We start from the raw sequence: 141857 nt of genomic DNA, 5'->3' as shown, positions 1-141857 counted from the left end.
AGAGAGGGAGAGAGAGAGAGAGAAAGACAGAAAGAAAGGAAGAGAGAAAGAAAGAAAGAAAGAAAGAAAGAAAGAAAGAAAGAAAGAAAGAAAGAAAGAAAGAAAGAAAGAAAGAAAGAAAGAAAGAAAGATCATCGTTAATGTCTGAGGGGCCTTTTTCCAAAAGATACTTGAAATATCTCACCAAAAATTATCTGAAGAAGAATAAGCTACGTGATTGGTGCATGTAGTTGCTAACAGCAGAGTTAGGAATTGCGTTCCTTCCAGACAAACTAGGATGAAGAAGAGGAGGAAGAGGAGGATTGTAACTCGTTCATCTGGTGTCTTTCGTATGAGTTCTTAAATGGAACTTGGGAACCAAGAAGACCCAGTGCAGGCGTGTACGCATGGGTGTGCATAGGCCCCCCTTCTATACGAGTGACAGCAGACTGTTCACATGGGTCTATTTTAAATAGTTCAAAAAGTTGTTTTTATTAAATATTGAGTAGATTCAAAAACAGTCACTGTATAATATATATATTTTATATAATATTTTTAAAAATCACAACACAATAAGCCACCCGTCCTCGAGGAGGAACAGAGCTTTTAGAATCCTCTCCGTGGCCCTCCCCCACCCCCGCCTCAACCTCACTGCCCACCACTTCTTCCCCTGAACACCATCCTGAACATCATGCTTTTTCTTTTTGTGTGTGTATTTTTCTGAAGTGAGAAGCAGGGAGGCAGAGAGACTCCCGCATGTGCCCGACAGGGATCCACCCAGCATGCCCACCAGGGGGCGATGCTCTGCCCATCTGGGGCGTTGCTCTGTTGCAACTAGAGCCATTCTAGCGCCTGAGGCAGAGGCCATGGAGCCATCCTCAGTGCCCGGGCCAACTTTGCTCCAGTGGAGCCTTGGCTGCAGGAGGGGAAGAGAGAGACAGAGCAAAAGGAGAGGGGGAAGGATGGAGAAGCAGATGGGCGCTTCTCCTGTGTGCCCTGGCCAGGAGTCGAACCTGGGACATCCACACGCCGGGCCGACGCTCTACCACTGAGCCAACCAGCCAGGGTCCTGAATGTTATACTTTATCATACATGCTCTTTTTTTTCTTTATAGTTCTGCCACATATTTATATGACCACCTGATAAATACTGTGTGCTGTCTTGCCTTTTTGGATTTTGAAGAGAAAGGAGTGTGGATTGCATGAAGTCTACAATCATGGTCCCGAGATTCAGTCATGCTGGTACACCTGGCTGAGGTTGGTTCATTTTTACTCTGGTATGGGATTCCTTGGCGTTAAAATAACACAATTCATTTTTTGTTGTACTATTTCAGGACATTTGGGTTGCTTCCAATTTTTTTTGCTTCTAGAAAGAGTGCTGGTGTGAATGTTCTTTTTTTTTTTTTTCCAATTACAGTTGATATTCAATCTTATATTAGTTTCAGGTGTACAGGATACCAGTTAGACATTTATACAACTTACAAAGTAATCACCCCAATTAGTCTAGTACTCACCTGGCACCATACCTAGCTATTACAATATTACTACTGACTCTATTCCCTATGCTGTACTTTACATCCCTGTGACTACTTTGTAACTGCCAATTTGTATTTCTTAATCCCTTCACCAGCCGTTGTCACCCAGCCCCCCGAGCTCCCTCCCATCTGGAAACCACCAGTCTGCTCTCGGTGTTTCTGACTCTGTTTCTATTTTGATTGTTCATTTATTTTTGTTTTGTTTTTTTGAAACCACATATAAGTGAAATCATATGGTACTTATCTTTCTTTTTCTGACATTTCACTTGGCATAATACCCTCTAGGTCCATCTGGTAAGATTTCATTCTTCTTTATGCCAAATTATATTCCGTTGTGTGTATGTACCATCTTCTTTTTTCTTTTTTCTTTTTTTTTTTTTTCATTTTTCTGAAGCTGGAAACAGGGAGAGACAGTCAGACAGACTCCCGCATGCGCCCGACCGGGATCCACCCGGCACGCCCACCATGGGGCGACGCTCTGCCCACCAGGGGGCGATGCTCTGCCCATCCTGGGTGTCGCCATGTTGCGACCAGAGCCACTCTAGCGCCTGAGGCAGAGGCTACAGAGCCATCCCCAGCGCCCGGGCCATCTTTGCTCCAATGGAGCCTTGGCTGCGGGAGGGGAAGAGAGAGACAGAGAGGAAAGCGCGGCGGAGGGGTGGAGAAGCAGATGGGCGCTTCTCCTGTGTGCCCTGGCCGGGAATCGAACCCGGGTCCTCCGCACGCTAGGCCGACGCTCTACCGCTGAGCCAACCGGCCAGGGCCCATCTTCTTTTTTCAATCGCCTATTGATGGACACTTAGATTGCTCCTATATCTTGACTATTGTATATGAAATGTCCTTCTTTGTCTCTTCTTACAGCTTCTTTGTTTTAAAGTCTATTTTGTCTGACATAAATATTACTACCCCAGCTTTTGTTTTGTTTCTATTTTCATGAGATATCATTTTTCCATTCCTTTACTTTCAGTCTGTGTGTATCTTTTGGTCTGAAATGAGTCTCTTGTAGACAGCATATATGTGTGTGTGTGTGTGTGTGTGTGTGTGTGTGTGTGTGTGTGTGTCTTGCTTTCTTATCCATTCAGATACCCTATGTCTTTTTTGTGTGTGTGTGACAGAGACAGAGAGAGAAAGAAACAGAGAGAGGGACAGATAGGGACAGACAGGCAGGAAGGGATGAGAAGCATCAATTCTTCATTGCGGCTCCTTCGTTGTTCATTGATTGCTTTCTCATATGTGCCTTGATCAGGGGGCTACAGCAGAGCGAATGACCCCCTGCTCAAGCCAGTGACCTTGGGCTCAAGCCAGTGACCTTGGGCTTCAAGCCAGCAACCATGGGGTCATGTCTGTGATCCCATGCTCAAGCCAGCAAGCCCGTGCTCAAGCTGGCGAGCCTGCGATCAAGCCGGCTGAGCCCCCACTCAAACCAGCGACCTCGGGGTTTCAAACCTGGGTCCTTTGCATCCCAGTCTGACGTCCTATCCACTGCACCACCACCTGGTCAGGCACCCTATGTGTTTTGATTACAGCATTTAATTTATTTACGTTGAAAGTGATTATTGATAGTGATTGCCATTTTATTATTCATATATTTTTTTTATCTTTGTTCCCCCCTCTTTTTCTTAAAGAAGTCCCTTTAACATTTCATGTAATACTGGTCCAGTGGTGATGAACTCCTTTAGCTTTTCTGTTGTCCGGGAAGCTCCTGTGGAGCCCGGTGGTGCCAGCTCCCTGTGACCTCTGCCAGGCACTCCAGGGAGGTCCCTCGTGTGGGTTGTGCATACCCTCCTGTTGCAGTTGAGCCTTGGGTGCTGTTAGCATGTCCGTGGGGGAACTGCCCTTCTGGCCAACTGGCTGTGGGAATGGGCCGTGACTATCGTGAGCAAGCTGCTGTGACGGGGACCGAGTCCATGGGGTGGGGTTCACTGTAGTGAGGCTCTGGTGCCCGCCACGCCCGTCCTTTGGGGATGTGTCCCTTGTGGAGGTGGCTGGGTGGCGCTCTGGTTTGGTCTGAAGTCGTCGTGGGTGTGTTGGTTCTGGGGCCTCCTAGGAGGGGCACTAGTGAAGACCCAGGTCAACCACTGCAGTGCCCAGCCTGGGGCCAGCCGGTAGGAGCTACAGCGTGAACGGCAGTTGGCACCAGCTGTGCTGGACTTGGGGGTGCCCGGAGAGAAGCTATGCTGTCCCCCGAGGCCGGCGGCTGCTAGGGCCGGGGGCGCTCAGCAAGACGTGCAGGGCACCCTGAGCCCAGCTGCTGCTGGTTGGGGTTCACGGACCTTGGAGAGATTGTAGGGCAGTCCACGGCATGGGTCAAAGTGGGCTGCTGGCGAGGAGGAACAGTCGCTGGAAACGGTTCAGGCTGGTGTGCTGGTTCGGTGGGGAAGGGGTCCTCAGGAAACCCCCAGGGAGAGGGCATAAGAGCGTGGGAGGGCTTAAGGAACAATGGCTTCTGTCTGTCCCTTCCAGCTTTTGCTCTGAAGCCAAACCATTCCGTTCCTCCCCATCTGTCCCTGGTGCTTTTTGAACTACTGTCCTTTGGCTGGAGCTCAGGCAAGTGTTTGTGAGCCAGGGAGTCTCTGCCCAGGCCCTTCAAGAGGACACCTTCAAGGGTCTATGACAGCCCTCCGTCTCAGCCGGACAGAGTCCTTGCTGACTTTCACAGCCAGATATTGTGAGTTCTCCTCTTCCCGGCACCGGTGCTTGAGGCTGGGGGTCCTGGTGTGGGGCTGGGACCCCTCGCTCCTCGGTGGGGACCCTGCATTCTCCCTCCTGATTCTTCGTCACCTCACGTGGTTCCAGGACCCGCCCATTTCCCGTCTCTACCCCTCCCGCAGGTCCCAGCGTGGCTTCTTCTTATCCTCAGTGATGGGAGCTCTGGTCAGCTGATCTTCATCAGGTGATTCTCAAGGTTGTTCTAGAATTAACTCAGTTGTGATTTCGAGGCACTGGTGGTAGGAGGTAAGCACAGGATTTACCTATTCTGCCATCTTGACCGGAAGTCATGAATGCACTTCATTGTTTCTGTTGGTGCGACTGTGTGGGTGGGTGGGCGGAGGGGCAGGGGGGAGGGGCTGGGGCGGGGATAAGGACTTCCCTAGTGGGTCTCCAGGGTCCTAGGGAATGCCCATTGCTAACCTCAGTAGGCCATGCCAAACTGTTTTCCAGAGAAGTAAAAGTCACAGTGACAGAAGCGAGCCGAGGTGGGGTTGCTGCTGGCTCACTGGAAAGTCAGAGAAGAAGGGGGCCTTGCAGACAGGTTCGCCGGGACAAGCTGCTGCTGCTGCCGGTTGCTCCCCTGGTTGAGAGTCTCGTGAGAACTCTTAGAGATGAGGGGAGGGGAAAGCAGAGACACCCGTCTAACAGGAGGAAGGCATGGACGAGCTCTAGAGAGAGGGCTCTGCTAGGTCGTCTTGAGGCTTTTTAAATTTTAACTTGAAGTTTATTGATTGCATTTAAAGAGAGAAAAGAAAAGAGAGGGAAATATCGATTTGTTGTTCCCCTTATTTATGCACTCACTGATTGATTTTTGTGTGTGCCCTGAGCAGGGATCCCACCCCGCACTGCAGGGTGTCGGGAGGGGACTCCAGCCAACCGAGCTCCTTGGCCGTTCTCTCTCCAGCCAGCGGGAATGCTAGGAGGTCTCAGGGAGGGGTCTTAACAGAATAGTCACTAGTTTTCCAGGTGTGTCCTTCCATCTGTGGACTCATCAACAGGTGGATAGAGACGGGTCAGGGTTAGTTTCATTTTAAAGAACATCATCGGAGAGGGACTGGGACCGAGGCCAGTCCAACCAGGACGGTCCGGAATGTGCAAACCACTTGCTTCAAAGAGTGAGTCCTTGCTTAGGGAAGAGAAAGCCGTGTGATTCATTAGCTGGCTGTAACTGTTTGGCCTTGTTTAATGATTTTGTCTCAGTTTCCCTTATTCCGCTTGTCAGAGAATTATTTCTCTAGCTTCCTACTGTCCTTGCCATCCTGTGAGAATCTGGCTGATGTAACCGGTTCCTTATTCACAGACGTTGCGTTGGTTCCAGTCATTTACCGTTGATTCTGCAGTGAATAGCTTTGTATCTAGATGGTGACGTGTGTCTGTCCCTGCGGGAGTCTGTCTGTAGGCAGGTCGCTCACACGGGAACCTCCTGGGATGCTGAGGTGAAAACAGGAGACAGTTTTGCTCCCCTCTGGGCCTGAAACTGTCTATTTCCGGCATATTTGCTTAATTCCCTGAGTTCCCCAAGCCGGGACGCCGGGGCCGGGCCGCATCTGCCTTACCGGTTTCACCACACCATCTTTTCTCTCAGACCGACAAGGATGTTCACCACCCCCTCCCCTCTGCTCCAACCCAGAACCACCCTGATGGCCCTTGCGCTGCACCCCACCCCCACAACGGGCAGCAGCAGCAGCTTGTCCCGGCGAACCTGTCCCCAAGGCCCCCTTCTTCTCTGACTTTCCAGTGAGCCAGCAGCAACCCCACCTCGGCTCGCTTCTGTCACTGTCACTTTTACTTCTCTGGAAAACAGTTTGGCATGGCCTACTGAGGTTAGCCATGGGCATTCCCTAGGACCCTGGAGACCCGCTAGGTAAGTCCTTATCCCCGCCCCAGCCCTTGCCCCTCGGGGATGCTCCCTACGCTGGCACCTCCTTCTGTGACCATCCCCATCTCAATGTTAGTGTTTCTGAGGATCTGGGCTTGCCTGGCCCTGAAGGAGGGAAAAGGAACTGACTGCCACCCTCAGGGAGAGGATGGTCTCCCTGAAGGGGGTGGGGCACGAGACACAGACACGAAACCAACCAGAACCACCAGCACAGGTCCCAGCCCGGCACCTGTAACTGTACCACCAGGGAGAACCCCAAGTCTTTATAAATCGGGGCGGTAAGACCCCTCAGGTGTCTACAAAGCACCTCACATTCCCGCACTTGCAAGGCATCGCATTCCTCGTGAGGAAGGACCCTTTTAATTTAAGGACGCCACGGTGACGCTGTGACAGATGAGATTGGGGTCTGAGCTCACTCGGAGGAAGAGGAAGGAAGCTCGAACTGGAGGGTGTTCCGGGGGGGGGGGGGCAGCTCTCCGAGGTGCATCTGTCTAGACAGGCATCATTCAAACACGTGGGCAACTCTCCCTCGTGAAGGAGAGGTCTCGGAACTCAGGACAGAAAGACTGGGGTGTGCCCGAGGACTGGCGAGCCGCTGGGGAGGGGGCGGGGCGCGGAGGGTAAAGGGCACGGGACTGAGCCGTGGACACGTGACTGGAGCTCCACCCCGGAGGCCTGCGTGGGCAGAGCGAGGCCCTGGAATCTGATGTGCACCAGTAACCCAGATGCACACTCATGTTCGAAAATTGCTGTTTTCAACAGGGGGAGGGGGCAGTCCAGGTGACAAGATGGGGTCTGTAGGGCTGGGTCTGGTTCCCCGGAGGGCGCAGCAGCTGGTCTGCAGGGGGTTTCCTCCTGGAAGATGCACAAGGGGAGAATTTTATTGCATTTGACTCAGGACACCACCTCCTGCCCCTTACTCTTCGTTGGCATGATATTGAAGGGCTGGGACTCCCACGGCCGGGTGCCTGGGGCACTGCACGTGGAAGGAAAAGGTGGATTTGCACGTCTCAAATAAAAAGCTTCAAGCAGATACGCAGTGGTAGTCCTGGGCTCTCGATTCTGTTCCATTGGTCTGTTTTTCTGCCAGTACCGTGCTGTTTAGATCGTCGTGGCTCTGCAGTATAATTTGAAATCAGGGAGTGTGGTATCTCCGGCTTCATTCTTTTTCCTCAGGATTGCTTTGGCTACTCCGGCTTCTTCAGGGTTCCATACAACCTGGTGACTTTTTGTTCTATTTCTTTAAAAAATGACACTGGGATTTTAGTGGGGATGGCATTAAATTTGTGAATTGCTTTGGGCAATATGGCCGTTTTAACTCTGTTGATTCTTCTGCTCCATGAAGGTGGAATATGTTTTCATTTCATTGCGTCTTTTTCAATTTCTTTCAATCATGCTTTGTAGTTTTCAGAATGTAGGTCCTTTGCAACCTTTGTTAAGTTTATTCCTGGGTATTTTTGTTGTGGTTGCAATTATAAAAGGAATTGTTTTTCTCAGTTTGTGTTCTGAAGTTTTATTGTTGGTGCACAGGACAGCTGTAGACTTTTGTATACTGATTGTGTGGCCTGCTCCAGTCAGCTTTTCCATGTCAGCTCACAAAGAGCTTTCTTTTCCTTTTTCTGCTCCTTGGCGCATCTATCTGGCCACCCCTCCTCTCTTTGGCGGCTGTCGAGGCTTTAAACCTAGGCAGCTAACACACCATTTTGACAGCCCTGACCTCAGGTCAGGCTGCATGAGCAGAAACATCTTTTGGATAACTGCTCACCACACTCGGTACCGTTCCTTCCATTTTCCCAAAACTTGCTCACAGGCATGACTGTAAATATGCTTCTTCCTTCTGTGACCCAAGCCCCGCCCACCTTCTGCACTTCCTCCCATAGACTCTGGTTACCTGGTAAATGTCCCCTGTCCTCTGGGTACCTCCGGAGGAGGGGGCAGGCTGAATTTCAAACCCCGGTAGGCAGACACTCAAACTGGTGAGGTCACACAGTTTTCCAGGGAGTTATCATTTACCTTTCATGGAACATTCCCTCATTTGGTCCTCAAAACCACCTTGTGTGGCCCTGGCCGGCTGGCTCAGCGGTAGAGCGTCAGCCAGGAGTGTGGAAGTCCCGGGTTTGATTCCTGGTCAGGGCACACAGGAGAAGTGCCCATCTGCTTCTCCACCCCTCCCCCTCTCCTTCCTCTCTCTCTCTCTTTTCCCCTCCCGCAGCCAAGGCTCCACTGGAGCAAAGTTGGCCCGGACGCTGAGGATGGCTCCATGGCCTCCACCTCAGGCGCTAGAGTGGCTCCGGTTGCAGCGAAGCAACGCCCCAGATGGGCAGAGCATCGCCCCCTGGTGGGCATGCCGGGTGGATCTTGGTCAGGTGCATGTGGGAGTCTGCCTCTCTGCCTCCCGCTTCTCACTTCAGAAAAACAAAACAAAACAAACAAAAAAAATACCTTGTGTGAGCTTGGTGGAACCGCCCCCACTTTACAGGGGGGCAAGCTGAGGCTCAGAGACATGCTGCCCTACCTTTAGCCACACTTGGCTTTGGCCTCCTAGGCTGAGGAGGAATGGAAACCCAGGGCTGCCGACTCCCAGCACAGCCCCACCCCCTGGGCCACACTGCCTCCCGGCAGCTGTAGAAATGCAGTTAGCAGGGAAGCTCCCGTGTCTCTACTTTCCTCTCCGCTGGGTTTCCAAACACACGCTCAGGGCACGGGGGCTTCGAAGCCTGCTTTTGCCAACAGAGATTACAGAGGTTAGAATATTTAGCCAACATTTTTTGAGTCCTTACACAGTCCAGTTTCTACACGAATTAGCACATTTACTTCTTAGAAATAGGAGGGGTAGGTGCTGTTACTATTCTTGCTGCACAGATGAAGTTAAAGAAGTAATAAAAAGCAGAGCTGGGGTTTAAACCCAGTTCCTTTTTTTTTTTTTTAGAGAGAGAGAGACAGACAGACAGATAGGAAGGGAGAGAGATGAGAAGCATCAGTTCTTCGTTGTGGCTCCTTAGTTGTTCATGAATTGCTTTCTCATATGTGCCTTGACCGGGGGCAAGGGGGCCTCCAGTAGAGCCAGTGACCCCTTGCTCAAGGCAGTGACCTTGGGCTTTAAGGCAGTGATCATGAGGTCATGTCTATGATCCCACACTCAAGCTGGTGAACCCATGCTTAAGCTGAATGAGCCCGCGCTCAAGCTGGTGACCTCAGGGTTTCGAACCTGGATCCTCTTGCGTCCCAGGCCACTGCTCTATCCACTGCGCTACCGCCTGGTCAGGCTAAACCCACGGTCTTAACTCCTCTCCACATTATCTCTCAATCAAATGGCCTTCAATAGATGATATTAATAAATGATCACTTTAAAATGATAATATTATTTCAAGCCTCTTGAAGTCATGGCTATCTCCTTGGTGTTTCAGGGGTGACAGGAAGTTCCTTCGCCCTTGAGAAGCTCAGCACCTTCCCCACAGCTCAGGGCTGCTTACGACTGCACAGTCAGAGCCGTGTGCCCTTGGCCGGCTGCCTGGATGTTGACGAAACAACATACTCCCGGGTATTTCTCAACCTGGGCGCTCAGGCCTGCTTCACCCGACACAGCCGCTCTCTCCCTTCCTGTCGTTCTTCTTACAAAGACAAAACATATTTCATGTTTACGGATCGAAAGAATGAACACAGTTGAAATGGCCATATTACCCAAAGCAATATACAAATTGAATGCAACCTTCATTAAAATCCGAATGTCAAGGCACGTTCGAGAAGCAATCAATGAACAACTAAGGTGCCGCAACTATGAGTTGATGCTCCTCATTTCTCTCCCTGTCTGTCTGTCCCTGTCTGTCCCCTACCCCTCTCTCTCTTGCTAAAAAAAAAGAAAAGGAAAAGAAAAGAAGAGAAGAGAAGAGAAAATAAGAGAAAAAAGAAAAGGAGAGAAAAGAAAAGAAAGAAGTTATAATAACTGATCGTGGAGTTGAGACTGGGCAGGGCGGAGAGGTGGGGCTGAGACCCTCTGGGGACCGGTGAAGCAGGGACAGCCAGGAGCGCAGAGTTGGTGGAATGCAGTTCAGAGTGCAGAGAAGGACCTCAGAGCATATTTACAGTAGCTTCTGGGCGGAAAGGTGGAAGACAGACGTCACCTGGCATCCGAGGCGGACCAGGGGAGGGGGCAAGGTGGGAGGCAGAGGATGGGACCAGGGACTTGTCAAGTCTGCCCAAAGAGAGGATGCTATTCCCTCCTAACTGGCTCTTCTTGGTCTGGGAGGGGGTCTCGGAAGAGTTCTTCATCCAGTAACCCAAAATGACAGGATTCCGAACCTTTACTAAGCTGTTGCCAGGCTTGGTGACTTGGGCTTTCAAGAAGACATTGGAGTGGCTGTGATTGATTACCAAGGATGTCCAAGGTCAGGAATGACCTGAGGGGGCACCTGTTCTACCCCACGCACCCCTGATTTTACAAGCAGGAAACTGAAGCCAGAGAAAGAAGGCTACATGGGTCCTGGCGGCAGAGCCAAGACTCGAACCTAGGTCTCCTGCCCTGCAGTCCTGGGTTCTCTGCTACCGCCTGCTGTGCCACCTCACCCTCCTGTCACAGTCCTTTGCCCAATTGTCCTTACCTTAAAAGAAGCAAAGGAAATGTGTCGTCAAACGCACGCGAAAACCCCGATGACATGCAGTGGGAGAGCTTGAAGGACCTGTACGATGTCCTGGCCACGTGACCCACTGACCTCAGCTCTGCACACGTCCCTGCACCTGACCCCGCAGTGGGCGCTGTCATTAACGCCATTGCATTGCGAGGGAAACTGAGATGCAAGAAGGTTACACAACGGCACACAGTCAGGAAGTGACCAAATTCAAACCCCTGTGTGATTCAAGAGCCTATGCTTGCAACCTTTCCTCTCTAGGGTTTAAAATGCCACACCAAAATGACTTCTCTTTTCTTTTAAAAGTGAGAGTCAGGAAGGCAGAGAGACAGACTCCTGCATGTGCCCCTACTGGGACCCACCTGGCAAGCCCACTATGGGGGTGATGCTCTCTGCTCATCTGGGGCCTGAGGCGGAGGCCACAGGAGCCATCCTGAGTGCCCGGGGCCAACTTGCTCAACCAAACAAGCCATGGCTGTGGGAGGAGAAGAGAGAAAGGAAGAGAGAAGGGGGGGAGAGGTTGAGAAGCAAATGGTTGCTTCTTCTGTGTGCCCTGACTGGGAATGGAACCCGAAATTTCTACATGCGGGGTCCAGGTTCTACCACTGAGCCAGCCAGCCAGGGCCCAAAATGACTTTTCAATTACCCTTTTTCCCTGAAAGATTTGAGTTCTGTTGACAAGGGACCCCAGGGCTTGTGATATAGGACGTGGTGTGGGCCAGGTAGGTGCTGCTTGTGCAACTGGAGTGCTGGCTGCATTTCAGCCCCGAGTCGGGGGGGAAGGAGCAGGGGGCCGGGAAAGGGAGCTGGCACTCGGAGCCCATTGGCTGCAGGGACTTTCTGTATGTCAGCGCCACTCCACACCCACCACGGGCTGGTCTGTGAACCCCGCGGGCAGTCCGTGGGAGAGTGCGATTAGAACCACACTCGGTCCACGCGCTCCACAGGCTTCCCAAGGCCGCGTCGCACGTTCGACACCACACAGGAGGCATTTCTGGGTCCGGAGCCTGGAGCTGGAGGCAATCCAGGGACGTCCCGGCCGAGGCGCTCTGACCACTACCTTCTTTCCTTCATCTTGTTACTGAAGAACTGACGAGTATTGTGCAGACGAGTTCTCTGACCACTACCTTCTGTCCTTCCTCTTGTTACTGAAGAACTGACGAGTATTGTGCAGACGAGTTCTCTGACCACTACCTTCTGTCCTTCCTCTTGTTACTGAAGAACTGACGAGTATTGTGCAGACGAGTTCTCTGACCACTACCTTCTGTCCTTCCTCTTGTTACTGAAGAACTGACAAGCATTGTGCAGACGAGTTCCCACTGGGATGGGCAGAAGAGTTTGAACCAACTCATCATTGAGTTTTGACTCCAGAAAAGGCAACGAGGTGGTCTCATTTGCCAAACCCTCAGTTAAATCCATCTTCTTAAACTGAAGGGTCCACAGGACTCCGAGTTGGGCCACGTGTCATTGTAAAGGTCAGCGAACTCGTGGGAGGTTCTAAATAGAGGCAGGCCAGGGTGACAGGAAGGACCATGGCCCGGGAGTCCGGACCCTGGGCGCGGCTCTGACGTGGGCTTGCCGTGTGACTTTGAGCAAGTCCCTCCTGACCCCCCCCCCCACCTCCGGGCCTCTGTACTGTGAAATTGCAGGGCTCGGGTCTGGTGAGCCCTCTGTTCCCCTCGAGGCCTAAAGTTGTAGGATAGGAACACGATCTCTGGGACCAGACGCTGGAGTTCAAGCCCCTGTTTCCTCATTGACTAGCTGGTCGGTGAACAAGTTGGACAAGTTGCTTCACTGCTCTGAGATTCAGTTTCCTCACATGCAGAACAGAAACTGATAAACACCTGTGTCCCTGGCGTTGCGAAGAGTGATGAGAAACTTCATTACTTGGCTTGGCACGGAGCCCGGCCCAGACAGAAGATGCACTCAATATTGGTTAGTCACAACAATGATGAGGGCTTTTTATATGTTATTCAGAATCAATCAAACCACTATGCTGTCCACACCTGCAACAAATATAAAATAATAATGAAGATGAACTGTAATAAAAAAATTTGGCCCTGGCCGGTTGGCTCAGCGGTAGAGCATCGGCCTAGCGTGCGGAGGACCCGGGTTCGATTCCCGGCCAGGGCACACAGGAGAAGCGCCCATTTGCTTCTCCACCCCTCCACCGCGCTTTCCTCTCTGTCTCTCTCTTCCCCTCCCGCAGCCAAGGCTCCATTGGAGCAAAGATGGCCCGGGCGCTGGGGATGGCTCCTTGGCCTCTGCCCCAGGCGCTAGAGTGGCTCTGGTCGCAACATGGCGACGCCCAGGATGGGCAGAGCATCGCCCCCTGGTGGGCAGAGCATCGCCCCCTGGTGGGCATGCCGGGTGGATCCCGGTCGGGCGCATGCGGGAGTCTGTCTGACTGTCTCTCCCCGTTTCCAGCTTCAGAAATGAAAAAAAAAAAAAAAAAAAATTTTTTTTAATCAATAAAGAACCAGATCATAAAAATATGGATGTTCTATCAGCAAATGTTTATTAAGCACAGAGTCTTCATTTTGGTGAACCTTTCCGTTGGCTACCCAGACCGCTCTGACCCCCTACTTTGCCATTTCCAACCACAGAGGCTGGAAATCCAGACATCATCTTTCCCCGGCCTTGCTTGAAGCAGGTGGGTGGCCATGGGAGCCATGTTTCAGCCGTGAGACATAAGCTACTGGTGGCATCTGGGGACAATCGCCAGAGGAGAGCCCCCTTGCCACTGTCCTTCCTGTTTCTTCCTGCCTTGAATGTGAATACGGAACAGTGGCAGCTGGCTCGTGACTATGAGGCGCAGTCGCATGGAGAAAAAGCCGACCAGAGCCAAGTTCAGAGTGCAAGGCTGGCAGGCGCCCAGGTGCTGGGGGAACAGGACGAGGAAGCGGCCGGAGCAGCTGCTGGCCGTGAGACTTCTCGCTGTGTGAAAACCCAAACTGTTTACCTCAGCCCCGGCCGGCCGCCAGGCTCCGGCTCCTTGTCGCTGAGTCCATCCACAGACATTTATTAAGTGTCTGCTCGAGCTAGGCACCATGCTTGGTACTGGGTTTACAGCCTATTCCAGCAGACAGCCAGGGTCTTTTCCTAACTCCCTTCTTCCTTCCTTCCTTCCTTCCTTCCTTCCTTCCTTCCTTCCTTCCTTCCTTCCTTCCTTCCTTCCTTCCTTCCTTCCTTCCTTCCTTCCTTCCTTCCTTCCTTCCTTCCTTCCTTCCTTCCTTCCTTCCTTCCTTCCCTCCTTCCTTCCTCCTCCCTCCCTCCCTTCCCCCTTCCTTCCTTCCTTCCTTCCTTCCTTCCTTCCTTCCTTCCTCCCTCCCTCCCTCCCTCCCTCCCTCCCTCCTTCTTTCTTTCCTTCCTTCCTTCCTTCCTTCCTTCCTTCCTTCCTTCCTTCCTCCCTCCCTTCCCCCTTCCTTCCTCCCTCCCTCCCTCCCTCCCTTCCCCCTTCTTTCCTTCCTTCCTTCCTTCCTCCCTCCCTCCCTCCCTCCTTCTTTCCTTCCTTCCTTCCTTCCTTCCTTCCTCCCTCCCTTCCCCCTTCCTTCCTTCCTTCCTTCCTTCCTTCCTTCCTTCCTTTCTTCCTCCCTCCTTTCCCCCTTCCTTCCTTCCTTCCTTCCTTCCTTCCTTCCTCCCTCCCTCCCTCCCTCCCTCCCTCCCTCCCTCCTTCTTTCCTTCCTTCCTTCCTTCCTTCCTTCCTTCCTTCCTTCCTCCCTCCCTTCCCCCTTCCTTCCTCCCTCCCTCCCTCCATCCCTTCCCCTTTCCTTCCTTCCTTCCTTCCTTCCTCCCTCCCTCCCTCCTTCTTTCCTTCCTTCCTTCCTTCCTTCCTTCCTCCCTCCCTTCCCCCTTCCTTCCTTCCTTCCTTCCTTCCTTCCTTCCTTCCTTCCTTCCTTCCTTTCTTCCTCCCTCCCTTCCCCCTTCCTTCCTTCCTTCCTTCCTTCCTTCCTTCCTTCCTTTCTTCCTCCCTCCCTTCCCCCTTCCTTCCTTCCTTCCTTCCTTCCTTCCTTCCTTCCTTCCTTCCTCCCTCCCTCCCTCCCTCCCTCCCTTCCCCCTTCCTTCCTTCCTTCCTTCCTTCCTTCCTTCCTCCCTCCCTCCCTCCCTCCCTCCCTCCCTCCTTCTTTCCTTCCTTCCTTCCTTCCTTCCTTCCTTCCTTCCTTCCTTCCTCCCTCCCTCCCTTCCCCCTTCCTTCCTTCCTTCCCTCCCTCCCTCCCTCACTCCCTCCCTCCTTCCTTCCTTCCTTCCCGCCCTCTCTCCCTCCCTTCCTCCCTTCTTCCCTTCCTTATTTTTAATGCAATAAAAATATAACAGGGGGTGCAATTGAAGCCTTTATATGGTATGGTAGCACCAGGGCATAAAGGAAAGGGCGGATTATTCCTTCTAGACTGTAAACAGGCTCTGAGATACTTTGTTTTTCTTACCCATACATTTCCAGCCCTCCGTCTAGCATACACTCCACGCTCAGTCAATAGTTGCTGAACGTGGTAACTTGTGTGTCCTTTTGAAGTCAGGCGTGGCTATGAGACTGGCTTTAGCCAATGAAATACGAGAACTGGTACCTGTTCATTTCAGGCAGAAGCAGGTAAGTGCTGGAACAGAGATCTCTGGGCTCTCTCTTCTCCCTGCCGCCGCGGCCCGTAAAAATCAACCAACTGCTATTCCAAGCTGCTGGTTGTCGCTCGAACACAAGCTAGCCGAACCTGATGGACTAACTAATCCAATGAATAAAGCATCAATTAAATGGATTTATAGATAGATAATGGCAGTGCAGGGAATGGATAACGGAGAGAGGAGACAGAACCAAGCAGGGAATCATAGGGCAGGTCCTATTGGTTCCTTACCCTGTGGAAGTGTCCCCTCACCCTTCTGTCTTCCCTGCTGATAAAGCCTGCGTCCCACTATGGAGACCGCAGACGCCCTGTGATGGATTTCCCAGCCTCCCCTGCGGCTGAGGCACGGGTGTGTGACCTGGCACGGGCCAGTGGACCTGAGGGCGAGTCTCCCGGAGGACTTTATGGGAAGAGTTTCTCGTCCCAAATAGAAAGAATAGACTTTCACAGGTTGTTTAGGCTACTCTGGGGTGAGTTTTCTGTTACTGTACTTGCAGCCGAAAGCACCATAACTGATACAATGTTGATAGCTATCATGTGGCGGGAATCCCAGGAGAGGTGGGCACAGCCCTTCGTGGAAGGGATGAGGAGGAAGCCACAGAGCGGAGGAAAGCGAGGAAGTAAAATCAATGAGACGTGGGGATGGACCGGGTGCAGGGGTTGAGCTGTGTGCTGTACAGAGTAAACGAGGTCTAAAACACTTGGTCACTGAGGTCAAGGATCCCAGTGGGAGGAACACACAATGGAAACAACTGTACGAGGCAGCCCATGCCAGGGGGCTCAATGGAGAGAGATCAGAGGCATCGACTCATAGTTGTGGCACTTTAGTTGTTCAGTGATTGCTTCTCACATGTGCCTTGACTGGTGGGGAGGCTCCAGCCGAGCCAGTGACCCTTTGCTCAAGCCAGCGGCCTTGGGCTTCAAGCCAGCAACCAAGGGGTCATGTCTATGATCCCACCTCAAGCTGGCGACCCCCTGTTCAAGCTAGTGAGCCTGCGCTCAAGCCGGCAACCTCGGAGTTTTGAACCTGGGACCTCAGCATCCCAGGTCAGCGGTCCATCCACTACACCACCACTGGTCAGGCTGAGACACAATTTTATAGTATTTTACAGATAATCCTTGCCTTGCAGCTTTTATTTTTTAACTTTGTTTCTACCATTTTCATGTAGTAGATGGAAAGGCAATAGAGGACAATCTAGTTCAATACTAAATATATCATACTTTAAATGTAAACATCATTTAAAATATAACCACTTAACATATTAAGTGAATATACTATAGGTCATTTCCTTATTCTCAGATGCTGTGGGCTTCCAATACTTGAATAAGATAGTGTTGTGGTGGCACTGCCCAGGTAGCTCAGCTGGTTAGAGCATCATCCCAATATGCCAAGGTTGTGGGTTTGATCCCCGGTCAGGGCACATACGAGAGTCAGCCAATGAATGCATAAATAAGTGGAACAACAAATTGATGTTTCTCTGTCTGTCTCTCTCCCTTCCTCTCTAAAATCAGTCAATAAAACATTTTTTAGAAGTGCTGTGGTGAGCTCTGTTGGATAGAGCTTTTCCTATGCCTTAACCTATGACTCGCGAGCCAGATGTGGCTCTTTTGATGGCTGCATCTGGCTCACAAATCTTTAATAAAAAAAATAATAACTTTAAAAATATAAAACATTCTCTTGTATTACAATCCATTCATTTCCTACCGCTCATGTTCATGGTTGCGGGTGGCTGGAGCCAATCACAGCTGTCCTCTGGGACAACACCAAATTTTTATTGGATAATGTGTAACATACACGGGTCGTTGTATGGCTCTCACGGAATTACATTTTAAAGTATGTGGCGTTCATGGCTCTCTCAGCCATAAAGGTTCCTGACCCCTGCCTTAGATTATTTCCTTAGAATACATTTCTGGAAGTAGAATCACTAATTCAAAAACAAATCGGAAGTGGTCAGCCTCATCCAAGAGGTAATTGCTACAATTCTTCATAAGTAAACAAACTGTTAAATAAGACAAGGGTCTGCCAGTGGGTCTGGGCAGTTGAAGTGTTATCTTCTAAATGTTAAAATGTAGCACAGTATTTTGCAGGTGCAGGAGTAAATAGGATGAGTTAACAGGAACTCAATCAGATAAAAGTAGCCAATTGCAAAGAACAAATCAGCATATAATTGACTAACTAGTACATATAAGCAATGGCTAAGCCTCCCTTCCAAGAAACAGCTTTGGGTGTGAATCTTCTGTCTCCTTTACTTGCTGTGAGTAAATAAAACTGCCTTGTGTTAACCATGTCTTGTTTTCTGAATAGAGTACCCCAAGTGGCAAGCCCCTTGGGTTTGGTAACACTGCTGCTTTCCAAAATGGTTCTATCATTGCATGTGAGAATTTTGTTTATTAAAAATGCAAGACAGGATCTCCTGACCCAGGAAGAACTTAGTACATGCTATGGCTGTCTTCACCTTGCGAGATTGCTTACAGTTAAGGAGGGCTGCTTCTGCATCTGAGCTTATACGATCTGAATTGTGTTGTAGGTTTTCTTAACTGATTTAGAAAGCATTATGTTTCCTTGTCTTTTCTAAAAAACTAAGTCACAACACCTTACCAAACAGCTAAACAAAATAACCATTAAATAGTAAAACAAGTAAATAATCCAACATCATGATTTTTTTTAAAAAACCAGACTATTAGATTTAAATAACACTTCGGTTTCTTGAGAAGTGTCTGCTTCTGTTGTTTTCTTACTAATCCCTAATTATTGTCAATCACAGTCTATTGTTAGCCTGGTCTCGTTCCTCTGATTAGCACGGGCCCTTCTGGCTGGAGTGGAATCTGAAAGTCCTTGCAGGGTTGATGTAAGGATCCTCTGGCTTCCCGCTCCGGGAATCCATTATTCTGGCTAGTGAGTTTGTTTAACCCTCAGCCTTGGGCTCGGCTCCCCGCAGGGGCTGAGACCTCCCTGGGCCTCGGAGTAAGCACATCAGAGAGGGGCTGGTTGTATGAACTGGACTGCCACCTCTTTCTTCCTGAGGGACAGGACATCCCTGGACATTAAAAGAGAGGAGCACAATCCTTGCAGAGACTAGTGGAGATGTTCCAAGGAAGGGCTGGGACTTACCTCCTAGTTGGGCTAGACATCAAATGCTTGCGTCATCAGAAGCTATGGGTATACGGACAATGAACTGGCAACCCCCTCCCCACCCCTGCCCCAACCAGAGGACCAGCAAAACTCAACATAATAAGGGTTTTTGGAATCTGATGTCGAGGACCTTTCGATTGCATTCTGAACATTGCAAATGATATGTTGTAGACACCGTGGATTCTTTTTGTTCTTCTGAAGAGTATTGCTTTTTAACTTTGTTTGTTTTGTTTTGTATTTATTTGTTCGTTTGTTGGAGCAGTCAGTTGACTTGGCTGAACTCTCAGACTGCACACGTTGTCTCCTCTGCGGTAGACGGGAGCTGAAATCTCAGAGTCTGTCCTGCACGTGTGGGTTCAGAGATGGGAGCAGAGGCTGCTACACAAGGCGTAGGACTCTGCCTTACTGGGTCCCTGCCCTTTGCAGGGTCTCTCTCCTGTTCCAGGGGTGCTCACAGCTCCGTCCTCTGGCTTTTCACACTGGTACGACTGTGCGTTTCTTCTCTGACAGGGCCTCTCCTCAGGCAAAAAAAAAAAAAGCTACAAAAAATAAAAAACGTATCCAGGGCCATTCCCTCCTTTCAAGTGGTGACTCCTCCCCATGATCTGAGTGCTTTGATCCCTCTCCAGTGTCTTCAGAGTTGCTTTTCATAATCCCCGCCACGCCACGTGGGCGTGGGAGGGCAGTTTGTGGTTTAACAGCAGCTCCCGCCGTGACTGAGCCAGGATTCTTGTTAGTCTCTTTCTCTTTCTTTTTCTTTTTTAAGAACAAAGAAGGCTTACTCAGAATTCCCCAGGGGATTATTCTCTGCCTTATTAGCCAGAATTGTGTTTGTCCTCTTGTTCTGGGACTTGCTTGCCCTGAAGGGGGTAAACAGAAGTGGGGTTTGATGGGCCTGGGAAATGTGGGAATGGAATGGCTGTTAGCTGGAAACCAATGGAACTTGCCCCACAGGACTTTTCAGTGCCTTTAATATGGAGGCCTGCATGGTGGCTCCCCAACTTCCCCCAGTTGTACCCGCTTGTTTCTTAAACTTATTCATTTGATTAAGGAATCCTTTATCTACAGAGCGTGTGTCAGAAAGACTCCGGTGGGGTACACGCAGAACACTGGTCTGAACGGAGGGCAGAGGGGGTGGGGGGTGGGGGGCAGCAGGGTAGCCAGCCACATTTTAGTCCCAACGCCCAGTGTGCTTCCCACGGTGGCAGCCTAGCTTGCAGCATTGGGCTTTACCCGTGTTTCCAACGCAATGGCCATGCTGTGACCCACAGCAATGGTTTGGATCAAAATGAGGTTCTGAACTGGCTGTTGGGATAGACGCTTGTGGTGGCCAAGGAAGTGTCGTCTCAGTGTTTGACAGACTGTCCCTGGAAGGTGAGTACCTCAGAAAGAATCCAAGAAAGATGAGTCTTGTAAAGACGAGGGCTTTGCTTTGATGATCACTTAAGCTAAACTAAGCTTAGGAAGTAGTCATTTGCATGGATTTACAGTGTAGCAGGTTATCTATACTCTGGTGCTGGGCTGTGCCTTCCTCTAAAACGATTATCTCTTAAAACCAGTTAAGGCCCTGGCCAGTTGACTCAGGAGTAGAGCGTTGGCCTGGCTTGTGGAAATCCTGGGTTCAATTCCCGGCCAGGGCACACAGGAGGAGTGCCCATCTGCTTCTCCACCCTTCCCTCTCTCCTTTCTCTCTCTCTCTTCCCCTCCCACAGTCAAGGCTCCACTGGAGCAAAGTTGGCCTGGGCACTGAGGATGGCTCCATGGCCTCCGCCTCAGGCGCTAGAATGGCTCGGGTCGCAACAGAGCAGCACCCCAGATGGGCAGAGCATCACCCTCTGGTGGGCATGCTGGGTGGATCCCGGTCGGGCACATGCGGGAGTCTGTCTCTCTGCCTCCCCGCTTCTCACTTCAGAAAAATATAAAAACAAACAAACAAAACCAGTTAAAAATATGTACATGAGCATATCACAAAGGACCGTTTTGAAAAAGAAAGACCCTTACTCTCTCACCACACCATGGTTTTCATTGTTACAGACCTTTTCACATGCCACATTTTTTTAAAGATTGTATTTATTCATTTTAGAGAGGAGAGGTGAGAGAGAGAGAGAGAAGGGGGGAGGAGTAGGAAGCATCAACTCCCATATGTGCCTTGACCAGGCAAGGCCGAGGTTTCGAACCTTTGACCTCAGCGTTCCAGGTCAGGCCACATGCCACATTTCCTTGGTTCAGTTCTAAAATGCTATCAATTTTAAGATTCAGTATCAATTTATTTTTATTTTTATTTTTTTTTACAGAGAGAGAGTCAGAAAGAGGGATAGATAGGGACAGACAGACAGGAACAGAGAGAGATGAGAAGCATCAATCATCAGTTTTTCGTTGTGACACCTTAGTTGTTCATTGATTGCTTTCTCATATGTGCCTTGACCATGGGCCTTCAGCAGACCGAGTAACCCCTTGCTCAAGCTAGCGACTTTGAGTCCAACCTGGTGAGCTTTTACTTAAACCAGATGAGCCTGCGCTCAAGCTGGCGACCTAGGGGTCTTGAACCTGGGTCCTCCGCATCCCAGTCTGACGCTCTATCCACTGCGCCACCGCCTGGTCAGGCTATTTATTTTTTTATTTTAGCAAAGTGAGAGGCAGGGAGGCAAAGAGACAGACTCCTGTGACCAGGATCCACCTGGCAAGCCCCCTACTGAGTGATGCTCTGCCCATCTGGGGCCCCCAGCTTGGCTGCTTAGCAACCAAGGCATCTCTGCACCTGAGGCAAGGCCATGGGGCCATCCTCAGCATCCGGAACCAACTTGCTCAATCATTTGAGCAATGGCTGCAGGGCGGGGGAGAGAGAAGGAACAGGGGGAAGGGTGGAGAAGTAGATGGTTGCTTCTGCTGTGTGCCCTGATTGGGAACTGAACCCAGGACTTCCACATGCCGGGCCGGTGCTCTAATGGTGAGCCAACCCGCCAGGGCTCAACATCAGTTTAGAAAAAGCTTTTTTAGGGAAAAAACGGAAACACACAAAAACCTAGTAAGAACCTCCATTGATTGAGAGGTATATCATGATATCAGAAACTAAAATGGTGTGTGTGTCGGGGAGGATGGAACAGATACCTTAGAATGGAGGACTATAATAGAGAGAAAACATATATTGATCTGTTTTACTTCACTACGTACCAGGAATGTTTTAAATTATTTGATTTTGAGTCAGAAACATGCTCACGTTTTAACATTCAGAAGGGGCAAAGGTGTTGTCAGTGACCTGTCTCCTGACTGTTCGCCACTCGGTCCCCTCCAGAGAGGCCCCCTGTTTTCTGTCTGTGTGTCTTCAGAGGTATTTTATGCTTAGGACTGCAAGTAGGGTCATATTCTTTGCTTCCTTTTTTACACAAATGACAGCATATTATATTCCCTTTTCTGAGCTTTGCTTTTGCCCTTTAAATATCAGGATGGGGCCTGGAACAGGCAGCTCGGTTAGTTAGAACGATGCCCCTATACATCAAGGTTGCCAATGTGATCCCTAGTCAGGGCACATACAAGAATCAACCAATAAGTGCGTGAATAAGTGGAGCAGCAAATCGATGTTTCTCTCTTTTCTCTCTCTCTCTCCCTTCCTCTCTATAAATCAATCAAATAAATAAATAAATAAATAAATAAAAACAGGGGTCAGGAATCTTTTTGGCTGAGAGAGCCATGAACGCCACATATTTTAAAATGAAATTCCATGAGAGCCATACAATGACCTGTGTATGTTAAGCATTATCCAATAAAAATTTGGTGTTGTCCCGGAGATCAGCTGTGATTGGCCACCTGCAACCATGAACATGAGCGGTAGGAAATGAATGGATTGTAATACACAAGAATGTTTTATATTTTTAACGTTATTATTTTATTAAAATTTGTCTGTGAGCCAGATGCAGCCATCAAAGAGCCACATCTGGCTCTCGAGCTATAGGTTCCTGACCCCTGAAATAAAATATCAGGATGGATCCCATCATGTCTAGACCATTTTGATTTTATTTGTTGTTCTAAAGGTACATCCTGAGCCCTTCTCTACTCTTCTACAGAATCATTTTTTTTTTCTTAGTGAGAGGAAGGGAGGCAGAGACAGACTCCTGTATGCACCCCGTTCAGAATCCACCTTGCAAGCTCACTAATAGGTGATGCGCTGCCCATCTGGAGTCACTGCTCCGTTGCTTGGCTGAGCTCTTCTTAGTGCCTGAGGCGGAGGCCTTGAAGCCATCCTCAGTGCCTGGGGCTAACTTGCTTCAATTGAGCCATGGCTGCAGGAGGAGAGAAGAGAGAGAGAGAGAGAGAGAGAAGTGAGGGGGGAAGGGGTAGAGTAGCAGATGGGCGCTTCTCCTGTGTATCCTGACCGGAAATTAAACCTGGGACATTCACCCACTGGGCCGATGCTCTACCACTGAGCCAACTGGCCAGGCCCTCTATAGAATCATTATAATTACTTTTCAGTGACTATTCAGTTTTGTGGGGTGACGGGGCCACAATTTAATAACAACTTCCTCTTGTTGAGCATTTAGGTAATTTCCAGCCTTACCTATCCTTTACTCATTCGACAGGTGCTTATTAGACAACAGGGACCTGTGATCTTCCAAGGTACCACAGTGTCCTCTCTGAGGGGCCTACCGTCCAGCCTGAAAGAGGACACAGAAGCCTCCCCCTTCCCCCAAGAAGTGCCCCTGCAGCCTGGGCTCCCGCCTTGGGGGAAGAGAGGAGGAAAGGTGTTGGTGGGTCCACCTACAGCGTAAGTGAACCAGCTGGGTTTGTTGGTCAAGCTCGGGAGCATGGTTAATGCACATCACCTCACACACACACACTCGCTGCCCAGAGCCCCAGCGGGGGTGAATTTACAAAGGTGGTAACTAGATAAAGGATTACAAGGGTTATGTTTTATAAGCACTTACCATATGCCAGCACAGCCCCCTATGGGGTAAGTATGATCATTTTCTCCTTTTACAGATAAGACACCAAAGGCACAGAGATATTAAGTAACTCATCACAGGCAGAAACGACCTTGCTGTGATTTGAACCCAGACAGCTGGGCGCCCCCTACCAGCTACTCCACAGGGCCCAGGGGAAGGGGCGGGACTTAACTCGGGGCCACGTTGTGTCTTTGTTCTGTGGACGTGGACCCCACCCCTTTCCTTTCTTCTTCAGTCTCAGTAAGGGGGAGCTGGGGTACCTTCCATTCTCATTGACTGAGTGAGTGTTTTCCCTTCCTCTCCGGAGAATTGCGGGCCAGAGGCTTTGAGGTGGGAGCTCCCCTCCTCCACTCTCCGGGGGAGGGGGTGCAGAGCTTCTTCCTACCCTGCGGCCTCACAGCACCTACAGTGTACAGGGGGTTGGTTGGGGGGTAGGGGGGGTATCCTCTTGATTCACACCAGCCCTTCTTCCTCCCTTTTCCTCTGCCCTCCCCCACTCCCATCTCACAAAACTCTCCCATCCCCCTACTTCTTCCAAGCCCTCCCTTTGGTTCCCAGACACCTCCCCTCCCTGCCCCCAGACAAGAGCGAGACTGAGTCTCATCAACCCCACGCTGCTGTGAGCGCAGCTCCTCCCGCCTGCAGCCCCGCGACGGAGCTAGCCTAATGACACCGCAGCGGGAGTCCAGCCTCCTGCCCCATCGCTGAAAATTCAATTTCTTCCCAGCCATTGGAACGAGAGGCCCTCCTCACCTCAGACTATTTCAAACGCCAAAACAAATAGCACCTTACGGCAGATGGGGCCGTCCACAGCAATTCTGCTTTGTTTGCTGTGGCGGAGGCAACAATGAAATCAGCACAAGTGATTGACAATGAAGAATGGATTTCCCTCCCACCCTCAACCCTGGTCACCTGCCCCCCCCACCACACACACACACACACACACACACACACACACACACACACGTAATCATTCTTCACAATTTTATTTCTGAAATTCACACGGAGACAAATAGAGAATCCTTTTTTTTCTTTCTCTTTTTAATCTCCCCCCACCCCCCACCCTGCTTACTAATATATCTTGGAGGACGTTGCATATGAGCACATCTGGATTTTCCTTATTCTTTTCTGTGACTACGGAGAATTACATTGTATTGCTACAGCATCATTCATTTAACTACCTTTTCAGCTTACTTCTAGATCAGGGGTAGTCAGCCTTTTTATACCTACCACCCACTTTTGTATCTCTGTTAGTAGTAAAATTTTCTAACCATGCACAGGTTCCACAGTAATGGTGATTTATAAAGTAGGGAAGTCACTTTATAAAATTTATAAAGCAGAGTTACAGCAAATTAAAGCATATAGTAATAATTACTTACCAAGTACTTTATGTCGGATTTTCGCTAAGTTTGACTGAATAAATCTTAATAAAATAACTTACTATAGTTAAATCTATCTTTTTATTTATACTTTGGTTGCTCCGCTGCCGCCCACCATGAAAGCTGGAGTGCCCACTAGTGGGTGGTAGGGACCAGGTTGACTATCACTGGTCTAGATTTTTGCTATTACAATCAGTGCTGTCCTTTAAAAGCCTTGTGCGTATATTGTTGGAAATTCCTGTGAGTATTTCTGCAGGATACATTTCTGCAGGTATTTATTTTAAAATCAGTGGCGCCAGATTGCCCACCAGACTGCAGCTTTTTTCGAGGGAGACCGAACGAATACCTTGGGCTCGACAGTTAAATCATTTAAAATAACCAAGATTCTATTTTCCGTGAGAGAGCGTCTTTATGACTTTCAGACACAAAAAAAGACATAAATCATAAGGAAGAGAATGCTACGTGTTAAACTAGAGACAATATAAAAAGATTAAAAGACAAGCCTCAAAACTGAGAGAGGATATTTGTAATGCATTCAACGGCTAATATTCATGTTATTTATATTAACTAGTCTTAGTACCGCCAATCTGCACATCGTTAACCAGACAGACATGGCCCCGACCCCAGTGGGAAATGGCTGAGACCAAGCACTTTGGAAAAGAGAAAACTGAAATGACGAACGAGGGAATGAAATGATACCCAACTTCATGAATAGTCAGAATGATCTCAAACCACGATGAGAGAGCATGTCACAGCCCTCAGAGTGTCTGTACCAAGAGAAGCAAAGCAATTCTACCTCTTACACACTCTCAGCGGGGGTGTAAATTGACCCCAACCACTCTAGAGAGCAACACCCAGTCAGATTGAAGCCGTGTCCAATGCATTACCGTATTTTTCGCTCCATAAGACGCACCCCCCCCCCCCTAAGTGGAGGGGAAAATACCCATGTATCTTATGGAGCGAAAAATACGGTATCTTATTAAATATTTTCACACACCATTTGGTTCAGAATATTTTTTTTTTCTTATTTTCCTCCTTAAAACCCTAGGTGTGTCTTATGGTCAGGTGCATCTTATGGAGCGAAAAATACAGTAACTATGTTTTCTTATTTTATCTCCTCTGGAGGCTCTGGCATTTGTGAAACCACCACCCCCTCACACACACACACCCGACTGGGAAGAAAGAGAAGAGAGCGCCCCTTCCAGGATGAGCTGGTTCCTCATGACAACATAGGGCTGGGCAGCGCCACCGTTCATAGGCGTAGGAACCCATCAGACATCCGTTCATAGGCGTAGGTACCCATCCATCCAGACATCCGTTCATAGGCGTAGGAACCCATCCAGACATCCGTTCATAGGCGTAGGAACCCATCCAGACATCCGTTCATAGGCGTAGGAACCCATCCAGACATCCGTTCATAGGCGTAGGTACCCATCCATCCAGACATCCGTTCATAGGCGTAGGAACCCATCAGACATCCGTTCATAGGCGTAGGTACCCATCTATCCAGACATCCGTTCATAGGCGTAGGAACCTATCCATCCAGACATCCGTTCATAGGCGTAGGAACCCATCAGACATCCGTTCATAGGCGTAGGTACCCATCCATCCAGACATCCGTTCATAGGCGTAGGTACCCATCCATCCAGACATCTGTTCATAGGCGTAGGAACCCATCAGACATCCGTTCATAGGCGTAGGTACCCATCCATCCAGACATCCGTTCATAGGCGTAGGAACCCATCCAGACATCCATTCATAGGCGTAGGAACCCATCCATCCAGACATCCGTTCATAGGCGTAGGAACCCATCCATCCAGACATCCGTTCATAGGCGTAGGAACCCATCCATCCAGACATCCGTTCATAGACGTAGGAACCCATCCATCCAGACATCCGTTCATAGGCGTAGGAACCCATCCATCCAGACATCCGTTCATAGGCGTAGGAACCCATCCATCCAGACATCCGTTCATAGGCGTAGGAACCCATCCAGACATCCGTTCATAGGCGTAGGAACCCATCCAGACATCCGTTCATAGGCGTAGGAACCCATCCAGACATCCGTTCATAGGCGTAGGTACCCATCCATCCAGACATCCGTTCATAGGAGGAGGAACCCATCCAGACATCCGTTCATAGGCGTAGGAACCCATCCAGACATCCGTTCATAGGCGTAGGAACCCATCCAGACATCCGTTCATAGGCGTAGGAACCCATCAGACATCCGTTCATAGGCGTAGGAACCCATCCAGGCATCCGTTCATAGGCGTAGGAACCCATCCAGACATCCGTTCATAGGCGTAGGAACCCATCCAGACATCCGTTCATAGGCGTAGGAACCCATCCATCCAGACATCCGTTCATAGGCGTAGGAACCTATCCATCCAGACATCCGTTCATAGGCGTAGGAACCCATCCAGACATCCGTTCATAGGCGTAGGAACCCATCCATCCAGACATCCGTTCATAGGCGTAGGTACCCATCCATCCAGACATCCGTTCATAGGCGTAGGAACCCATCCATCCAGACATCCGTTCATAGGCGTAGGAACCCATCCAGGCATCCGTTCATAGGCGTAGGACCCCATCCAGACATCCGTTCATAGGACTAGGAACCCATCCAGACATCCGTTCATAGGAGTAGGAACCCATCCAGACATCCGTTCATAGGCGTAGGAACCCATCCAGGCATCCGTTCATAGGCGTAGGAACCCATCCAGACATCCGTTCATAGGCGTAGGAACCCATCCAGGCATCCGTTCATAGGCGTAGGAACCCATCTATCCAGACATCCGTTCATAGGAGGAGGAACCCATCCATCCAGACATCCGTTCATAGGCGTAGATACCCATCCATCCAGACATCCGTTCATAGGCGTAGGACCCCATCCAGACATCCGTTCATAGGACTAGGAACCCATCCAGACATCCGTTCATAGGCGTAGGAACCCATCCAGACATCCGTTCATAGGCGTAGGAACCCATCCAGACATCCGTTCATAGGCGTAGGAACCCATCCATCCAGACATCCGTTCATAGGCGTAGGAACCCATCCAGACATCCGTTCATAGGCGTAGGAACCCATCCAGACATCCGTTCATAGGCGTAGGAACCCATCCAGACATCCGTTCATAGGCGTAGGAACCCATCCAGACATCCGTTCATAGGCGTAGGAACCCATCCAGACATCCGTTCATAGGAGTAGGAACCCATCCAGACATCCGTTCATAGGCGTAGGAACCCATCCAGACATCCGTTCATAGGCGTAGGAACCCACCAGACATCCGTTCATAGGCGTAGGAACCCAGACATCCGTTCATAGGCGTAGGAACCCATCCATCCAGACATCCGTTCATAGGCGTAGGAACCCATCCAGACATCCGTTCATAGGCGTAGGAACCCAGACATCCGTTCATAGGCGTAGGAACCCATCCAGACATCCGTTCATAGGAGTAGGAACCCTCCTCTTTCTGACTCCTGCTCCCCAGGAGGCAGTATTGCCCTGCCCTAATGACCCAGGGCCGGGTACCAGACAGCCAGAGAGCCCGCAGGCATTATTCCAGCCAGCTGATCCCTCTGCTCTGCCTTGTCTTTCTCCCAGGAAACTAAATAAAGGCTCAGGGCCTTGCCTTCCCTTCCTCACTGCAGCCTCCGGCCCAAACCTGCTGCTTCCCCATGTGGCCCTGAGTGGCATGCCAGAAACAGACACGTTAAGTAATAAAAATCTTATTTCAGTGACATTAGCCTCCCCATGTCGTCACTCAGCCACCTCCATAAGTTTAAATTCCACAGGTACAGTCGGTACACCCCTGTGGCGGTGGCCCGGAAAGTTCCTACACGATGCAAAGGGACATGTACACAGGTTGGCTGGTTCTAGTGAAGCCTTGGAAACAACTGGAATGTCCATCAGTAAGAGAATGATAAATACGTTGTCCCGTGGTCTCCTGCGAGGCTACCAAAAGCAGTAAAATGGAAAGGACTCGAGCTATGTATCACAACACTGAAGGAATACGGCAAATGACAGAGCAAATCAATGTGTTCGCTTACACGAATCTAAGGATACCTCTAAAACAATACTATGCATTGTTTACAGAACATATTCACGTAATAAAATGTACAAACATGGAAGGGAAGGATCCTCTCCAACCTGGGACATGGTTCCCCGCGGGAGCAAGAGTGTGGAAGAGCCAGAAAGAACTCAACAGAGGTGTCACTGGCCGCTGTGATGTGCTGTCTCTTTGAAACCGAACAAACATTTGACTGCGCTGAAGTGAAACATCCAGATTTGTTCAGTAGGCCCGGTCGGTTACATGGGTGTTCCCTGTGCTGGTGTTGACGTTTCGCTGTGTGTGTGAGCTGTTTTGTAATGAGAAGATAGGCTGTCCGGGTGAACTCAAGGTTGTGGGCAACATGGAAGCATGCCAGTCAGCTATGTCCCCGGGTCTGCGGTGTCCAGTTCTCTCCTCTCTCCCTACCTCTTAGAGATTTAAAACTGCTGACTTTTCAGAAAAGGCGTAAACACTTGCACCCCACAGAGGATCTACCCACGTGTCAATCAAGAATTCAGAAACGACATCACACGCCTCAAACTGCGGGTTCAATGAATGAGCAGAACCCCACTTTATTGTCCAGGAGGAATAAGAAAGAGAAAAACATTCGTTTTCTTCTAACAAAAGTAATAGTTGTTGGCCCCACCAGCCGCTCAGAAAAGCCGTCTTTGTGTTGCTCTGGGTCCTCCTCTTTGCTCACTCCAGGGACGGCAGCTTTCTTGTCTGAGGTCTTGAACTCTTGCTTGCTTTTTTTTTTTTTTTTAATCCGCTGCATCAGATTGCCAGTGTGCCCGAAGGCTGTGCACACCAGCTCGGGGATCACCGCCAGGGGCCTGAAGGAGAAAAAGGAAGTTGTGGAGGAAGCAGAGGATGGAAGAGATGCACCTGCTAATGGGAACGCTAGTGAGGAAAGTGGAGAGCAGGAGGCTGACAATGAGGCAGATGGAGAAGAGGAGGAAGGAGGGGAGATGGAGGAGGGGGGGGGAGTGGAAGGGAGACGATGGTGAGGAAGAGGATGGAGATGAAGATGAGGAGGCTGAGGCAGCTAGGGGCAGCTGAAGATGATGAGGGTGACAGTGTGGACCAAGAAGCAGAAGACTGATGAAGATGACTAGACAGCAAAAAAGAAAAAAGACGTGGAAACAACTAAAGCATCCCTGGACAGAGGACTGGATAAAGAGGATGTGGTGCATCTATACAATGCAATACCACTCAGCTGTAAGAAATGATGACCTACTGCCAACAGTAGGTTTACAACAACATGGATGGACTTCGAGAACCTTATGCTAAGTGAAATAAAAAAATCAGAAAAAGCTAAGAACTAGATGATTTCACTCATAGATGGAATATAAAACTGAGACTCATGGACATAGAAAAAGTGAGGTGGTTACCAGAGGGGGGGTAGGGGATGGTAAAGGGGGCCAAGTATACAGTAATGGAAGGTGGTTTGACTTTGGCTGATGGGCTCCCAACACAGTGCATAGATCCTGTGCCGTCGATATGCACACGTGAAACCTGTGGGATCCTGTGGACCAGTGTTACCCCACTGCCTTTAATTTCTTAACAACAACAAAAAAAAGGCCACTGTGACCTATTCACCCTCCACTTCCTGTCTCAGGCACTAAACCTGGTCACCCTGGAGAAGAGAGTCCCACTCAACCGCCCACCCACTGTGGGAAGTGCCACCCACAGATGACAGACAGACACTTGCCACCCAACCAAAACCACAGTGTGAATTTGCAGCAGGGGAAGAAAAAGGACCAAAACTCTCAGGGCCCTGCTTTTTTTCTTAAAAGTATTTTAAAAAGAAAATTTTGTTTGTATTTTTAATTTATATTTTATATGTTTGTGCATATTGTTACGGGTCAGCCACTTGTTGTATGACCATGTTTATTATAATCTCAAAGGAGAAAAAAACCTTGTATAAAAAAAGCAAAAACATTTCACCTATAATAACAAACTATCTATACTTGAAGTTTATCTTTTGTTTTTACTAAAAGCCAAGGGCAGATTCTATTTGTTGTTTTCAGGGTACTATTTCTACATCTTACTAGACATGTTTAACAGTCCTTGCGTTAGTCATGAGGTTGTCAGCAGAGGATAGCCAATGAACAGTGGCTTCAACAACAAACATGCAATGAACTAATCCACCAGGAAGGGGACAAGTGGTTTGGGGCTTGGTGTCGTCACTCAACAATCTCAAGGACCCGGGCTCTTCTTTCTCTTCTGCTTTCCTCACAAGTGTGTGGCCAACATCCTCCAAACTGGCCCTGAATGACCTCCACCTTCTGCTACTCACACGCCTCCCACTTATCACCAGGGTGGGTCTGTGTGGCCTTGACCCTGGTAAAACGTGGGAGGGGCGTGAGTACGGCAGAAGGGATGGCATCACTCCTGAGGTTAAGTTGTAAAAAAACTGTGGCTTCCATCTTGAGTTCATTCTCTCTCTCTCTCTCTCTCTCTCTCTCTCTCTCTCTCTCTCCCCCCCACTCTCTTTCTCTCCCTTGCATCTCTTACTCTGGGAAAAGCAATCTGTCCTCTTGTGGGCAGCCCAAGCGAGAAGCTTCCTGTCAACAGCCAGCTGAGAACGGACGCCTCCCGACAACCATTGACTGCACTTGGAAGTGGATTCTTCCACCCCAGCGGCCCCTGAGATGACTGCTATCAGCTTGACTGAGAGACCCGGAGCCCAGACTGCCCGGCTAAGCCCTATCTGGGTTCCCAATCCGCAGAAATAGTGTAAGATAACAAATGCTTGTTATTTTGAGGCATTCTTTCTTAGGTAGTTTGTGGCACCGCAATAGATAATGGATGCGCTCAGTGACTGCCATGTGCCCCAAAAGATGACCGTCATAGCCCCCAGCACCCTGTTCTCACACGACAGCATCTCAGGCAGGCAGAGAGGGTGATGAGGTGAAAGGGGCTGGCCTCGTGTTCCTTTGTTGTTTTATCAAGAAGGAAAACCTCCCTTAGGAGCCACCCAGCAGATTTCCCCTTACATCTCATTGGCCAGAACTGGGTCTCTAACAGCCTTTAGCTGCAAGGGAGGCAGGGAAATCAATAACAGTGTGATAACTGTGTGCGGTGCCAGGTGTGTGTGTGTGGGAATATTTTGTAAAGTATACAGTTGTCTAACTGAAACTAATACAGAATAACACTGAATGTAAACTATAATAAAAAAAAAATTGGGCTTTCTGGGTGCTTTGCGGGGGAGTAGGCATGGAACAAGCAGGCTGCTCTGTGGCGACAACAGCATCCCCCAGTCCTTCCTGCAGGTGCGGCGGGTCTGGGTGTTCCCACTGGGGGTCAGCTTACTGGTTCCTTTGTATGGTGTGTTCACTGTAAACTGGAAGTTAGGCCTCCATGAGATTCAAGGTTAAACCATTATCGCTAGGATTACTCACTGGCGATGCTGTGACCTTCATACTCTTCCCACATCAAGAGGCAACCGGGATCTTCACTAAATAAACATTTTATAAGACTCAATCGTCCATGAAAGGCTAAGCAGGGCCCCCCAAGGAGCTGTGTCCATCTCCAAATGTAGAGCTGTGTCAGCAAAAGGCTCCCTTTATCTTACACTTGGGGAAACCGTGTTCTTCCATGAATTCAGCTCGGGTTGTGTGTTGTCCGAATTGCATGTGAGAAGCAGTCTCACGGGCCGATGAGTCACAGGAAAGGCGTGAACTTCATTTAAAACACCCGAGAGGTTATGGGATGACTTTAAAAATCTAGCGCAGAAACGTTGGAATGGGATCCTTTCGTGATGTCGTCCACTTGAAGTGCGTAGGGCTCTCGGTGTCCTGTCAGGAGCGAGGGGAAATGAGATGAACCTTCTCGGTCGTTCAACACCGAGGGACGGGACAGGTAGACACAGGACAGGCGAGCCCTGTGGCCCTGCAGTCAGATGTGCAGAGCACTCTGCCAAGGTCTGTGCTTGGTGAACATGTTAACAGCTCCTACAGGACCTTCTCAGGTGCAGTCGTGAGTTTCTAGTTTGCTTGTTTGCACCTGCTGTGGTCTCCACTGTCCCCATCTCCATGAAACTGAAGAATATCTTCTGCCAGCCCTGGCTGGTGGCTCAGTGGATAGAGTGTTGGTCTGGCGTATGGACGTCCGGGTTTGATTCCTGGTCAGGGCACACGGCAGAAGCGACCATCTGCTTGTCTCTCTCTCCTCTCCCTCTTCTCTCCCTTTTCCCATCTTGAAGCCAGTGGCTCAGTTGATTTGAGCGTGGCCCCAGGCACTGAGGATAGCTCGGTTGGTCTGAGCACATCAGCCTCAGGTGCTAAAAAGAGCTTGTTACTTGAGTATCGGCCCCAGACAGGGGTGGCTGGGTGGATCTGTCAGGGGGCATGTGGGCGTCTGCCTCACTATCTCCCCTCCTCTCAGCTAAAAAATAAAATAAAAACAAAACAGAAAAAGGGAAAGGAAAAAAATAAAAAAGAATATGTCCTCCCAATGAAGCCTGGGGCCTAATCTGACAGCCAGGCCTGAGAAGTGGGGACGTCAGGACAAGTACTTGTCCTTGAAAGGATGGCGAGCCCCCAGCCTTCTCAAGCCCCTGCAGCCCGTGTAGAGCGAGGTGGGCTCGCTTCCTATTTCGCCGGGAATAGTGAGATGACATGGAAGGGGATACTTCTCCAAGGTTGTCTTTCTTCAACGTGACCCTGTGCCACTCCCTGCTGCTTACCCTTCTCTGTGGCTCCAAAAGGCAGGGGCATCTGTCCCCATCTCCGGAGTCCCCCCCGAACCCCCAGCTCTAATGTCTTGCTGTCATCTCAGATTCGTCTTACAGTGAACTCAGCCTCCGCCCAGTTTCCCGGAGTCAGCAAAAGGCAGCCCCGCCCCTCCCCGCCCCCAGGGCGTCAGCCTTGGCTCCTGCGGCCCATCCAGCCGGTCCCCAAGTCTCGCTGGCTCCACTCCCTGTCTTCCCTCAGCCACCGCCCTGGCCTGGCTGCCCGCACCCCTGGGAGGACGCAGCACAGGCCCTCATCCCTCGTCCTCCAGCCTGGGCTCCCTGCCCGGCGGGACTCCCGCCCAAGAACTCGCCCACCTCCTCCCGAGTGTCCGCAATGGCACCCGCCTGTTCCCGAGGCCTTGGCCCGACTACCCTTCGATGATAACAGACATGCCTCATGCCAGGCATTTTACAGCCATACCTTTAACCTTTAAACGACTGCGCGGCATGGGTACATATTATTGTCCCTTTTACAGATGAGGAAAACTGAAGCCTGGCGAGGTCACACGGGTCACGCTGCCCATAAACAGCAGAGCTGGGATTCGACCTGTGTCTGTCTGACCCAAAGCACTTCATCTGTGTTACTGCCCGCCACACCGCCCACCCCTCCTCTGTGTGGAGCTGGTGCTGTTCCGTGCCGTATAACCCCACCCTACCCTACCCGCACCTTCTTCAGATCCCGCAGCCCACACACATGCTCCCCTGGCGGTTCCAGCCCACGCTGCTCACCCTGGTCACCCCACGGCCCTGGCGCAACTCTCGGCCCGCACAATTTGGTGCTTAATTAGAGACCGCCTTGTCTGGCTGTCTGGTTCCCTCACATTTGCTTGTCTTGTTCCTAAGAAGCCTGGAAATGTCTGAATTCAGTCAGGGAGGATACTTCCACTTGCTCCTGTCCCCCGGGGCCCCCGACAGGGCTGGGTGCGCAGACACCCAGGGGGGCTGACCTGGTTTCCCAGGAAGGAGGCAGGGTCACCATGCTCGGACAGCTCAGTGGGCTCCACCCTGGCTGGCACGTCCCTACCCTCTGCCCCAGCAAGGAGCCTCAAATCTCTGTGTGCCCCCCACACACTTGCTGTTTGTTTACACACACATTTCATCGAAAAGTCTCTTTCCCAGAGGGAGGCAATTCTATACCTGGAACTACGAACCCAAGAGAGAGAACCCCGCACCTGAATCCTGGGCGTGGCCCTGACGGTGGAAACCCAAAAGGGCCAGTGAAGGCCTGATCCCACCTCCCAGCAGAGCATGGGGCTGGGCTGGCCGCTGGGTAGGGTACTTGGCGTCTCATTTCTCATTCTGGTCCTGCCTCTGCATGGTCTGGAGGTCGGGATGGTGCGTGTGTGTGTGTGGGGGTAGCTGTGAAGTTTTCAGGTTGTGAGGAAGATTCCCCCCCTCCCTAGAGCGGCGCTGCACAGCTCCAGAGGGGGCGTGCACGGGGGGGGGGGGCCTGGCACACCCCTGGTCCCCATGCGCCACCTCCCTACCCTCTAGGCTGCAAAACATCTCTGCCCTGATCCTGACACCCATCTCTGTCCTCCCCGGCTGTTTACACTCGGGGCCACATGGCGCCGTCTCACACTTCCCAGTCCGAAGTGGGAAGAAGGGTGAACTCTATGAAGCTCCCAACGCTTAGAATGATGGAGACGTCAGACGGACACTTAGGAGACAGCACTGAGGTCTGAGGTCTGGGAGGGGGTGTGCTGACAAAGGGTCAGGGGGTCCGTGAAGGGCCGGCCTGAGAGAAAAGGCGGTGAGGATGGAGAGGCGGTGGTGGGCGGGGCCCCGAAGCCCAACCTGTCTTCTTTAACAACGTCCTCGGTCCCTCCGTCCGTCCCAGGCCAGTCCTAACATGTGAACCAACCAGTGACTAAGCGACCGGCGGCTTGTGTAAGAAGGACGAGTCAGTGCAGCCGCGCAGCACTCACACAGGCCACGGCGCCCGGAGGGGGACCGCAGGGAGGGCCCCCAAAGGGGGCAGGGGCGAGGGAAGTGCGCTCCCTCCAGAAGCCGAGCCGACCTGCCGGCCCTGCCCCCGTGGGGAGGAGCCGGTTCTCCCGGAGGGGGACCGCAGGGAGGGCCCCCAAAGGGGGCAGGGGCGAGGGAAGTGCGCTCCCTCCAGAAGCCGAGCCGACCTGCCGGCCCTGCCCCCGTGGGGAGGAGCCGGTTCTCCCGGAGGGGGACCGCAGGGAGGACCCCCAAAGGGGGCAGGGGCGAGGGAAGCGCGCTCCGTCCAGAAGCCGGAGCCGACCTGCCGGCCCTGCCCCCGTGGGGAGGAGCCGGTTCTCCCGGAGGGGACCAGCCTCCACCCCTCCCCTGCCGCAGCGCCCCAGGCGGGAGGCACCCTGATAACCATCCGTGGGAGTTTTGCAACTCGATGTGTGGAGCCTTCTGGGCTGAGGGCTGAGCGGCGCCCGCCTCTTTGGGCCTGGCCTAGGCGGCAGCTCGCGTGCCCCCGGGTGGTACCGGCGCGGGCAGACGGGCACACGGCCGAGGACTCTGCCGGAGATGAATCTAGCCGCGCGATGAAGCCGGGACCGGACCTGCCCCAGGCCCAGACGCTGCTCACACACCCAGGAGCCGTCGTCACCTTGTCCTGCTGGAGCTCAACAGGCCCAGGCGGCTGTCTGCGCCACCCGTGGGTGCCCCAGCCGGCCGCATTCCAGGCTCCGGGCTGGCAGGGCGGCTTGGCAGCCTCTTCCGACTTCCGACGGGCAGGCGGCCCCAGCTCAGGCAGGCCCGCGCTGAGGGGTGACTCTTCCCCGCCACAGGGGACCCCAGGCGGAGGAGATGGAAGAACAGGTGTTCAAGGGGGACCCGGACACCCCTCACTCCATCTCCTTCTCGGGCAGCGGCTTCCTCTCCTTCTACCAGGCCGGGGCCGTGGACGCCCTGCGGGACCTGGCCCCCCGGATGCTGGAAACGACCCATCGCTTCGCGGGGACATCCGCGGGTGCGGTGATCGCGGCCCTGGTCATCTGCGGCATCGAGATGGGTAAGGCCTCCGTGCCGGGTTTCCTGGGAGTCTCTGGAGGGAGCCCCCAAAGCGGAGCCTCAGGGACGCTTTGGGGAGCAAAGCCAGGACTTCTGGGAGACAGGAGAGGATGAGGTGGGTCTAGTGGGGTGGGGTGGGGGGCAGCTGAGACATGGAAGCTGAGGTCTGCCTGGTACTGGCCTCTGACCCACCGGGTGAGCTTGGACCCATCTCTCTCTCTCTCTCTCTCCTTCAGCGCTCTTACCTGTCATGTCCTGCCTCCCTGGGTTTGAGGCAATATCTCCCCCAAACCTCCTGGTCTTGGAAGTTGCACCATGGCGCAGTCAGATGTGGGGGTGAAGTGTCCTGCCTGGCCTCATGTGAAATGCAGGCGTCCTTGGGAAGGGCGACACTCCCTGTCTGTGTCACCTTGGTGGGGATGGATTTGTTAGGCCTGCTCCCAGGTGGCTGGAGAGGGGAAAGCTGGAGGGATGTGTACAGGGCAGGAGGGATGGGTACAGGGGCAGGAGGGTGAGGACCTGGGAAGGAATGTGGAAGCCCTCACTCCACTGTCTGCCGGCTCCTCCAGGGGCCCCTGGGAGAAGGACGGGGCCAGACCACTGACCCGGAGGGCAGACACCATCTGTGCAGGCGAGTGGGCATGTTCCCAGCAGCCCCAGACAGCAGGCCTAGACCTGGCACTGAGGAGGCCCAGTGTCCATCCACATGGGCCACCCCGGGTGCATTTATTCATGTACTGCACTGCTGTTAGGTGCCGCCCAGCTCTGTTCCAGGAACAAGGGATAGAGTCCCTGTCCTCATGAGGCAGGAAGTCTAGGGAGAGGGACACGTCATGAACAATCAAACAAGTAACCTTATGAGGGTCAGGATCTATGAATAAAAATATAGCAGGAAAGGTCAGAGAATAAAGTGGGAACTCTTCTAGAAAGGGTGGTCAGGGAAGCCCTCTTGGAGGAGGTGACATAGAAGCAGATACCTGAGCGTAGTAAGAGAAGATGCCATTTGAAGATCAGGAAGGAAAGAATGTTGGAGGTGGAGGAGCAGCCAGGGAGCTGGCGGGTGAGGAGGAGAGGGGGTGGGGATCAGGCCAGGGAGGCCAGCAGGGGCCAGGTCACGTGGGGCCTTGCAGCCAGAGGAGCAAACTCGAGTTCCTCTCCAAGAGGTGATGTGGGGGTGGCTGAGGGCACATACGACAGACACACGGTTGGGTCCCAGCCCTGTCATTTCACAATGTGGACCTGGGGCAGAGGACTGAACACTCTGTACCTCAGTTTCTGCATCTGTAAGGTGGGGATGCTACTCATACCTCATTCCCAGGGTAGAGACAAGAAAGCCATTGTAGGTCTAGGCCGGGGGTGAGCCGGGCAGGTGGAGGGCGGGGAGGGCGGGGAGAGCCGGTGGGATGACTGGATCCAGGATGTGCTTGGAAGGCAGAGCCGGTGAGACGGGCTGGGGGACCAGCTGCGGTGTGGGAGGACGAGCTGCCCACAGGCCCCTGCCGGCCTCGGGACCTCTGTGCTGGGCGGGAGCACTTCGACTTTGTCTTAGAGAATAGCGGTGCCTGTTCACGAGTGCCTCTTGTGTGCAAGATCCTTTTTCTTTTAAATATCATGTATGTAATAAATAAATTCTCACGGACAACATTCAAGCAATGCCAAATTCTATAGAGCAAAAGTATATGAAGTACAAAAAAAAAAAATCTTCGGCCCTGGCCGGTTGACTCAATGGTAGAGCGTCAGCCCCGGCGTGTGGAAGTTCCAGGTTCAATTCCCGGCCAGGGCACACAGGAGAAGCACCCATCTGCTTCTCCACCCTTCCCCCATCTCCTTCCACTCTGTCTCTCTCCTCCCCCCCCCCCCCCCCGCCCTCAGCCAAGGCTCCACTGGAGCAAAGTTGGCCCGGGCGCTGAGGATGGCTCTGTGGCCTCTGCCTCAGGTGCTAGAATGGCTCTGGTTGCAACAGAGCAACACCCCAGATGGGCAGAGCATCATCCCCTGGTGGGCATGCCAGGTGGATCCGGGAGTCTGTCTGACTGCCTCTCAGCTTCTCACTTCAGAAAAATCCAAAAAAATCTTCACTGACCCTCCCCCTACCCCCCAACCCCACTCTTCCGCCCATCCATAGTCAGTGCATGTAATAAATAAATTCTCATGGACAACATTCAAGCAATGCCAAATTCTATAGAGCAAAAGTATATGAAGTACAAAAAAAAAAAATCTTCGGCCCTGGCCGGTTGACTCAATGGTAGAGCATCAGCCCCGGCGTGTGGAAGTTCCAGGTTCAAGTTCCAGCTAAGGGCTCTGCTTGGGTCCTTCTAGATCGTTTTTTTACGCACAGAATCCTCTGTGAATGTGGTGGTTAATGCTTCAGTCACCCAGTGGATGGACCCTAGGACAGGCCTTCAGGCAGGACAGCCCCCACTCCCTGTCCTGGACTCACAGAGATCCCACCCTTGGCGACACCCTGCCTCTGGGATATGTCTCACTTTTAAAAATATTTTATTGATTGATTTTATGGAGAGAGAAGAGGGGAGTCGAGAAGTTTCTATTCATAGCTGCTTCACTTTGGTTGTTCATTGATCGCTTGTCGTATGTGCCCTGACCGGGCAAGCCCAGGGTTTCGAACCGGCGACCTCAGCATTCCAGGTCAACGCTCTCCCCACTGCACTGCCACCGGTCAGGCCGATTCTCTTACTCTTCAGGCGTCTGTGTCGCTCACCTGCTCCATTGCCCACAACATCCTCATGTCGCCTTCTTGACTTCTTACAATAGCCATCTGGGAAAGACAATGGTGTCTTCCTCCCTCCGGCATTCGAGGACTTTTCAGAATTAGTTCAGTTCAATCAATTCCATAAATACTGCCCAGAATCTACTTGGCCAGAATGTGAAGGGCCTGGACAGCAGGAGAGAGCAACTAAAACCCCTGGGAGGGACATCTGACTGCAGGTGTGACCAAGGCCTGGACCGCGGGCCGCAGGGGATTAGGAGGGAGGTTCAGGGAAGGGTGAGCTGCCGGTGGGACTTGCTCTTTGCGCGGCAGCTTGTTTACACGATGCACCAGCGCCATTCCGGTCTACCCCGTTCACTTCAACTGCCATGTGATTTGCTATTAACTAGTGCTCCCTCTGTCTCAGGCTCAGTTCTGAGTCTTTGGGATATTAACTCATTCGGTCCTCACAACAACCGTCTGAGGTGAAAACTATTATTATCTCCATTTTACAACAGAGGAGGCAACTGAGTCGCAGAATGCTTCAATAACTCACCTACGGTCAGACAAAAGCTGGGATTTGAACCCTGGCCAGCAGAGTCTGCACACTCACCTTTGAAACCACTCTGCTTCTTGGCAAAGGGGTGTCTGGGGCGCAGAGGCTGGTTGTGTAAATAGTGGAGTCGGGGGAGTCTGAGCAGGTGGAAGTCGCACTCGGATCTGGGGAGATAGTCTCTACGCTGAGGGACAAGTGACTTGTCATCAGTCAGAAGCACAATAAGGACCAGGACTCGGTCTCCTGGCTGTCTTCCAGGCTCCTTGCCTCTTCCAGTATATACCCCAGGCGGCCTATCTCACGGTTCGTGGAGCCATTCTCCTGGTGGCCACGGCCCGCTTTCGTTGCTATGAACAACCCCGCAGAGAGCCTCCATGTCTGTGTTCACCGTGCCCACATGGATCGCGTCCCTTGGGTACGCATCACGTGAACTATACCAGACCTGGCTGAATTCCTCTCCGAAGGGGTTCTAGCAATTTAACCACCGATTTCCCCACAATGTCATCAACCCTGGGTACTGTCAGACTGCAAAGTTTTAATTCAACCGAATGAATGTGAAATGATGTCTCACTTTGTTTAATCTGCCTATCCTGATGACTAGTGATGTTAAGCATGTCTGTGTATTTATTGATCACGTGTGCTTCCTCTTCTGTAACTTGCCTGCTTCTAACCTTATCCTGTTTTTTTCTTTTAAGATTTTATTTATTCATTATAGAGAGGAGAGAGAGAGAGAGAGAGAGAGAAGGGGGGAGGAGCAGGAAGCATCAACTCCCATATGTGCCTTGACCAGGCAAGCTCAGGGTTTTGAACCGGCAACTTCAGCGTTTCCAGGTTGACGCTTTATCCACTGCACCACCACAGGTCAGGCTATCCTGTTTTTTTCTACGGCGTTAGCTTTTTCTCTCTTAATTTGTAGATGTTCTTTTTATAGTCTGTACCCTAATCATTTGTGAGTTACAGACACCGCCGCTACCTGATTCTGCCCCATGGTTTGTTGTTATTTTGTGTATTATGTCTCCTGTCATTCAGAAAATTATTATTTTAATGAGTCAAATGTATCAATCTTTTCCTCTTACAAATTTTTAAAAAATTATCTTTCCTTTGTTACCATGATACCTTCTATGTGTTCTTTCAAACCCTGTTTTAAGGTTTTGCTCTTTCCTATTTAGGTTAATCCAGCTGGGATTTATTTTGTAGTTGGTTTGAGGTAGAGACCTATGTTTTTAATGATTTTTGCCGTGTGCTAACCTAACCCATTACCCCACCATTTACAGACGGCCCTTTCCACACGTGTTTGATGTGCTGCCTCTGGCTTGTTCAGGTTCCTGGGATCTCAACAGTCTGTCCCTATAGTTTCTCTTCCTGCCACTGGCTGACTGGTCTGCTTCTGCGCCACATCACACTGCTCTAATCACTAGAGCCTTATGGTAAGGGTCCATCGTACATGGCCCATTCCTCCTCCTCTTCCCATTTCATCTTCAAATGCTGCCTCTGTTATTCTAGACCCTTTCTCCCTCAGATGAAAAGCTCTGTTGGGATTTTGACTGAAATGACATCTTCTGGCCTTTTCTCCTCCTTTAATAAAGATTTTTTTTCCTTCTTTTTCAAGTGAGAGGAGGGGAGATAGAGAAACAGACTCCCACATGTGCCCCAACTGGGATCCACCCAGCAACCCCTGTGTTGGGCCAGTGTTCTGCCCATCTGGGACCATGCTCCCAATTGAGCTATTTTTAGCACCTGAGGCAGAGGCTCCATGGAGCCATCCTCACTGCCCAGGGCCGATGCACTCAAACCAGTCCAGTCATGGCTGTGGGAAGGGAAGAAACAGTGAGAGAGAGAAGAGAGAGGGAATAGGGGAGGGAGGAGAAGCAGGTGGTCACTCCAGTGTGCCCTGACTGGGAATTGAACCTGAGACATTCACATGCTGGGTCGGCACTCTACCACTGAGCCAGCCAGCAGGGCTCAATAAAGATTTTGTATGTCTTTTATTAGATATGTTAGTTTTTGTTGCTTTGAGAAATGGTATCTTTTCCTAATCTAATCTAATTGGTTATTGCTGATATAAAGCATGTTGGGTCTTTTGCATATTAATTTTGTTTTGAGTAACCTTGTTGAACTTCTTAATAGTTCTAAAAGTTTGTTGGTAGATCATCTCATATTTTATGTGTAAGCAATCACACGATCTGCATATAACCAAAGATTTTCTCTTTTTAAAATATTTCTTCAGCACACGGGTCCCAGGGCCCCTCTCCTCTTGCTCCCAGCCGGGCTCTTCGGTCCCGTGCCAGCTGGGGCAGCAGTGGGTTCATCCGGAGACGTGCGTCTCGCTCTGTGATAGGGCCGACAGGTTCATCCGGAGACGTGCGTCTCGCTCTGTGATAGGGCCGACAGGTTCATCCGGAGACGTGCGTCTCGCTCTGTGATAGGGCCGACTTGCGGGCATGTGAGAATGTTTGTCAAAACCCCTAACACGGTGCCTGTTTGGTTTTGTGTTGGAGAAGCAGTCAACGTTTGTTCATTCATTCATTCATTCATCCATCCAAGGAGAGATGCTCTCCGTGACAACCAGCAGGGATTCAAAATTTCCAATGTGATCAGGAGCAGGGAGGAAAGCTTGTGTCATTTTGAAAAACAAAATATTTTTCTTATCAAAGAATATGGATCTGGTGGACTTAAAACCCCACCCCCGGCCCTGGCTGGTTGGCTCAGCGGTAGAGTGTCAGCCCAGAGTGTGGAAGTCCCGGGTTCGATTTCTGGCCAGGGCACACAGGAGAAGCGCCCATCTGCTTCTCCACCTTTCCCCCTCTCCTTTCTCTCTGTCTCTCTCTTCCCTTCCTGCAGCCAAGGCTCCACTGGAGCAAAGTTGGCCCGGGCGCTGAGGATGGCTCTGTGGCCTCTGCCTCAGGCGCTAGAGTGGCTCTGGTTGCAGCAGAGCAACGCCCCAGATGGGCAGAGCATCACCCCCTAGTGGGCATGCCGGGTGGATCCCGGTCGGGCACATGCGGGAGTCTGTCTGACTGCCTCCCCGTTTCCAACATCAGAAAAAAAAAATGTTTGTCAAAACCCCTAACACGGTGCCTGTTTGGTTTTGTGTTGGAGAAGCAGTAAACATTTGTTTATTCATTCATTCATTCATTCATTTATCCAAGGAGAGATGCTCTCCATGACAACCAGTGGGGATTCAGAATTTCCAATGTGATCAGAAGCGGGGAGGAAAGCTGCGTCATTTTGAAAAATAAATATTTTTCTTATCAAAGAATATGGATTTGGTGGACTTAAAACCCCATCCCTGGCCCTGGCCAGTTGGCTCAGTGGTAGAGCGTCAGCCCAGAGTGTGGAAGTCCCGGGTTCGATTTCTGGCCAGGGCACACAGGAGAAGCACCCATCTGCTTCTCCACCCCTCCCTCTCTCCTTCCTCTCTGTCGCTCTCTTCCCTTCCCGCAGCCAAGGCTCCACTGGAGCAAAGTTGGCCCCGGGCGCTGAGGATGGCTCCGTGGCCTCTGCCTCAGGCGCTAGAATGGCTCTGGTTGCAGCAGAGCAACGCCCCAGATGGGCAGAGCATCGCCCCCTAGTGGGCTTGCCAGGTGGATCCCAGTCGGGTGCATGTAGAAGTCAGACTGCCTCCCAGCTTCTAACTTCAGAAAAATACAAAAAAAAACCCAAAAAAACAAAAACAAAAGACCCATCCCCACTTAAGCTAGCTACTCCTTGGCATCTTCCCTCTATAAAAACTGCACAAGAAGCCAATCATCGTTTATCTATCCATTCAACGCGTGTTTGCTGAACACGTACTAGGTCCTGCAGAGGATACAGAGACAGGATACACAACGCAACTCTGTCCTTGCGCCCAAGGAGCTTGCGGTCTCCTCAAACCCGAAGGCACCAGGCGCCAGGTATTCATAATGCCAGAAAGTTCCAGCTGAATGTTAGAAAATGGGAAGGCACAGGAATGCCGAGGGAGGGAGCAAATGCCTCCAATCATGGAAGGCTTCATGCAAGTGGTGTTTGAGCTGCTGCTTGACAGGTGTGTAGGTATCTGTCAGGTAGGGACAGGCTGGGCGGGAGCCTAGACTCCTAGTGAGGTCGGGACATGGCGACAAACATGGTCATGCAGCGGGGAGTGTGGTGCCTCCAGTGGGTGGTGAAGCATGCAGGACCACTGGTGTCAATGTGAAAAATTTCATGATAGAATACTTACTATACTCTATGCCATAATTTTGATATTCTCTTTTAGTAGTTAAAAAAAACTACTGCACATTCAAATCACCTGAGGAGCTTTGAAATATTTCTTGCCCAGGATTCTCCAAAACCAAATTAAATCAGGATCCCTGAGGACAGAACCCAGGCACCCAGGGAGTTTCAGTTTGCACCCATGGTTGAGAGCCAGCGCCCTTCGGAAAGCTACGACGTGTCACCTCCCCTGAGATGCTGTGAGTGGGTATCCAGGCAGTGGAAACGGGTCAGACACTTCATACAGAAACTTGTAAGATGCCCATTGAGGACCTGGGCTAATGAAAATTCTGTACCCGAGGTTTCATGGGCAATGGCTTTTTCCAGAGTAGAGGGAAACAGTTTAACTACAGTGGCTTTACGCCGGAGTAACTTTCCGTGAGGGCCTCTGGCTGGGCCATAGGTGAGGGAGACTTGATCTCGCCTAAAAGGGCTGGTCCATCTCGTCCCCCTATGATCCCCACACCCAACCTCTTTTCTGATAAGTGGGAAGATCTGGACCCACAGTCTCTCCTGATTTTCTTCCCTAGCTTTTTTTTTTTTTTATAACTTTTCAAAACAACTTTTCAAGATATAATTCACATATTATACAATTTACATTTTATTTTATTTTATTTTATTTTTTTAAGTGAGAGGAGGGAAGATAGTGAAACAGACTTCCATGTGTGCCCCAACTGGGATCCACTCAGCAAACCCCATTCAGCGCCGATGCTCAAATAAACTGAGCTATTTTCAGTGCCTGAGGCTGACACACTGGGACCAACCTGAGCTATCCTTAGTGCCCTGGCCAATGCTCGAAGCAATTGAGCCACTGGCTGCAGAACAGGAAGAGAGACAGAAGGAAGGGGGGCGGGGAGAAGCAGCTGGTCGCTTCTCATGTGAGCCCTGACCAGGATGTCCATATGTCCAGTAGACATTCTATCCACTGAGCCACCGGCCAGGGCCACAATTCACCATTTAAAGCATACAATTCAGTGGCTTTTAATGTATTCGCGGAGTTGTCCATCCAACATCGCAATCAATTACACTGGGGAACAAAATTTTTGTTGCATCCACAAAAACACTTGTTCTTACCTAATTTGAGCATGCTGATCTCAAATCTGACAATAGATTTTCTCTGTAAGCTACTGTTTTTGTGCGATTTAAGATTTTAGATTTTCATCTTGTAAAATTTTCAACATTTAGTTTAACACAATGAAGTAGAATGTCTTCTTGGGCATCATCTTTGTGAAAATATAATAATTTATATAATGCAGTAAATATACTAAAAGATATGACTGCATCAGAATTTGTCTACAATTTCAAAATAGAACATATTAAAACATTTATTTTAATCATAAAATTTGCGCAAAACTTATTTAAATTCTATTCAAGCAAAAATTTGCGTTTGTGGCTCTTGGCGTTTGTGTACTTGCTGAGGACAATCTCGTTTGATGCCCCAGCAGTAGTCTGCTCATCACTAACAGCCCCAAGATTTTCGGGAAACTTATCAAGGTGACTGTTCAGGAAGTGAATCTTAACACTCATGTTACATCCAATGTCGCAGAAAGCCAACAGCATCCTTTGAACCAGAAGTTCATAGTTTTCTGCTTTTTTGTTGCCATGGAAGTTCTTTGTAACTGTCACAAAAGACTGCCATGCTGCTTTCTCCTCCATATTCATCTTCCTGGCAAATTCTTCGTCACGTATGAGGGTTCAAATTTGGGGTCCATTGAATATACCTGCTTTTATCTTCTCGAAAGACAAGGCAGGAAAAGCAGAAATCATATGTTGAAAGCATTCACTTTCTCTATTCAAAGCCTGAACAAACTGCTTCATTAAGCCAAGTTTGATGTGAAGTGGGGGAAAAATGATCCTGTCTTGATTAACTACAGGTTCATTCACAATATTTTGCATCCTTACTTCCAGAGCTTCACGTTTCGGCCACTCCTTCTGTGTCCAGTGTTTCTCCTGAGCTCGGCTGTCCCACAAACACAGAAAGCAAGGATACTTTGTGAAACCTCTCTATTGTCCTAGCAGGAAATATACCATTTTAAGATCCACACAAATGATCCAGTTATGCTCCTCATACTTCAGTAAGTTGAGGACAGTTTTTATGTCATTATAATCTTCTCACAGATGAGTTGAATAACCAATTAGAACCACTGCATAAACATTACCGTTGTGTAGAACAGGGGTCCCCAAACTACCGCTCACGGGCCGCATGCGGCCCCCTGAGGCCATTTATCCGGCCCCCGCCGCACTTCCAGAAGGGGCACCTCTTTCATTGGTGGTCAGTGAGAGGAGCATAGTTCCCATTGAAATACTGGTCAGTTTGTTTATTTAAATTTACTTGTTATTTATTTTAAATATTGTATTTGTTCCCGTTTTGTTTTTTTTACTTTAAAATAAGATATGTGCAGTGTGCATAGGGATTTGTTCATAGTTTTTTTATAGTCCGGCCCTCCAGCCATCTGAGGGACAGTGAACTGGCCCCCTGTGTAAAAAGTTTGGGGACCCCTGGTGTAGAAGAGCACATTTCAGACTCTGTTTAGAGCTGTCAAGAAATAGCTACCATTCTGTTGGATGTAAGTGGTAACACCTAGCTGGCTGAGAAGACTACTGATATCATGACAGTAAACAAAGTGTTTGTCTTCAGAAAAAAAGTCCACAAAAATTTGTTCACGCTTCCTGAAATGGGATACTTTAGTCAACTGGTGAAGTACATTCTTTTCTTAAAGCCTGGAGGCTAATAACTCAGCTGCTTTCTTTGATAGGTCCAAATCTCTTACTGACATTCAATTTGGGTTGGCTAAACTGCTGAGGGGTTAATGACTGCTTGGCATCAGAAGAAGACCCTTCAGATTCTACAACCATTTTCTCATGCATCTTATCAAAATATACTTGATCACCATGTCCACTTTCTTTGTCCTTAGAAGAAATAAAACCATTAAAAACTGGAACTGGGAATGTCTCAGAGTGTGGGGTAGGGCATATTGCTGAAGGAATATTAGGATATGCGATCATATGCTGGTTTTTCTTGCCGATGCCCTTTGTATGGATCAGACAGAAATAACAGTCACTGCTGTGGTCCTTAGGTTCATGCCAAACTGTGGGAATACCAAAAGGCATTCCTTTGTGTTTTCCTTTTGTCCAGTCACGAAGCATTTCCTCACAATTATGAAACACAATATGAGGAGCCCAATTCTTGTCTTGATCGCCAAGGGGAACTTGAAAATAGACAATATATGCACGTGTCACAAATGATGAAATATGCCTGACCTGTGGTGGTGCAGTGGATAAAGCATCGACCTGGAAATGCTGAGGTCACCAGTTCGAAACCCTGGGCTTGCCTGGTCAAGGCACATATGGGAGTTGATGCTTCCAGCTCCTCCCCCCTTCTCTCTCTGTGTCTCTCCCTCTCCTCTCTAAAAAAAAAAAAATGAATAAAAAACAAACAAAAAAAAACAAATGATGAAATATTGCGCCTTTGACGTTGAAGTGTGTAACAGCCACATATATAACAGAAGGTGTCAGGACTATTCTTACATTTACGCCTACTCAAAGAAGCCATGATTCAATCTTAAAACAAAATAAGAGGGTGTTTTTATCAGAAAATAATTTTTTACATTTAAAAACAACTACAATTATGTAAAAGTGATGTTTGTAAAACATTAATCGCCTTGTGGTTATGTTCAATCCAAGACTCATTGCCCTTTAACTCCAATTTAAAAACCAATGCATGCCATTAACTTTAATAAAAAGAAATTAAAATTGCATAAAAACTAGAGCATGCATCAAAAAACAGATTTCAGATTTGGAATCAGCGATGCAGAAATATATAGGAATAGTTCTAAAACCTCATGCAACAGAAAAATGAAAAAAAAATTTGTTCCCCAGTGATATAGAATATTTTAATTATCCCCCAAAGGAGCCCAGTAGCCCTAGCTACCTCTCAATTCCTCCACTCCTCCAAGGCCCTAGCAGCCGCTAGTGTCGCTGTTGATTTGCCTGTTCTGGACACTTCACATAAACGGGACCACACAACAGTGGTCTTTCTGTCTCAGTCTTTTCACTCAGCATATTTTCAAGATTCATCCATGTCAGTGCTCACTCCTTACTGCCAAGGAATGTCGCATTGTGCAAATAGACCACGTTTTTTTTTTTAAGTGAGAGGAGCCTCTGGAGATAGTGAGACAGACTCCCACATGCGCCCTGACCAGGATCTACCCAGCAACCCCTGTCTGGGGCCGATGCTTGAATCAACCCAGATATCCTCACTGCTCAAGGCCAACACTTGAACCAATTGAGCCATTGGCTGCAGGAGAGAAAGAGGGAGAGAGGGGGAGGAAGGGGGAAAGAAACAGATGGTTATTTCTCATGTGTACCCTGACCAGGAGAGAGAAGAGGGGGTGGAGCAGGAAGCATCAACTCCCATATGTGCCTTGACCAGGCAAGCCCAGGGTTTCGAACCCACAACCTCAGCGTTCCAGGTCGGCACTCTATCCACTGATCCACCATAGGTCAGGTGATGATGTCACGTCTTCTGAGAGTCTCTCCTGGTTCCCAGCAGGCGCTAACTCCTTGGTGCTCCTGCAGCCTCAGAGACCAGACTCCCCATGGGAAAGAGCCCTGACCAGGAAGCAGGCTTTCTGTATTCTGAGAACAAGGGCTACAAAAGTGTCCGGCAGTCAGACTGTGAGCCTAGCTTGCCACACACATTCTTCTCACATGGGTCTTTTGGGAGAGCAGTGGAGTTCAAACCAAAGCTGGTCCTGGGCCTCCACGCAGCCTTGAGTGACCTTGGACAAGCCTCCCTGAGCCTCAGCTCAGCCACTGTCTGATATGAGAGAACCATGCTGGCCTCCCCGTCCCCGCGGCCGGCTCGGGGGATCGGCAGTGGTCCCTAGGAATGAGCGTTGCAAGAGAAGAGATTGGTACTGTCGTTGCATTGGTTGGAACGGCAGAGGGTTCAACAAGACAGGAGAGCCTTGCTCACTCAGGTGGCCTTTGCACCCCAGTGCCCTAAGGCCGGTGGGGTGGGTCTACGCAGTTAGGACCCAGGTTCCTTCCATTGTGTTGCTCATGGTCCAAGAGGGTTCCTGCCACGTCTGCATTCCAGCCAGTCAGAATTGGGCAGGGAGAGGGCACGCCTCTCCTTCAGGAGCAGGCCTTGGGGGCGGCAGACATCTCATCACCTTACATCGGACATCACGTCACCGTGGGTCCGAACTTAGTCACATGGCCTGCAGGGGAGGCTGGGAAATATATGTAGACTTGAATTGGGGTGGCCACGTGTCCAGCTAAAAATGGAAGCTTCAATCACTAAGAAAGAAGGGAAGAATGGATATTGGGGACAAATGGCTGTCTCTGCCACAATAACCATAATTGGGGATCCGAAGATGATGGAGAGATTCTCTCTCTGCCTGGGACCAAAACCACGACTCCAAACCATAAGATCAAGTCCAGTCTGTTGGCTGGGGGGGGGGGGGGGGGCTCAGCAGTCCTGCCTGGGGGCCTGGGCAGTGAGCCACAACACCCACTGTGTCCCCTACCTAAAATGACCTTCCCTTCTCCTCTCCAGAGACATTATCTCCTCCCCAGAACCCTCCCACGGTGCCCGCCCCCCAACGTCTTTCCCTGATCTGACCTTCCCTTCTCCTCTCCAGAGACATTATCTCCTCCCCAGAACCCTCCCGCTGTGCCCCCCGACGTCTTTCCCTGATCTGACCTTCCCTTCTCCTCTCCAGAGACATTATCTCCTCCCCAGAACCCTCCCGCTGTGCCCCCCGACGTCTTTCCCTGATCTGACCTTCCCTTCTCCTCTCCAGAGACATTATCTCCTCCCCAGAACCCTCCCGCTGTGCCCCCCAACGTCTTTCCCTGATCTGAACTTTGCCCACAGAATCCGTCCACCGGTTCCAGCACTTGATACTATCTGTGCCGTCTTAATTGTTTCAGACGTCGTTTCTCATTTCAGCAACTAGATTGATTGAGCAATCTGGGATCTAATGGGTCCCACGGCCCCCATAAATTGCTCTTCAAATAAGAGCGGCTCGATAAGCTCCTGACCGTCGCTGGCTGTTGGGAGGCAGGCCGCTGAATGTCTTTGCAATTTTTCTATTTTGGGGTTTCCCTGGCTCTTACGGCTATGACTTATAATACCAGAATGTCATGGAAGGAAGGTTAGTGAGTCCAACGTCTCCGTTTAGAAGATAATTGCATTTAGACTTTGGGAGAAGAGGTGACTAGCTGGAGGTGGGACGCACTTAGGCCAGTGGTGTCCGAGGAAGCCCAGGGTTCTCTGGGGCAGGGAGGAGCAGGAGCGGGGGAGGGGCAGGGAGAGGACACACACTGAAGCCGGGGGGCGGGCAAGAATATCCCTGCTGTCCTCTGTCTTACACACAGGGTTTTGTTTTGTTTTCTTTTAAAATTTCATTTAAAGAAAATGTTCCAGTGATTTTTTTTTTTATTTGAAAGTCACTGTTTGAACCTAGTTCCCTCAATGCGCAGACAAAGAAGTTGAGGATCAGATTCTGGCTAAATTACAAAGATAAACAGACTACCCCATTCATCACCCTAGGGCAGGCCCTGGGAACCCAGCAGTGAACGAGGCCGCTGTCTGCCCCAGTGACGAGCTGACGTATAGAAAGGTGCTGGCACACGTGCTCAAAGGAGAAAATAAAGCAGCAGGAGGGTGATGGTGAATGATTCAAGGGGGTCTGTCAGGGCAGGCTGAGGAGGGAGGAAGGCAGGGAGGGCCGGGGGTGCTCTCCGAGAGAAGTGTTCCAGGCTGAGGCCAGCAGGTGCAAAGGCCCTGCGGCACACACCGGTGCTTGCCTTCTCGGAAAGGAAGGCAGCTGTCCTTCTGGACAGGAATTGGGCTTCTACAGGACCTAGCGAAGCATGTGAGAGAGCCAGGGAGCAGTGGGAGCCTCATCCCACAGACGCGGGCGCAGCAGGATCCAGCATGGCTCCTCCCCTGGAGACGGGAGACACCACAGGTGTTTTTGTCCGCCCCGCACACCTGGTCCGGCGCCGCCTCCGGGAGCTCCTGCCATCCCGGTGACCGTAGGCTTAGGGCAGCCGAGGTTATTGTCATTGGCAGGTGGCTCAGGTGTGTTCCGGGCAGTGTGCCCGTTAGGACTCCGGAGCCAGCGCTGGAGGGCAGACTGTCTGTGCGAGAACCTTGGCTCCGGCCACTCTTTCCCGCCGTCCACCGTGTGCCTGTCTCTGTCAGTCAGTGGAGGAGTAAGACAGCCAGGCTGGTGGCGAATGCAGCTCTCAGGGAGCTGGAGGATCGAGCTGAAGATCAACAACAGGTGTAGCCTCCCCGCAGAGCAGGGGTGCCCATCCTCTTAGGAAGGAAGGTGGCTGTCCTTCTAGACAGGAAATGGCACTGCCACTAACCACTGCGGGTCCTTGCCCAGCCAAGGACCCACCTCACCCTTGTTTTCCCCACCTGTCATTTGGGATAGGAACACATCCTTTGTCCATTGTGATGAGGGACAGAAGAAGTCATGGATGTTCCTGGCACAGTGCCTGGCAAATATTAGTCACAAAATAAGTCTTTGATGAATGAATGTTAAATGAATGGATGAATAAGGGAAAAGAAAATTATCTTGAAATAGAAAAGTTAACTAAAGAATGTCTTCCAGAACTTACTAAGCTTATTAAAACAATGATCACTGGTCCTGGCCGGTTGGCTCAGCGGTAGAGCATCAGCCTGGTGTGTGGAAGTCTTGGGTTTGATTTCCGGCCAGGACACACAGGAGAAGCACCCATCTGCTTCTCCACCCCTCCCCCTCTCCTTCCTCTCTGTCTCTCTCTTCCCCTCCCTCAGCCAAGGCTCCATTGGAGCAAAGTTGGCCCATGAGCTGAGGATGGCTCCATGGCCTCCGCCTCAGGTGCTAGAATGGCTCCAGTTGCAACAGAGCCATGTCCCAAATGGGCAGAGCATTGCCCCCTGGTGGGCATGCCAGGTGGATACCGGTTGGGCGCATGCGGGAATCTGTCTGACTGCCTCCCCACTTCTAACTTCAGAAAAATACAAAACAAAACAAAACAAAACAAACAAAACAATGATCACTGGATTCCAGCCTGGTCTGAATAATATTTTCAATACTCAATTGTGGGCTTTAATCTGCACAAAGATTTGGGTTTTCTATGGGAATTGTGTGGCCTGGGCAGAGGAAGAACCCATCTGAGCTGGTCTGTGGAGGCCTGGTCAGGCACCCCAGGGTTATCACCAACGGGGGGAGCAAGTTTCACAGTAATTAGGTTGTGCCAATTCAAGCTCAACGCCCCTGCTGAGGCTAGCTTGGGGCTTCGAGTTCTTGTGGGAGATTTTGTTTATTCACCCAGAGCCCTGGGCACCTTCCACTGGCCCGGGCCGCTGTGGGAGGGTCCCGGCTTGCGCAGTCCTCAGTTCAACTCCTTGCACACAGCCCCGGACCACAGCCCCTATTTCTGGGCTGGTAGCCACATCATCCGCCCTCTCTCTCACTGCGATGGCTCTCAGTTTCTTCTTCTCTTTCTTCTGATGAGTTCAACCATGTCTCACGGTTTTATTTTATTTATTTTATTTTATTTTCCTTGGCCATCAGAGCTTCCTTTTAAGTTTAGCTATATTGCTGGAACTGGAAGTCTTTCCAATGTTCTTTAGGACATAAATGTAAACCTCCGGTGTTTTTTTTCTCATCGCAGGTGTGTGTGTGTGTGTGTGTGTGTGTGTGTGTCTCAGACAAAGCCTGGTGTTCAGTCCTGGCTGCTGGGTGCACTTTCAGAATCCAGTGTCTTCATCAAAAATCATTCCCACTTACTTATCTGCCTGAGATGGCAGCGTTTCCTGTAAAAAGGTACCCTGCTCCGATTCCCATCTTAGAGCTGAGCTAATAATAGCTGATTCTCGAGCACTTCCAACGTGCCAGGCACTGTGCTCAATGAGATGCACGGATAATTTACTTCAACCCCCTCACACCTCCATCAAGCAGATACTGTGTTTATACCCAGTCATACCCGAGGAGGAAACAGGTATGGAGAACGATTAGATAACTTTCCCAGTTTTCCACCACAGAGCCAAGCCCAGGATCTCTCTTAGTGTCTACATTCTACATCCTCCCTAATCAGGGTTTCAGAAGTTGCTTTGCAAGCAACTCCATAGTTCTCTTGCCAAAGTCCCTGGGCCAAGCAATCATTTTAACATTGATTAAGAAAGGAAGATCAAATGATGTGAATGCAGAAAGGACTTTTTTTTATAGCATGCTATAGAAACGCCGTCGCCGCGTGGACGGGACCCCCGCGAGCACACTGGGATCAGTATCTCTCCATTCAAAGTCAGTTCCGTGCGTTTTACAAGTTTAGCCTCTCCAGTTAAGTGGATAAAGAGCCTTCCTTCCCAAACAATCCTTTGGACTCTTGAACAGAAGAAACTTGTATGGAAAATCCAGAAAAAACTCTGAAACAGTTAATTATTTGGAGAGCATTCATGCGAGTGGTGATATGGGCTCCATCCCTCCCCCCACATCAGCAGGTGTTCCCTGAGCCCCTGATGAGTGGCAGGTGCTGTGTGTCTCACAGCCTTGGTCGAGCTGTTTTTATTTTTCTTGTTATTCTGGAACAATGTTAGATTTAGAGGAACGTTGCTGAGAGATGTGCTTCAGCCCGGTTTCCCTGACACTGGCACCTTAGCATCTTACATAAGCACGGCGCCTTTGTCAGCACTGAGACATCAACATCGGTACCTTACTCATTAGCTGCAGATTTCACTGGGCTTTCTACTGATGTCTTTTTCGGTCCCGGAATCCAATCCAGGACCCTGCACTGCATTTGCCAGGTCCATTCATAAACCAGATCACTCGGAGAGTGTTAAAATAGCCTTGTTCTCTTTGCTTCACTTTGGGGTCCAGTTCAGCGGAGGCAGTTGAGCTGCATTTCCAATGCTCCAGGGGAAACAGGCAAACGCAGGATAAACTAAGCTCCCACGCAAGCTGGGAGCTGGCCCACTAATCCTGAAGGGAATCCTCCTCTGTCTTTGTGAGGCCACCACATCAGACCATCTCCTCTTGAGCCCCAGCTCAGGGTCTTGTGTCCATCTGTGTGGGAACCGGACTCAGGACCAAGCTTGACGGAGCAAACTGCTCTGTGGTCTGCCCATCACAACCCCGTGTCCAGCTGAGTCACTGGCGAGGCCCACCCTCCTGACCACTGGTTGGAGAGATTGCTATCAGCTAGGTAGAGAAGACACTTTTTAATCTTCAGTTTGTTCATTCATCATTTATTCATTTTTTACCATTCATTATTTGTTTTTACTTTTAATTTTTCTTAAGTGAGAAGTGGGGAGGCAGAGAGAAAGACTGTTGTATGCACCCTAACCAGGATCCACCTGGAAAGCCCCCTACCAGGTGACGTTCTGCCCATCTGGGGGTCATTGCTCCATTGCTCGGCAACCAAGCTATTTTAGCACCTGAGGCAGAGGCCATGGAGCCATCCTCAGCCAACTTGCTCCAACTGAGCCATGGCTGTGGAAGGAGAAGAGAGAGATAGAGAGAAGGTGAAGGGAAAGAGGTGGAAAAGCAGATGGTCGCTTCTCCTGTGTGATCTGACCAGGAATCAAACCCAGAACATCCATACACCAGGCCGACACTCTACCACTGTGCCAACCAGCCAGGGCCTTACCATTCATTTTTAACTTATTCAGCAAACACTTATTAAGTTCCTACAGTGTATCAGGTATTGAATTAAATGCTGGGGGTATCCGGGGGATCAAAACAGATATAGTCCCTGCTTATGGAACATCACATAGTTACTTCATTCAATCTTGAATACCTACTAAGTGTTTAACACTGAGCTAGGCGATAATAGGGGAGGAGGGTGTCTGTGATCAGGCCCTGCCCTCCGGGAAGGCAGCTGGCCAGGGCGCCCGAGGTGCTGGTGCCGACGGGAAGGGGGAGAGAGAACTGGCAGCGGTGGTGAGGAGGGAAGGCTTTCAGAAGGAGGAAGCCCAGATCTTAAGCTCAGCTTTAGGGTGAAGTCTGCATAGATGGTTAAAAACAAGTAGTGTGAGTAGAGGGTGGAGAAGCAGGAGTGTGCACTGTGTGTTTACTGCGAGGGAAGAGACAGGCCTGGCCTGAGAGGGGCTCTGGGTCGGGGTAGAGGAGCATGTGTTTGAACATGTGAGCTGGGCTCCATTGCGCTAAAGAGAGTCTTCCTGTCTCCCAGGGACATCTGAGCCCCAAATCCCAGAGCAGCCGGTCTTCTTGCCTCACAGTGGGGAACAAGGGCTCTCAGAGAGGAAAGGCACGTCCTCCCTGGTGGAGACTGTGAGCTGTGATGCAAAGAACACTGGATTTGGGACCCTTTGGTCTTTGAGGCCTGGCTCTGCTGTTTTCCAGCCATAGGACCTGGAGCAAGTTACTGGTGAAGTCTCAGCTTCCTCATCTGTAAAGAGGAGATAACCATAGCACCTACCTCACAAAGAGTGTCACAGGGATGAAATAGACCAGAGGCCTCAGAGCCTGGCACAGCGCCCACTACCAAGGAGGAGCCAAACGGTGGTAGCCAGTGAGAGCAGTAAACAGGGTTTCAGGAGAACTTCGAGGCTCATGGAACATAGATGGAGAGAGACACAGGTTACAGACCCAACCAACTGAAGCCTTGGACAGATGGGACAGTGAATAAGTCCAGTCAGCAGAAATGAGTTTGCAATTGTCATGGTTTTGAAAGAGGGAGGCAGTGGAGCGCTGGTTTGAGCAAATCCTAAATAGGAGGTGCTCTGTGAAGGCCTTTTTCTGTACAGCTGAGCCTCACCTGGAGGTCCCCTTATCTCACACACACACACCAGAATCAACTCAGGACTGGAGTGTGACTAGCAGCAGCTCTTGCGTTAGCCCTGAGTCCCCTCCGCAGGTACAGGGAGCGTATAGGGAGGAGGGACCACAGCTTGGAAGGGAGGCATTGGTCTCCACCTTGAAGAAGAATCCCAAAGGGAATTCTGGGGCCTTCAAAGCAAACAGAAAGAAAGCAGCAGGGGCCATGGTCTTGAGAACGCTGTGAGGTACCAGAGAACTTTCTAGACACATTTTCCCTCTGCCTGTGTCATCTCAAGGTGATCAGTAGATCTTCCAGGGGAAAGCTGAGGAGATCGTGCCTGGATTCCGGGGAGGGGGTGGGGAGAGGCACCCAGGGGCCGGGTGAGGGCCCAGGTCCTGGGAAAGGGCACCCAAGGAGCCTCGATGGGAATCCACGTGATGAACCAGTGGAAGGCACTGCCGTTTCCATGGCGACATGATAGAAGCTGATCTGAACTCTTCAAGCCAGTTCTTTAATAAATACTTAGGGTTAGAAAAAGGTATGTGTGGGAGATTGTTATTCTCCATAAAAAAAAAAAAAGTATTGGGTGTTTTGTTTGTTTGTTTAAGTGCTCACTGGGTCAGAGTTGTTTTGCTCTTGGCTAAGGCCTAGAATGCATTCAGAACAGAGGAGAAAAATGAGTTTTCTCATACATCTTAATTCTGGCTTACGCTGACACAGACTGTGAGATGTAGGGTGTATCTATCCATCCCCGATGCGTTTCCCCAGCCAGACAGCCAGCCTTTCAGCCGCAGTTACTGAGCCAACCTTGATCCTGCGTGGAATGTTCTGTCTGTAAAATGAAAGCCTCTGTCTAGTCTAGTATTTTTGGTTTGACTTAAGCTCCTCGAATCTAAGGAGTTTCAGGGCTGTACATTCAGGGGGCTTCCTTTCTGGGTGCGGAGGGGCAATCGGACAGCTCGGAGACCCCCTGCGTGGCTTCAAGCCAGAAACACGCTGTTTTTAGCTGTTCTATATGTTGGGTTCCTGCCTGAGATTTTTTTTTTTGAACAAAGGCTCCCTGACTGAGAAATCACCGCCCCGGAGGGTCTCTGTGGACCTTGCAGTGGCAACGCTGCAGCTTAAAGCCAAATTGTTTTCCATCAATGTCCCTGCCGTGTTGGGTACAGAAATAAAATGGCGAGTAAACCTGGGTCACAGCCCCTCAGGGGCGCACTGTCACTGTGAGGATAAACCGAGACTATAAGTGTGAAAACCTGCTTGAGTCAAAGACTGTTGTTAAGGTAATAATAATTATTATGACAGTGGAGTCGGGCAGTCAAGATACACCCGCAGGGAAAGGCAGCCTATAATTCAGGTTACAATTAGGGGCCAGGTGGGAACCCCGCAGACTTCTCTGAGAATCGCAGAGCTTTCCTGGGAATGCAGCTCTGCTCGCCGGGTGCCTCCCTCAGGGGCTGCTGCGTCCCTGCTTCCCCCGCGCCCACCGCGCTCGCTGCTGGGGGAGCAGGACCCTCCGCTGGAGGCGCCTTGCAGTGATTGGCTGAGCCGGAGGTTGTTGCTAGGCTACCAGTCCGCGGGAGACTGGGGCCGGCGCAGCCCCATCCTCCACGGCAGATCCATCCCACGCAGCCTACCTAATTCGGGCACCGTGCGAACGGGATCCCCAGCAATTTCAATTGTCAGCTGCCAAATGCCTGTCTTTCTAGGATTTTTCACTTAGCAAGAGGGCTTGTGGAGGATGGGAAAAGAAGTCTTTTTTTTTTTTTTTCCCCTGAGTCACTTTGAATAGCTGCTTCTCTGCCTGGACTTCAGTGTCCTTCCTTCGATTGCTGGGGTTCATTTATTTATCCATTATTCGTGTTTTTTTAAGTGCCTTTCATGTTCCGGGAGCTGTATCAGGAGCTAGAGACAGAGGGCTTACCGAGACAGAGACCATCCTTGCCCTCACAAAGGAGAAACGTTAGGCATTGAAGCAAATGAGAAACACGTATCTAATTATCCCTATGCTTTTCCCTTTAATGGTTTCTCTGCCCCTTTCCCTACTAGATCTGCAGGGCCCCCCACGTTGACAGGGGAGAAGTGCTGCAGCCCCCGCCATGCTTCTAACTACATCACACCATCCCTTCCCACGCCCTGAAATGGGGGTGCACACCCTCCTCCCCACAGTGCTCTTCCGCGGCTCTTTTGCATCCACACCTGAGCCTGAGCACACCTTGATAAAGGCGTGGGGCAGGGGTCATTGCCCCCTGATCAGATGAGAAAGCTGGAAGGCGGGGACATTGAGGTGGCTTTTTCACAGCCCCCTGGGGAGTCACTGGCATACCGATATTGAGTACTTACTATGTGTGGGCACTTAAACAACCATTTGCCTCAAAGCAACACAGTAAAGTCAGTATTATTATTTCCATTTTATGGTGGCAAACTGAGGCTCGAAGAAGTTATATGACTTGCCAGCAATGACCCAGCTCGTAGGTGGCAAAGCTGGGATTTGAACCAAATCTGTCTGGCTCCAAAGCCTGAACTCTTTCCAGGAAATGGATGTGGTCCTAGGAAAGAGTGGTAGACCTGACGGCTGAGACCTGGCACAGCTTCCAAATGACCTCGAAGCCTCAGAGTCCCAGGATCTTTTTTTTTTTTTTTTTTTTTTTTTTTTACTTTCAACACTACAGACTCATAAAACCTGGTGAGTGGGCCACACTGACCAATATAGTTAACTCTGTTATCCATCTGTCTGGGATGACCTTGCCTCCAAGCTTTTATTGGGTAATTAAGTCAAATAGCTCTTCCTGTGATCATCTCTATCATGTGCTCTTTCTTCCTTTATTTTCCTTTGTTTACATGCTGGACAAACATGGAGCACCCACCACGTGTGGTGGGAGGCTTGGTGGCAGAGGGGACTATGGCCCATCCCAGCCCTTGAGGAGCTCCCAGTTTATAGCAAAGGCTTCTGAAAGGCCTTCTATGGCCCACCCTCAGAGAATCTCCTTCTTGGCTTGGGAGACATACTCCCCACCGTTAGTACAAAGCTGTGAAGGGCCACGGTGAGTGTGGGCTGGGGGTGGGTGCAGGCAATCCTGAGTTTCCCATGGCACTGCCTTCAAATCCCACCTAGCTGTGGTTACTGTGGGACACTGTGCCTCGGAGCCCAGCAGCCTACAGCTTGAAAGGAGGCCTTTAAATGGGAGAAGGTGCTGGAAAGTGCAGGGATGCATAAAGAAGCAAGCTAAATTTATATCCCTCCTCACAGCACCCAGCAATTGCTATGCTTAACACTTGACTTTCTACCAACAGAGACTTGTTAACCAGAAGATTAGTTGCTTTCCCCCTCAGCTAGGAAAAGCGAGAGAAAAGGGGAGAGAGAGGGAAAGAGGGGGACTCTGAAGACAGAGACACACAGACAGACAGGAAGAGAAGCAAGGAGAAGCAGAGATAAAGACATCCTTGAGAACACATCCCCCCCCCCCCCCCCGTGGGCGCAGGAAAGAATATTAAACTGCATGGGAGAAATCAGACGGTCTCCTGTCCCCTCCCTTCCTGGCTATATGATTCTGGCTAGACTATTGCTGACTTCCAAATAGCACTGTTTTTAGATGTAAGTACATTGGAGATGTCTGTACTATTTCTATTATGTTGGCCACTGCTCTGTCCCTGTCACCCAGCACCACCCCCTGAATAGCTAAGTTGACTGTAAATGGAGCATATCCAAAAGCCATGATTAAAATAAGCATTATAGGACTAAATATGCACATGCTTTTGACTTAGCGTTTCCACCTCTATTCTCGTCCTCAGGAAAATAAGGAAGGACACAGGCAACGAATTCAGCATGAGTTTAGTAATTGCAGCATTGTTTATAAAAGCAAGGAAGCAGCGGCCCTGGCCGGTTGGCTCAGTGGTAGAGCGTCGGCCTGGCGTGCAGAAGTCCCAGGTTCGATTCCCGGCCAGGGCACACAGGAGACGCGCCCATCTGCTTCTCCACCCCTCCCCCTCTCCTTCCTCTCTGTCTCTCTCTTCCCCTCCCACAGCGAGGCTCCATTGGAGCAAGGATGGCCCGGGCGCTGGGGATGGCTCCTTGGCCTCTGCCCCAGGCACTAGAGTGGCTCTGGTCGCAACAGAGCGACGCCCCGGAGGGGCAGAGCATCACCCCCTGGTGGGCAGAGTGTCGCCCCCTGGTGGGCGTGCCGGGTGGATCCCGGTCGGGTGCATGCGGGAGTCTGTCTGACTGTCTATCCCCATTTCCAGCTTCGGAAAAATACAAAAAAAAAAAAAAAAAAGCAAGGAAGCAAACTAAATAGCCAACCCCTTTTGGGGACTCCCCCTCTCAATAAATAACCTTATAATCTTACAGTAGCTTTCCATGCTGCTTGTAAATTAGGTTATAAGTAGGGTACTTATTGAGGGGGAAAGATATGATTTATGGCATAAAAAAAAAAAAACAAGTTACATGCCTAACAAGTGGTGCTACAGTGGATAGAGTGTTGACCTGGGATACTGAGGTCCCAGGTTCAAAACCCTGAGTTCACCAACTTGAACACGGACTCATCCAGCTTGAGTGCAAGCTCATCAGTTTGAGTGTGACATCATCGACATGACCCCATGGTCACTGGGTTGAAGCCCATGGTCGCTGGGTTGAAGCCCATGGTCACTGGCTTGAACAAGGGGTCAGTGGTACGGCTGGAGCACGCCACCCAAGGCACGTATGAGAAGCAATCAATGAACAACTAAAAGTGACGCAAGTACGAGTTGATACTTCTCATCTCTCTCCCTTTCTGTGTGTGTGTGTGTGTGTGTGTGTGTGTGTCTCAAAAAAAATATAAAACAATGTAAATAGAGTGACTCCATTAAAATATTCTCGTAAGTAAGAATAAATATAAAATATATAGTCTAGGAAGACAAACCGAAAGTTAATCTCTAGGTGGAGGGATGCCAAGTCAAATTAATTCTTTTGCTTATCTGCATTTAAAACATTTCCCCCCCAACAGGGAATACGTATTTCTTATGCAATAGGAATAAATTTCTTTTCATTGGTGCCAGCAAGCACCTCCTGCTGGGAGTCTGGGAGTGAATGGACAGACTAAACAGGTGCTCCTGGCTCCTGGGCATTGTGGAAAAGGCCACTAACCTTATTGTGAGTACTTCAACTTGCTCATTAAGAATTTCAGAATCAGCGTGTCCCCACCCTGGTTCAATTCCACATCCCAAATGGTCCTGTGGGCGAGAACTCAATGACCCAGCACCTTGGTATCCAAGTGCTCAACTGTGTCATAACCTGCTGGTGGGTTGGCCGCCACCCTCCCTCGAGGGAAAATGCTCTTTGTACAAGTTGGCACACCATAAAACCTCACTAAAACTGCAGGGCCTTCCCCCCTCCCAGAAGCACCCTCCTCTCTAAGGAGGAGACGGCTACGACCCTCTGTTGCTCAGGTCAGTCCCTAGTACACACATGCAGCTGTGATTCTAAATATTGGTGGGACAAGGTCGTCACCATGGCAACCCAGGCTCGCTCAGCCTCTGGGATCAGTCCAATGCCCAGGGAAAGAAGGTGGGGATGGGAGTCGGAACCAACACGGCCTGGCTGTCTCACCTCAGGAAGGACACTTAGTGTTTCTCTGACTCAGTTTCTATATCTGCAAATGAGGCGGAAGCTCCTTATCCTGTCCACCTCCAGGGTTAATGTGGAGTCACCTGTGAACTATTGTATAAAACACAGGAGGAGTAGAGCATCACTAGCTTTGGTTTGTCCCCAAATTGCTGCACTACGTGACTTTGGGCAAACCACTAAACCTCTCTGTGCCTCAGCAATGTTCACTGCGACAACTTCCCAGATACATTGTCAGGCTCCTGTGAGAATCCCAGAATCTCAAAATAAAATTAGAAGGAATCTTAGCCCTAACTGCCCACCCAGGATCCCCTTTGAAAAATTCTCTAACTGAAGTACTCGTCCTGTCTCTGCTTGATTACCTCTAGGGGCAGACAGCTCATGCCTACACAACTTCCCAAAAAGCCACTGCTACAAGATACTGATTGTTAGACAGTTCTTCTTTATAGGATGGTTTACAATTAAACATTTGTTCAAAAAAATTTTAGCAGTCCTTTTTAGAACTATTTCCACTCCTGGTTTTCCCACAGAGCTCCCACAAGGTGGAAATTACCAGCAATCACCAAGTAGCAGATTCAGGCCCCCCTGGCCGGTTGGCTCAGCGGTAGAGCGTTGGCCTGGTGTGCGGGGGACCCGGGTTCAATTCCCGGCCACGGCACATAGGAGAAGTGCCCATTTACTTCCCCACCCCGCCCCCCTCCTTCCTCTCTGTCTCTCTCTTCCCCTCCCGCAGCCAAGGCTCCATTGGAGCAAAGATGGCCCAGGCGCTGGGAATGGCTCCTTGGCCTCTGCCCCAGGCGTTAGAGTGGCTGTGGTTGCGACAGAGCGACTCCCTGGAGGGGCAGAGCATCGCCCCCCTGGTGGGCAGAGCGTCGCCCCCTGGTGGGCGTGCCGGGTGGATCCCGGTCAGGCGCATGCGGGAGTCTGTCTGACTGTCTGACTGTCTCTCCCCGTTTCCAGCTTCAGAAAAATACAAAAAAATACAAAAAAAAAAAAAAAAAAAAAAAAAAAAAAGAAAAAGAAGCAGATTCAGGCCCGGGTCAGGAAGCTTACAACTTAAGTTTGGTGGATGGCATATGGGTTCCAGGGATCTCACAGTCCAGATTAAAATCCCACTCTGTCCACTTACTAATAGCTGACCTTGGGCAAGTTATATTACATCTCCGAGCCTCAGTTTCCTGATCAAATGAGTGAGGAAAAAATGATCGACTTCATAGTATTGCCATGAGAATCTAGCATGACAGTACTTCTTAGTAAGCCCACAACTCGAACTTCCCTGGTGGGATTCTGGGGGTTGGGGCGGCAGCTTCCACCTTCCTCTGCCTCCGAGCCCCACCCGGTGCACGTGCCCTGGCTGTGCCCCTCTGGAAGGAGGGAGAAGGTTCACCTCCCCTCCTGGGCCTGCAGCTGGGCTGGGCACAGCTGTCTCCATGGCTCCGGGGGCTGGGCCTGTTTAAGGGGCCAGGAAGGGAAGATAATGTGGTGGTCTCAGGACAGAGTTCACGCCTCCCTGTAACCCATCGGCCTCGAGATCAGCACCCCTCCCTGCGCAGAGATTTAGGTGGCGCTAAGCCAGTGTCCTGGGGTGTCACTTGGTGAAGACTTGAAACTGTGTCAGTGTTTTTGATGGGAATCTCATATTGAGAGGCAAAAATCCTCTAAGACTCCAGAAAAATGTAGTCTGGTGGTGGGCTGCCAGGCATGGTAGTGGGAAGTTGGGGAAAGCTATACTGCTCACAAAAACTAGGGGTTATTTCAAAATGAATGTGAAACAGTAAAATATCCCCTGATTTTTGTGAACAGTGTATTTTGGGGTCGGAAAGTGGTCCTTTGCCTCAATGTGAATGGAGTCGGGATGCCTAGGGCCAGTTCTGCCATCCACTAGCTGTGGGATCTCTGGAGCCTGTGACTTCATTCTTTGGCGCCCTGCTTTCCTCCCGTGCAGAACGACCCGTGGGTTCCTGAGTCCTTCCCTGCTTCAGAATTCTAGGGTTTCCCATTGGTCGCATGCAAGGTGAGAGGGAAAATCGCCTTGGGCCCCTCTTGGGGACGGCCGATGACTTCCAGGCCAATGACCTCCCGCTCCTCTCTGCTTCCTCCACAGATGAGTATCTCCGAGTCCTCAATGTGGGTGTGGCCGAGGTGAAGAAATCCTTCCTGGGGCCCTTGGCTCCATCCTGCAAGATGGTGCAGATGATGCGGCAGTTTCTGTACCAGGCCCTGCCCGAGGACTCCTACAAGGCTGCCAACGGGAAGCTCCATGTGAGCCTCACCCGGTTCACGGATGGAGAGAGTGTTGTAGTTTCAGAGTACACGTCCAAAGAAGAACTCATTGAGGCAAGGGGGCGGGGCCCGGCCGTGGGGCGGGGCTTGGCATGGGCGGGGCCTAGGCGTGGGGCGGGGAAGAAGAGCTTGGAGGGCTGGCTGGTCCTGCTTCTCCTGACTGGCCCCTGGAATGGTCTACCTGTCTCCCTCCCTTCTGTTTTCTGCTTCCCTGGTCCTTCCCTCCGTTCACCCTCCTGGCATCTCTCTGTGTCAGGCACACTGTTGAGGAGATGGACAGAGAGAAGTCCAAGATAAATCCGACCTGGTCTCCATCCTCAAGACTTCAGCACCCGGAGTCCCCAGGGGCCCAGCACCTCCTTTTCCCTCTGCCCTGCCCTGGTGCTAACCCTGCAGCTTCTGTGGGGGCCGGAGTGCTTCCAGCAGAGGTCCCGTGTCTCCCGTAGGGCCTCCTGGGCTGGGTTACAGTGTATCCCCTTGGAATTACGACCAGTTTGTGGATGCAGCCCTCCCCTCTGCCCCCTTCTCCCAATGCTCCTTGACAAAAGGATTGAATAATCACTAAAGGGGTTATCACTTAGAAAAGTCCACTCCAGCAGTGAGCTGTTTTAACCTCATTTATATAAATGTTAGCTCTGAATTGTTATTGCTGGACAGTGCTATGCATATACCCAATTTTCTTTCACGATGAAGGGGTTAAGCTGCATGACCCTCTGTCCCATATTTCTATTCCCCTTCCCTTCCCTGAGTGAGTACAGGGCTCCTGCTGCCCCCACTCACATGCCAACCCTGGCCCGGCCACCGTCCTGAGGGTGGAGGATGAGTGGGCAATGGGCACGGGTACTTCCTGCGCCCGCCTCCTGTCTGCCTGGGTTTGTGAGCACCAGCTCTTTCAGACTTTCCTCTGCAGGGCACTTGTGCCACCTTCCACTTCTACCCACGCCAGCCAGAGCAAGCCAACACAAAGCAGGTCTTTGTGCCTTTGCACCTGCCGTGCCCTCTGCCTGGGCTGCCCTTCGCCCCCTCCCACTCCCCTCCGCCTGCTTGAGGAGACTCCACACTCCTGCCACGGAGCTTTCCTTCCTCACCTGCCTGCCCCATGTCCCCCGTGGTTGGGTGCACCTCCTTTGGGGTCACCTGTCCATCCATGTTCACATCCATCATAGCACCTGTCACCCCTGTACTGTCACCTAATTGCCTGCTCCCCCTCTTTCAGTCTTCCCAAGAGTGGGCATCCCACCCTCCTTCGATACCAGGGGTCTGAAGCCAGAAACACATTGATGCTTGTTGAATCCCATCGGATTTATGGAAATTTGGTGCTAGAAGGGACCCTGGGGGATCACTGAGGTCACCCTTCCCCTTTAAAGCTGGAACATCAGGCCCAGACTGTCCAAGTTGGTTACCAAGGAAGGACCCAACTAGTTAGGGCCAGGACAGGGACGGAGCCTGGGAGGCAGTCAGGGCCTCCCCCTTGGGTTTGAGGAAGGCCAGGCAGGCAGTGCCCCCCAGGCCTGCAGGTGAGCCCTTCCCAGCAGCCTCCGGGGCCTCAGGCATCTCAGCCCTCTTGTCCCCCCACAGGCCCTGTACTGCAGCTGCTTTGTCCCTGTGTACTGTGGCCTCATCCCCCCGACTTACCGTGGCGTGGTGAGTGCTTCGGCGCGGGAGGGGATTGAGCCAGGATCCGGGGTTGCCTCGGGGCCTCTGGGACCCGCATCTGGGAGAGCAGAGGGGTGGTCTCAGAGTTCAGTGGGAAGACTAAGAGTTGGAAAGGTTCTATGTTTTCCTACTCAGAATCCCCAGCGTGAATGGATTTCTGGGGCTTTAAGATGAACTTGCCCAGCTCGGCTGTGCTTTGCTCTGGACACGCCAATTGATTACTGAGCCCAGCAACTCAAGATTCCCCCAGATTTGACAGAGAGTGTGGGATATAGATCCTGCAACATTGGGACCTGGCACCTCGAATGATAGGGACCTTCAAGGTCATCCAGGCTAGTGCTTCCTAAACTTTAGTGTGCCCGTGAGTCACTCAGGAGTCCTGTCAAATAATGCCAAATCTGATCCAGGTAAAAGTACACCTCTAGCAGGCATCCCCTGAGGCCGGTGCGGCTGGTCCGCAGACCACGCTCTGAGGAGGAGGGTCTGACCCATGCCCTCCTCATTTCATAGCTAGAAGAAATGAAAGCCAGAAATTAGGTCCGGCTAGTACACGGAGCCCAGTCTGCATGTCCGCCGTGTGCCTCTCAGTTAGCCAGGGAGCTGGAGCCTCAGTATTTGTGGTCCTTTGTTTATAACTGAGGAAACAGATCCCCCAGAAGGGAAGGGACTTGAGGGTGGATACATGACAGCCAGTCTGTGGGGCAGGGCGGAGGGTCCTTGGACAGCGTCAAGGGTGCCTGAGACCTCAACAGAGAAAAGCAGTTTGGCCCCATGGCAGCAGCCTGCAGTGGGGCTATTTCTCAGCCTGCTCAGACCCATCATTCACGTACCTTCTCCGAAGGCCGTGGGAGGGGCAGCTGAGTGGCCCCGGGCAGGTAGCTGAGACAGGAGACCATTCACTCCTGCTTCATCCGGCATATGATGGCCCCTCCCCACAGAGGCCGGGAGCCCCATCTCAGCAGCAGTGAGATGGCCGAGGGGAGCCCGTGCGGGCGCAGAGCACTGGGCTGGAGTCCAGAGCCACTGCGGACTCACTGAGTGACCGTGGGCACGCCGCTCCCCCATGGCCGCCTCAGTCTCAAGGGCTTGTCCCGAGGGACCCATCTCCTTGATGTAGTCCCTGCATGGGGAGAGGACCTCTGGCCTCCGGTGATCCTTTCCTGCTCTGCCCCCCACAGCGGTACATCGATGGGGGCTTCACGGGCATGCAGCCCTGCTCCTTCTGGACCGACTCCATCACCATCTCCACCTTCAGCGGGCAGCAGGACATCTGCCCCCGGGACTGCCCCGCCATCTTCCACGACTTCCGCATGTTCAACTGCTCCTTCCAATTCTCCCTGGAGAACATCGCCAGGATGACCCACGCCCTGTTCCCCCCAGACCTGATGGTGAGAGCCAGAGGACCGGGCGGGGTAGGGGACGGGGACCTTGGTGGGGCTGGGGTGCAAGGGGGGCAGCCAGCAGGGTCCACTCAGCTCCTTCTGTGTCTCCTTCCCTCAAATGATCTTTTTTAAAAAGAATTTTATTGATTGATTTTAGAGAGAGAATGAAGGGGCGGGGGGAGCATCAACTCGTACTAGTTGCTTCTTGTATGTGCCTTGACCCAGCCAGCCGGGGGCTATGAACCGGCGACCTCAGCGTTCCAGGTCGACACTTTCAGGCAACACCTCTTAAACTTCCCCTTAGACCTGTGTCCTGGCCTTTACACGAATGGTCTCTGTGACCTTGAACAAGTCCCCTCAGGTCCCAGCCTCCACTTTCTCCCCTGTGAGATGAGGTGAGGTCAGATGCTGACGGGGGTTAACTGGACTCTTCTGCTCTGCTGTGCAGTGTCAGTCCAGCGGACTATGGCCCGCGGCCAAGTCCAGCCCACGGCTCGTTTCTGTACAGCCTGCGAGCTGAGAATGGGCTTTCCATTTCCTTTTTTTTTTTTTTTTTTTTTGTATTTTTCTGAAGCTAGAAACGGGGAGGCAGTCAGACAGACTCCCGCATGCGCCCGACCGGGATCCACCCGGCACGCCCACCAGGGGGCGACACTCTGCCCACCAGGGGGCGATGCTCTGTCCCTCCGGGGCGTCGCTCTGTTGCGACCAGAGCCACTCTAGCCCCTGGGGCAGAGGCCAAGGAGCCATCCCCAGCACCCGGACCATCTTTGCTCCAATGGAGCCTCGGCTGCAGGAGGGGAAGAGAGAGACAGAGAGGAAGGAGAGGGGGAGGGGTGGAGAAGCAGATGGGCGCTTCTCCTGTGTGCCCTGGCCGGGAATCGAACCCAGGACTTCTGCACGCCAGGCCGATGCTCTACCACTGAGCCAACCGGCCAGGGCCTGGGCTTTCCATTTCTAAAGGGCTGTTAAAAAAAAAAAAGAAGTAAGAGAAAAAGAAAGAAGAAACAACAGAGACTATTTGTGGCCCGCAAAGCCCCAAATATTTACTGGCTTTCTGGGCAGTATCTCATGTGATTTGTCAGCATCCTCTGCGATAGATAGTCTTATTTTATCTCCACTTTCCAGATGCAGAAGCTGAGGCCGTGAGAGCTTACATCCACACGGCCTCACAGGCAATAAGAGGCAGCACTGGGGTTTGAACCCAGTCCCAAATTTTTGCTCTTCCTACGGCCCAAATGCACCTGTCTGCTTCTGCTATAAACATCTCACCGGCTGTCACCCAGGGGCAGCTGGAGGTTGGCTGTGAACAGCTTAACACAGTAACACAGCATCACCGTGGACACGTGATCAGGAGCCACCCCCCCACTCATTAGCGGGGAGTGTGGGGTGGGACACTGGACGGGTACCTCCCGGAAAAGTCCATCAAAGAGAGCCTGAGCGCGGGGGAACTCAGCGGCCGGGGGACTCAGCGGCCCGCTCTGAGTGAGGGGACCACCGCAGTCGGTCGCCGTAGCCTCAGCCTGAGTTCCCTCCTGCTGTGCCCGCCTTGCAGGTCCTGCACAATTACTACTACCGAGGGTACGATGACGCCGTTTCGTACTTGAGGCGGCTGAGTGAGTACCATGTGGGGCCCCGAGGAAGGGAGGCCTGAGGAAGGAGGGTGGGCAAAGACAGGAACGGAAGGGCTGAGCAGGGAACGTTCCTCCCCAGTTGGTGACCTGGAGATGCCCTTCACCCAGGAGAGCCGGAAGTGGGTGCCCTGTCCCGGCACCCACCGCGCTGGCGCAGCCAGAAGTGAGGGTCTCTGTGCCAAGGGCGCTTTTAGGTCAACAGACAGGACAGAGTCTGGGCCTTTTACAAATATATTTCTGGATTTCAAAACTCTACTTAGGAAATAGTTCATATCTTATATGTTCATGTCATTTCATCCTCTTCCATTTTATCTTCTTTCCAATAAAACTGTACTGTTAGTGAGGAACTACATGTGATCAGCTTATATTTGCATAAGACTTTACATGACATATTGATCAACAAGTGAGAGAGAAGGGCCCATGCCCTGTGTTGCTTTGGAAATCGTGGTCCCCACCCCTGTGTATCCTCTGTGTATCATAACGACATACATTCCACACTTTAACGCCGGGGTCGGGAAACTTTTTGGCTGAGAGAGCCATGAACGCCACATATTTTAAAATGTAATTCTGTGAGAGCCATACAACGACCTGTGTACGTTATGCATTATCCAATAAAAATTTGGTGTTGTCCCGGAGGACAGCTGTGATTGGCTCCAGCCACCCGCAACCATGAACATGAGCGGTAGGAAATGAATGGATTGTAATACATGAGAATGTTTTATATTTTTAATGTTATTATTTTTCTTATTAAAGATTTGTCTGCGAGCCAGATGCAGCCATCAGAAGAGCCACATCTGACTTGCGAGCCATAGGTTCCTGACCCCTGCTCTAACGAGATGAGGGTCATGGCAGACATCTCTGTTAAAAGGAAAGACAAAAAGCTTCCCAGATTTAGAGTTAATTTCCAGGAAAGAGGATTCCTGGTCTAAGAGCATGTACCTGTGTTCCATCATTAGCTTTTTCCGTATTGTCATATGGTCTCTATAATTATTCTTTGGGCAGCCATATAGCATTACACCACCCTGTACAGAAAACTTTGCCTGACCATTCCTTTGAGTTTCCAAATGTTCACTATTATAAGCAATGCTGTGGTGTGCTTCTTGTGTATATAGTTTTAAAAATTATTTTGGGAATGAGATAAAAGGGTTGAATGAGGTTCTTTTTTTTTACAGAGGCAGAGATAGACAGGGACAGACAGACAGGAACGGAGAGATGAGAAGCATCAATCATTAGTTTTTCGTTGCGCAATGCGACTTCTTGGTTGTTCATTGATTGCTTTCTCATATGTGCCTTGACTGTGGGCCTTCAGCAGACCAAGTAACCCCTTGCTGGAGCCAGCAACCTTGGGTCCGAGCTGGTGAGCTTTTTGCTCAAGCCAGATGAGCCCGCGCTCAAGCTGGCGACCTTGGGGTCTCGAACCTGGGTCCTTCCGCATCCCAGTTCGACGCTCTATCCACTGCGCCACCACCTGGTCAGGCAAATGAGGTTCTTTTTCCCTAAGATGTATTCACTTTTCTCCGCCTTCAAAATTGCTTGCTGCTTTCCCAAGCTCCCCCTGACCCTACTCTTCCGTTTCTCCTGGGTCCTTTCTCCTGGTGGGGGTGAGGGGTGGGGAGCAGGAGTGCAGGAAGGAGAGAGCTGGGGCTCCCAGGCTGGTGGCCTGCGCCGAGACTCCTGTCCTTCCAGCTGTGTGGGCTCAGGAGGATCAGTCCCACTCTCTGAGTCTTGGTTTTCTAATCTGTAAAAATTAGGGTTTCAGGCATCCCCAAACTACGGCCCGCAGGCCGCATGTGGCCACCTGAAACCATTTATACAGCTCCCGCCGCACTTCCGGAAAGGGGCACCTCTTTCATTGGTGGTCAGTGGGAGGAGCACTGTATGTGGCGGCCCCCCAACAGTCTGCCCCTGTGTAAAAAGTTTGGGGACCCCTGGTTAGATTCTGGATCCTGACACCCACCACCTGTGTGACCTTGTGCAGGTACCATGGTTAATCTCCTGGGCCCTCAGGTTTCTGATCTGTATGAAGGGGCTGCTGCTGACCATGGATCTGTTTAAGGGGCTGAGAGGTTATTGTGAAGATTAAGGAGCCACACACAGCCCTTAGCACAGTGCTCAAATAATTGGTCATTCTTACTGAGGACATCCGAGTTCTATGTCCTTGCCACAGTCCATCCAGGCCCTCTGACCTCGGAGAAGGCCCCTCCTCTCACCTCTCTGCAAGATAGACTCCTCCTAACCCTGACCCTGCTCTGACAACTCTGTCACATTTACAAAGTGACAGCCCCAACTATCCAAAAGGTGAATGACTTGAGGGGTACCAGTGAGGGTAGAGATGGGGTCTCAGGAATAGAGGGGGGCTAGGGCCTAGGGTCCTTTCTGCCACCAACAGGAAGCCCCTACACGCTTTCTTCAGTGCCAGTGCAGCTGGGGACTCGGAATGTGGGGGTCCCCTGATTGAGGGCTCAGATCCTGCAGCAAACACCAGGAGACCCCTCTACCCCCCAGGGTACAGCCAGCCTACTCCAGACCGATCTCTCCCTAGGATGTTTCCTTTCTCTTCCCTCAGGAGAAGCCCTGGGGAGAGTCACCCAGTGGGTGGAAGCATCTCTAGTCTCCCCCATTTCTCGATAGCGCCTCCTTCCACCCTCCCACCTCTGGGAGGAACCCGGTGCCTTCCCCTCCCCCGCCCTCACACCCTTAGCTGGTGTGGACATTTTCACAGGTATGAATGGTGGTCCTGAGCCTATGGATGCAACTCGAATGGCAGCCACTTTCTAACGGGGGCAGTATATGGAGGGTGCGAGATCTCCCAATGGCCCTGGCACCACTCACAAGGGAGATGATGTCTCAGGCTGGCCACCTCCTCCAGCCACCGGCGCGTGCCTGGCTTTCTCAGTGCAGGTTTGAGCGCCACCACCTGAATCCTGGTGGGTTTGGCTGGGCTGGATTCATCTCCCGTCTCCAGACAGAGCAGGGGGTGCTGACGCAGCCTGAATAAGTGCGGTCTTAATCCCCACCTGCCATCTGGGAACAGAAAAGGGGAGTCCACTCCAGCCTCTGCCTCCTGCTTCCTGGAGGGGTGGGAGGGGAGGGGTCAGCTCCACAGGAAGCCACACCCACAGGCGTCACCCTCAACTCCTCAACTCACACTCTGGCCCATCTTCCTCCTTCCTCCTCAGGGCTCCCACCTCCTTCTTCCTGCCGCTGGGCAGGTCTCCCTCTCCACTCTGGGCTCCCTGGCAGCAGCCTCCTGCCACAGGGAAGGGCCTGCCTCCTGGTGTGCTTGGAAACCCACATTCCCCGCCCAGACGGGTGCGTGTGGGCGCTGAGCGAGGTTGGAGCTCAGAGGACGCCATGTCTAAACATAGCCCTGTGGCATCGAGGCACATCCAGCCAAGCCTGCCTTTCCCTCTTCCCTTCTTCTCTTCCTTCCTGCCTTCCTGCCATTCTTCCTTCTCCCGCTCCCTTCGTGCCGACCTTTCACAATTGGATGGTTACATACACACACACACACACACACACCACCACCACCACCACCACCACCACCACCCCCCCTGTGAAATGGCACCACAATCAGGATACAGAGAACAATCTATCCTGCCCAAAGCGTCTTCGTGTCCCTCTCACCTTCCCTCACCCAGCCCCAACCCCCAAGCAATCCCTGGTCTACTTTCTGCCCTGACAGATGAATTGCGTTTCCTAGGGGGGTTTTTTTTTGATAACTGGAATCTTATAGTGTGAAGTCTTTTTTTTTTTTCTTTTTTGTCTGCATTCTTCCACTTGGCGCAATGATTCTAAGATTCATCCATGTTATCGCATGGTGTAAATAGTTCGTCTGTTCTGACATTCCATTCCACGGTATGAATATACCACAGTTCATTTAGCCATTCGCTTGTGTAGGAACATTCGAGTCGTAACCACCTGGGGCTATTATGAATAAAACTCTTGTGCACACTCCCTATGTGTCTTGTATGGACATCACTCTTTGGGTTCTCGTGGGTAAATAGCTTAGGAGTGGGATGACTAGATCATGCAGTAGATGTATTATATATATAAATTAAAATGATATATAATTATGTATAATTATATTATATAATTATATATAATTTGTGTATATAAAATTGTGATAAAGACACATAACATAAAATTTACCATCTTAACCATTTTAAGTGCTCAGTTCAGTACCAAGCCTGTTCCCCTCGTTGAGCAGCCAGCCTCCAGAACTTTCCACCTGGCAAAACTGGAACTCCACACCCATTGGCCAGCGGCTCCCCAAGTTCCCCTCCCCCTAGGCCGTGGCAACCAGCACCCTACTTCCTATTTCTCTGAGTTTGACTACTTGAGATAGGATGCAGTGTCTGTCATTTTTGTGACTGGTGAGTTCGCTTACAATATTCTCAAGGTTCGTCCGTGCTGTGGCGTGTGACAGGCTGTTCTTCATTCTTCAGGCTGGATAACATTCCAGCGTGAGTATTGACCACGTTGTCTTTTCCCATTTGCTCACCAGCGGACTGTGGGTGGCTCCCACCTCTTGGCGATTATACATAACGCTGCAGTGGGCGTTGGGTGTGCCAGGCGCTCTGTGAGATTCGGTTTTCAATTCTTCTGGATGTCCGTGGACTGAGGGCTAGCCCCAGAGTGTACGTTGGACTTTTCAAGAAACCACCTAATTGTTTTTCCAACGTGGTTGCTATCGTTTTACGTCCTCACTGGCGGTGGGTGAGAGTTTCTGTTTCCCCAGTTTTCACCAACTGGTGGGTCTTCTTAAGTTTAGCCATTTTACTAGGTGCCTAGTGATCTCTCACTGTGGTTTGAATTTGCCGCTCTGTAATAACCAATGGCGTTGGAGAGCCTTTTCATTTGCTTATTAGTGGTCCAAGTAGCTTCTTTGGTGAAGCGTCTGTCCAAGTCTTTGGCCCATTTCCCCCTAGACATTTAATAAGTTTTTCTTTGTTTTAGAGTAGATCTAGATTTATAGCAAAAATATGAAAATAGTACAGGGAGTATCGATACATTTCACATCCAGGTTTTCTTATTCTCACATCTCACGTTTGTTAGACATTATAGTATACCTATACCTATATCTATATCTATACCTATGCCTATGCCTATGCCTATGCCTATATCTATACCTATACCTATACCTGTACCTATACCTATACCTATACCTATACCTATACCTGTACCTATGCCTATGCCTATGCCTATACCTATGCCTATGCCTATGCCTATACCTATATCTATACCTATGCCTATGCCTATACCTATACCTATACCTATGCCTATGCCTATACCTATATCTATACCTATGCTTATGCCTATACCTATACCTATACCTATACCTATATCTATACCTATATATATACCTATACCTATATCTATATCTGTACCTATATCTATACCTATGCCTATACCTATACCTATACCTATACCTATATCTATGCCTATACCTATGCCTATGCCTATACCTATACCTGTGCCTATGCCTATGCCTATGCCTATGCCTATACCTATATCTATACCTATGCCTATACCTATACCTATGCCTATACCTATACCTATATCTATACCTATGCCTATACCTATACCTATGCCTATACCTATACCTATGCTAATACCTATGCCTATGCCTATGCCTATACCTATATCTATACCTATACCTATACCTATGCCTATACCTATCTAATTTGGTATGTAGTATGGTATATTGTTTACAGTTAATGAACCAATACTGACAAATTATTATCAACCAGAGTCTATACTTTATTCAGATGTCCTTAGTTTATACCTGATCTTCTTTTTCTGATCCAGGATCCCACCCAGGATAGCACATCACCGTAGCTGTCACGTCTCCTTAGGCTCCTCATGGTTGTGACCGTTTCTCAGACTCTCCTTGTTCGTAATGACTTCGGCGGGTTTTATAGACCCGACCAGATACTGTGTCGCAGGTCCGCCCATTGGGGTCTGTCTGGTTTCCCCGTGATTAGACGGGGGTTAGGGCTTGTGGGAGGAAGACGGCAGAGGCAGAGGGCCATTCTCAGCAAGCTGTGTCCAGGGGGGCGATCTGCATGACACGTCACTGCTGACCTTGACCTTGACTGACCACCTGACTGCAGGGGTGCTTGCCAGGTTCTCCCCCGGGAAGTTCCTCTTCCTGCTCTTTCCATGCTGGGCCTTTGGGAAGGATGTCACTGTGCCCGGCTCATGCTGGAAAAGTGAGGAGTTATTCTCCATTTCCTTGAGGTCAGGTGTCTACATAAATTATTTGGAATTCTTCTGCATGGAAGACTTGTCTCCCCTCCTCTTTTACTTATTAGATGTATGAACTCATGGATGCTTTGGGCTATTATTCAACTCTTATTTTTTTTTTTCCTCAAATTGTCCCATCCTTGGCCGCTGGGGGCTCTGTCAGTTGGCTCTTTTGCCCACTCAAAAAACCGAATGTTTGTTTTCTCATTTAAGAGTTTTTATGTATTCTACATAAATGCCCTTGGTCAGAAATATTTCTTGTAAGTATTTTCTCTCAGTTTGAGATTTCTCTTACCAGAAACTTTTAAATCTACCTCAGTCTTGCTTATCTTAGAAAATTTGCCCGGGGTCCCTCTCCCCGTCTCCTTCCTGACTCAGTCCGGGCCCCTCCCTCCCTCTCACTCCGCTTCTACCCCTCCAAGTACCCCCCCACACACACACACACACACAGAGCACACGGCCACCGTCACAGCTTCAGTTCCCACCCATAGATGGGGCTCCCAACTATACATATAACCCTCATCTCTTCTCTGAGACCCAAACCCACGCACGCAGCTGCCCACTTCTCCTCTCCCTGGGCACGCCCCAGGCCCCCTAAACTCAACATGCCCCAGAACAAGCTCATAACCTGTGCTCTCCCCACCGTCCTCAGACCCATCCCTCCCACGGTCATACTCTCAGCAAACCCGCAGTCAATCCGTCACCAACTCTCTTTCCTTTCACCTCCTAAACAGAATCTTGTACTTCTCTCTACCTTCCTCCGGGTGCAAGCCCAAACACCCCTCCGCAGCCCCCTGACGGGTTCTCCTGGCTCCCCTCCACCCTTGTCCATGTTCCCCGCGCAGCAGCCACAGTGACCTTGTCAAAGCCAGAGTCAGGTCAGCACCTCCCCGCCTAGAAGTCCTCAGGGTCTCCATGAAAATCAAGGGCCCTCGGTGCTGCCTACAAGCCCTTGTGTGACCTGATCCCTGGGCCCCTTCAAGCCTGTCCCCCACCACAGTGCCCCACCCTGGCTCCAGCCACACTACCTTCAGGGCCCTCAACCTCCTAGTCATGCTCTTTCCAACCTGTGGCCTTTATGCATGCTGTTCCCTCTGTCTGGAATGCTTGTCCCCCTCCCATCCTGAGCATCCCCTGGACCACCCATCTTCAGATCTCAGCTTACCTGTCCCTCCCTCAGGGAAGCCTCCCAGTGAAGTCCTCCCTGCCTCCCTCTCTCCTCACGCCACGCCCCTCCCTTGCCAAACACTTGTTCTCGATTAAAACTTGAGCTGACCTGGGTGGTCGGTGCCTGTCCCTGCACTGGACGGTAAGCTCCGGGAAGCCAGGAACCGTCACCTGCACCTCCTCAGTGGCTGGTATAACCCCCGGCATGTGCCGAGGCTCGGTAAAGAGCCACTAAAAAAGTGAATTAATCCCCAGTCAAACACTTGGATTAAAATACAAATGTAAATTCAGGTAAGTAGAGAAAGGCCATTGGTGAAAACTAATCCTATTTAGGAAAATAATTTGGAAAACCACCCTGCCTGAATAGCTCAGGTGGTTAGAGCAGGGGTCCCCAAACTATGGCCCACGGGCCGCATGCGGCCCCCTGAGGCCGTTTATCTGGCCCCACTGCACTTCCGGAAGGAGCACCTCTTTCATTGGTGGTCAGTGAGAGGTCCTGGAGTACTGTATGTGGCGCAAAGCGCGGCGTCGCTCACGTACAGTACTACTTCTGGTGACGTGGGACGTACATGTCACGGCTCTGGAAGCGCATCATATCACTTGTTACAGCTAGCAGTGACAAATATGGAACCAGACATTGACCATCTCATTAGCCAAAAGCAGGCCCATAGTTCCCATTGAAATACTGGTCAGTTTGTTGATTTAAATTTACTTGTTCTTTATTTTAAATATTGTATTTGTTTCCGTTTTGTTTTTTTTACTTTAAAATAAGATATGTGCAGCGTGCATAGGGATTTGTTCATAGTTTTTTTTATAGTCCGGCCCTCCAACGGTCTGAGGGACAGTGAACTGGTCCCCTGTGTAAAACGTTTGGGGACCCCTAGGTTAGAGCATCGTCCCGAAACGCAAAGGTAATGGGTTCGATCCCTGGTCAGGGTGTACACAGGAACAGATTGATGTCTCTTCTCTCTCTCTCTCTCTCTCCCCCATTCCTTTCTCTCTAAAATTAATAAGTAATTTTTAAAAAAATTAAAAGAAAAGAATTTGGAAAACCATTTTTTGCAACACCATGCTGAGGTTGGAGGTTAGTGACGCCACCCGGGGCCCCACATTTCTGTCTTTCCTAGATGCCGCTTACCTTAACTCCCCCTCCAAGAGAGTGATCTTCCCGCGGGTGGAGGTGTTCTGCCGCATCGAACTCGCCCTGGGGGACCAGTGTCCTGAACGCAGCCAGCCAAGCGCCCAAACAGAGCGAGCCAGTCGGGCAGAGTCCGGACAACCTCGCACGCCACCGGCTCCCCAAGGAGAAGGAAGCGGTGGCCGTGGCTCACCTGCGTCCCCACCCGGACAGACACCTGAACCCACCCACGGGCGGCCTGTGACGTCACCTGTTCCACCGCCTCTCTCTTCATCTGAGCGGTCACCTGCAGCGCTGCCGGCCCCTTCACCATCACATTCTCCAACTGACCTGCCACCGGCGTCACTCCCGGTGGTGCCCTCGTCACCCCGCTCAGCAACTGCTCTGTCACCTGTGTCAGCACAGCAGCAGGTACAGCTGACGGCATCGCCACCCGAACCCCCACCCTCCCAGTCATCTAGGTCACACAGGCCACCCTGGGGGCCTTCAGCGGTGGGGGCACCTCACACGTCGCCTCCGTGTTCTTCAACGTCACCTGCGCAGTCACCTGTGGAGGAACTGGGCTCACCACAGCCCCAAGGTATGAGCCCTCTGGCTTCTCACAGCTTCCTCACATCTGGAGCCCCTCAGCAAGTGTGTGACAACCTGGCGGCTGATAGGCATTGCTTTAGAGAAACACGGTGACAGGGTCAGCGGCTAGCTTCAGCGGGTCTAGCTGGTGTGAGGACAGGCAACCACAAGAGAGCACTGTATTTGACATTGGTCCATTTCTTCTTCTTCTTTTTCCAAGTGAGAGGAGAGGATACAGAAAGACAGACTCCCACATGCACCCCAACCAGGATCCAACTGGTGACCCCCGTCTGGGGCCGATGCTCTGCCCATCTGGGGCCCTGCTTGCAATCAAGCTATATTTAGCACCTGAGATAAAGGCTCTGTGGAGCCATCCTCAGCACCCGGGGCCAATGCACTCAAACCAATTGAGCTATGGCTGCTGGAGAAGAAGAGAGAGAGAGAAAGAAAGAGAAGGGGGAGAGAGGGAAGGGTGGAGAAGCAGATGGTCACTTCTCCTCTGTGCCCTGACCAGGTATTGAACCTGGGACATCCACATGCTGGGCCGACACTCTACCACTGAGCCAACTGGCCAGGGCCTGTCCATTTCTATAATCCAGTGATTCTCAAAACATGGTTTCCAACCAGCAGTGATGCATCACCTCAGAACCGGTTAGAAATGAGAAATTTCAGGCCCTGCTGCAGACCTGAATCACAGACTTGGGGGGTGGGGCCCAGATTTCTTTCTCACGAGTCCTCCAGGTGATTGATTCCTTTGGCCGCTTATGTTTGACAACTGCTGTTCTGGTGAATTTTTATAGTGGAAGCTGCTGTGCCACTCAGTGCTGCTCAAAGGGTGGTCCAAGGGACACTGACAGTCCCCGGAGTGCTTGTCACTAGTTCACAGTGAAGTGAGTGCGGAAGTGGAGAGTAAGCAGTTAGAAATGTGCACAGACATTTGCCATGGTGTCAAAGAAGTTTCCCAGTTCATTTGATTGTATTTCACAAAAGTACTAGTCCATTGCGGATTGTAAATAAGATTTTTTTAAAAAACTGGCTCTTTCTGCCTGTGGTGGCACAGTGGACAGAGCATTGACCTGGGACGCTGAGGTCCCAGATTCAAAACCCCAAGGTTGCTGGCTAGAGCCTGGGATCATAGACATGACCCCAAGGTCACCGGCTTGAGCCTAAAGGTCACTGGCTTGAGCCCAAGGTCACTGGCTTGAGCCCAAAGGTCGCTGGCTTGAGCAAGGGGTCACCCACTCTGCTCGAGCCCTCTCTTGGTCAAGGCACATGTGAGAAGCAATCAAAGAACAGCTGAAAGTGCCACAGTACGAGTTGTTGCTTCCCCTCTCTCTTCCTTCCTGTCTCTGTCTCTGTCTCCCCCTCCCTGCAAAAAAAAAAAAACAACAAAAAACCCCAAAGCAAAAATCTGGTTCTTTGCTGCAGACTGTTTGAGTAGCTCCGTTCTAGGGGCTGCCAAGATGAACGGTTCTCAGTTCCCCACCGTCAGGAGCTCTCCCCTCCTGCCGAGGGGACACGGAGACCCACCTCAAACATACAAGCTAGACTATCAAGTTCTGTATAAGTGACAGAAGTGCACTGGGGGTGTTGGTGGAGAATAGATCACCCTCTCTGGGGGGGGGGGAGGAGGAAGGCTCCTGGCAGGTGCCCGCTGAGTTGGAATAGGCGAGAGTCTATGGACAGTCACGGTCCCTGGGATGGGATTGGACGAGAGTAAAAAGAGCATTTCTGACTGTGAGTGTTCTAGAAGCTCGGGTGCAAAGAAGGAAAGTGCAAGGAGCATTGGGATGAAGAGGACACCTGTCTGGCCACCGTGGATGGGCCGGGGCGGGGGCAGAGGCAGAAGCCTGAATGACAAAGGCAGCCAGGCTGCAGGGTCCCCCTGGCCCCTCAGACAGGCCTCCGCAGTTAGCCGGGTAATCCTAGCACAGGGTGGCAAGTGCTCCTTCTTTTCTGGTCTGCCCCGAGTCACGGGGGACCCTTTCCCTGGAATAGGTTTACTTGGATTCTTTTCATCACAATGAGACAAAAAATATGAGAACAATATGAGCCGGAAAATTGGTCCAAGTGTTTCACGTTCTCTCTTATTTCTTGTTAAATAAGATGTATTGATTTTATGTTATCACACCTGTGCCTAAAGGTAGCCGTCTCCAGGTGCCTGAGCAACCCTGGGCCCTGAGCTGGCCTTCCTCACTCCTACTGGGGGTGGACAGGGGTACAGAGAGCCCAGCGGGGGGCAGTTTCACCCCCAGGGGACGTTTGGCAGTATCTGGAGGCCAGAGACGCTGCTAAGCATCCTGCAAGGCGGACAGTCCCACGACCAAGAATGATCTGTCCCTTAATGTCGGCAGTGCTGAGCCTGAGGAAACCCTATTGTAGCCTCCAGCTGAGCCTCTAGAACGTTCTAGCCCACTGTGGGAGCTGGGCAGAGAGGCACCTCCCCAGGGGTTCACGTTCTCGGTCACACAGGGATGGCCACGGTGTTGGGGGTAGGGGGCTTTACAAAAAGTTCCAGGCAAATCCACAAACAAAGGAACTGCAAATAGACTGGAGATATCCACCAAGCCCCCCCCCCCCCATGAAAGAACTTCAAGTAGAGGAATTGACTAAATTCCACATCATTTTTATTTGTTATTAATTATATATTAACCTATATGTTATATATCCTCATACTCTGAAATCATGCAAAGAGCTTTTAAGAACAATGGTCATAAAAGTATTAATATTTTCTATTCCAAAAAAAAAGAGAAAGAAAGAAAGAAAGAAAGAAAGAAAGAAAGGAAAGGAAAGGGAAAGGAAAGGAAAGGAAAGGAAAGGAAAGGAAAGGAAAGGAAAGGAAAGGAAAGGAAAGGAAAGGAAAGGAAAGGAAAGGAAAGGAAAGGAAAGGAAAGGAAAGGAAAGGAAAGGAAAGGAAAGGAAAGGAAAGGAAAAGGGAAAGGGAAAGGGAAAGGGAAAGGAAAGGAAAGAAAGGGAAAGGAAAGGAAAGGAAAGAAAGGGAAAGGAAAGGGAAGGGAAGGGAAGGGAAGGGAAGGAAAGGGAAGGAAAGGGAAGGAAAGAGAAAGAAAGAAGCATTAGATAAAGGAGGTGATGATGGAAGGTTTAGGCCCCTGTGGGGTTTTTTTTCCTGAAAGCCTTGGCGAACAGGGCTGCTCTGTGGGCGGGGTGGTGGCTCGTGTCCCGTGGAGGGTTAGCCTCAGCCCTTGGCCAGGTGTCCCTGCACTGCTGTCCAATCCAACAGCATGGCTTGGGTCCTGAACGCGAGAATCCGGGAATGAGACAGGTGTCTGCTCTTGTGTACTTCTGGTTGTTATACCAAAAAAAACGAGAAACCCCCTCCCCCACGTCACCTCACTCCTCTCTCCTACATTTTTACTTCTGGCTGCAGTTCCTCTTGCCTCTTTGAATTCCCAAAGCACCGCGCCTCTGCTGACCCTGAAGGAAGCCACCAGCAAGCCAGAGTCCACGTAAGTCTCTCCCTAACTGGGAACACATTCTTCCCTTCGATGGCGGCGGCGGCGGTGGTGGTGGTGGTGGTGGTGGTGGTGATGGTGGCGGTGGTGGAGGTGGTGATGGTGGTGGTGGTGGTGATGGTGGTGGTGGTGGTGGTGGTGGTGGTGATGGTGGAGGTGGTGATGGTGGTGGTGGTGGTGGTGGTGGTGGTGATGGTGGAGGTGGTGATGGTGGTGGTGGTGGTGGTGGTGGTGGTGATGGTGGAGGTGGTGATGGTGGAGGTGGTGGTGATGGTGGTGGTGATGGTGGCGGTGGTGGTGGCGGTGGTGGTGGTGATGGTGGTGGCGGTGATGGCGGTGGTGGTGATGGTGGTGGTGGTGGTGGTGGTGGTGGTGGCGGTGATGGCGGTGGTGGCGGTGGTGGCAGTGATGGTGATGGTGGTGATGGTGGTGGTGGTGATGGTGGTGGTGGTGGTGGTGGTGGTGGTGATGGTGGTGGTGGTGGTGGTGGAGGCAGCTATATTTTCCACTTGGTCAGCTGCCCTAGGAACATGGGGATGCTCTTGCAGTTTGTGTGATGACACCCACCGCCTCTCTTCTGTCAGCTTCAGCGGCGACAGCCTGTGGGAAATGGGCCGATTCACACTGACAATGTCATGGTCCTCGGCTCCCCACTGTGCACCCTGGGTGGGGGGACGCACCTTCTCTGAGTGCAGCGCAGTGGGACGCTCTGGTGATGTCTCAGTGCGGGAGGACAGGCAGGCACGCAGCACCTGCCCCTGGGTCGCTGCGGCCCGGCATGAATGGGGGGGCCTTTCTTAGTCCAGATGATCTGCCAGTGGTGTGATCAGGAGGAGGCTGACGTTCCTATGGGTAGACTGTCCCCAGGGAAATCTTTCTCATAATACGCATCGATCGTCTGGCTGTGTACAGAGTGCTCCATTGTTATCTTTGCAGTCCTTACAAGAAGGCCTGGGGGGCTCCACATTTGTCAGTTCCTAGGCTCCCTTGCGGGCTGGACACCAGCTGGGTCAGCCAGGGAAGACACCAGCAGGAGATGGGAGGTTGGGGGGGTGTCTCTGCCCCCAGCCTCATCCCGCCGTGCCCCAGGGCAGCTCTGTCGCACTGGGTTTCTCTGTGGCATGCCACAGGGATTGGGAGAGCAGCGCCTCTCACCTGGATGTTTCCACTCCACGTCGTGCGTGTCACATCAAATACATTAAAATATGCCGGATTCTGATTTCACTCCGGATCATTTGAATTATAAGACTTTCTGAAAGAGTTTGCATGCGTTTAATCATTTTGTGCTTGGGCATATATATACATTATGCCCTTTGTGCACACGATTCCAACTTTATACAAGTTTGAGTTTCTGTTGGCTGGTGGGCATGATGTTACTCAGACACGGATTCAGGAATTACACAATACAGTGGGCGGGGGACTTGATGCTCCCCGGGCCGAGAACCACAGCGCCAGTGTGTCCAGGGCCTTCCCAGCTGGAGCAGGGCCCTGAGCGCGGGGGGCCCAGGACGGGTCACTAACACACCGCTCGCTACCTCTCTCTCTGCCAGGGCCAGCCCTGCCGAAGACTCCCCGTGGGTGAGCAAGGTGTTCAAGAAGAACAAACCAAAGACAAGTGGCACCAGAAAGGGCTTCCCAAGGCATCCCCGGTCCAAAACGCCAGGCAGCAAAGCGCAGTGAGCACGACTAACGTTTGTTTCTCCGATTCCGCAGAGAGGAGCAGCTTTGGGGGTGGTCTGCAGGGAGATCGCCAGGGTGGAGGGGGGGGGGGAGGGCATGGGGGTGAGGAGCCGGGTTTTGGACTAGGACGCATCCAATGTGGAATCCCCGCTCTGCCACCGTCTCACACGGGGAGTGTCTGAGCCTCTATTTCCCAGTCTGTGAAATAGAGATAAAACCACGCATAAGGCTGCTGTGAGCGTTGAGTGAAGTCAGCTGTGTACACTGCTCCGCAGAGAGCAAGATGTGTGACGGCCCTCAGTAAGTAGTAGAGACAGTGGTTCTGTAACTCCCAGAGGCTGACCGGCTACCTCTCAGCTTCTGAATAGAACTGGACTAGAAAACCAGACGGGGCAGGTCGGTGCCCCCGTGGCTCTCAACATGCAGAACTCCTAACTGTTCCCCCTACAACTAGAAGCCCTAACCAACATAGGCCTGTTCTTAGAGCCTTTGGATTATACTATATTGTCACTGATTTAGTCAACCACCCTGCTTGAGCACCTGATAACTGCCAAGCACTCTTCTGGGCTCTGAGGAAATCAGAGATGAATTAAACGCGATCCCCAACTTTCAAGAGTTCGTCCTGACCTTTGAACTTCAGACCAAAGACAACAATAAAACCTACTAATTTGATGCACTGTGAGCCCCATCTATACCAAGCCTTAACTTATTTTATTTTATATTTTTACTGAACCATAACATTGTTACACATGCATGCTTTTAAGTACATACACGCTCGCAAATTCAAAACGCCAGCGTCAAACGCAAACCAAGCATGGTATCATCTCTTAACTATTTTGCTGGATTAGCAAAGTATTCTGCAGAAGGAACAGACCCACACTGCTATTTCATTTGCTCCAAGCTTTTATTGCTCAAAAAAAAAAAAAAATCCCTACATCATCCTAAGAGCTGTCCTTCCAGTTGCTCCTGTGGTGGGTAGAGGTCCCTGGGTAGGCAGAGGGGTGTGTTAGGTAGACGAGGGTCAGAGGCTCACCCTGGAGCAGGGAGGTACCCGTGGGTGGCGGGAAGCAGTAGGTGGGGAGGAGATGCTCAGAGCTGCTGCAGAACGTACGGCACAACCACACAAGGCACTTTCTGGATTCAAGGATGGGCAGGGAGGATGCAGGACCCCTCAGGTAGTTGGTGGTCCCTGATGGTCACTGGGTCAGGGCAGCCTGGGATTTTTCTCACTCTGTTCCTTGGTTTCCAACTCCAAGTCCTCCTTGACCTTTGAGGGTCCATATCTCTGTCCCTAGGAGCTGAGGTCATGAGGATGTGGGCAGATCTGCAGCGGGGAAGCGTCCCCGGCTGGGAGAACTCATCTGGGAGCCAGGCGGGGACCCGGGTCCCTTGATTCCGGGCCAGGCTTTTCCCCACACATCAGGACAGTGGGAACCATGCAGTTCAGCCAGAGCTACCATGGTTGATAAGCTTCTAGGAATCAAGGTGCTTTATACAAAAGCAGGCTGTGATAAAAAACAACAACAACAAACAAACAAAAAAACAACAACATTTATCAGCTGTGAGAGACGTTGCTGTCAGGTCACACGTGCTGTCTGTGGTGCTTTTTGTGGAACAGATTGTGAAACGCCTAGAGGCCATTCACCAACTGCCCATCCTAAGCAATTCCATGCAGAGTTACTGCTCTGAGCACCAATGACAAGGGCTGGGTGCAGAAAAGATTTTAGGCACAGAGGAGGAGTGATCTGTTCATTTCCTCCTGAACTACAATCACAGGAACACTGTCACATCCATGGGCTAGTCCTCTGTAAATCAGATGTTCAGATTCATACTCTGACGCTGGTTGTATTAGTCAGTTATTGCTGCTATGATAATGCTGCATAACGAACACCCCCTCTCACCCCAGATTTCAGTGCATTACAAAATAAGCATTGTTTTTCTCTTTTTGGGTCTATAGCTTGGATGGGATAGATCTACATAGGTTACAGGCTGGGGTCCAGTCTGCTCCCTGGACCTCTCATTCCAGGACCAGCTGTTATGGTCCTGTTTCATTCCAGTTATGCCAGAACTGCCCTTCTCTGGAGCCCGGATAGCTCGTGTCAGCACGGTTTCCTCTTCTAGCCTTGTCTGTCCTCCAGCAGAGTTCAGCGGTCATCTCACTCGGGCTGTGTAACCGGCCTCAGAGTGAAAGGAGGAGAAATTCAGAGACCGGCTAAGGCTACAGATGGAAAGGAAGGAGCTCCATCTTGCTAATTGCTACTCACCTCCTCTAATTGCTACCAAGCCTGTCAGACTCCTCACATTTCTACCACCAGAGACTCTTCTTTGAGTTACTGTGGAATTTCCCCCTATTCAAATGTGAATGTAATAATAACAGCTAAGACTTATGTCGTGGTTATTATGTCCTAAGCACGGTGGCACAGAGAGGTTAAGTAACATGCTTGAAGTCACACAGTTGGTAGGGGGCAGAGCTAGAATCCGAATCAAGGTATCTGTCACCAGGGTCTGGATGTTAACCGCAAACGATCCATCACCCAAGGTAGCCACCCAGAGCTGGGGTGAGAATCGGAAGTCACAGGGAAGTCCTAGTTTCTCCGTTTGGGCGGGGAGAGGCCAGGAGGTGCACTCAGAGGTGTGCAGGGAGTCCGCCGGTACTATGCTAAAGGCGGTGGGCCTTCACCAGGGTTGGGGGGGGGGCGCTGGGGGGAGTCATCACAGGGTTTAAACAACAGAACAACACAGTCAGATTTGAAAGTTTTCCAGGAATATGCAAATTCGCATCCCAGCATTTCTCCAAGTTGGGCTCAGCAGGTGTCTTCCTGCAGTTTCTCAGAGAGGGTCAGCGACTTGCCCGGGGTCACACAGCAGAGAGAGGAGGGTTTGGAGCTCAAGTCTTCCCACCCGCAGGTGTGATCCCCCTTCTCCTCACCTATGTTTCCTCGGCTTCTCGCACGCAGGTCTGCTCCCTGCCCACTCGACTTCTCTGTGCTCTCGGCTTCCAAGGCTGTCTGGGTCACCTACCGGCCTCATCCCAGTGGGATCCAGGAATGCAGCTGCCCTGAGGTGTGGAACTCCCCAGAGTGTCCCTGGGGGCTGGACACGGACTGCCCTGTCCCCCCGATGCTGCGGTGGCCCCTGAGCACTGTCAACCCACTCTCCTTTCCGTCCCCACGCCTCTTCCCGGTCACAGGCCGGGTCAACCCTAGCCCACGGGATGCCTTGTGCGCTAAGAAAGCAGCACCCCTCCCACGAGACCTTGACTGTCAGATGCTGGAAGACGGTCGTCCTTCACTGATTTTGTTGAAACAGTTGACCACTAACTGCTAGAAATCTGTATGCGTGACACGCTAAGCTGCAAAACTGAGTAAATAACACATAGGAAGTGGTGCAAGTCACACGCGGTGTAGTGCATCCGCGAGGGGCCTCCCCTTGTACGGGGCGCCCTTGGCCCCCCGGGGGCCACACCCCCTCCCCGAAAACCCAAATCTTAATTGAGCTTTTGAAAACCCAATAGTGTTTCAAGCGCTCTTTTATCAACTCCTGCTCTGCAGTGGGGATTCTGCATCTGCAAAGGACCCTTGTGTAATACAGTGAGCTTTCTCACCGGCTTTCAGTAGATACGGAGAGCTCCAATTTGGACGCATCGGGTTGGCTATGAGGAGCCTGGCTCCTTGCTCAGGACTGCCCGAGGGCGGCCAGCTATGAGGGATGTTCTTATAGAAGGGGGGGAGGGGAGACCTGGGTTAGGGTCTCGGAAATGAAGAACCCGTGCCCTTTCTCTAGGAAGCGGCAAGCCGGGAGAGGACGCTGGAGCTGGAGTGGGAGAGAGCCTGACGCCCCCGCGGCCGAGCCTCCTCCCCCACACCGTGCGCGGACGCCGTCCCCTCCTCACCCACGCCTGCTGGGGACCAGGGCGATGCCCACAGTCAAGCCTGTTGGTGTAGAGGTCCTGCTTCCCCGCCCCGGGCGAGCACCTTCTTGTCTGAACATCCTCTCAGCTCCCCTGTGGTCCTTCCAGCCCTTCCATTACCCTGCTCTGGACAGACAGGTGGACAAGGACAGCCACCAGCACAGACCGGACAGAACTGGAGAACATGTCGCCAGCCCCCCCCCACCCTGGCTGACGGGGCTCGGGGCCCTCCTCCCAACCGACCCCCACCACCCCGCCTGAGCCGGCTCTTTGAGATGGGTGCTCGCCCGCAGGGACTAGTCCACAGGGCAGACTCGGGAGGGCCAGGCAGGGCCGGGCCATGGACACTTCCCTGTTGCCTGTGGTGTCAAAAAAAACAAGCTCTTTTTTTGTTTAGTTTTTAATTTGCACAGCTTACTAGAGGCTCATGTTGGAACCACGGACTCCGCCTTGGCCACCGCCGTCCCCTGATGGAGCTGACCTGGCCTCAGCCTTGACGAGCTCCCCAGGACTGTGCTGGGCCGCCGTGTCCTCCCCCCAGGGACCGTGCTGGGCCGCCGTGTCCTGCCCCCAGGGACCATGCAGGGCTGCCGGGTCCCCCCCGGGACCGTGCGGGGCACTATGTCACCCCCGGGGACCATGCAGGGCTGCCGGGTCCCCCCCAGGGACCGTGCGGGGCGCTATGTCACCCCCGGGGACCATGCAGGGCTGCCGGGTCCCCCCCAGGGACCGTGCGGGGCGCTATGTCACCCCCGGGGACCGTGCGGGGCTGCCGTGTCCTCCCCCCAGGGACCGTGCGGGGCGCTATGTCACCCCCGGGGACCGTGCGGGGCGCTATGTCACCCCCGGGGACCGTGCGGGGCTGCCGTGTCACCCCCCAGGGACCGTGCTGGGCCGCCGTGTCACCCCGGGGACCGTGCTGGGCCGCCGTGTCCTCCCCCCAGGGACCATGCAGGGCTGCTGGGTTCCCCCCCCCCCCGGGACCGTGCGGGGCGCTATGTCACCCCCGGGGACCGTGCAGGGCCGCCGTGTCACCCCCGGGGACCGTGCGGGGCCGCCGTGTCACCCCGGGGACCGTGCTGGGCCGCCGTGTCCTCCCCCCAGGGACCATGCAGGGCTGCTGGGTTCCCCCCCCCGGGGACCGTGCGGGGCGCTATGTCACCCCCGGGGACCGTGCAGGGCAGCCGTGTCACCCCCAGGGACCGTGTGGGGCTGCCCCGTTGAGCTGGTGGCCCTAGACTTCCCTGAGTCCTGGCGTGGTTGGAAAGGAAACAGGCCCGCCATCCCTGCGCCTCCCCTCCCCCAGCCAGAGGAGGGCAGACCCTGCTGTTCACAGCGAAGTGACAATGTCCCACGAGAAAGACCGCTCTGACCTCAGTGTCCAGCCTGTCCGGGAAACGGGCCCCCTCCGTCCCCGGAGTGCATGCCACCTCCAGCCCAGCCCGCCCAGTGAGCACGCCAGGCTGTCCACGGGCCTCAGGTGTATCTGCCTGACTCAGCCTAGGATGCCAAACCCAGAGGACTGCCTGGGGGCAGCCCCGAACAGGGGCCGGGGCCCCTGAGCAGGACCGGTACAGATCTGGGCGTGGAGGGTGCGGGGCTCCCATGGCAAGGTGGCCCCGGGAGCCTGCATGTAACAGGACCACATCGGGGAACTCGAGCCCACGTAAGCCCCGGCAGAAACTGCTGCCAGGCGGAACCTGCATGCACCTTCGAGAGGCCTGAGCCGAATGGAATCTCAGGTCAACTCGGACCCGGCCCGTTCAGATTCCGTGGCCCGGGCTGGTCAGTACCACAGGCCTTTCCTCCAGGAGCGGGCTTGCCTTTTGCAGGTGGCGGTGTGCCCAGAGGCCTGAGACGGGGATACTGGGGGAGGGAAGGTGTCAGTCTTGCACAACTCAGGAAGGCTCGTTCCCGCTGTGCACGTGTTGTTTCACTGGAAGCCGGTATTCAGCACGCAGCCGCTCTGATGTTACAGTTACAAGTATCAATAAATCCCCTCCTGTATTTCCTTCATTTCGCTTAATTTCCTTTTCCCCCATTCTGAGATAATCAAGCCAATTGTCCTTGCATTATTAGTTCCAGGGTTGCTGGGTAAAATATACCGGAAGTTTTGTTAAGTTTTTTAATTTCAGACAAACGATGAATTAATTATTTAGTATAAGTGTGTCTTATTAGACAATTACTTTTTGTGTATCTGAAATTAAAATTTAACTGGGCTACCATATTTTTATTTGCTAAATTTGACAACCCTAATTAGTTCTTTTCTCTTTTTTATGCTTCAAATAAATAAACACTAATAGATTCATTTTTAATGCCACAGTTACTGCGTTTTGAAATTGGGAGCTCTCACTGTTGCCAAGGCCAAGGCCAGAACATTCTCTGGTGTGCCAAATAAGCATATCTGAATGATATCTACAGTGTGGCTAACACCCCAAATTCAACCAGTTCTCAGCTGATCTCATTATCTCTGACTCACCCACTTAGCCTCCTAACTTCTCAGGGTGAGAAATTATGTTAATTATGTTCTGCTGTTACTTGCCCACCTTTTATTTATTTATTTTTTTCCTTTTTCTTTTTAAGTGAGAAGAGGGGAGATAGACAGACTCCTGCATGCACCCCAACCGGGATCCACCCTGCAACCCCCATCTTGGGCCAATGCTTGAATTAACCGAGCTATTTTTAGCGCCTGAGGCTGGCGCTCAAACCAACTGAGCCATCCTCAGCATACCGAGGCTGACTCATGAACCCATCAAGCCACTGGCTGCAGGAGAAGAAAAGAGGAAGAGGGAAGAAAGGGAGAAGAGGGAGGGGAAGAGAAGCAGATGGTTGCTTCTCAGGTGTGCCCTGACCGGGAATCAAATCCAGGATGTCCATATGCTGGGACAACGCTCTACCACTAAGCCAACCGGCCAAGGCCTCTTGCCCACCTCCTAAAAACCTTCCAAAGCATCAGGGTGTCCCATGCAGCCCAGTGCTCTTGAAAGTCTCCATGGTATGAGCTGCTGGAGGCCCGCCTTCACACAGTGTCCACCACCCCTCTATTCCCATTGGCACAAAATTCTTATAACCAGCGAGGTCCATTAGCACCCCGAGGGCGGGTATTGTGTCCTTCGCATCAGACCCAGCGCGTGGTTAAGTGTTCAGTAAATGTTGGCTGAATAAATGAACTGGTGGACTAGACAGCAATGGGGAGCACTAAAACAGGGGTCTCGGAGCTGGGTCCTAGCCTGGCCTGTCAGGCAGCTGGCTGTGTGACCTCCCACAGACCCACTCTGAGCCTCAGCCTCCTCATCTGGGAGATGGGAGTAACAACACTGCCCTCTCCTGCCCTCCTCAGAGCATTACAGCGAGACGCCAAGGCTTGGGGGACAGAAACGTGGTTTGAAATGAAGACAAACCACCACACAAAAGGGTCGCCTTCCCCAGGGAGCCGCTGGAAGAACTCACGTGTTATCTGAGAGAGGGGAAAGGAGGCCCTCAGCGCCTTTCAATGGAGACCACATTTTCTAGATCAAAAACCAGGCACTGTCAATTCTCTCCTGGTTCTTCTGAGTAACAAGAGTTTGGGCACCAAAATTTAGGGACAAATTAAACAGATGATAGAAAATCAGGACAGGCTCACGTTTTCCTGGACATGCAATGAACTATCTATGAACTTACGAGTCAAAGAGTTGTAGAACGTCAGGTCTGGAGGGCACATATCTCGTCTCCAAGGTCAGCAGCCTGTGGGCAGCGTCTCCTGACGCCCAGCCCAGACCATGTTGGCTACCTCGGCAAGTTGTCACCCAATGGATGGAACACCTGGAATGCGTCAGAGAGGGTCCCCAGGTGGGGACAAGGAGGCAGCCCCTACAGCCTGCAGTCCCATGGCGGGCCGAGCTGTGGCTGGTGGACCCCTATTTTGTCTTCACTGTGAATAAATAATCCAGGTGACACCTTTGTGCCAGTCAGTTTCTTTATTTGTTCAAATAACATAGTACAAACATGAGGCTGATGCCCGCATCGGGAATACATACCAAACACACAACGTAAAAAACATCATTCCAGATAAGAAAGTACAGAAGAAGGTTCCTGCCCCCCCTCCCCATATTAAAACTGATTTCGATCCTTCACATTTGGGCACTGTATTATTCCGAAACGCTGCCCAGAATAACTCCATAAATAGCTCACCTCCCCTTACTTCTTAGAAGCAATTACACTAAATGACTTTCAGAATATGCTTAACTGAAATTCCTAAACTCTGTCCAGGTGAGAGGCCAGCTCCCTCTAAGCACCCAAGGCCTCTCCGCCCTGGGCTTCTCTCCCGCCCCACCCTCTCCCCATCCCACCCTACTGTACGCTCGCCTCAGGTTCAACATAGCAACACAATGTCCACCCAGGATGACAGGATTGAGTTTGCCATCCGGGTGTTCACACCCTCTCCTCTCTGGCCACATGTTCCAGCCAGCCAGCCCACAGCCCCACGGGGCCTGCTCGTAGGGAATATTCAAGCAGCAAATGGTTCACCAGAGCCAAGCTGTTGAAACCATTCAGTGTGCAGAAGGCAGAGTCCCCAACGGCCCACACCCAGAGGCAGGTTTAACGGGGGGCGCCCTGGCCGCAGGGCCCCGGGCCCCGACTTCTGAAGGGCTCCACAAAACCCCAACTTTACACTTTTTTTCTAATGACACCAAGTTTGGTTTCATATGTGCAATTTGAACATTCATTGTACATAATATTTTTTATTTATTTAAAAAGATGGTTAACATGTGTTTTTATTTTTCCTGCCTCGCTTTTTTTTTTTTTAAGGGGCCCAATATTTTCTTCTGCGCCCGGGGCCTCAACCAATCTTAATCCACCTCTGCTTGCACCTCACCTTTGGATAAAAACAAAAAGGAGGTCCTTTCTCAAGACACATTACTGCCATCAACTGGAAAACTGTCATCATAACTACAAATCCACAACGTCTAGGCGTGAACAGCCCTTGAGCACCGCCTGCCCCTCCCCCAAGGCAGTCCACGCCCACCCGGCTTGAAACCCTCCGCCCTTTCCGGAACACTGCCGGACTGGGGCCGTCATAAAAACAGCAGCACACACGGGCAGGGCCCTGTGTAAATTTCAGAATCCTTCCCATTCGTTTTGTCACTGACTCTTGGTGGACCCCCACGAGACGGGAGAGGTGTAAGGCGCCAGCTTCCTTTCTGCGGCCGTGGAATCACAGGACTCGGGGTTGGAAGGTGTCAGACACCAGTGGTCCCCAACCCCCAGCCCTTCCCTCGCTGAGCCCGCAGAGCTCCTGGGAGGCATCTACTAACCCATATGGACAGTGCGCTTGTCAACTGAATAAATAAGGTGGCGCGGCGCATTGGGACACACCTGGTTAAATGCATGTGGATGTTCTGGTGAGAGATTCAACAAACATTTCCTTTTAGAACTAAGACTCATTTTAAACTAGCATCTGAAAAAATGTCAGCAGGTCTTCTATATGATAGTGGGCCTATATATATGCCGGTAAAAGAAAAAAAAAAGATTAAAATAAGATTAAAAACTTGAGATTTAGTAACTCTTAAATGAAAGTAAAAACCAGGAGACTCACCCAAGGGCACACAAGTTGGCAGGAGGGTTGTTCCCAGAATGCAACACTCCAGACCAGTGCCTGTTGAGGTAGCTCCCCGCGTCCTCCCTAACCCACACTGCAGAGACAGAATCACCGGCTGGACAGTTCCAGCCGCGGAGCAAGGCCTCCAGGAAAGCCTGGAGAGCGCTGCCTGGATATCAGAGCTCTCCTTTCTGTTCATTCATCCATTCCTTCCATCGGTGAGCACCTCCAGGTCAGAAGAGGAGATATGTAGCCACAGAGTAAAAGCACTTGCTACCTCTCTTTAGACAGATTTCAGTAACATAGAACCAGGAGGGATACAACGGGCCTCCTAGTTCAGCCCAGAATCCAGGGTCTGGAGAGGACAGGGGACAAATAGGATCTTGCAGCAAGTTAGAAGCAGGTCAGCAGCTGGAGCCCTGAGTCTGTGAACTCCCAGCCCAGTCTCTGCCTCTCCTTTGATGGAAGAATGCCCTGTGCGTTCTCTGTCTCCGTAAGCCTGTCACATGATGTGAGGACACAGAATGGCTGTCCACGCTTGTCCGCGGTCATGTCAGCAAAGCACTGGATTGGGACGTTCATGAAGCATCCTCAGGGTCTCCTGGCTAAAGCCATCAGTTGTTTGGCTTGTTCAAGGGCTCTCTCAATCTGGACTTTGGGTCTCGGGGCTTGTGATGCTCTAGGAGAAAAAGAACAGAGGTTTTAGCCAGAGCTCAATTATTTGTGGGTTCCACTCTGATAACAACAGATCTCTGGTTAACCCATCAGGACACCACACTAGCTCCCGCTCTGGGTCTTTGCTCACGGTGTCTGCCTACAGTGTCCTCCTGGTCCTTTCTTTCCAGCTATACAGCCTCTCCGCCCTCAAAAGTCTAAATCAATGCCTGCCACCACCTGGAAGCCTCCCAGCACCAACTTGCTTTATTGACCTCATTTACTACTAATTTGGAATTTAACTGATATTTAATTTTGTCATCAGTACACATTGTCTTTTCTACTAGTAGGACCTTCCACAGGCCCTCCCAGCGCCTTGCACACTATCTATTGGTTGAATAAATAAGTGAATAAATGAAAGAATGAATGATTAAGGCAAGAGGGTAGAGTCAGGGCTACCGAGGATGTCAGAACGGATGTTTCCATAATATCTTGCATGAAGAACTCAGACCATTCCATAAGCTCTGACCTAACCCATCTTCAGGGGCAAAGTATCTGTAACGTCCCCATTCTCTGGGAGAAGACAGCGAGGTTGAGAAAAGAGAGGCTGAAAGTCACAAGATCTCACCAGGAAAACAAGCCAGGGTTGGGCAGAGTGTCTGAGTGAACAAGGCACGAGTGTCGGGGAAATGAGACCAGCCTTCTTGTAAGACTTAGCACAGGGCTGCCAAGGGTAACAGCGCCAGGGGAGGAAGACAGTGTTTGAGTGACGGTGACATCATTGCAATAATGCTCTGGCTTCCCAGGGGACCATTTGAATCTAGAAAATTTCTGGTTCTGTGTGTCCAATACCAGCAAACAGAACACTTCTGACCTTTAAAGTCACACCCTCAAGCCCTGCCCAGTTGGCTCAATGATAGAGCATTGGCCTAGCATGTGGACATCCTGGGTTCAATTCCTGGTCAGGGCACACAGGAGAAGCGACCATTTGCTTCTCTCTCTTTTCTCTTCCCCCTTCTCTCTTTCTCTCTTCTTCCTACAGCCATGGCTCAGGTGCTAAAAATAGCTCGGTTGCAAGTATGGCCTGAGATGGGCAGAGCATTGGCCCCAGATGGGGGTTGCCAGGAAGATCATAGTCAGGGGGCATGCGGGCGTCTGTCTCTCTATCTCCCCTCCTCTCACTTGGAAAAGAATAATAATAAAAAAGAAATCACACCCTCACTCAGTAGCTTCTGCTCTATAGATCTGGGTCCAATGTTTCTAAAGCAGGTTATCTTAAGTACATAGATTTGAAAGGGGTGAGGAAAATTGTTTATCGGAGTCCTTCAGAAAACATGGGAAAACTCGGGTTTTTAAAAACTCAGTAGTAAGTGTTATTTCTAAAGGGACCATCTCAGAGCCTGGGGGGAGGGAAAAAGCTCAACGGCAACCTGAAGGCTGAGAGTAAAGAGTGGGGAGCTACCCTTAATGTCCGTGGTCTGCCCAGGAGAAGCCAGCAGCCCACAGAGCGCCTCCTCGACTGTCTACCTCCCCTTATCTCCTATGTCAACTTACTTTGTCTTGTTATGTTCATTTCACGACAGTTTCAAATTGGGAAGCCCCCAGCAGCAGAACCCATGAAATAAAAGGAGGGCGTGCTAAGAGAGCAGCCCTTCCAATACTCCACACCGGTATCAGAAAGTGTGAAAATACACAGTTCAGGACCAGTGGCAAATAAAGGAGACGTTTCCCATCCAGTAGAGCCGGTGAGGGCTTTGGGAAAGAAAGGGGTCCCCGTGGCGTGGAATTGTCTCTGAAGGACCCAGCGAGGAGGTGGCATTGGAGCTGGACCCTAAAAGTCCTGTACTAGGCAAGGAGGGGAGGGGACAGAGAGTCGGTCCTCTGGTGACCGGACCTTGTGGTCCCTTGTGCCTCTTTGCCGGTTCTCACCTGCGGGGCCCCCATGTAAGAGAGGTGGGGGTAGCGCAGACCCATCAGCCTGAGAACGGCGTGGTAACTGCGGCTGGTGTTAGCCAAGCCGAAGGCAAACGGGCAGGGCCTCTCGGCCAGGTTCCTGTCGGGGTCAGGAGAGCAGGCCGCCTGTCGGCGTAGGATGGCTGCCAGCTTTCTGAGGGAGGAGTCCGGGAGCTGGTAGAAAAACCTCTTAAAGCTGGGGTGTCGCCTGATCTGGAAGCAGAAAAGAAGGCCATCAGAGTTGCTGGTAGGTGACCCTTCCGCCACCGGCCCCCTCCCTCGACTCCACGAGCCAGGCGGTCCCTGGGGTGTGCGGCTGGCTGGGGTAAATTCCTCCACCACCCACAGCCGCTCAGAATCTGTTCTGCAAGGTCCAGCTGCCGACAGCTGGACAGAGTGGGAACACAGCAGGTCTTCAGGCCCAGACAACTACACGTCAATCACATCTGCCACCTGAGTGACCTCTCTGAGCCTCTGCTTGGTCATGTCGAAAATGGGAGGGATAGTATCCCATCCTCCTGATTACGGTTGGGGAAGGGGGGTGATCAAATGAAGTGGTTTATGTTAAATGTTCGTCAGCAGAAATGTTGAATGAATTTCAATTCCCACCCTAAACTTCCTTCTCTTAAGACCTGAAGGTCTCAGGTAGGGTTTCCCCTGAGGCCGACCTGAGACAGGTCTGGGGTACGGCCCCCCTATGCCATGAGGGTTCCCGGGAAACACGGCAGGGGAAATGAAGAGCTGGGACCAGGATGGGCAGTGTGAAGCCAGATCCCCTCAGGGGAGTCCCGGAACCAGCTGGCTCTCTCCCACCCCAGGGAGCCAGGGAGCTGGGGTGTGTACCCACCAGCCCTTGGTTGAGGGCTGCTCCTGGGAGGTAGAGGGTGCCAGGTGCCAAGCCTCAGGCAGAAGGATGCAGGTGCTGGTGGGGGGTGGGGGGGCGGGGTGCACTGTAAGGTCAGACCCCTACAGGTTCTGTCCGTCACCGTGATCACTCATCTGTGACCTGCGCTCAGACCTGATGACCCCGTCCTAGTCCTATGTGACCCTAGTCCTATGCGACCCGTGTTTGTCTCTCCAAGTCGGCTGTGAGGTTCTCAGGGGCAGGGAACCACGCTAGAGGCTGTCTACCAGAGGAGGAAAGTCTCTACGCTTGGAAGACTTGGAGACCACATAGATGCTGAGGGTGTGACAGGACCTCCCCCACTTCACATCCATCCACGCTCGGGGGGGAAGGGGGGAGGGGGTGTTCCAGGGAGGTGGGGCGTGAGCTCAACTTCAAGGAGGATTGGGATTGGGGGAGGGAGGTTCTGGCTGGCCGAGGGAGCCGCCTGAGCTCTAGCTATATCGTTATATTAAACTAACGTGTATCTCATCGGCTACCTGTGTGGCACTGGCTGGGCCTGCACTAAACTTTTGTCAGGTAGGCATTTATCCCCCCCCTTTTGCAAAAGAAGAAAGCGAGGCTCAGAGAGGTTACGGGACACACCCAAGGCCACCCAGATACAGAAATGGGGACTGAACACAGATCTCGGCTGTGGGGTGATGAGGCGCCCGGGGTCGGCCTGGCGGGGGCTGAGTGGCTCTTACCTGCTCCCCCAGGTGGCCATCCGCTTTTTGGAGCAGGGCCACCAGCTTCTGGATGATCAGCTCCTCTACGGGAAAGAAGGAAGAATTGAGAGACGGTTGACGGGTGCCGCAGTCACACACCCACGGGATTACAGACGGTTTTGTCTCTAAAACACAGCACCCACGGTAGCTTTGAAGGGCAGAGAAACATCTTCCCTAAACTAGAGCTGCAGCAGGAGAGCTTTGTTTGGGGTTTGCTTTATGGAAATAAAAAGGACTTTTGGCTACTGCGCCTCACCTGTAACCATTTGACAGATGGGAAAACTGAGACTTTCCTAAGTCCCTTTAGTTAGGCTACAGAGTAGCACAGTCAGGAAAGGGGGCTAGGACCCGGAGCAGCTCATCAGAATGCAGGGAGGGGAACGCCACGGTGACGGATGGCACAGGAAAGCACCCATCAGCTAAGGACAGCGTTGTGCAGGTGGCTGCCGGTACCAAGGGTTAATTGTAAATACCCAGGGAAATTGTGGACCCATTAACACAAACTCTTGGCAGCTTGAAATTGGCCACAGTGAGGATATTTATAGCACACAAATCTACAGAGGCTAGGGATCGGGGCTGTCCTTCTTCACACACACACACACACACACACACACACCCAAGAGCCTGTTTGCCGGTATGCCACTGATTATGAGACCCAGGGTAGGCTAGCAATATAATGAAACACGCAAGCAAACCAACAGGGTGCGGTGGGGTGACGTTACGTCCTGTAGAATGGATAGGTGGTCTCTACCTGAAGAAAACTCTCCACCTCCACCTTTGTCCCAGCAGCCCCAGCTGAAGGGCCAACCTGTCTCCTCCTCACCCTTCTAGAGCCTCCCGGACATTTGTCATCTGCCCCCCACCGCCACCCCCAGTTCCCTCCGCGGGTTCAGCCTGTGAAATCCACAGGGCAGCAGCCCAGGTGAGAGAGAAGGTGGTACTGACTGGATTCCAGTGCTCCATCCGACAGAGATCTCCCTTCTGGCTTGTGGCTCCTGGCCTGGGAGGGTGCTTCGCAGGATGCCACTCGACCCCCTTCTGCAGGTGGAGATTCCTGGAGCTCGGGACCCTCCACATCTGAGGGCGACAAGAAGCTGGAGTGAGCGTTTGCACCTGTCTCAGGTCCGCAAGCCCCTCCCCGCGGCCAGGTTCCGACAGGCAGCGGTCCGAAGGCACTGGCGCGAGCGGCTCCTGGTTTTCTGGGCTCCTGGGTGAGCTCCCCGCCCTCTGGGCACCCCGTCGTTGAGGAGTCCACAGGACTCTATTCGCCCCTCCAGAAATCTCATTCTTTCTTCCACCAGCCTCCTCTGCCCCCTCTGGCCAGCGGGAAGACGAGCAGGCCTGCCCACAGGCCCCACCAGGTGAACTCACTTCCCCGTTAACTCGGGAGGCTGGGCCGAGTCTCTGAGCCCGTGGGAACCTCGCCTTGCCCACCTGCTCAGTGTGAGTGTAATGGGACTGGCCTCGCAGGGCTGTGAGCTGCTTAACGGAGATAGCGCGTGTGAACGCGGCACGCAGCTGGCCCTCTGTAAACGCCAGGGCAGCCGCGGTGCACCAGGGGTCCTCACACTTCAGTGCACTGAGAACACAGCCCAGAGCACAGCCTGCTTCACCCGGCCTGGGGCTGTGCTTTTCTACCAGCCTTCCGGGTGATTCTGACGCACTTGTCTAATGTGCAGATGCACTGTTCTCATACAACATTTGTTTTGAAGTGTGTGTGTGTGTGTGTGTGTGTGTGTGTGTGTGTGTGTGGCGGGTCCTGCCAGCAACCACTCCTCTCTCCTCCCTGCAGACCTCACTCACACACCTCCCCACTCTGCTCAGAGCAGAAAGCAATAGTCCAGACTGAACGAGACAGGCCACACAGCCAGCTAACCCATGCCCTGGGGGAGGGCCTGGGGCCCGAGGCAGCCTCAGTTACCATGGCAACACCAGGTCCACTCACCAACGCTGCTGGAGATGGAGGGCCGATGGCCCCCCATACACAGGGGCAGATAGCTGGGCCTCCTGGGGGACCGGAACTCCGGGCTGGCGGCCCCCACGGCCCCGACGGCCCCTGCTCTCTTGGGCTCCTTGGAGCCGTGTCTCTTATGAGAAAAGGCCTTTCTGAAGCTGGACTTCTTCTCTTGGGACTTCTTCCTGCAGGGTGGGGCCGGGTTTTCTGCAGGCAGCTCTGGCCCCTGGACATCTTGCTGCAGGCAAGACAAGAGAGACTGAGTCAGGGTCCTGGACTTTGAAGAAATTGCAGGTGAGCTGGGAAAAGAGACCAGTATCCCCTGAAACGGAGAGAGACCCACTGTGGACAGAGGGCGTGGCCCAGAGAGAAGAGCCACTGAGGCTCAGAGATGGGAAAACAGTGTCCGGCAGCATCCAGGGAGGCTTCAGGGAGGAGGAGGGATGGGGGGAGCCTGGCAAGATGCAGAATTCAGGGAGGGGGCAGGGGGCGTGTCCACAGTGGGGATCAGGGTCTAGGCGGGGAGTCTCCTCACCTCTGCCTCCTGTTCCTCCTCATTCTGGAGTAGGGCGATGATCTTCTGGATAAATTCTCCTAAAAAAGAACAGGGGTTGCTTACTCTCTAGTGTGGTGAGAAGCTTCTCTGTGGCCATCTTCATCTCCTAAGTGGCTGTTCCAGTCCTGACCCAGGGGGACTCACAGCTTCCTCAGATGTGGCCTGAGGACAGAGCTGGTTTCTTTTGTTTCCCTTCCTTTTCTTTTTTTTTTTTTTTTTTTTTTGTATTTTTTGAAGTTGGAAACGGGGAGGCAGTCAGACAGACTCCCGCATGCGCCTGACCAGGATCCACCTGGCACGCCCACCAGGGGGCGATGCTCTGCCCATCTGGGGCTTCGCTCTGCCACAACCAGAGCCATTCTAACGCCTGAGGCAGAGGCCACAGAGCCATCCTCAGTGCCCGGGCCAACTTTGCTCCAGTGGAGCCTTGGCTGTGGGAGGGGAAGAGAGAGACAGAGAGGAAGGAGAGGGGGAGGGGTGGAGAAGCAGATGGGCACTTCTCCTGTGTGCCCTGGCCGGGAATCGAACCCAGGACTCCTGCACGCCAGGCCGACGCTCTACCACTGAGCCAACTGGCCAGGGCCTCCTTTTCTTTTCTTTTCTTTTCCTTCCTTTTCCTTTTCCCCTTCCCTTCCCTTCCCTTCCCTTCCCCTTCCTTCCTTCCTTCCCCTTCCTTCCTTCCTTCCTTCCTTCCTTCCTTCCTTCCTTCCTTCCTTCCTTCCTTCCTTCCTTCCTTTCTTTTCTCTCTCTCTCTTTCTTTCAAGATTTTTATTTATTGATTTGAGAGAGAGAGAGAGAGAGAAAGGTGAGGGAGGAGCAAGAAGCACCAACTCCCATATGGGCCTTTATCAGACAAGCCTGGGGCTTCAAACAGGCAAGCTCAGCTTTCCAAATTGGTGCTTTATCCACTGTGCCATCGCAGGTCTGGCCAGAGTGGTTTCAAGGGGAACATACTCCCTCCCCCTTCCCCAGTGAGGGCCTCGGTGTCCACCTTTGGGCGTGAGGGAGACAGCACAGGGGCCTTCCTCGATTCCCCTTCCAGCACATGTTCTGTGGAAACCAAACGAGGCCGAGAGCGGTGGCGAAAGCAGACGTGTACACAGAACTGACTGAGTGGTTCGGAGCTCAGCTCCGCCACTGATAAAACAGCCACCGTCGTGATGACAGCCCCCATTCCTGGGGCTTCCCTCCCATGGCGCCTGCCCCTTCCTGTCCCCTCTGCTGTCCGGGGGCTCTGACCACAACAGCAGTGACCACAGTCAATGCAGCTGACATTTAATAGCTGCTAATGGGCACAGCTCTCAGTGCTCCGTGGGCATTGATTCCAACAGTGCCAACAGCTCTGTGAAGTTGTATATTATTATCCCCGTGGCACAGATGAGGAAACTGAGACCGGAGATGAAGCAAGTTCATGCGGCTGGAAGAGGTCAGAACGCAGATTCAAACCCAGGTCCGAAATCACACTGTCTACCGAGCCGTGCCGTGTCCTGCCGTGCCGAGCCGGGCCGTGGGCCAGTGCCTTTCCCGCAGCACCTTACATCGGCCCCTCCACGGGAGGCCCCTCGCCGCCGAGGCTCAGGCAGCGTAAGGAGCAGCAGCGTGGCCCTCCACCTGTGCCCTGGACCCCGCGCCGCCTCCCCAGCCCGCTGCCCGCACGGGGAGCTCAGGACAAGCCTCTGCCTCCCTCCGGACCCGCTTCCCTTCTGCAAGCATTGGTTTTGGGGGGGGGGGTCTGGCGAGACATTTCCCAAGGGACCTCTGAGAAAAGGAGGAGAGGGGTACTGACTGCATTCCGAGGTGCTGTCTGGCTGCGAGTCCTCTCCGGGTCCCCGGCTTCCTGCTTGGCTGGAAAACTCGGAGGGCCTTGGACCCCCGCCATCTGTTGACAAGGCCTCTTGGACTTCAGGTTCTTCCAAGCCTGAGAAGCAAGAGGCAATGGTGAGTGTGCTTTTGTGAGCTCGAGGCTGTTAAGTTAGCCGAGCACAGAAGTTAGCCGAGCCTCCACCCAACCCGCTGTGGCAGGATCACACGGCCAGATCACGTGGGTAGATCACAGTGGAGTGAGGGGGGTGAGTGAGCTGGGGGAAGGGGGCTGTGAGCCTGGGTGGAGGGGAGCCGCTGTGCAGGGCCTTTGCACGCTCACATGCCTGGCATCCCAGGCTTTGCTCCCTCACCTCCCTCCCCTGGTGACCTCACCCCTCCACCCTCCTGGCTTGATCCACTAATGGGAGAGTAAATGCCACAGAATGACTTAATACGTCGGGCCAGAACCCCCTGCGGGAAAGCCCGCTCTCAGGTGTAAAGCACTGTCCCCCTTTGTAAAACGTAAGCCACCCTGGCCGGGCGGCCCGCGAGGCTGATCCTCGCCTGAACACCTGGTCTGACCTCCCTGAGTGTCAGTCCTCCTGGCTGCCAGGTGGAGGTAGAAAGCAGCCCCGAGCTGACCGATCACAGGGACACGGAGGGTAAGAGTTCCACTTCACGGGCGAGGAGACCGAGGCACAGAGACGGAGAATGACGCGGACGGTACAGCTCAGAACCCAGGTCTCCTGCCTCCTAGGCTCCAGGCCTTCCGGCACCTGATCTCATGGCCAGTGTGCAGCCACTGAGGCTGCAGGGAGGGGGGGACGACGGGGTCCCTGAACACAGTTCCCAGTGGGGGGTCCGCCGGGTTGCCTAGACAGTGAGGTTCACATGTGGGGGTGGCCCCACGGCCGTCCCTGTACCGCTCAGGGAAGAGCAGAAGTCAGCTGAGCTGGCGGCTCTCCGCTGGCCAATCCCAGCCCCGGGGAAGCCCCCAGAGCTGGAGGCAGCTGCCACGTTGCTAGGGCGACCGGGAGCCTGCTCACCGAGGCTGCTGGAGATGGAGGGCCGGTGGCCCCCGACACACAGGTACAGAAAGCTGGGCCTCTTGGACGGCCGGGACTCCGGGCCGGAGGCATCCACAGCGGCCCCTCTCCTGGGCTCCTCAGAGCCATGTTTCTTATGAGAGAAGGTTCTCTTGACAGGAGACTTTTTCTCCTGGGATTTCTTCCTGAGGGCCGGCCCGGTGTTTTGTGGGGCCTTCTCTGGCTGAAAGGCTTGAAGTCTCTGTGGGGGGAGAGGAGAGAAACTGAGGCAGGTTTCTGACCTTGGGGAGAGAGCTTTCTGAGAAGCCAACTCAGTGGTGACCAAGTGGCCCAGGGTGGCCCCAGGCAAGGGAGGTGACCGCCGGAGCAGGGAGCCGGGAGGCCAGGAAGGACAGGCAGAGACGGTGGGGCAGGAGCAGGAGGACGGGGAGGGGGCAGAGGAGAGGAAGGAGGGGAGCAGGCAGCAAGCCCCCGGGCACCTTCACAGGCCGCTGGCTCCTCACCTCCTCTTCCAAGCGGTCTCCCATTTCCCGGAGCACCTGCACGATCATCTGGATGATGGTGTCCTCTGGAAGAAAGCAAACGGACTGGTCACTCTCTCCAGATGCACAGAGAATGCTTCCCAACGACCAGCTTGGACTTTGGAGACCGACTCGGGCTTTCCGGGTTAAGTGAGGGAGTGAGGGTCCCCCTATAACTGCCCCTTGGGCCACAGATGTGGTGGAAAGCGCCAGGTCCCAGGGGCTGTTCCTCCCCACAGGGGGAGGGTGCTGGGCCAAGGCAGGAAATTCCATGCAGGAAATTTCGAGTCAGTCCTTCAGACGTTCAGCCTGTGTCCCACTATTTCCTCAGGGCCTCACTGGTCTGGGAATTATTGCTTTGGGTGCCTCGAGCCGTGTGACCTTAGGTAAATTTCTTTGTTTTTGTTTTTTTTGGGGGGGGGGGTTGTATTTTTCCGAAGTTAGAAGCGAGGAGGCAGAGAGACAGACTCCCACATGCACCCAACCGGGATCCACCCAGCATGTCCACTAGGAGGTGATGCTCAGTCCTTCTGGGGCGTTGCTCCATTGCAACCAGAGCCATTCTAGCACCTGAGGCAGAGGCCAGGGAGCCGTCCTCAGCGCCTGGACCAACTTTGCTCCAATGGAGCCTTGGCTGTGGGAGGGGAAGAGAAAGATAGAGAGAAAGGAGAGGGGGAAGGGTGGAGAAGCAGATGGGCGCTTCTCCTATGTGCCCTGACCGGGAATCGAACCTGGGACTTCCACACGCCAGGCCAACCCTCTACCACTGAGACAATCAGCCAGGGCCCTTGGGTAAATTTCTTAATCTCTCTGGGCCTTCTACCCCCCGTGTAAAGTGGATCAGAATCCTTGTTCTGCTTCCCCAAGAAGGCTGTCCGGCCATCAAACCAATGGTGGGATTCAGCCGGTTTGAATGGGTTCACCAGAATCAATACCTAATTTTTTGTTGAGTTCGGCGAACCGGTTGTTAAAATGGCACTTGTCATCAGGGTCCTCTCGAAGGTGAGCGCCTGGGCAGCCACCCCATGTGGAAGTCACAAATTGACATTCCTCATTCTTTTTTAACATTTATCTGCGCAACAGCGAGTTCTAAGCGCCCCTAGTGATGTTCATTCCATCCATTGGGGGAAAACATTACCAGTGAGGACGCCAATCAAGAAGCAATATGGAACTGTCTTTAATAAGTTTTATTGTGTTTTGTCAGGTAATATTTAGTATTTTTCATTCATATTTTAAAACTCTTCTAATCTAGTTTTGTATACCTCTTTTTTTTTGTTCTTATTTAAGTATTAAGTGCATGAAATAATAAACTATCTTTCGGTGTATCATTATTTTATACTTGAAACGGTCATGAGGGCAGAGAACCGGTTGTTAAGTTATTTGAATCCCACCGCTGGGTCAAATCAGGGGCTGGACTTGGAAATGCTTTGCAAGGCTAACGCTCACCTTCCAACCTGCAAAATGCCAGTGGGAGGAATGGTGGAGGCCCAGCCGAAGGTGGGGTTGGAGGACAGAGACCCCCCAGCCCACGTGACACAGGCAGCCTGCCCCGTTGCTGCGGTGACCACGCTACCAAGCCTTTACAGGGGAGCCACAAGCAACGTCAATGGTCTTCTCTGATAGCCCCATCCTCCTCTGCAAGGTCAGTGTGCCCAGAGTGGCCTCCGCTAGCTGCCACTCTGCCAGCTGCAGTTTACATGGAAGGAGGTGCACACAACATCTCCTGCCCCTGGGATGTCGGCAGACTGGGTCACCCCTCCGTCCCCTTCCTCACTTCTCTCTCATTTATAAATCCTGGTTGGCCTTTACTCCTTGACTCAGTCTACCACCTGATTCCCTCTCGTGTGAGAAAACAATTAGCGTGCAAAATAAACACCCCGCACAATAACCAACTGAACGCCCTTTGTTATTCTTCGACAGACGGATAGTGCCTGTTTCCATCTTTAAAAATATGCCCGTTCTTGCCCTGGCTGGTGGCACGGTGAATAGAGGAGTGCCATCCCAAAGCATAAGGATCACCGTCTCAATCCCAAGGGTGCCAGCCTGACCCCCAGGGCATTGGTTTGAGCCCGGTCAGGGCACAGACGAGAAGCAGTCAATGGCACAACTAACTGGAACAATGAGTTGCTGCTTTTCTCTCTCTCTCCCTCCCTCCCTCTCTGTTATTTCTCTCTCTCTCATACAAAAAGATATATGTTCATTCTTTACAGGGAATTAGATTAATGGAACATTACTAATTTTACTAGGGGCAGTGACAGGATAGTGGTTGTGTATGAAGCTGTCTTTATTTCTTGGTGATCCATACTTATGTATTTAAAGATAAAGCATTATTTTACTTAAAATGTTTCAGCAACAAAACTACTCACACACACACAAAGCAAATATGGCTGACTATTAACAACTGTGAGTATATGAGTGTGCACTAAACTATTCTTTCCACTCATATATATATATATACATATATATGTTATATATATATGTATATATATATATGGCTCCGAGTTATATATATAACTCTATATTCCTCTATTCTAAACTCCTTTTATAAATTTAAAGAAAATTAAAAAAAAAAATTCCCATGTTCATTCACACATAAGCAGAAGCATGTGCCAGGGACCGTTCCGATTCCTGAGACTCCCTTCTGCGTAGCTCTCCAGTAAGAAAATGTGGCTGGAAGCACCCCAGGGGGCAAGATCAGCACATGCAGTTCGAGAGCGACCATGGAGGCCTGAGCAGACACCCAGAGCGGTCGGTCCCGTTGGGTCACGGCCGACCCCACTGCAGGCAGAGGGCACGGCACAGGCAGAGGGCACGGCACAGGCAGAGGACACAGCACAGGCAGAGGGCACAGTGATTCTGACTCACGGTCAAGCTTCGTGAGCTCCTCTTCCTGCCGGGGGCCGGGGGCTTCGGGAGAAGGCTCCGAGATGCCAGCATCCCGGCCTTCGACGGGCAGGGGCTGGTGGAGATCAGAATCCTCCCCTCCTGGAATAAAGACGAAAGTAAGTGTGGTTGTGTGTGTGGATGGGGATGTCCATGACATTTTTCTGACTTTGTTCATCGACGCAAGGACACAGCACAGGCAGACACTGCTGTAGCCAGCTCCAAACTTAACCAAAAATAAAAATAAAAAAATCAGAAACCTGCCAAGGTTTCCATTTGAAAAGAGGCTGCTTCAACCCAGACCTTTGTCCCTCCAGCCCCCCCACAATATCCTGCCTCTTCCTTGGGTCTGTTCTCTCCATTAAAACACAGTGACTGTTGAATGCCACGGAGCAGAAGCTCCATCTCCCTCCAGGCGCCTGTGGGCATTCAACTCTGGGAGGCTGGATGTCAGAAAAGGAAGTCACCTCAGAGACCGACTCCCTCACTTTACAAATGAGGAGCCACAGGTTCCAGAGAGGGGTGGCAACTGGCTCGAGATCACACAGCAAGTCTATGCCCGATGGAGCCAGGTCCAGAACCAGCACCCAGCAGGTGGCTCTGCCTACCGCCCTGACACCCACCTTCAGTCCTCACATGGGAACTGGGGGGTGGGGGTGGGGTCGGGATGCCGTCCTCGCCTCCCTCCCTGCCTTCCCACTCCTCCTGGTCCTTCTTCCTCGAACTAGAGAACTTAACCGTACAGCTGTCATTTACGGAGCACTTCCCACGTGCCATCTCTGGGCCACGGCCACCCCATGAGAAAGCAAATGTCATTATCTCCATATTATCCATGATAAAAAAATAATAATAAAGGCTCGGAGAGGACAGCTGCAGCCCCAGGCCCACGGCTCAGCTGGAGGTGGAGCTAGGGTATATGACCTCCGCTCTCAGCCATGGTGCTGTTCCTAATAGCCGTCCTAACTTCCAGGTCCCCTCTGTTGACAGGTTTGAGGAGCCAGCTTAGAGCACCCTAGCCCTTGGGGTTGGGGCAGTGGGGTTACCATAGAAACAGGCACAGTCTGCTCACCCCTGGGTCCTGGGCCCGGGTCAGCCTCCTCGGAGCACGTGACAGCAGCCGTCTTGGGCACCGCCACCTCTTGGCCCTCAGCTTCCTGATCTCGGGACCCTCTGGTTTCCTCGTCCGCGTGTTTCTTGTGACCGTGTTTCTTGCGGTTGGCCTTCTTGTCGTGGGCTTTCTTCCTGGGAGCTGGCACCGCCCCCGGTGGCTCGGAGGTCTCTGCGGGCTGGGGGAGGCCCTCTTTCCCCCTCGCCCTCCTGCCGGCCTTCTCGCGGGGCTCCTCGGGGCCCATCCTCAGGAGGAAGTTCAGTGCGGTCTTCAGCCAGCCCTGCTGGGCCCAGCCCTGGGCCTTGTCCTTCTTGGTGTCCTGCGGGGGTCTCTGTTCGCAGGGGACAAACTCCCTGGTCCCCTCCAGGAGGGCGGTGCCCGTGCTGTCCGGAGCCTCGGAGGGCCCTGGGCTTTGGGGGCATTTGCGCCCCTCGTGGCTGGTCCTCTCTGGAGGCCCCCGGCTGGAGGGGTTGGCAGGCAAGGAGAGGCTCTGGCTGTCCCACGGCTCTGAGATTTTCCTGGGGTTCTGCAGCCTGTCCAGGGACCTGGCTCTTCTCTGTGACAGAGGCTGCCCCGCGCGCCGCGGACCCTCCATGGTGCTGCAACGGAAACAAGGGGCTCAGTCAGCGCAGGCCTCCCGCAGGCTGCCCAGCCGGCCGGCATGCCGCCAGGGGTGCCCATCGCCCGGCGGGCCGGCATGCTGCCAGGTGTGCCCATTACCCGGCGGGCCGGCATGCTGACAGCTGTGCCCATCGCCCGGCAGGCCGGCATGCTGCCAGGTGTGCCCATTGCCCGGCGGGCCGGCATGCTGACAGCTGTGCCCATCGCCCGGCATGCCGCCAGGGGTGCCCATCGCCCGGCGGGCCGGCACGCCACCAGGGGTGCCCATCGCCCAGCGGGCTGGCACGCCACCAGGGGTGCCCATCGCCCAGCGGGCCGGCACGCCGCCAGGTGTGCCCATTGCCCGGCGGGCCGGCATGCCGCCAGGGGTGCCCATCGCCCTGCCCGCTACAGGCCGTGACCGCAACTCTCCAAGCTGTTGTCCCATTTCCATTCCTCAACAACCCTGGGAGGGAGGGGCACCCTCGTCCCCTTTCTCTCAGGGTCAAAGCCCTTACAATAGCGGGCAAGACCTCCTGACCTGGTCTCATTACCTGTCCACTCACCTCTCCCTCACCTACTCCAGTCACACCGCCCTGCTCACCATCCCTCAGGCCTGCTCTGCCTCTGGGCCTTCACACTGGCCGTTCACTACTTCTAGAACATTCTTCCTCTACCAGGGGTCTCAAACTTGGGCCCGCGGCCCACCAATTTTGTGCGGCCTGCAGACTGGCCCGCAGACTAATCCACGAAGTTTGATTAGTCTGCGGGCCGCACAAAATTGGTGGGCGGGCCGCGAGTTAGAGACCCCTGCGAGTCTAGACAGTCTTATAATTTGTTCCCTCACTTCCTTCAGGGCTCTGCTCAAATATCCCTGTCACCGACACCCCCCCCCCCCCCCTGCACTCACATATCCTCTCCCCCCTTCCCCTGGTTGCCCGCTGTTTAACTGATTGTTGTCTGAGTCTCTCTCCCCGCCTTTGTCTGGTGTGCTGGGCCCTGTATCCTGAGTGCCCAGAACAACGAAGGGCACAGCAAGCAGTGGCCCTCAGCAAGGACCTATTACACAGACGAGGACGTGTCCAGTCCGTGGGGTAGCTCTGCCTGCATGGCAACACACGACAAATGTGTCTGGACTGAAGAGAAGAAAAACTTAGGTCGAAGCTCTATTCGATTTTAAAATCGAAGCAAGCTGAGCCACAAATGTTTACTGAGGGGTGTCTTCGAGTCCTCTCTGACTTTCCTGCGTGTTTCAGAGCTCAGGGCTAATTGGACGGGGCTGGCAGAGAAAAATCACAGCACCAGCCAGACACACAGGGCACCCTGGTTTGGTCAGCCCTCTTCTTCCTGCACTAGCGTGGGCTCGAGGCGGGGGAGCGGGGGGAGGACTGCGGGTGGAGGACTGTGGGTGGAGGGCCAGAGCATCCTTCCCTAGTTAATGGAAAAAAAGGCACAGTAATCTGTTCAAAGCCTGTCATTGCTATGGAAACCGTTTTCACCATTGCTGATGGTCACAGTGTCCCCCTACTGCATTCAAAGGACACGCCGCTCCTTGGAATCAGAGCATCTATCAGCGCATCATCAGCAACAGTGTTTTTTTCCAGACTGCTTTGATGTTGGCCGCTCCCTCCCTGGAAGAGCAGCGCTCAGCTGAGGGAGGAGCAGCTACCGCCCCGAAGGCAGGGGAGGCTGGGGGGTGGGGGTGGGCTGGGCGATGGGCAGCCCTGGCATTTCCCTGGTGCAGGAAGGCTCCTCCTAATCCCAAACCCAGGGATCTCTTCTCGTTCTCCCTCCTCCCCGTAAGATGCTGCAGCATTTGCTACCATGTCCACTCCCTTCTTCCTGCAAACTCTTTTCTCTCTGGGCAGCTCCCAGCTCTCTGATGGCCCCTCCTGGGGTCAAGACAGTGTGGCCAGAGGGCAAACCCACCCACCCCAGGGAGACACTTTGGAAGAGCCTCTGTGTGGCCAGGGGCTGCCATTGTGGCCATTCTCATGCAGGTTCTCATTGAATTCAGGCAGATGGAAAAAAAAACCCAAAACGGCAGAGTGGGCTGTTCTGAAAAGCAGAAAACCTGCTTTTCTCATGGAGGGCAAGGGATCAGGGAGGAGAGAAAAAGAAATCCTCTGGCACCTCTCAGTGGGGGGCAGAATCTCCCCTCCAGTAACATTAGCATAACAATGGCGCTTCCCAAGCAGGAAGGTAATTAGCCCTTTCACCTGGGCAGCGGTCATTTGAATAATAAAAGTGAGCAAAACCAGAAAATACAAATTTTACAAACTTATTTGCCCAACAGCCTCTCTTTGGCCCACATGTCCATGTCCTCAGACCTTGAACGTCCCTAACTCCCGGGAAGATTGTGTTTTCTCTCTTACACACCAAATTCTGTGTGCTGAGATGAAATCTTCCCAGACTCTCTGTCGACACTGCCTGTCCAGAATCCATCAAAGCAAGACCTTCTCTCCCCTTTCTCTTTTTTTTCCTTCTTCTGTGCCCATGGGCCAACCCCCATGCTGCCTGGCTGGCGGGGAAGGGTGTGCTCCCAGCCCAGTAACCCTGAGACAGGGCAGCCTCCCTGCGTGGAAACCCGGTGGGCCGCTCGGATAAACTTGTTTATCGCCTTGGCGGAAACCAGTTTCAGGGCAAAGTCCAAGCCTGCTCTGAAACCCCGGGGTGAGCTGCATCATAGGACCGCTGATAAGAGGAGACGCACACCAGCCAACCACCCGGACGGCGCGCCGGGCAGACCTGGGCTTAAGGCAGGCCGGACGTGTTTGCCGGGTGTTTCCAAGCACGCTGCTATTTTTAGTTTATTATCTGAGTCTACATTGACCTCATCTGTACATGATTCTCTAATCAATAACCCGGCCCAGTCACTCTGTAACTGCTTGGCGCCAGGCACTGTGTCGTAGACCGATTCTGTCTCTACTCCCGGACTCCACACAATAGAACTGAACAAATAGCCAACCACATGTGACACGCACATGTGGACCGAGTCAACACCCACAGACAGTGCCGTAGACTGAATGTTCGTGGCCCCCCAAATAAAACTCATTGTTAAATCCTAACACCCGATGTGAGGGTGTCAGCAGGCGGGACCCTCAGGAGGTGACTAGGTCACTGATAGTGTCCTTCTCAAAGGCTCCCCAGAGGACCCCCTGGCCCTGCTGTCACGTGAGGACACAGAGAGAAGGGGACTGCCTAGGAATCAGGAAACCTTCGCCAAACACTGCATCTGTTGGCTGCTCGGTCTCAATTCCCAGCCTCCCGGACTGTGAGAAATACATTTCTGTTCTTCATAAGCCGCCCGGTCTGTGGTCAGCTGTGACAACGGCCCGCATGGACTAAGACACTCACGTATCCCAGAAACACGCAACCGTGCACCTACATGGATTCAGGGCACCTTGTATTTTTTTTTCCACCCCGAGGGCCAGGGAATAATTATCTGAGCATCCGTGTGCCGTCCGCCCTCCTCGTCTGAAGCCCAGTTGCAGAGAGCGGCCCCGAGAACACGCAGTCCCCTGCCGCAGCCGCCCCGCTTTGCAGGTCCTCAGTGTGGGTGGCACGAATAAATGATACACAGACATGCCCACACGTGACCAGCTCACCTGTGTGCTGCCACACGGCCTCCAGAATGCCTTTTCATCTATGTTATCCCTTTGCCGCCTGGCCATGCCCTGTCAATCAGAGGGGCTGCGGTGGGGACCAGAGGCTCGGAAGGGTTAAGAGACTTTCCCAAGGTCCCACGCCGGGACGCGAAGACAGTTGGGGCTGGAATCCACTTCTCTGGATTCTAAATTCTTTATTCTCTCTCCTACACCACGGAGCCTCCCGTAAACATAGACAAGCATGTGTACACACACACACACACACACAGACACACACACACAAACAGACACACACACACACACACACACACACACACGGACTTGGAAGTGAGCAAATCTTTTATTTTGCACCAACGGAGATAACTACATCTACACACAGACCCACTGTGATCTATACACATCAACTCACACACCACATGTGCCCAGGTAAAGACACACCTGTGCCCCAGAGTCAGAGATTGTCAACACAGGGAGGGGCTCGTGGAGTCCTGAGCAGAAAGCCAGTCGGTGGGCTGGAGGGTCAAGGGCAGCACCCTGCGCTCATGTCAGCTTCTCCTCAGCACAGGCAGCCCCATGGACCCTCCAGACCTGGAAGGTGACATCCAGTTTCTTCCGTGCTCAAAGCCTTCCACCTGGGCTTCCTCAGTGGTGCGGGTCCCATCAGGGGTCACACCTCCCCGCTCGCAGGGGACGGAGGAGCCTTCTGGGGTAAGACCCTCAACCTCCACCGGCCTGACTCTCGTGGGGGACAAGGCGGTCATCTCTCCCCTCAATAGTCAGCCCATCCTTGTCCTTTGCGGGGCCCTAAACAGGCTCCTAAGGGCCTGACAAGCATCTAGCCCCACCTCCCACGGTGTCGGACCCCCGTAGGCCACCTTCCTGGAAGGCAGACGTGCAACCCCTGTCGGAGCGAGCGTTTCCTGCACCGGGAACTCACACACTTGGAGGCAGAATGCTCAGCTCCTCAGGCCGAGCTGAAGCCCTTCACACCCCTGTGGAGAGGTCACGGCACCACCCTTCGAGCCCTCCCTGTTCTAGTCCTCCCTGTTCTAGTCCTCCCTGTTTTAGTCCATAAGCCCCACTTGCCTGGGTCTCTCAGATCACACTGCTTCTAGACCTGTCACCCTCCCCCGGGGTCACTCCCTAGCCGGCCCTTCTCCACGTCAAGGCCTCAGGCTCAGATGGAGGTCCAGGTCCCGTGGCCTTCTGCACATGGAGCCTCAGGCCACAGAGTCATCTGAGCAGCTGACGTTGGGGACGAGAGCTCAGCCTGGGCCAACCAACAGCTCAGTGTCAAGTGTGCGCTTGGACCGCCTGCCCGTTCCTGACTCTCATCATGAAACTGTCACCCGGTGCCTAGTTCCCAGAAGCTCCCAGGGGATCTTTTGAGGATTTTTCAAAACCCAAAAGAATGAGCCCCCTCCGAGGGGCAGGCCTGGCGCGGGGGCAGCGGGGCGTCATTCACAAAGCTGGAGGGTGCCAGGGACGACCACTGCCCCCCTCCATCCATCACGAGTCCGAGTCCCGGGGGGGGGGGGGCCACACCACCGTCCCCCCCCCCCCCGCTCTGGTCTTCTCTCCAAGACCCAGTCCAGATGATGGCCCCCCTCCGGTCCCTGTCAGGGCACCGGGCCACCAGAACGCCTTTTGTAAGGTCTCTCTGGACTTGGACTAACTTGCAAAAACCTGAAAATGTAAACCTTAGTCCAGTCGTAGGTAACCACATCCCCTTCCATGTATGTGACGTTTCCCTTTAATCCGTGTCTTCCCGTCAATTTGACCAATAATTTGACAGATACAACATCTAGTAGAAAAACGAGCAGGCGAGGCACGGGACGCCACCCCATCCTGCGAAGGGGGAAACTGAGGCCCGACAGGGTGAAGTTCCTTGACTTGAGCTCAGACCCTTCCGCGTGACGCCCGTTGTGACACCCGTTTGAGATCACGTCCTAAAAGCCCTGCTGTGTCGTTCTAGACAGGAAGGAACTGAGGCCTCAGGGGGGACCAGCAAGCTGGAAGCAATATTGGGACCGGACTCAGGGCCTAACCCCCTGGGTCTACACTCCGTTTAGGACCCCAAGAGACCCAACCACTGCTCCAGTCCCCTAAGGAGAAAATATCGTTCCACCAACCTCGGATCACGAAAGTCACTCCTGTCCCAGGACACCGTTGGCCGGGACCTCCGGACCAGGGGGCTCTGTGGCAGAACCCCTGAGAGGCTGAGCCTGCCCGCTGTCAGCCAGAAGTTGTATCCAATGAGGAAGAGTAGGTCCCGCTCTCCCAGGGAGAAGATGCGGCTACTGCTGCTCCCAGTCTCCAGGCTGTCTCCCATATATACCTGTCTCCCAGGAGCTGAGCTCACGGGCCGTGGACCCAGGGGCCGCCCCCTCTGACCCGGCCCGGCCCAGCCCGCCCAGCGCTGTTTCCCGCTCCTCAGGAGATGGGAGGCTCACTCCAGCCACCCTGAAAACAGCAGTTTCGTTTGACAACTTCCTTATTACACTCAACCCCAACAAGAAACCAACGCTCAGAAAACAGCCCTGAGCTGGCCGGGGGCCAGTCCTCAGAATAAAAAACAGGTGCTTATGGGAAACACGGGTGGGGGTGGAGGGGGCAGACAGGATTCTCATCTCCACACCCTCCCTCCGCTCTCCCCGAAGCACTCCAGAGAAAGGACGGACAGAGAAGGGTCATGAGTGGAATACCTGTCCTCCTTGGCCTGCAGACACAACGCAGAGGGCAGCGTTGATCGGGATGTGTGTCCCAAACCCGGCCACCCTGGGTGGGCTGTCCTGCCTCTTGACAGAGCACTCTAACTAGTTTCTGATGTTTGTTCTCATACATCAGAAAAGAAAAGCTAGTGTCATTTAAACAAAAGTAAAAAAAAAAAAAAAGTCAGAAATTGTATTTTGGTTAACTGACGTGGGGTGGCATTACAAATGACAATTCCCAGACTGTTAATATCTATGTATTTATGAAATATTTCTAAAGTAAACATTTAAAACGCTGGGCTTTGAGGTCACCCATAGCTGAAACCATATATCAGCCATGTGACCTCTGGATGGGGGGTGGGGCGGGGGCGGGGGTCACGTGTCTGAGTTTGTTTCTCACTCGAAAAAGGGGTTTCCTTGTTTATAAGAATATGCATCTATGTTATTATGTGATAACGCTTCAAAGAACTGAGTGCCAGGCACCTTCTAAGTCCTGTGCACTGAGGGTGCCTGGCCCCTTGCTCGTGCTCGATAAAGGGCCCACAGTGTGTTCTTGGCAGCGGAGTTAGGGATGCTTCATTCATTCTGTGAAGCAAACAGGTCTGGGTTCTCTGTGCTGGCCACTGTCTCAACACTGCATTTAGGGGATACTGTAGACACCGGGAGCCAACATGGCCTTCAAACAGGGGTTAGGTAGATCCCTGATGTCACTGACTTAACAGAACTGTGATTTCTTTTTTTTTTTTTCTTTTTTTTTTTAATTTTTGCATTTTTCTGAAGCTGGAAACAGGGAGGCAGTCAGACAGACTCCCGCATGCGCCCGACCAGGATCCACCCAGCACGCCCACCAGGGGGCGATGCTCTGCCCATCTGGGGCGTCGCTCTGTTGCTACCAGAGCCACTCTAGCGCCTGAGGCAGAGGCCACAAAGCCATCCCCAGTGCCCGGGCCATCTTTGCTCCAATGGAGCCTTGGCTGCAGGAGGGGAAGAGAGATAGAGAGGAAGGAGAGGGGGAGGGGTGGAGAAGCAGATGGGCGCTTCTCCTGTGTGCCCTGGCCGGGAATCGAACCCGGGACTTCCGCACGCCAGGCCGACGCTCTACCACTGAGCCAACCGGCCAGGGCAGAACTGTGATTTCTTACCCACCTCCTCCAAGCATCATGCATACCCCACCTTTGTGGCGTGGCTGGGAAGAGGGCACACAGAGAAAGTCGGAAAAGCAGGCAGAGGGGAAGGGGGAGTTACTGTCTCGCGGGACAGAGGATCAGCTCGGGAAGATGAGAAAGTTCTAGAGATGATGGTGGGAAGGGTTGTACAACACGGTGGATGTACTTAATGCTACTGGGCTGTATTTTACCACAATTAAAGAAAGAAATCAGACGGAGGGAGGGGCAGAGAGCCACGTCGGGTGGCGCGGGTGGGGAGGAAAGCACTGTGCAGGGAGCTGCCCTAGACCCACTCGTTCCATCCGCAGGGGCTCACCGGAGGGAGAGGCATCCTGGGGCCATCGTGGGCATCGGCACCTTCTCCACCTGGGCAGAGGGCCAATCTGACCCTGTCCTCGGTGCCCATCGAAGACCAAGCCTCGGGGGACCTGTGGAGAGACACTTGGCCCACAGCCAGGGCCAGCTGCGTGATGTGTGCAAAATTTTTCACCTTTGTTCAAAAGTGTGAAAAATTTCAAAACAGAGACAGAGGAGCATGAAACCAATCCCAGGCCCTTGTGGGCATGGGCCCCATGCAACTTGTACAGGTGGCATGGCCATGCAAGGGACTCTGATGGGGACAATTCCCAACCAGGTGCTGTGAGGAAAGATGGCAGAAGGCAGAGAAGATTGAGAATAATTTTTTTTTTAATTTTAATTTGCCCTGGCTGTTTGGCTCAGTGGTAGAGTGTCAACCTAGTATGTGGATGTCTGGGGTTTGATTCCCAGTCAGGGCACACAGGAGAAGTGATCGTCTGCTTCTACACCCATTCCCCTCTCCGTTCTCTCTCTCTTCCCCTCCAGCAGCCATGGCTCAACTGGTTCAATTGTGTTGGCCTGGGTGCTGAGGATGGCTCCCTGGACTGCCTCAGGTGCTAAAAATAGTTCAGTTGCCAAGCAACAGAGCAATGGCCCCAGATGGGCAGAGCATCACCCCATAGGGAGCTTGCCAGGTGGATCCAGATCCAGGAGCATGTAGGAGTTTGTCTCTCTGCCTCTCCTACTCTCACTTAATTTTTAAAAAATTAATTTAAGTATAATATAAAAGTGCACAAATTATAACTACACAGCCTGAAGAATTTCCATAAAGGGAAGAAATAAACCTGCATCACCGGCACCCAGACTAATGAACAAAACACTACCTGCACCGCAGAACCACCCCCACCACACCTCTCGTGGGCACCACTCTCCTGACTTTGAACCACCTATGTCATTTTTGCCTATTTGGGGGTTTTATAGAAATGGGAGTTACACTGCATGCTTTCTTTTATGTCCCCCCCCCCCCCTCTATCTCATGTTTATGAGATCAGCCACACTGCTGTGTGGGGCTATCGTTGTACATTCTCAGACTGTCACTGTCAAGTGTCAGAGAAGATGTGGGGTGACCCAAACTCCTCCGCTGCCAGTGGGCGTGGCGATGGCACAGAGACCTTGGGAAATGGAGTGGCAGCATCTACTTCTGCTGAGCAGACACCACCAGTGAGCCAGCCCTCCAGTGCTGGGCACACGCACAACAGAAATGCATGCATGTGTCCCCAAAACAACATTTTTAAGAGCAATAGATCAGCACTATTTGTAATCACCCCAAACTCAAAAACTTGAAACGACTCAAACTCCCAGGAACAATAAAATGAGCAAACGGTCTGTTCATAAAATGGAGAATATTTTCCCTGAGAGTCTGTCTGTTTGTTTAGAAAAATTATTTACCCTGTCGTGTGACCTGGGTACACAACACAGGGACATAGAAGATAAACTTGGTCTTGTGTGAAAAATGAAGAAAGCAATTTAAGAGAGTGCCCTGTCTCAGGAGCCGTGGGTGGGGCAGTCCTGAGTGACACATTTAAGAGAGAAAGAATTCCCACCAGATACTCCAACCCCTCTGAGTTTGGAATCCTGTTTCCCAGAATTCTACCTCCATACTGGCAAGGTCCTTTGCATTATGGAAATTCCCAGGAGCAAAGAGCAAGGGTCTGAACACACCCCCTTCCCAGGGCCACACACTCTGCTTGGAATCCACCAATTCAAAGTCCAGCTGCACCCTGTGTTTGCGCCTCCCACCAACTGAGCCGCCTAAAAGAGCCGTCTTCAGTGCCGAAGTCCTCAGGCCAGACGGTAGTCTCAGAATATTCTTTTGATTCCTGTGCAGCAAAAACAACTGAATTTTGGGCTTGTACCTAAAAGTGCTCAACGAATCTCTATTCCCATCTACGCACTCTTGCCTCAGTGACTTTTCTGTCCCTCTCGTGGACCGCACAATCGCCCCTCCCTCAGTTGCTCCCAGGTTCCCGCTGTAAGTGGGCAACTCAGTTGAGCATCATGATGACTAGCAGCTTTGACATGAGACAGAGCTGCCCCGTCCCCGGCTCCTCACTTCCAGCAGGCACACACTAGTTAGAGTACTAATAACAGCCATTTATGCTTTCTCTGTGTCAGGCCCTGTACTAAGAGCTTTGACATGCGTTATCTATTTTTACCCTCCTAATGTGTTTATAAAGTAGATAGTGTTTTATTTTACAAGTTCGGAAAGTAAAGCTCAAAAAGACAATGCTTCAGTGACACTGCTAAATGGCAGACTAAGACCTGTCAGCCAGTCTCCAAAGCAGGTGAACCCATGGCACGCCATTGTTCATCTTTTTTTCTTTTTTTTTCTTTTTTCCGAAGCTGGAAATCAGGAGGCAGTCAGACAGACTCCCGCATGCGCCCGACCAGGATCCACCTGGCATGCCCACCAGGGGACGATGCTCTGCCCATCTTGGGACATCGCTCTGTTGCATCCAGAGCCATTTTAGCGCCTGAGGCAGAGGCTACAGAGCCATCCTCAGCGCCTGGGCCATCTTTGCTCCAATGGAGCCTCGGCTGCGGGAGGGGAAGAGAGAGACAGAGAGGAAGGAAGGGGGAGGAGTGGAGAAGCAGATGGGTGTCTCTCCTGTGTGCCCTCGCCGGAAATCGAACCCGGGACTCCCGCACACCAGGCCAACGCTCTACCGCTGAGCCAACCGGCCAGGGCCCATTGTTCATCTTAACCTCAGTGTTCACAGCTGTGCAACGGGAATAACTGATACCAATCCTGGAAGGTTGCTAGGAAACTTGAAGGAGGCATCACCTGAGCACCTATGCCAGGGCACACAGTCAGCACTTGGGCAGTGACTGCATTAGGTCTAGGAGACCCCATGATGAGGTCTCACCTTAGGAACTGGGGGCCCACAGTCCTCTCGTGGAACTTGATCAGAGCCTGACAGTATTTGCATGAGTACAGCCAGCTTGAATACTTCCCTGCCCTCCTCTTTCCTAAGGACACTGGACTGCTCACCCTCCGTGGCTGAGGCCAAGCTCTCACACTCTCTGGGTAAGGAAAGCACTTGGTCAGAATGGCTTAAGCCAAGGTGTCTCGCCTTGGCTCTATTGACATTTTTGGCCAGATAGCTATTTGTTGTGTGGCTTGTCCTCTGTATTATAAGATGTTTAGTATTATCCCTGGCCATTGTCCACCAGATGCCAATAGTGAAAACCAAAAATACCCCCAGACAATACCAAATATCCCCTGGAGGACAAAATTATCTCCAGCTGAGAACTACTGGCTAATGCAACAATGATGTGTAATGAGCTCGTCCAACCAGGAGTCCCTGAAGGTAGGTAGTTCCAGGTTTGATGCTAACAAGAACTAGTGTTATCCTGATGCTCATCTCCTCATGGTCCCAAGATGGCTGCCACAGACCTCATTGTGTCATCATCACAATCCTCCTCAAAGGCCAGCAAGTAGGGCAAAGTGATGGTGTCATGTGTGGCTTCACCTTTAATGTGAAGAATCTTCCCAGACATGTCTCAGAAGATCTTTCCTGTATCTTATTGGTCAAAACTGGTTATATGTTCAGCCTTAGCTGCAAGGAAGGCTGGGAAAATGACTAGGTGGCCAGGGAGAAGGAGGTTAGAAATAGAATGTGCTCTCCCTGACATGGTAGTGTGGGCAGCCCTCATACCTTGGAAATTACCTTTCTATCTGTTTTAGTTACAAAACCATGAGAAACTTCAGGACAGGGACCTCCTTATGTTTTCCTTGGTAGCCTCTTAGCCCGGTGCTCAGCACTAAGACGGTGCTCAAGAAGTTCTCATTGAATGAATGAGTGAGTGAGTGGATGAATGAGTGAATCAATCAATCAATATTTGCCATTTCCCTTCCTTGTTTATACCACCAAGAGTTTCTTTAAAGGCAATTATTTATGCATATGCAAACTAAACTTGGGCTAACTACAAAAGAGCCTCTAAGGCCCTGGCCGGTTGGCTCAGCGGTAGAGCGTCGGCCTGGCGTGCAGGAGTCCCGGGTTCGATTCCCGGCCAGGGCACACAGGAAAGGCGCCCATTTGCTTCTCCACCCCTCCCCCTCTCCTTCCTCTCTGTCTCTCTCTTCCCCTCCCGCAGTGAGGCTCCATTGGAGCAAGGATGGCCCGGGCGCTGGGGATGGCTCTGTGGCCTCTGCCTCAGGCACTAGAATGGCTCTAGACGCAACAGAGCAATGCCCCGGATGGGCAGAGCATTGCCCCCTGGTGGGCGTGCCGGGTGGATCCCGATTGGGCGCATGCGGGAGTCTGTCTGACTGCCTCCCCGTTTCCAGCTTCAGAAAAATGAAAAAAAAAAGAAAAAGAAAAAAAGAAAAAAGAGCCTCTAATGCAAATCATAATGCAAAAAATGTTCCAGTTCTTCCAACAAGCCATTATACCTCTGGTCACTGGACATGCTGTTCTCTTTGCCCAGAACATTCTTCCTGCCACCTCCAACCTCCCTTACCCACATAGCCAGCTCCTACTCACCCTCCAGGTCTGTGCTTAGACGTTGCCGCCTCTGAGAAGCTTTGGCTAAGCAAAGGATGTTGTACCCCAAAACAGGCAAACTAATAACGGCAGACAAGAAGAGAATAAATCTCTTAAACGTGCAAACATCACACACAATAGTGAGAAACCAGAGGGGTTTCAACGGAAAACAGGAATAAAATACATATAAAGGCAATTATCTTATAATTAGTTAACATTGTTCTCAGAATTTCTGACCAATGCAACAAAACATGAAATAGAAATAAAAGTAATAACTAAAAGGTAACTAGGTAGGTAGATGGGTAAATAGATATAGATAGATATACACACATGATACAGATACAGAGAAATATAGGTGTAAACGTGGACCTGGACCTATCAGCTTCCGGTTTGGCCAGCTTCTGAACCGAGAGCTACTTTTTAAAAATCCTTTCAAATATCTCATCAGGTTTCATCCGGGACAAACAGTAAGTATTCCTGACAGTATCAAACAACCCCCACGGACTCATGAGGCATTCCCAAAGAGCGTGCAAAATATCCAGAGCCACTCCCAAAGATAACCAAAAGAAAGAAAGGCTTAGAAACTCCTCCAAGGGCTGGCAATAGACCAGGGGTCCCCAAACTTTTTACACAGGGAGCCAGTTCACTGTCCCTCAGACCGTTGGAGGGCCGGACTATAAAAAAAAACTATGAACAAATCCCTATGCACACTGCACATATCTTATTTTAAAGTAGAAAAACAAAACGGGAACAAATACAATATTTGAAATAAAGAATACGTAAATTTAAATCAACAAACTGACCAGTGTTTCAATGGGAACTATGTTCCTCTCACTGACCACCAATGAAAGAGGTGCCCCTTGCAACAGGAGTCGGATAAATGGCCTCAGGGGGCCGCATGCAGCCTGAGGGCCGTAGTTTGGGGACCCCCTGCAATAGACCCTAGTTGCAAACGGGATGAAACACACACTTCCATCCAGCCATATTTTGGGGCCTCCAACCTCATGATTAACCAGCCAAGAACTTGGGACATGAAATGAGACAAACAAGAAGGTTACAGCTACCCCTGAGAGAGAAAGGATCAATAACCAATGGATCTGGATTTGGAAAGGAACGGGTGCCGTGAGACATTATCTCCCTCTCTCAGCTGAGCACACAACAGGGATCCGAGAGAGCTGACTCTGGCAGGAGTGCCTCCCCACCCGTCACTGGCTTCCTCTGCCGGTGTTTCTAGGATCCAGTCCGCAGGCTCCCAAGCCAGGGGGCTGTAGAGAGAGGCTCTGGTATCTGCCAGGATTCAACAAGGTTTTCCATTTATTCATTTTATTTTATTGATTTTAGCAAGAGAGAAAGAGACAGAAACATCGAGCTGTGCCCTGACCGGGGAATCGAACTGGCAACCTCTGTGCTTCAGGACAATGCTCTAACCAACCGAGCTATCCGGCCAGGGTTTCCACTCATTTTAGTTTTCGTTTTCCCTTGACTGTTTAAGGAAATGACAAGTAGCAGTTCACCAGAAAATTCCTGTGTCTTGTCAACTCTGGGAGGGACCCGTATGGGTGCCCTCCTTCAAGGGTAGATGTGGGGGTGTCTGTGAGACCACTAAGGGGGCAGACTTTGGTTCGTGGCCATGCACTGTCCACAGAGAGGAAAGACAATTCAGACAGGTGAATAGAATATGCGTTAGAGCAGTGGTAGTCAACCTGGGCCCTACCGCCCACTAGGGGGCGCTCCAGCTTTCATGGTGGGCGGTAGTGGAGCAACCAAAGTATAAATAAAAAGATAGAGGCCTGACCTGTGGTGGCACAGTGAGATAAAGCGTCAACCTGGAAATGCTGAGGTCGCTGGTTCGAAACCCTGGGCTTGCCTGGTCAAGGCACATATGGGAGTTGATGCTTCCAGCTCCTCCCCCCCCTTCTCTCTCTCCCTCTCCTCTCTAAAGAAAAAAAAAAAAAGATAGATTTAACTAGAGTAAGTTGTTGTATATAAAGATTTATTCTGCCAAACAGTGAAAATCCGACATAAAGTACTTGGTAAGTAATTATTATTATATGCTTTAACTTGCTGTAACTCTGCTTTATACATTTTATAAAGTTACTTCCCTACTTTATAAATCACCATTACTGTGGAACCTGTGGGTGGTTAGAAAATTTTACTACTAACAGAGATACAAAAGTGGGCTACAAAAGGATAGCTATCCCACTGGGAACCCTTGCTTCAACGAAGGAGCTTGTCTAATTGGAGCGTTTTTCATCATGGTCATTGTAGTTCTAGGTCAGGGGTCCCCAAACTACGGCCCGCGGGCCACATGCGGCCCCCTGAGGCCATTTATCCGGCCCCCACCGCACTTCTGGAAGGGGCACCTCTTTCACTGGTGGTCAGTGAGAGGAGCATAGTTCCCATTGAAATACTGGTCAGTTTGTTGATTTAAATTTACTTGTTCTTTATTTTAAATGTTATATTTGTTCCCGTTTTGTTTTTTTACTTTAAAATAAGATATGTGCAGTGTGCATAGGGATTTGTTCATAGTTTTTTTTATATATAGTCCAGCCCTCCAACTGTCTGAGGGACAGTGAACTGGCCCCCTGTGTAAAAAGTTTGGGGAGCCCTGTTCTAGGTCGTCTTCAGTAAAATTGGTCTGTACATGAGAAGGCACCATAATTTTTTTTTAACATAAGACCAAGAAGGATTCCTAAAGAGGGGCTATCCTTGATGTATTTAGATGACTGGGACCCCCATTTTTGGAGTCTTCCCAAGAGCAAAGAAATAAATCCTAGATAGCCTAGGGGTAGGCATGTGTAGAGTTGGAACTTGAGTTTTGTTTAATAGTGTAGTTTTATGAGAGTCTATATACTTTTTCCTGGTGGTCAGCCTTGTCTACCCCGTGACTCTGTGTCCTTCTTCGCATGGAATTTTCTTGTGGGAGGTAAGCCACCCATTGTACAACGTGCTTGTCTGCGACCACACTGCCCTCATACAGGAGCCTTTGTGTCGGAGGCACTTGTCTCTCGTAGGATGGGGGCCAGCGCTCTAGCAGCACTTAGGTGCCCAGCCTGCGCTCACCAATTTCCATTTCAGGAAACCCACAAATTTACATCCAAACCAAGCACATTCAAATTCGGAAAGCAGAAGTCCAGCTCTGTAGGACAATCCATCCTTATCCAAATCCAAAACCCGAAGGAAGTCAGAGAGCTCGACCAGGAAGGAGGGAGCCGGAAACCCGCAAGGAGACTCGCCAAACCTGAAACAAAAGGCGACTCACAGAAGCTCTGAGATCACGGGGCTCAGTGCGGGCACCTCCCTTGATTCTAGGGGTGACCTCCTTCAGATCCCACTTCTGACACCATTGATGTCAACCTAAATAAGGAGGTACACTGAAGCCACCTCAAATTATCAGAAATTTGAGTCATTTGAGAATAGCAGAGGAATTGCAGTTCTAGAAACACATGCCACAGCGAGCTACGGACGAGTCCATTGAGGGCTTAGGCAAGGAGTACAAAGAAGGGGAAGTCCAGCCAGAATCCAAGCACTAAGTCCATTGGCTTGAAAATGGGGAGAGACTCCTGGCAGATATTAATTGGTCAGGAGATAAGTCCCTATTTTCTGTAAATCAGATAGATATTTAATGGAAATCAGTCTCAGTTCTCAACTTGCATTTTTCTGAGGGTACATGCCAAAGGTTCTCCATTTTATATTCTCTAGTTTTATTTTAGATTTATATCCTTAGATAGGTGAGATAGCTATAGATAGCTATAGTTATAGTTATAGTTATAGCTATAGCTATAGATCGGGGTAGTCAACCTTTTTATACCTATCGCCCACTTTTGTATCTCTGTTAGTAGTAAAATTTTTTAACCGTCCACGGGTTTCACAGTAATGGTGATTTATAAAGTAGGGAAGTAACTTTACTTTATAAAATGTATAAAGCAGAGTTACAGCAAGTTAAAGCATATAATAATAATTACTTACCAAGTACTTTATGTCGAATTTTCGCTAAGTTTGGCAGAATAAATCTTTATAAAACAACTTACTATAGTTAAATCTATCTTTTTATTTATACTTTGGTTGCTCCGCTACCACCTACCATGAAAGCTAGAACGCCTACTAGGGAGTGGTAGGGACCAGGTTGACTACCACTGCTATAGATGATATAGATAGCTACATGATATAGATATAGATAGGAAGGCAATATTATTATCCTTGTTAAAATATAATTACATAGCCAGAAAATTGGGATCAACAGAAATATTTGTAAAAATTAGAATTAATAAAACAAAGGAGGCTGTGTGCAAAATTAATACATTTTAAAAAGCTAGGGTGGTTTTTTTTTACTGTTATTTACTAGGCTTTCTAGTTATTTTATTTCTATGTAACCAGTTAGAAGGTGTGATGACAGAAAATATCCCAATCACAATAACAATGAAAAGATCCTCTAACTTCCCCTAAGAAGAAACATACGAGACCTATAAGCGATATAAAAGATATAAAAGACATGAGAAACTATAGAAACATCTATACACTTGAATGGAAAACCTCTGGGAAAAGTCTCACTTCTCTGCTGATTCATTCACAGCTCACCACACTTCCAATTAAAATTCCAAAGAATTTCACCCAATTAGAATTTAGAAACTGACAAAAATTTTTCTGGCTATATCTCCACCTGGAGAATTAACAGGTAGGATTACTATCAAGCTTTTGGAAAAGAAAAATAATTGTGATGAGAAAGAGACATTTTCTCTGCCAGGTAGTAAATATACAATAAAGATAAAGAAGGAAAATAAAGTTGTCCACAAGATTACCAGGCAGATCAAAAGGAAAAAACAGATAGCTTTGAAACCATTCCAAGGAACACAGGAATTTCATGTATGTAAAGCCAGTATCCACGGCCACCATCAGGCTGCCTGGATCGTGCAGGTTTGCATTTGATTTGGACAGATGGTAATGAAACAACGGAGCCAAGAACTGGTAGGCCATTACCTTTAATCCTAGCTTGCACCTGGCAGGCAAGAAATAACAGTGGGAAAACTTTCCTTTCCATTCAGGGCTCCCAAAGCCACTGACTTATCTGAGTTTCCTAGAATCAAAGTTTCTACCAGCCTTATTCACCTCTGTTCCCCATCTCCTTCTCTCTGCACAAACTGGCTTCTCCTTCAGCACTCCACCATCTTGGCTGCTTCTCCTCTCCTCCATGTGGCCTTTCTCTGCTCTCCTCTCTAATGCTAATCTCAGGAATCGAGAGAGCGCAAGCTCCTGGTTTTATAGTGCCCTATTTTATAGTATAGAAATTAAAACCTTTAATCCAATATACAAACAAGGAAGTCTCTGATACAAAGTCAGTTTGGGTGGGAAAGGTTTAGTCTTAACACTAAGCCTTAGGGTATAACGACCCTGCCTGCTTACAGCCTGTCCCCTACACCCAATGCAAACTACTATAAGCGAGCAAACCTATATATTATATTTACAAACGTATTTGACCAACAATGTATGAGAAAGAACACAAACTGACAAGAAGATGTGGGTTATGTAGTAGATGGGATTGGGGACAACGGCTGGATTAGTTTAGATCTACACTTGATACTACAGTATAAAATAATTTCCAGGTGCAGGGCAACATTACATGTAAAAACAATGCCACTTTACAAATACTAAAAAAGAGGTAGATAACCTGCCCAGCTGGGGTGGCACAGTGGATAGAGCGTCGACCCGGGATGCTGAGGTCCCAGGTTTGAGACACCCAGAACGCCCTAAAAAAATAAAATCCAATGAAACAAAAGAGAAACTAATTAATCTTGAAATTAAAAACGTGAAGCCAGTATGGAGGCGCCTGAAGCCCCGATCGATTCCTGAGGCATTACTCACAGCTCTTTCTGCCCCTGGTGGCTCTTAGTCTCTCAGCTCCAACTTCCCAGTCCAGGGTGGGGACAGCTTCCCACCACAGAGGTTGTCCGCAAGGTCGCAAGGTGAAACGTGAGGGCCCCACTCTCTTCACAGGGGAATGTGATCGGGTGGCGGAGATCTCGGGCCCCAGGCCCCAGGCCCCAGCAGGAAGGAGCGTGATTGGGGGAAGAGGTGGGCTTTTGCATTAATTAGCAAGTCCTCTCAGTTGATAAGTCGGATCACTCCACCCACACCAGGGGCTTTGAAGTTCTTTTATCAAAACAAGAGCCTACGGGACAGGCAGGCAAGCCCCCCGTTGGGTCATTTCTGCTGTGCTACAATAATAATACACGTCTGTGTGTGACTCAGAAGGCCAGAGACCCCACAACACCCCACTCCTTGGAGAGGATCACTTTTTTTGAAATTGCTCTTCTGGGATGCTTTTTATAGAAAATAGCACAGCATCATTTATTATTATTATTGCCATCACCCTCCTCGTTTTCACAGACAGGAACACTTTCAAAATATACTGCTCTTCCCCCCCCCTTTTTTTTGTTTATGTTTTTGTGTTGGCTCCACAATAAACATCGTCTTAAGGGATTTTTCAGCCAAAGAAGAAAGGAAACTCCCTTCTCCTTTCCAAGCCCTGAATAATTTCTTTCTTTTCCTTTTCTTTTTTTTTTTTTTTTTTTTAACTTAGGAATGAAAGGCTGTGTACTCCGAGAAAGGTGACACTTGAGAGGGATGTCCCGCCACGCCTGCGTTTCCCAAGCAAAGTGACAGTAAGAAAATGTCATTTTACCAACAGCGGCTTCTCAGCCGTGTGCTGATGACCTTTGCGCTTGAAACTTTCAGAGGCCGGAGCGGAACTGGCAGGGGCCCCTCCCCCGCGTCCATGTAGACAGGCAGGGAGGAGGGAGGGACCAGAGCGGGAACCAAAACCAGCTTGTCAGCAGCAGCGAGGTCACCTCTCTCAACACCCAGGTTCAACCGTCCTTTTTTTCTACTGGGCACTGAGAATGACCATATTCCCCCTTGGATCAGATGATCCCGTGTATAAGACGCATGCAGGGCCAGTCGCCCCGGCCAGCATCACGGCCGCCTGGTCCGTGCGGGTTTACGTTCGCGTCTAATTCGGGTGGATCGCAGAGAAAGAACAGAGCCAAGAACCGGTGGGCCGGTTTCCTTTATTCTAGACTCCTACCGGCCAACGAGTAAAAACAAACACACAGGACACCAAAACCCACTCACATGTTTTCCTGTGCCACAACCAGGAGAATCTTTCTGGGTTTTTCTAGAATCCAAGACTTCACCAGCCTCACTCAGTCCCCTCGGCATGCCTCCGTTTGGGCTGCTTCCTCTCCTCCACGTGGCCTCTCCGCCCTGCGACAACATAGTCTCCTCTCTCTACAACAACAACAACAACAACAACAACAACAACAACAACGTGGTGGTCTCTATCCTCCAAAATGGCCGCTTAGCTCCTCCTTTTAAAACTTTTCGGCAGGACAACCCCCTCCTCCCACACACATTAGCATAATCAAGCCACTTCCCAAGCAGGAAGGTAATTAGTATTATCACCTAGGCAAGGGCCATCCACCTGGGCAACGCCATCTTTAACAATAAAAGTGAGCGTAAAAAATCACATTAAACTTATTTGCCCAACAACGCACCTTAATTTTGGGGCCTTGTAAAGCCAGCAGGCAGGGCCAGGGCCACCATCACAGCAGCCCGGCCTATGCAGGTTCGCATTGGATTCGGACAGTCGGTAAAGAAACAACGGAGCCACAAACTGGTGGGCCCTAGCTTGCACCCGGCGGGCAAGTAAAAATACACTGGGCTTCAAAACCCAATCACATTCAGTGCTCACAAAGCCACTGACTTATCCGAGTTTCCTAGAATCAAAGGTTTCTAGCTCACCAGCCTTATTCTCCTCAGTTCCCCATCTCCTTCCTTATCCCAGATACAAACTCTACACAAACTGGCATCTCACTCAGCACTCCGCCATCTTGGCTGCTTTTCCTGGCCTCCTCCACGTGGCCTCCTTCCGCTGCTGGCTCTACTCTCTCTCCTCTCTCATGCTAATCATCCCAGGAACCAAGCGCCCAAGCCCCTATTCTGCCCCTATTTTATAGTGTAGAAATCCAAACCCTTAATCCAATATACAAAACAGGGAAGTCTCTAATACAAAGTCACTTCTCTGAGGCATGATTGGATTGTACCACCCTACATCAAAAAGGGTGGGAAAGGCTTAATCCCAAAACTAAGCCCCAGGCTACAAGGATTCTCAACACACATTAACATCACCTGGGCAACGGCTTCACGTGGGCAGTACCATCTTTAACAAAGTGAGCATAATACATTTTATCTGCCCAACAGGCCTGAAATTTGAAAGAAAAAAAAAAGTATTACATAAAGTTTTTGAACTCAAGTTTTATTTATCATAAAATTCATACAACTCCTCATCACTATCAAAACTCCCATCCATTAGCTTGTCCTCATCTGTGTCTGATGACAGATTACTGTCTTCAATAATGAGTGCAAAATCAAGTGCAAAAAAGCAGGAAATGCAAGTAAAAAAAATCTGCAACCATTATATAAGACGCACCCAGTTTTTAGACCCCAAATTATTCAAAAAAGAGTGCGTCTTATACACGGGGAAAGACCGTAAGTAGAATTCTCACAACTTAATGGAAGACATGAAGACTAGAGACCATCCCACGCCTTTGGTCTAATTCCTCAGTGTGATTTATATAAATGATCTCAAGGAACAGAATCGACCTACGCCTCGCTGTGCCCGTGCTCTCCGAATGACGGTTCTACCAATTCCAAGTGTTCACAGACGAGGGTGGCATCACCATTTGGCAGAAGGCCAAGAGGAGCCCAACCCTGCACCTTCGAGAGTATCCACACGTCCCTTCCACTTCAGGACTTGCAGACCTACTGCTCTTTTCATTGGCTGAGGAGCATTTCATTGGGTCTATTTATCCAAACCCCATTGCTAGATGTAAAGCCAGTAGTCACAGCCACCATCACAGCCGCCTGGCTCATGCAGGTTTGCATTTGATTCGGACAGATGGTAATGAAACAACGGAGCCAAGAACTGGTGGGCCATCATCTTTATCCTAGCTTGCAACCGGCGGGCAAGAAATACTCACAGTGGGAAAACACTTCCCTTTCCATTCAGGGCTCCCAAAGCCACTGACTCATCCAAGTTTCCTAGAATCAAAGGTTTCTACCTCACCGGCCTTATTCACCTCTGTTCCCCATCTCCTTCTCTCTGCACAAACTCTGTACAAACTAGCTTCTCCTTCAGCATTCCACCATCTTGGCTACTTCTCCTCTCCTCCACGTGGCCTTTCTCTGCTCTCCTCTCTAATGCTAATCTCAGGAACCTAGAGGGAACAAGCTCCTGGTCTGCCCCACTTTATAGTGTAGAAATCAAACCTTTAATCCAATATACAAAGAAAAAAGTCTCTGATATAAAGTCACTTATCTGAGGCATAATGGGATTCCTCAAAAGGGTGGGAAAGGCTTAGTCTTAAAACTAAGCCTTAGGCCAGGGGTCCCCAAACTTTTTACACAGGGGGCCAGTTCACTGTCCCTCAGACTGTTGGAGGGCCAGACTATAAAAAAAACTATGAAAAAATCCCTATGCACACTGCACATATCTTATTTTAAAGTAAAAAAACAAAACGGGAACAAATACAATATTTAAAATAAAGAACAAGTAAATTTAAATCAACAAACTGATCAGTATTTCAATGGGAACTATGCTCCTCTCACTGACCACCAATGAAAGAAGTGCTCCTTCTGGAAGTGCGGCGGGGGCGGGCCGTAGTTCAGGACCCCTGCCTTAGGCTATAACCACCCTGCCTGCAACAGCCTGTCCCCCACACCCAATGCAAACTATAAGCGAGCAAACCTATATATCATATTTACAAACTTATTTGACCAACACTAGACATTTGGATTTTCCCCAAGATTCTGTAACTGAAGCCCCGTGCTTCAGAGAATATCTCTATAAATGTGTGTGTGTGTGTGTGTGTGTGTGAACTTTTCTGAAAGATGTATTCTCAGACATAGAATGGCCAGCTTGCAGGGGAGACATATTTAAATTCCCTTCCGGAAGTTTGCACCTCTCTCCCTCCAGCGGGGGGTGTGGGTCCCACGGGGGATGGGGACAAGCCTGATCTCGTTCCTTGTCGCCGGTCAGATGAGCTGCTCTTGTTTGAATTTGCCTTTCTTTGTTCCTAGTGTTGCAGGAAGCGACCCGACAAAGGATAGACACTCAGATAACTCAATCAATAAAGGAAGGAGAATTTATTAAGCCGGCGGAGCATGTGGAGATTATAGCTCCAAAACACAGCCTCCCTGAAGTTGATTTTCTTACAGGTTATATACCTTTACAGTATCTGAGCAATGGGCATGTGATTTCTTTTTCTGTTTGTTTGTTTGTTTTTAAGCATTTTAATTTTATTTATTTATTTATTTAGTGACAGAGACAGAGAGAGGGACAGACAGGAAGGGAGAGAGATGAGAAGTATCAATTCTTCGTCGCAACACCTTACTTGTTCATTGATTGCTTTCTCATATGTGCCTTGATGGGGGGGGGGGGCTACAGCAGACCACGTGACCTCTTGCTCAAGCCAGCAACCTTGGGTCCAAGCTGGTGAGCTTTGCTCAAACCAGATGAGCCTGCGCTCAAGTTGGCAACCTCGGGGTCTCGTACCTGGGTTCTCTGGATCCCAGTCCGACACTCTATCCACTGCGCCACCGCCTGGTCAGGCGGTGTGTGACTTCTTTAAGGTTTCCCAGGACTCCAGGAGAGGAGAGGGGGAGTTTCAGTGGGGTAAACAAGGAGGAAGGGGTTTCCAGATCACTGGCCATAGTTACATACAGATCTTGTTTTGTATTGTAACTATGGGATATAGATATTTTTTTTACATCACTGATGGGTTTGTTTGTTTTTTAGATTTTATTTAATCATTTTAACTAGAGACAGAGGAGAAAGAAAGAGGAAAGAGATAGAGAGAACAAGGGGAGGAGCAGAAAACATCAACTCCCATATGTGCCTTGACCAGGCAAGCCCAGGGTTTCAAACCAGCAACCTCAGCGTTCCAGGTCGATGCTTTACCCACTGCGCCACCACAGGTCAGGCCAGGATATAGATAATTTATCACTGGCTGACTCGGTTACCCCAGCTGGCTCCTTTCCCTTGTATTCTTTTCGTTTCTTCCTTCTCAGGGAAGAGGGGGCCTGCCCCTCCTTCCACACTAGTGAAGGTCGGCATCCTCTCAAATGCTTCTTGGGCTCTGAGCGTGTTTCCGAGCAGCTGGTTCTTTATTGAAACAATATTCCACTTATCAAGTATATTGCTTCCTGCAGGAAGTGCCCGTCATGCTCTGGAGAATACAGGGAAGTTCTTGCTTCCTGAACCACACGGGAGCCTCTCACTCCCCGTAGAGAAAGCAGTTATTCATCTCGGCTTTGGCCAGCTGTGAAGCCCTCGGAGTTCAACACAAGGACTCCTCAGAGCAAACCCCTTCTCCAGATTTCCAGGGCTGGAATTGCAGACGGGGCTTCAGAGGTAAATATAGAGGCCCCATGAATGGGAAGAGAAGTCGTTTCACACTGCAGATATAAATTTTATACGGACAAAGGAAGGGAGTATCAGGTGTTTAGCTCGAGTAAGTACTGAACCAAATTAAATGTTAAAATCTTGCTGTAAGGAGGATGGTCCTGACGGGTTGACTCTGTGCAGGTCCGTCTCACCCGCCTTCAAAGCCTCAGGTCCCTCCCACTGTCACGGGGGCTGGAAAGCTGGAAAACACGCTTACCAGACTCCTTTGCAGCTAGAGTGTCAGATGTCACGGTCCAGCCACAACAAGTCTGTTACGGGGTCCTCGAATGGGAAAAGGTATGGAATTAAATAAATGATAGACAGAGAATTAAAGATATATACATAAAGATGGGTTCGGGAGGACCACACAGCAAGCAGTCTCTACTGCTCCTGAGCCGATGCAATGGCCGCCCCCAGAAGCGCATCCGTCTTTATTCAGGGAAAAAAACATGGTCCATTAGCAATTCAGTTGTTTCCAAGACAACTCAAAGACAACCCTCACCATACCATTTAGATCTAACTTTACACCAATAAGAAACTAGCTTCCAGCCTCTTCCGGAGAACATGGGTGGGATAAGCAGTAATCAGGGATAGCTCTTTGTTAACTGGGCAGGTGAGATGGGTAGTTAGGCCCAGCACCTGTCCCCTGGATATAAAAACACCCTGTTTATATTTCGGTCCCCAACAGTCAGATATGACTTTGTTTTTGTTAAGATTTTAATTATTCATTTTAGAGAGAAGAGAAACAGAGAGAAGGAGTGGGGGAGGAGCAGGAAGCATCAACTCCCATATGTGCCTTGACCAGGTAAGCCCAGGGTTTCAAACCAGCAACCTCAGCCTTACCAGGTTGACGCTTTATCCACTGCGCCACCACAGGTCTGGCTTAGATGTGACTTTGGATCCGATAACTAGATGTCCTGGCCCAAGGTGGGAGGAGTGAGCGGGATGGGGTTGTGTTCCCTGAGATCCAGCTGCTGTTGCGACAAGCAAGGTCAAGAGAAGTTGTGTATCGGCCCTGGCCGGTTGGCTCGGCAGTAGAGCGTCAGCGCTGTGTGTGGAAATCCCAGGTTTGATTCCCGGCCAGGGAACACAGGAGAAGCGCCCAACTGCTTCTCCACCCTTCCCCCCCCCCTTCCTCTCTATCTCTCTCTTCCCTTCCCACAGCCAAGGCTCCATTGGAGCAAAGTTGGCCCAGGTACTGAGGATGGCTCCCTGGCCTCTGCCTCAGGTGCTAGAATGGCTCAGGTCGCATTGGAGAAACACCCCAGATGGGCAGAGCATCGCCCCCTGGTGGGCATGCCCAGTGGATCCTGGTCGGGCGCATGTGGGAGTCTGACTCTCTGCCTCCCCACTTCTCACTTCAGAAAAATACAAAAAGAGAGAGAGAGAGAGAGAGAGAGAAGTTGTGTATCTTCCAGCCAGGTTCCAGCAGGTGGACACCCCTTCATGGAGCAAGGCTGGCCCTCTGGTGTCCCAGCACATTCTTTGAGCTCCCACTTAGAACCCCTCCTCCAACCCTTTCAGTGACTTTGCAAGCCCCTGACTTCTTTTCTGCTGAGATGAGCTGGTCAAGTTCCTGCTTCCTCTAACTGAATCCCGACTGGCACAGCTTCACAAATACTTATCTTGACCGAGCTGTTCAAGAAACAAGAAAGAAAAGTCTAGACAAAGGGCAGCCTGTCATGAATCACGCTTCCTAATAACACTTTGATCAGATACCTCGTCCCTGCAGAAAACTTGGAAAGTACACAAAAGCAGAAGGAAAGGCCCTGGCCGGTTGGCTCAGTGGTAGAGCATCGGCCTGGCGTGCAGAAGTCCCGGGTTCGATTCCCGGCCAGGGCACACAGGAGAAGCGCCCACCTGCTTCTCCACCCCTCCCCCTCTCCTTCCTCTCTGTCTCTCTCTTCCCCTCCCGCAGCCGAGGCTCCATTGGAGCAAAGATGGTCCTGGCTCCTTGGCCTCTGCCCCAGGCACTAGAGTGGCTCTGGTCGCAACAGAGCGACGCCCCAGATGGGCAGAGCATCGCCCCCTGGTGGGCAGAGCGTCACCCCCTGGTGGGCGTGCCGGGTGGATCCCGGTTGGGCGCATGCAGGAGTCTGTCTGACTGTCTCTCCCCGTTTCCAGCTTCAGAGAAATGCAAAAAAAAAAAAGGCAGAAGGAAAAATAAAACCATCTATTACACAAGAATCTGATATTGATGAGAAGGAAACGTTCAGGCCCTCTGAGAGGTTGGCCCTCATCGTTTGAAAGCGCATTACCAGCCCCGCCGAGTGGGGCCTGGGCTGACTTTGGCACAAACGATTGATATCTAACATGAGGCTGCTGGGCTTCTTCTTCTCACTTTTTGTCCAAGGCCAGGGGTTTCCTTCCAGAGACCTCTCTCCTCTCTGGCCAAGAGAGAACAATCATTATCACAGCTGTTCTGTATTGCTTACTTTAAGCTACCACGCAGTTAATTCTCATAAGAACCCTACGAGTTAGGAATTATTTTTTGTTTTCAATGAGAGACTCAGAGTCCTAACATTCCACAATTCATAAGAGGCGAAGGAAGGCAGGATTCAAACTCACAACCATCAGGACTCAAATCCTGGGTTCGAACCCTAATCTCCCTCTTACAGTCCCGGGAAGGTCCCCTCAACCTGCTGCTCCCTTCGGGGAAGCCGAACTTCTGCAGAAGGCTCTGTTTGTCCATAAACTCTTTTTCTCTTGAATAGCATCTTTACTGAGACCTAATTCAAGAAGTTCACCCTTTCCAAGTGTCCGCTTCGATGGTGCTTAGTATCCTCACGGAGCTGTGTCTCGACCGCCGCTCTCTAATTTCAGAACGTTGGCGTCACTGTGCGAAGATCTCCCGTACCTACCAGCAGTCCCCCTCCACTCCCTCCTGCTGGTTGCCCCTGGGCAGCCACTCGTCCAACGTCTGTCTCTGTGGATATTTTATTCCGGACATTTCAGACAGACGGAATTCTGCGGCATGTGGCCTTTTGCACTGGGCTTCTTTCTCTGAGCACAGTGGTTTCACGGTTCATCCGTAGGATAGCGTCTACCGGAACTTGATTACTTTTTTTTTTTCTTTTTGTATTTTTCTGAAGCTGGAAAGGGGAGAGACAGTCAGACAGACTCCCATATGCGCCCAACCGGGATCCACCCGGCACGCCCACCAGGGGGCGATGCTCTGCCCCTCTGGGGGGTCGCTTTGCCTCAACCAGAGCCACTCTAGCACCTGGGGCAGAGGCCAAGGAGCCATCCCCAGCACCCGGGCCATCTTTGCTCCAATGGAGCCTTGGCTGCGGGAGGGGAAGAGAGAGACAGAGAGGAAGGAGAGGGGGAGGGGTGGAGAAGCAGATGGGCGCTTTTCCTGTGTGCCCTGGCCGGGAATCGAACCCGGGTCCCCCGCACGCCAGGCTGACGCTCTACCGCTGAGCCAACCGGCCAGGGCCAGAACTTGATTACTTTTAATGGCCAAATAATATTGCCTTGTACAGCTACAGCACCTTTGTTTATCCACGCATCAGCTGATGGGCCCTTGGGTTGTGTTTGCCTTTGGCTGTTATGGATGAGGGGTTGCTGTGAACCTTGGTTGATGAATTTTTTGTGTGGACATGTATTTTTTTAATTTTCTTGGTCATGTTCTTCAAAATGGGACTGCTGGATCACATGAGAAAGCCGTGTTAGCTCCATTAGCTTTTCGAGGAGCTGCCGAGCTGGTTTCCATGGCAGCCGCACCACCTCGCAGTCCCACCAGCTCCGTGCACGGGGACTCTGCACATCTTCGCCACACAGCCTACCGTCCGTCTTTTTCATCATGATCGCCCTAGCAGATGTGAAGCGGAACCTCCCTGTGGCTTGGTCTACGTTCACCTAATGATTGATGGCGGGGAGCATGTGGTCGTGGGCTTATCGGTCCTGTGTATCTCTTCTTTTGGGATGTGTCTATTCAAGTCCTTTGCCCATTTTTAAATTGGGTTATTTGTCTTTTAAGTATTGGATTGTGAGTGTTCTTTATATCCTGAATACAAGTCAGATAAATGTTTTGGAGATATTTTTCTCCAATTTTTGTGTTGTCTTTTCAGTTTCTTTTAAATTTGATGAAGTCCATTTATCTGTTTTTTTCTTTTGTTGCTGGTGCTTTTGGTATCATACTTAAGAAACTATTGGGCTCTGGCCAGTTGGCTCAGTGGTGGAGCATCGGCCTGGCAGGTGGATGTCCTGGGTTCAATTCCTGGCCAGGTCACACAGGAGAAGCGCCCATCTGCTTCTCCACCCCACCCCCTCCCCTTCCTCTCTCTCTCTCTCTTCCCCTCCCACAGACATGGCTCGATTGGTTCGAGGGCGCTGAGGATGGCTCTGTGGAACCTCTGCTTCAGGTGCTAAAAATGGCTGGGATGTGAGCATGGCCCCAGATGGGCAGAGCATCAACCCCAGATGGGGGTTGCCAGGGGAATCCCAGACGGGGCACACGTGGGAGTCTGTCTCTCTATCTCCCCTCCTCTCACTTGGAAAAGAAAGAAAAAATAATAATAATAAAATAAATACCATTGACTTTTCTTTTTTCTTTTTTAGATTTATTTATTTATTCATTTTAGAGAGGGAGGAGGGGGAAGAGAGAGAGAGAGAGAGAGAGAGAAGGGGAGGGGGAGGAGCAGAAAGCATCAACTCCCATATGTGCCTTGACCGGGCAAGCCCAGGGTTTCGAACCGGCAACCTCAGCTTTCCAGGTTGACGCTTTATCCACTGCGCCACCACAGGTCAGGCGATACCATTGACTTTTGTAGATAAATTTTGTAACCTGAAACTTTGCTGAACTCACTGATGAGCTCTAATAGGTTGTTTTCCTCAGGACATTCCCTAGGCAATATCATGTCACCGATGAACAACCCTGGACGCCTTTTATTGCTTTGCAGCAAGATTTATTGGATTGAGGAAGTTTTCTTCCAACCTTTGTTGGTTGAGCATTTTCATCATAAAAGAATTCGGACTTTGTCAATCACTTCCTCTGCGTCTATGGAGGTGATCACGCGGATTTTGTCGTTTGTTTTATGCATATGGTGTGTCCCTGTGGTGCGCATCAACTCTCCGTCCCCACGTGGGGGACGAGCTGCTGTCGGGGGCCCTGCCTGGGTTACAGGGCCCTCCACCACGGCCAAGGGCAGGGGACTGATAGAGGAGGACAGGAGCCATTCCCAGGGGCACAAATCCCCTGTTAGCAGGATGGCAGAGGGGTGCTGGGCTGACCCCTGCGTTATCGCGATGCCAACGCCTCTTAGGGGAGAGGCATTGAAGATTAATGTTCCAAGTGGAGCTATGTTATTGAGGGAAGTTTGAGGGACTCGATCGTCTCCATTAAAACATCATCCCCAGTTCATTTATCAAAGTACTGAGCCAGAACACAGGAAGCCTCAAAGGGCCAGGACGGGACACGTATCAGTCAGCTCAGGCTGCCGTGACAAAGCACCACAGTCAGGCCAGGGCGGGGGTGGGGAGGGGAGCTTCAACACCAGACAGTTACTTTCTCACAGTTCCAGAGGCTGGAAGCTCAAGTGGAAGGTGTTTAGTTTCTTCTGAGGCCTCTCTCTGTCTTGCAGACAGCAGCCCTTCCCACTGTGTCCTCACAAGGTCTCTCCTCTGTGCCTGCCTACCCTGGTGTCTCTCGGTGCCCTCGCCCCCCTTTCTACGAGCCACCAGTCCCCCTGCCTTCGAGCCCACCCTACGTGGCCTGTCTTAGCTCAGGTACCTCCTTAAAGGCCTTATCTCCAAATACAGTCACGTTCTGGGATGCTAGGGATGTAGGCCTTCAACATCTGAATCTTAGGGGACACAGTCAGCAGCCCATAAAACGCAATGAGGAGAGGCTGCATGGCCGGCAGTGGGTTATGGGATTACCTCTCTTTTTATTTATTTATTTATTTTTATTTATTCATTATAGAGAGGAGAGAGAGAGAGAGAGAGAGAGAGAGAGAAGGGGGGAGGAGCAGGAAGCATCAACTCCCATATGTGCCTTGACTAGGCAAGCTCAGGATTTTGAACCGGCAACCTCAGCGTTTCCAGGTTGACGCTTTATCCACTGCGCCACCACAGGTCAGGCAGGATTACCTCTCTTTCGGCTCCCGAAAAAGAAAGTTGCAGCTGAGTTCACAGACAAGGAGCCAAAGATCTCAGGGCAACCGAGAGACCACTGGCCACTGGAGGGGCTACCGAATGCCAATTGAATGGCTCCCCTGGCCTAGCTCCTCACGTTACAGCTGAGAAAACACGGGTGCAGAGAAGAGACCCAAACAGCGTAGACAGAGAGGCAAAAAGCAAAGCGATCCAAGGGAATGGGCAGAGGCCGCTGGCTGTCACTAAACAGCCCCTGGCACACTGTGGGGAGTGTCCGCCCAGGCTAGGACTCCATTCCCCGCCCCTCTGCACGCCTGTGCCAACAGCCGTCACAGAGGGAGACAGGCGGCACGTGCACTCGGAGCCACGTGCACCGTCAGTAATGAGGCTGTTGACAAGGGCGAGTGCAGGGTTTAGGGGAAACAACCAATGGTGACTTCCTGGAGCAGCAATGCCGGGAATTGCCACCTCTATGCCTAAACAAGGACACGTGGAGGGCACAGGGACACAACCTGCAGGGAGCAACTGTACGGGGAAGGTGGTGACCGGAACTGTGGCCCCTGAGGACAGGAACACAGCCAGCCCACCCCTGGAAGCCGGCAAGGAGGGCCTCGGGGGTTTGGGGGACTTGGCCGCACTCCCCTCCCATCTCCTCCAGACAGCGGCTTCCTTGAGGAACCCACCCCGAAGCACAGGACCAGGGGGCGCACTGATAACAGCCGTGCAGGTCAGCCTCCTGGCCACGGAGCAGGAGGAAGAGGGGCGGACAGGGGTATGAGTAAGGATGGCCCAGTCTTTCAGAAGGAGCAGGGGGTGTACTTGGGATTCCAGCTTCCTGATCCTGCCTGTGACCTGGGGGCGGAAGTGAGGGATGCTTCCCCACACGGCCTGGCCCATCTAAACCCCTTCCTCTGTGCCGCCTCTTCCCCCACCTGCTGGCTGGAGGTCCACCGCCCACACGGAGACCACAGGAAGAAGGGAGAAGCGCCTCCATCAGCCCCGGTCCCCGAATGACTTCGTGGAGAGGATCCCGTCCCCACCCCCACCCCACCAGCCGAACCTGGCATGGCTGAGAAACGAAGTTCTCATGGGAAGCCGCAGAGACCCTAGCTCGGATGCGATGCTGTAATGCACAGAGGAGTTCGTTACTGCACGCCTGCAGCAGAAGCAGGACCTTCCGGCCGGCTTCCCTGGACGTGGAGCTGGATTCTTGTGGGCATGTCGCCCTCGCCACAAAGTCGGATGACTGGATTTGTATGATCAGAAAGGCCCTTCGTCTGCTCAAAATAAAGATGTGCTTGAGCCACAAACTTTCATTTCTGTTAGGTATTCCTTTGGTTGGTTGGTTTTGTGACAGAGACAGAGAGAGGGACAGACAGACAGACAGGGAGAGAGATGAGAAGCATCAATTCTTTGTTGCAGCTCATTAGTTGTTCATTGATTGCTTTCTTGTATGTGCCTTGACGGGGGGTGGGGGAGAGGACTACAGCAGACCAAGTGACCCCTTGCTCAAGTTAGTGACCTTGGGCTCAGGCTGGTGAGCCTTGCTCAAACCAGATGAGCCCGCTCTCAAGCTGGCAACCTCAGGGTCTTGAACTTGGGTCCTCCGCATCCCAGTCCACTGCGCCACCGCCTGGTCAGGTTCTGTTACATATTCCTTTGGGGACCCTCTGCTGTTGTGTTAGCTCTAGCTCAGACCTTCTCTCTTGTCTCTTGTTGTGACTGAACAAGACCTAAGTTGGAGAATTAGTCACTGTTCAGCCAGGAAAACATAACCTTTTTTTTTCCTCCCCATAAATCACTTTGGAGTTTTGTTGGCAGGGTCTGTTGCACAGGTTGGAAGGGGGTCTGGATGCGAGTGGGGATCCCAGACCTCGGGGCTTCCCCTCCCATCTCTGATCGGCACTCTCCCCACCCCTAACGTGGGGTCAGACTGCGGTGCTCGCGAGGGAGTGCAGGTGGGGAGGGACGCCCCTCATCAGGTGTGTCAGAATCTCTCTGGGGTTCCCACAGCATGTCCAGGCCCCGCCTCCAAGCACCTGCTCCCTGAGAATGGGGGGGATGTGCACCCCCCACCCCATCCCACAGGCTGAGAACCTGAGCCTGTCCCCGAGCTGGAGAGTGTGATCCTGTGACCTAGGGGAATCCCTTTCTGATCAGAATGGCTGGGATTTGAAGCGTTATCTGGACAACCCTGGGGCTTTCCAGCCAGCGTCTTTCCCACAATCCCCCAGTGCGTCTTTGAGCCGGGCGGTTTAGGCGGCCTGGCCGGGGGCACCTGAGATCTGCTCAGGAGACCTGATGATCTCCTGCGCTTAGCTTATGGCTCCTCCACGGGCCAGGACAGGTGTAGACAGAGGCGGCTCAGAGCCAACTTGGTCTCCGTCCAGCCTTCCTGTCGGCATTCTTCACATCGCCTGTGACTACACATAACAGCAGCGTCTACCTCGGGCATGAGCCGCAGGCCAGACAGACAGACTACAGGGGGAAAGTTGATGCAGGTGAGGGTGACTCGCTCCTCCTGTCATGTGCTTTTCACGTCTCTCTGGCGGCCCAGCTGGACATCAGCCCCCCTTCCCCTGACCCTTTTATTTCTCTTCCTGGTACTTATGCTGTCACTCACTGTGTATCTGCCTGACTTGATTACCGCTGTGTTTCCCCAGTTTCTAGAACACTGCCTAACATATAGGGCGGGGCAAAAGTAGGTCTGCAGTCGTGAGTAGGCAAAACACAGAGTCTTGTATTATTCATTCATTTGTTTATTTACTTATTATTGTCGTCTTTTCCATAAGAACAACTGTCAACCTACTTTTGCCCCGCCCCATCGTGGGTGACGCTCAGTAAGTGTTTGTTCGATGAATGACTACGTGACTTCACTTGAAGTTTCTTAACAACTTCATGGGGCACGCAGGGCGGAGAGGGCTGTGAATCATGTCACAGATGTGGAAACTGAGGCCCAGCAGTCGGCTTCACGAAAGTCACCAGGGAACCGAGGGAGCCTCTGTCCTTGTGACTCTACTCGGGGGGGCTGCGTGGGGCGTGGGGGTGCAGAGGCTTGGACACACCCTTGGCCTGTGTCCCAGACCTGTAAAAGGTCTCATTGGAAAACGCAAATTAAAACCACAATGAGATATCTCCTCACACCTATCAGCATGGCGCTCATCAATAACTCAGCACACAAGCGCTGGCGACGGTGTGGAGAGAAGGGAGCCCTGGTTGGTGGGAACGCAGATGGGAGCGGCCAACATGGAAAGCAGTATGGAATTTCCTCAAAAAATTAAAAACAGAACTGCCCTATAACCCAGTGTTTCCACTTCTGGGAATATGTCTGAAGAAATCCAAAACACTGATTCAGAATATATGCACCCCATGCTCATTGCAGCGGTATTTACACTAACCGAAATTTGGAAGCTACCCAAGTGCCCATCAGTGGATGAGTGGATGAAAAAGTTGTGGTATATTTACACAATGGAATACTACTCGGCTGTAAAAAAAAAAAGGAAATCTTACCCTTTGTGGGGGGAAAAAATGGAAATATTACCCTTTGCAACAGCATGGATGAACCCGGAGATTTTTTTTTTTGTATTTTTCCGAAGCTGGAAATGGGGAGGCAGTCAGACAGACTCCCGTATGAGCCCGACCGGGATCCACCCGGCATGCCCACCAGGGGGCGATGCTCTGCCCATCTTGGGGCATCGCTCTGCCACAATCAGAGCCATTCTAGAGCCTGAGGCAGAGGCCACAGAGCCATCCTCAGCACCCCGGCAAACCTTGCTCCAGTGGAGCCTTGGCTGCAGGAGGGGAAGAGAGACAGAGAGGAAGGAGAGGGGGAGGGGTGGAGAAGCAGATGGGCGCTTCTCCTGTGTGCCCTGGCCGGGAATCGAACCCGGGACTCCTGCATGCCAGGCCGACGCTCTACCACTGAGCCAACTGGCCAGGGCTGAACCTGGAGATTATTATGCTAAGTGAAATAAGGCAGTCAGAGAAAGACAAGTACCATACGATCTCATTTATGCATGGAATCTATTGGACAAAATAAACTAACAAAAAATAGAAACAGACTCACAGATACAGAGAACAGACTGACAGCTGTCAGAGGGGGGGTTGGGGGCTGGGTGAGAAAGGTGAGGGGGTTAAGGAAAAGAAACCCTCACAGACACAGACAACAGCACAGGGATTACCGAGGGAAAGGGCAGGGGGGAGGGAGGTGTATGAGGGGGATAAATGGTGACGGAAGGAAACAGGACTTGGGTGGTGAACACACAATACACTTGCAGATGGTGTGTTCACACTAGAATTGTACACTTGAAACTTACATACCTGTATTAACCAACGTCACCTTAATAAATTCAACAAAAATAAATAAATAAAATGAAATAAAAAGTCTCATCAGGGCCTCTGCTCAGAAAGTTGATAAGCTGCTCGGGGACACGGTGAAAATAAAAGAACATAACTTATTTCCAACAAGGAGACTGGGAAGACAGGAATTTCAGAAGCCAGTGTGGTTTGGGAGAGGAAGGGTGACATCGTTGAACAGGTGGCTTTTTGGTACCTTCAATTCCACCTTTCCTCATGCTGCCTACCCTGCCCCCGGAGGTGGTGAGCTCCCTGTCACTGGGGGTGTTCAAGCAGGGGCTGCATGTCTGTTTACCCACTTGTCACAGAACAGACACTGTCGGCCGATAGAGGTCTCCCAACACCAACAAGTGAGGCTTTGCGCCACCTGGTGGACATGGCTTTAAACTGCAGACCCGTCCGTGGAGAGAAGCCAGCAAGCAGCCTGTGTCTGCAGAATCCTGGCAGATGGTGAAGCCAGAATAGTCTCTAATGGTTACATGGGGACCCACACGGTTTGTGAGAGCTCAGCGGGGCCCCTGCCCTGGGTCAGGCAGCCACCAGCAGGCGTCAGAGAGGTCGTCATTACAGGGAGGGTTCATCAACGGGACTCAGGGGTAGCGGAGGCGTGCCTTGGCATTGGAAGAGACGCATCCTTCCCAAACTTTATTCCAGATTCCTGGATGACAAGCCAGGAAAGCTGCCTGGAGGAGGGCGGGAGAAGGC

The 141857-nt window shown here is 51.5% G+C and overlaps 2 protein-coding genes across 4 annotated transcripts; one reads left to right on the top strand and one right to left on the bottom strand.

The window, feature by feature from the left end:
- Positions 1 to 35532: 35532 nt before the first annotated feature.
- On the top strand, positions 35533 to 87481 carry PNPLA1 (patatin like phospholipase domain containing 1). Its single transcript, XM_066359541.1, has 10 exons — positions 35533 to 36575; positions 63561 to 63793; positions 65318 to 65383; positions 66574 to 66783; positions 68333 to 68393; positions 76955 to 77545; positions 80924 to 81002; positions 82559 to 82684; positions 85646 to 85751; positions 86472 to 87481. The coding sequence occupies exons 1-10, from the start codon at positions 36371 to 36373 to the stop codon at positions 86520 to 86522; spliced, it is 1728 nt and encodes a 575-aa protein (XP_066215638.1). The 5' UTR covers positions 35533 to 36370; the 3' UTR covers positions 86523 to 87481.
- A 3057-nt stretch (positions 87482 to 90538) lies between these two features.
- Positions 90539 to 125157, bottom strand: BNIP5 (BCL2 interacting protein 5). 3 transcript variants are annotated; one of them, XM_066359539.1, is made up of 12 exons: positions 125057 to 125157; positions 106230 to 106867; positions 105143 to 105262; positions 102260 to 102324; positions 101757 to 101997; positions 100694 to 100825; positions 98887 to 98945; positions 98343 to 98589; positions 97343 to 97474; positions 96377 to 96441; positions 94763 to 94999; positions 90539 to 92858 (listed from the first exon to the last, which is right to left on the bottom strand). In XM_066359539.1, the coding sequence occupies exons 2-12, from the start codon at positions 106861 to 106863 to the stop codon at positions 92823 to 92825; spliced, it is 1968 nt and encodes a 655-aa protein (XP_066215636.1). In that variant the 5' UTR covers positions 106864 to 106867; positions 125057 to 125157; the 3' UTR covers positions 90539 to 92822. The 3 variants fall into 3 exon arrangements, with proteins under 3 accessions (XP_066215636.1, XP_066215635.1, XP_066215637.1); XM_066359538.1 differs by lacking the exon at positions 125057 to 125157 and adding an exon at positions 112815 to 112949; XM_066359540.1 differs by lacking the exon at positions 125057 to 125157 and adding an exon at positions 112609 to 112807.
- Positions 125158 to 141857: the final 16700 nt, after the last annotated feature.

The sequence above is a fragment of the Saccopteryx leptura genome, chromosome 1 (assembly GCF_036850995.1).
Source record: "Saccopteryx leptura isolate mSacLep1 chromosome 1, mSacLep1_pri_phased_curated, whole genome shotgun sequence".
Classification (NCBI taxonomy): Eukaryota; Metazoa; Chordata; class Mammalia; order Chiroptera; family Emballonuridae; genus Saccopteryx; species Saccopteryx leptura.
This window is presented reverse-complemented; position numbering and strand designations above follow the sequence as displayed.

Bases quoted from the DNA above. Each gene is read 5' to 3' on its own strand.
- BNIP5 (XM_066359539.1), bottom strand. From the start codon at position 106,863: ATGGAGGGTCCGCGGCGCGCGGGGCAGCCTCTGTCACAGAGAAGAGCC. The intron at 105,263-106,229 runs GTGAGCAGACTG...TCTTTATTCCAG, and splicing joins CCCGGGCCCAGGACCCAGGG to GAGGGGAGGATTCTGATCTC. The intron at 98,590-98,886 runs GTGAGGAGACTC...TCTTGCCTGCAG, and splicing joins AGGAGGAACAGGAGGCAGAG to CAAGATGTCCAGGGGCCAGA.
- PNPLA1 (XM_066359541.1), top strand. From the start codon at position 36,371: ATGGAAGAACAGGTGTTCAAGGGGGACCCGGACACCCCTCACTCCATC. The intron at 81,003-82,558 runs GTAAGTCTCTCC...TCTCTCTGCCAG, and splicing joins ACCAGCAAGCCAGAGTCCAC to GGCCAGCCCTGCCGAAGACT. The intron at 85,752-86,471 runs GTGTGGAACTCC...CCCTTTCTCTAG, and splicing joins AGGAATGCAGCTGCCCTGAG to GAAGCGGCAAGCCGGGAGAG.